Source organism: Corvus moneduloides, chromosome 14 (genome assembly GCF_009650955.1).
Source record: "Corvus moneduloides isolate bCorMon1 chromosome 14, bCorMon1.pri, whole genome shotgun sequence".
NCBI lineage: Eukaryota > Metazoa > Chordata > Aves > Passeriformes > Corvidae > Corvus > Corvus moneduloides.
The window spans coordinates 17,338,547-17,479,770 of NC_045489.1; the positions used below are offsets into that span (position 1 = coordinate 17,338,547).

The 141,224-nt window shown below is 50.8% G+C and overlaps 1 protein-coding gene and 1 long non-coding RNA gene across 3 annotated transcripts; one reads left to right on the plus strand and one right to left on the minus strand.

The window, feature by feature from the left end:
• Positions 1-33,724: 33,724 nt before the first annotated feature.
• LOC116451010 lies at positions 33,725-35,796 on the minus strand. The gene is made up of 2 exons (XR_004243042.1): positions 35,600-35,796; positions 33,725-34,260 (listed from the first exon to the last, which is right to left on the minus strand). It is a non-coding gene; the product is annotated as an uncharacterized LOC116451010 (long non-coding RNA).
• On the plus strand, positions 35,726-106,534 carry LOC116451009 (gamma-aminobutyric acid receptor subunit beta-4). Of its 2 annotated transcripts, none has more exons than XM_032124100.1 (9): positions 35,726-36,023; positions 39,856-39,944; positions 61,296-61,363; positions 83,290-83,510; positions 96,086-96,168; positions 100,172-100,309; positions 101,745-101,897; positions 104,525-104,781; positions 105,816-106,534. In XM_032124100.1, the coding sequence occupies exons 1-9, from the start codon at positions 35,944-35,946 to the stop codon at positions 106,191-106,193; spliced, it is 1,467 nt and encodes a 488-aa protein (XP_031979991.1). In that variant the 5' UTR covers positions 35,726-35,943; the 3' UTR covers positions 106,194-106,534. The 2 variants fall into 2 exon arrangements, with proteins under 2 accessions (XP_031979991.1, XP_031979992.1); XM_032124101.1 differs by having other exon boundaries at positions 104,525-104,769; positions 105,816-106,242.
• The last annotated feature ends 34,690 nt before the right edge of the window (positions 106,535-141,224 follow it).

The window sequence follows — 141,224 nt, forward strand, 5'->3', positions numbered from 1 at the left end:
CAGCCAGTGCCGAAAACCAACTGACCCAGAAGGGAAGTGAGTGCTCCCACCATCTGGATAGTGCATGAGGATGGTATCAAAGACATAAGGGCTCTCCAGCAGTAGCACAGGAGGGGTTTGGACAACGGGGGATGCTGTCAGGATGGAAGGAAGAGGCTTTAGCCAGGGAAGCAGGCATTAGGTAGCTTAACAAGTCCTATTTTAGGCAACCTTTTCTCTGGGGGGTATGGGTAGTGTTATCAATATCTGGTTGTAATTGCCTTGATCTCTGCTCTATTCAGAAGTAAAGGTAACCCTCCATTAAGAGTATCAGTCTCTGTAGATGCATTCATCAATTTAAGAGGCATAAAAACATCTTGTGAAACCTGTAAGCAATTATCTTTTAATGCATCACTCCATCATAAGGCTTTTTATTTCTTTTTTAAACTGTATAACCTCCCTGTCTCTGCCTTTACCTGCTGGAACACCTCCCTGAACTCTGGCACAGTCCAGCAGCTCATGGCTTTGAGGCAAAACCCTTCTTATGGTGATCAAGGTTAAAATATGGCTGTCACCATATTACCGAAGAGTAATCTCTCAAAATGGAAGTACAGCAGCCTGGGAATATCTTGCTAATAGTTAGCAAAGCCTTTCCCTCCCATCAACCTGCTCAACAAGCCAGAATAAAAGTCTGCTTGGTTTTAGGTCCACGCTGCAATGCCCTTGAACTGAATGGAATTGCAGATCTCAGCCCTACAACAGCCAAGCAGGAGGGTCCATTCTGCAGGGGCAGGTTGGAGCAAGAGCTTAGGGATGTGCAGCACAGCCCCAGGACACACAGCTCTTGGGGGCAAGTCCAGCCTATCCCCATTCTTGCCACCCTACACCCAAAGTCAGCATCCCAGGAAGCTGGCTGCAGGTGTGTTGCAGTGAAGGACTGAGCCAGGGCACAGCTGAGCTTCTCCAGCGCTGAAAGGCAGGAGGGCAGCATGCTGAGAGGGACATGTCCCAGTAACACCTCCCACAGGGGCACTGGGAGGCACAGAGCAGCTCCAAGGATGAAAGATCATCAGCACAGGGAGGACAGCGCAGTTACAAAGGTCCTGCTGGTGTGCAGGCACTCGCCTTGGCATGGAGCAGCTGGCATGTGGAGAAAACAGGACCCAGTGCTGGGCACAGCGGACTCCTTTGTGCCAGTCCTGTGTGAGGTGGTCCCTGCAAGCTGACATCCACTTTGGAGTCCTCTCCTGCTGCCAGGGAAAGCAGCCAGCCTGCAGACAGGTGGCTGGAGCAGTCAGGAGGCCAGAACAAAGATCCTCTGCCTTTCCCTGGAAGCTGCTGGTCACTGACTGCCAAGGAGCACCATGATGATGTCCTGCATCCCAAAGAGTGGGGAGAGGAGGGCTCTTTTCTCCCATTCCCTTCCAGTCTTAAAGCACCCAGGGACAGCTCAACAGCCTTACCGACCAAGCTCCTGTCCCACTCTGCTGGTGTCACCTTCTCTCTCTCCATCCCCACGTGGCAGCTGCCCCTTCTCCCCGCCCGCCCTCTCTTTGCAACCGGAGCAGCGTCAGAGCCGGCTGCTGCCGGTGCTTTATTAGCCCATCTCCATGGCAACTCGCCTCCAGCTCCACACGGAGAGACCCCCAGCTCCTCTCTGCCATAAATCAGCCACCCGTCTTCATCCTTGGTTGGACGCGGGGTCACGGCTCGCCCTGGATGCCACTGTCCCAGCCTCCCAGCTGGGGCTGCTGTTTGCCATCTGTGGCACCACGTTTTCACCCCTCAAGCAAAGTCTAATATCCATCCAAAGAGACAGCATCCAAAAGCTGGTGGTTTGGAGCCACCCATACAAACCAGCACTGAGCTGGAGCTCTGCTGCCTTTGGGGAGGGAGCAGAGTCCAGGGACAACCCCCAGCAACGGCACTGGGCTGAGGGAGAAAGGCACTATCTCCTTCCCCTTGGCAAGGCAGCTACTTCCCCTCCATGTCCATGGTGAAGCCCACAAAGCCTGCCCTGAGGGGACAAAAGCCACCTAAAATGCTGTGCTCTCCCTGGTGTCCAGAAACAGCACAAGAACTCTTTTACCCCAGCACAGTTCAAAGCAGGTGACTACAATCTGCTGGTCCCCACAGGAGCAGACTTTCCCCACACATTTTTTCCTCATGGGAAGGGGCTACAGGACATGCTCCTTTCACCCTCTCAAACACACAGCAAAACCTGTTCTTGCTGCTGAAACTCCCCCTCTAAACCTCAGAAAACAGAGAGAGCTTTTGCTCTGCATCCCACGTGTTACGCAGTTTGTCACTTCGCCCATAAATTCCAAGCACCTGATAATGCTGGGACTAAATCCTGCCAAGACAAATGCAAAGGTGGCTCCTGCCACCAGACGTTTGGGCAACTGAAGAAGAAGCCTGGCAAAGCAAGTGAGAAAAATGACCATTTTCAGAAGCTGTTGGGTTACTGCAGGGCTGTGCTAGTGGGAAGGTGATGGGCTAAGGCACAACCACCCAGTGGCACACCTGAGGTCCCTCACAAGCCACAACCAAACATGCACTAGTGGAAAAGATATTTTTTCCTCACCTTTCCACATTCCCTGGTCTATGTATCTCTACTGATACATAGTCCCAAGGGATGCTTGTGTTGTTTCTACACAAGACCACAATCTTTGTTGCCTTATTTGAGGGTTCCAGTGTATCTGAGGGTTTACCAATAGCTCAGACATGCCCAAGGAAACCCAGCAGTGACCATTAGGATGGTTGTTTATCTTCATTTCACACAGATGCTCCACGTGCATACCCGGACAACAGCTCATAGAGCTAAAAATCCCTTCCTGCAAGGCACTGCAGAGCTCAAGGGCTGTGTTGAGGCAGATCCTGGTAGAGCAGAGAGCTGGAGTCTTGTTTCTATGACAAAACATGTCATCCAAATCTCCAGAAGCCAGGTCCAACTACATGGAGAAGTACCAGAGCTCTTAGGGCAGGGGGAGCTGTGTCAAAATTCAAAAGCTGTGTGCTGGCAGTAGAACAAATTCATAAAAGCTAATGGGCCTGAAAGAGACTGTATTTGTCCTGCAGTCCCTTGGCAAGAGCAAAAATAAACCTGGAGAGAAAGACCTGTTCAACATACTCCCTCTTTTCTGTTCTGCAGTTACAACAGCAGCATCAGTTCAAAAATCCCCCTGTGGAGCCATAAGGTTTTCGATGCCTCAGCATTTCTATTTCTAACATTGCACATGCTTGTCAACTCCAAGTATTCTTAAACAATTTAGATACCTAACACCTAAATCCAGTGCTCACGAAGGCTGGCTTTGAGAGTCCCTGTTTGAGCCTGGTTTTTTCTGATCCAGGGTCCTTCCAAGTTTTTCTCTGCACCCACAAAGCTGTGAACTCAATTTTTATTCAGAAGGAATAGAGTGGCACGGAGCCAAAACCTAGAACTTGAAACAGGGCCAGATATGAGGAAGTTCACACTAAAAATTGCTGGAGTTGACAACGCTAGCTGAAGCGTTTGGAAAGTGCCCTCTGTTCATGTTTCATGCAGTGTGTGATACCGGCTCTTCCCTCCCTTCCCAATATCCTCCTCAGCTTTCTTTGTCAACTCAGAGGAGACCGTGGTCTCGTAATATCTTGATAAACTGAGCTGGTTTTACGGCTCTTGCTGAGCTTTGGGTGCAAAGACCATTAGGAGGATAAATCCCCAGGGAAGAGTGGACTCTGGTGCACTCAGGACCCACCACATCTACCACAAGTGTACTTCCCTCAAAACAGCCATCTCGGGATCCTCTCCATCCAGCAGGAGCATCACTCATGCAGTGTGGTTGTAGAAGATTCCCACAGACCTCAGCTGAACCTGCTCCTTTAACAAGGGCTCTAAATGTCACCGCACTGCCTGTGCCATGGTCCCTGGAAGGATTCAGATGTTGTTATGTTTGGTGATGTTTACAGGGAGCACAGGAAGCTGAGGCAATGCCTAACAGTGAGGGGGGGGGGGGGGGCTTACCAGCTCTAATTAGCTGAAAAAACCAGCAGAGACTCAGGTAACAAGAGCTCTTCATGATATTAAGGTGGCCACAAGGGGCAGGCCACTGCAAGCCCTGGCTGCTGGAGCCACCCTCATGGAAGCTGAGGCTGGGTTAATGAAAGGAGGAACTGCTCAGAAATGGTTTGTGTGTTAGCCTTGTCCTGGCAGAAAGGCACAAAAAAAGGAGCAGTTCAGAGCCCCAGGGCTCTGCTGCCACTCCCACAGCTCCTGGTGCTGCACCATCTGCACAGCTGGTGCCAGGGCTGGGGGACTGGTGCCTCCCTGCCAGGGCCCTGGCTTAGCCCTTAGTCCTGGCCTTCCCTGCCTTCCCCGAGACCGATGGTGACCCCCACTCTCTGGAACACACTCACTCACACGCATTAGAAGCCCCAGCACCAGTTTGCTGCCAGAACTGGGCCAGCACTGTGGCAGGCACGAGGCTGTGGGTCCCAGGGCAGGCAGCTGGAGCTCCTCCCTGGCACGGCGCTTTGGAGAATCCAGCTGGAGTTGTGACTACCAATGTACAGCTGATAGCAGTGCTCTCCCAGGGCCTGCCTGCTTCAGGAGGGGGTGTTTGGCATAAACAGGTCAGAGACAAACAGCCAGGAGAGTTGTGCATTTGATGGCAGGAAGGCTCACGGCGGAGCAGAACAGCTCTGCACGGGAGGAAGCGCCACAGGGCGCGGAGACAGGCAGATGTTCTGCTGCTCTCAGTGCCTGGCAATGGGACATGGAGCCTCTGGAAATGCAGCCTGCCTCAGCCAAGTAGGAAAACATAGACCCAGGGACACTCAAAATGAGAAAAGAGATGCTGGAACTTCCCCCAAATCAGCAATGCTCACAACAGGCCAAGCTGTGTGATCCAGAACAGCCCTACGCAGCAGGAAGCCCTCAAGCTGGTTGGGCTGTGGTTTCCACTCCATATCCCAAAGCCACCAGCATTTAGTACTGGGAAATTTAAACCAGCAACTTTTCCTATGTCTTCTCCCTCCCACACCAGCTGAAAACAGTTACAACAGGACAAGGTTGGTCATAACCTACCAAAGATTCAGCTTGGTTATTTCCTTCATGGGAGGTGCTGGGCTATTCTGGGGACTCCACAGCAGCAGCCAGAGTGAGTTGGGGTCCTGGCTCTGAGTGAGCCCCAGTGCTGACAGAACTCACCTGCAGGGCTGGACTCGGGCCCAGCAATGTAGAGAGCACCAGGCTGCAGCATCTGAGCACCAAACTTCGCAGGATTTACCCGAGAGAGCTTTACTTTGTTCCAGCTGATAGGAAGGGAGAGGATAATGATGATCAGGATCTGTTCTGCTTTCCCCCTAGTCCAGCCAGCCCCACCACTAGGGAGGAGAGCTCCTCCTGTCTGGGAGCCAATGCACACACCACCCTCTTGATTTGTAATTAGTGGAATAAGAATGCTCAGTCAGCTGGGAAATCTGCCTGAGTAAATGACATCCTCAAGTGCTTTCTAATCCGAGGAAGGCAGCCTCTCACTTCACTGAGCTAATGGGCTGCAGTGGGGGGCACCAAAATTTCTCCTGTGGACCCACACGCACCCAGGAACACTTTTCTAGCTAATTCTCCACAGGATCCATGCCAGCAGCCCCAGCTGGTCACCTGGGAGTAGCTGCTAGGTCCTGCCAAGAGTTTGTGTAAGTAATTAATCTGCCTCAGCCTCACAGCGCTTGCTCCCTCCTCAAGGAATGAACTGTTTAAGGAATGGCCCAGGCAGAAAGGACTCTTGGGTCAGGGAATATGGGAGCTACAGAAAGCCCAGGGGCAGGTTCAAGGGTGGCTGCAGTGCTGTTTCCATGGGATGGGGCTTGAGAAGTGAAAGAACAGAGGTTATGAGTCAAGGCAGAAGCTGCACAGCACCTGGCAAGTCACACACTGGAATATTAACTAAAATAACCCTCTGCCTCATCTCTTTTAAATTCAGATGCACAGGGGAATCCATCAAGGTAATTTATGGTGTGTAGCTCCTGACATGACAATCAAAGGAAGCCCAGAGTAACAAGTGTGTTAAGGGGGACCTCATTGATCACTATCTCCACAAACACGGGCTTAATTCCTTCAATCCCGTTAATCAGGCCACTTTGTTACTTTTCTCGTACAAAAGACCAGTGGGAAGCGTTAGGCATTAGCTGTGCAGCCCGCAGAAAGCTCTCCTGGCCTGGAGGGGAGTGGTGGAGGCAGAGTTTGGTGGTGTGGAACACATCCCCGAGGTCCTCGAAGGGCCCCCAACACAGCTTGTCAATAGGACGGGTTTTTTTTTTCCTTCCCTCTTCCATAGGTGGAAATTTCCCCGCATGCAAACCACCAAGATTTTGATGAAAACCTGACAATTAGCAGATGCAGAGATGATACTTAGGAAGGCAGAGAGAAAAGAAAGAGCTCTGCTGAATTCCAGGAGCCCACAGTCCCGCTCCACAGAGGGAGTGGGCTCACGTGTACTGCCAGGAGCAGCAGAGGGAGCCTTGCTCTGTGGATTTGCAGATCTGGATCCATCTAACCTGTCAGGAGCTGCAGCAGGAAAAGAACCACTCCAGCAGCTTCTCTTTCCACCTTCTGTTTAACAACACAAGCTGAGTTTCCCTAGGCCTGATATATTTTTGTTCTTTATTTGCCAAGAAAGCCCCTCTGACCTTTCTGCATGGTGCTGTTGCATTGCTGTGAGCTGCAACATCCTGGCAAGCTGGAAAGAGTTGAGATAGCAGGAGGTAATGCACAGATCAGGACTAGATCTGGTCCTATTAAATATAATAATTACCGATCTGGAAGAGGGAATAAGCAGCACATTAATTAAGTTTGAAGAGGATCTGAAACAGAGGAGCTGCCAACAACAAAATTGAAAAAAATTATATAAAGAGGAGGGGGAAAAAAAAGAATGAAGTGGGAAGAAAGCAGAACCTATGAGAAGAAAAGACACTGAAGAGAAGCTGTGGGGGAAGGAGGAGGTTTGGCTCTACTTCACCTCAATAATCCCAGAAGTCCTTTGCTTATTTCTACCTGTTCCACAAAGCCAAAGCAGCCCCCAGGTAGAAAAGGCTTTGGCAGACCATTAGAGGAAGACAAGCCCTCCCACGTGTTCTACTTCAACACTATTAGGAAGGAATGGTGGAAGCTTTGTCCCTAGATGAGAAACCTTTTCCAAAGGGCCATTTTGTCAACCTGCAAAGATTCATCCAAATTCAAGCTTTTTCCTGCAGGGCATGGCAGCAAGGTCCAGCAAGGCAGCCCAACATGACATACCTGCAGAATTTCATCCCTTCCTATTTTTTTTTGCCGGTTGTAGGGGTTTAGTAAAGCAGTCTTGAGATGCCGAAGAAGCCAGGGAGGGGCATGCTGCAGGAAAGCTCTTGCTGAGCAGCAGGATAAGTGGATGAAGCTACAACTTCTCCAGGACTCAGAAAGTCCAAGTGATCACCTTCAGACAGGCACAGACTCGAGCTCCTCAATCAAACTGCACAACAAAAGGGCAAACTCCCACTCCCTGCCCTGACAGTGGCAGCATTTCCAGCTTCCCTGTGGCTGCCTTAAAGCAGCTCCACATTATGCACTCCAATGCAGAACACTTTGTCGAGGATTATATCTACATCCAAAGGTGATGCTTCAGCTGGCCTGCCCTGGAATTGCCAGTAGAATGACATCACCACTAATTAATCAGCCTCTGTACAGACATTTCTCAAATCCCCTGGATTCAAAGCACAGCAATTAGTCACCTATTCCAGCAGGAATTGCCGCCTTCCTTTCCACTTGCACTGCTCTCCCATCTCTCGCTGACATCCCTGCTCTGTGGCTGTGTTGCTGAGCCAACCCGAGCATCGATCCACGAGGAAAACGATCACATGGCATTGCCTGAAGTCCATATCATTACCCCTGACAGTGTTGGCCAACATCACTACGAACAGGAGCAGAAATGCCAGGGATAAAGGAACATATATTTCCCATACTGCTGCAGGGAGCTGGACTCCCCTCAGCCCTGAACCAACCTGAGTGCCCTTCAGAAAGGACATAAACACCCACGGAGCACCCACAGTGGGAATACATCTGGTTTGGATGGAAGTACACTCAGTGTCCAGGTGTGGCAGGTCCTGAGGGCAGAGTTCACTCTTCTCTGGGGATTTATTCTCCCCAAAGCTCAGCAACACCTTTGTGCTGCTGTTTGGCTGCAGCTGTAAACTGAGCTCAGCTTCCCCAGCTGTGGTGGGACCAGGGTCTCCTTTGGGCTGACAAAGAAAGCTGAGGAAGGTATTTGGAGGGGTGGGAAGACCTGGAATAATTAAAAAGGACAAGAGGGAGTTCAGTGTCTGACAGCTCTACATGTGAGTGTGGGGATTTTGGGATTGGTGGGGGAGGTGGGAACAGCTGAGACAAGGCCACGGTGGTCAAATGCTGGGCTGAAAACACAGGACTTTGGGTCATAAAGAGCAGCCAGAGCACGTGGGGAGGGGACCAGAGCCCATAAACACTGCGATGGCCACAAGTGTCTGCTGCCAGCAGCCTGTGAAGCCTCTCCAGAAGCAATATCCACGAGGTCAGAGAGTCAAGCACTCCAATCAGGAGTGCCAGGATTCAGAGCAGCCCCAGTGCCCTCATACACAGATAGAAGAGCAGCAAATTAAGGTGGTGTTTAATTACAGAATCCCATTACCTCACCACAGCACCTGCAGCTCTTCCAGATGTGTCGGTCCCAGACGGAGTTAGCACAATGAAGGAGCAGCAGTTCCTGTTTACAGGGAGCTGCTATTTGTAGCTGATAATGAGGGACAAACAGCAGACAGGGAGGTAGACAGAGGATGCTCCTCTTGCGAGGGCACATTGTGGGAGCAGGTGCTGCCTCTGGCTCTTACAGAAGGATTTGATCCCAAGTTTCCATGGGGAGCCACGTGCTTTGGCTCCCAGAGGTGTGAGAGACCTCCTGGGCCTGACTTACAGGGGTGCCAGGCACCCCTTACTCTTACTCAGGGGCAGCTGCCCTGCAGAGAACCCTCTGGGGTTAAGTATTCCAAAATCATGACCCCACAGATCTCCAGCTTGACAGCCAAAAGCATCCACTGCTCTCCTGCTTGAAGCTCTGCATGTCAATTCTCACAAATTTAAAGAGAGGCTAAAAATAACCTGTCTTCCAGTAGTGGTGGTGTGAAATTAAATTCATTACCATGTGTGAAGCACTCTAACACAATAGTGATGAGTACTACTGAGCAAAGGAGCAGATTGTTCAATAGGCAAAAGAAAATAAAAAAAAAAACCACCCTAAAAGCCATGTTGAGTGCAAGTGCTCAGTGAGGCAGAGGTGCTGGGGAGATGATCAGTGGGGGGGGTCACGTAATTGGGCTGTATTGATGCATATGCCCAGCAAGGGGTGGGGTAAGGTAGGAAAGGCAGATTCCATTTTCATCTCCCTGAACTTCAGGCTTCACTGCTTAAACGTTTCGGTAACATCAGCATGCATAGCACAGAAAAGCTTGGTAAGAAGCAGAAGGTTAAAAATTAAGGTAGGGGAAAAAAACCCAAAACCCAACCAAACAAAAAAAAAAAAGCACAAACAACAATAAAAGCAGCACAGAAAAAAACCAAAATCAAAAAACCCCGAACAAAAACTTTTAGGCCAAAAAGACTAATGAAAAATCAAGGCAGAGAACAGAAGGTTTGCAAAAAAAGCTCAGCTGCCAACAGGGAAGCACAACTTCTTGAACAGGCTGATCTAAGAGCCAGTACTTCATTAACCCTAAACCCTTTGGCTGTAAAAGAAAAGTTTTCCAGAGGGCAGAGGTCAGGGGAGAGGAACAGCGGGCACATAGAAAGGTGGAAAGGCACACGTATGAAAGCAGAGCTGACACCCTAAAAGCTCTGTGAAAGCAGGCTCCAGACATCCTAACAAACATTAAAAGCACACCTAGGAAGCTCTGGCAACCCCTCCCAGGACTGCCACACCAATGAGGTCTCACCACAGGCTCTGGGGAGGAATTTTCAGCCATCTGATGCCTTTGCCTGGCTTGGATCTCACAGCTGCGGCTTGAGCCTCACGGAGCAGCAGCCAGCTGTCCTTGGCCTCCAGCCCACAGCAAACACATCTGGAACAGCTGGGGATGGCCAACTGCTGCTGGCCAGGAGAGGATTCATCATGTGGATTTAACCTTCTGCCTTCCATGTGATGTTTTTGATGGGGAGTGTGGAAGAGCCACTCTTGTGGTCAGCTGGGCAGGCATCTGGGTGGGCTCTGCTCTGGACACTTTGTGCCTGGCAGCTCATGAACCACTGCAAAGGCTCCCTGGGCCGCTTGCAGCTCTTGGCTTCCTCAGGGAATGTGGTCCTGCGCACCTGAAGCTCCTGCAGGCAGACTGCTTTCCATCCCAGTCATCCTCAGGTAGATTGGTTTGGATCTTTAAGCCCCATCTTCAGAGCACCTTGCCCCTGACACCTTTGTTTTCCAGCATTTTGCCTCCTGTGAGAGTTCCCAAGGGATAAACTTTACAACAGCCTTGTTCTTTTCCACGTTTATAGCACAACCTACAGCTGTGTCCAGGGAAATTTCTTTGCCCCAGTGTCCCCTGCTGTCCTTTAGCAGGGTTTGCACTCAGAGGGGCTGTGACACGTTTAGAAATAGGATTGTCCAAAGCCTCTTCCCTGCCTGGCACAAGGGGAGGTACAACTGAGCCATTTCCCCCACTCTACATCCCCACCCCAAATCTTGGGTGATGTTTAGGGGACAGTTTTCATTTTGTCTTGGTTCTCTCTCCAAAGTGCTTCCAGGGGACCTGGCACTGAGGCACGTGTGAGATCTGCTGCTTTTGGGGCACACAAAGTCCAGCAGGTGAGGGGGCTCCACTTCCCTTGGAAGGAACTAGAGGAGAATTAGGAAGAAAAGAATGAAATAATGTGATGGAGATTCATTGCCGAGAACAAAAGAGACCTTGCTGCACATCAGCTGCCCCACTAGGAAGAACCAGAGTTACCAGGATGTGATCCTTTTTAATTTTAAACTATTTTTTTCCACTGGATTTGTTACCTTTCCTCTAAAAAAAAAACCAACCAAACAAACAAACAAAAAAAAAAACCAACCCAGAATTTTTTATTTCAAAAATGTAAAATGAAACTTTTGACAAAACTGCCTTTTTCTTTTTTCCTGTAGGGTCTTACATTTCCACTTCAAGCTCTCTACAAGCCAGACCAGCAGTAAGAAAGATGAATTTTTCAGAGGAAACAGAACAATCTCTACCAGCTCTTTTCTCCTTTTTATCCTTCTATTTCCACCTGAGTGACAAAGAAGTCAAAATATTTGAGCAAGTAGTTACTGCCATAGTCCCTTTCTTCACTCCCATTTCACCAGCCTGAAAAGCAATGAGGGGATTTCATCACTTTGAGGGAGGTGGAAGGCCTGGTAAGTCTTCCCATTAGAAGGTTAAAAAAATAAACCAGAACAAAAAAAAGCATTGTCAGGTGAAAACGGATGAGAAACCACCCATTTGAACCAGGTTCAACTCTTGTGCTGAGACATTCCTCTTAAAAAAAAAAAAGGAAATAAAAAAGAGGGTTTAGTACTTGCTGCTGAAGACACTTTTTTGAACCTGAGCTGATAATAGCAACCAGTTTGCAAAGCAAAGAAACTGCGAAGCTGCTTTTCTTTCACATACAAACCTCAGAGCCTCGGGAGTCAGGCAGTGCTGAGCACTAATTGATGCACAGCAAGGAACACTCCCAGCCCTGGAATTGAGTGAGGAGGGGTCTAAGGAACACCCTAAACCCACGAGAGGTGTTTTGCAGTGGGACTGCACACCTGGGAAGGTGCTCTGGTGCTGGGAGATGACAGCCTGCCCCAGTCCTTGCTGCTGGAACATTTTCTGGTGAGACCCCACCTGCAGAGCTGTCCCCAGCACTGAGGCCCAGCACAGGAAGGATGTGGAGCTGCTGCACCAAGTCCAGAGGAGGCACCAGGATGAGCAGAGGGATGGAACAGCTCTGTTGGGAGAATTGGGATTGTTCAGCCTGGGGAAGAAAAGCTTCACAGTGACCTAATTGTGGCCTGTCAGGGTCTGAAGGAGCCAACAAAATTGATGGAGACTCTTTACAAGACATGGAGCAACAGGACAAGGGGGAATGGATTCAAACTGACGGAGAGCAGGTTTAGATGGGATATTAGGAGAAAGATCTTTATTGTGAGGGTGGTGAGGCACCAGAACAGGTTGCCTAGAGAAGCTGTGGCTGCTCCATCTCTGCAAATGTTCAAGGTTGGACAGAGCTTGGAGCACCCTGGGATAGTGGAAGGTGTCCCTGCCCATGGCAGGGGGTTAAAATGAGATGGTCTTTAAAGTCCCTGCCAAACCAGGCCATTCTGTGGCACTGTGATGAGAACAGCAACGCATTTCCCTGCATTGCCAGGAGAAGGGAAACCACATCTGGGAAGGTGTTGGGCTGTGCAGGTCAGGACCACTTTGCCCTGGCACTGATGAGCAGCAGAACACCCTGTGTCAGGAGACCAGAGGCATCCCTCAGAGGGAGCTTGCAGAGGGATTGCCTCAACTATTCACACACAGAGAGCCTTGGCAAGGCTCGCTCTGGAAGCTGCAGCAATACAGATGCTGTGCAGGCTCCCTCCGGGCCTTTTAGGCAGTGCCCGACTCAAATGGAAATCAATGTGAGCCTGGAGTCAACTGCTCCAGAGGGGAAAATCTCTGTGCAGTGCCCAGCCCCGAGCCCGGGGGTGCTGTCCCAGAGGGGTCCAGTGGAGGAGCCACATCCAGACTGGGCTGGTCCCAACAGGCATTGCCACCCCATAGCTCTGAGCAGCCCCACCACCCCACAGGAAACGAGCGTCTCACAGAATACCCTGAGCTGGAAGGGACACACAAGGATCCAACTCTAACTCCTGCCCCTGCACAAGACACCCCAAAACTCACACCATGTGCTCGAGAGTGTTTTCCAAATACTTCTTGACCTCTGTCAGGCTGGTGCTGTGACCACTGCCCTGGGGAGCCCGTTCCAATGCCCGACCACCCTCTGGGTGAAGAACCTGTCCCTTATGTACAACCTAAACCTCCCCTGACACAACTTCAGCCATTCCCTCGGGTCCTGTCACGGGTCACCACAGAGCAGAGATGGGTGCTGTCCCCTGTGAGGAAACTGCAGGCTCCTGACGCCTGTCCTTCTCTAGGCTGGGCAGACCAAGTGGCTTCAGCAGCTCCAGACCCTTCACCATCCCTGTGGCCTCCTTTGGACGCTAACAGCTTTATATCCCTCTAACACTGTGGCACCCCAAAGCTGCCCCAGCACTCGAGGTGAGAGCACAGCGGGACAATCGCGTCCCTGTCGCGGCTGGCGCTGCTCTGCCCGGTGCCCCCCAGGACGGGGCTGGCCGGGGCTGTCTGTGCCGGGGCTGGACAGGGCTGTCCGGGGCTGTCTGTGCCGGGGCTGGACAGGGCTGGCCGGGGCTGTCTGTGCCGGGGCTGGACAGGGCTGGCCGGGGCTGTCTGTGCCGGGGCTGGCCGGGGCTGTCCGGGGCTCGCTGTCCCCGTGTCCCCCGCGTGTTCCGCGGGGTCTGGCGCCCCCTGCCCGCCGCGGGGGGGAGCGACAGCGGCCCCGGCCCCGCCGCGGATTCCACAGAATCCATCAACGGGGTGGGAAAAAACCTCCCGGATCACCGAGTCCAACCTCCAACGGACCTTGTCCACATTGTCAACCAGACCACGGCACCGAGTGCCACGTGCAGGCTTTGCTTAAACACCTCCAAAGGATGGTGACTCCAGCAGCTCCCTGGGCAGCTCATTCTGATGTCTAATCGCCCTTTCTGTGAAGAAATTACTCCTGATATGCAACCTAAACCTCCCCTGATGGAGCTTGAGATGATGTCCTCTGATCCTGTCCCTCGTTCCCTGGGAGCAGAGCCTGACCCCCACCTGGCTGCGCCCTCCTGTCAGGGAGCTGTAGAGGGTGATAAGGACACCCCTGAGCCTCCTTTTCTCCAGGCTCAGCCCCACACCTCCCTCAGCTTCTCCTCATGGGACTTGTGCTCCAGACCCTTCCCCAGCTTCATTGCCTCAGTAGCTCAATGTCCTTCCTGAACTGAGGGGCCCAGAACTGAGCACAGCACTCGAGGTGTGGCCTCAGCAGCGCCCAGCACAGGGGGGCAATCACTGCCCTGGCCGTGCTGGCCACACTATTTGTGATACAAGCCAAGTGCCACTGGTCTTGGGTTACCTGGGCACAGCTGGCTCATGTCCAGCCCCTGCCAACCAACACCCCCAGGCACTTTTCTGCTGGGCCGCTTCCCAACCGCTCTGCCCCAAGCCCATAGCACTGCACGAGGCTTTTGTTTTTGGGACAGACCCCTCAGAGCCCCAGCACAGTGACAACAGGATGCTGGGCAGCAGCAGTGACCTGAGTGTGCAAAACCACAGCTGGTTTATTTACACATGTTTTTACCTGATGGAACAGCAGGCAGGGAGCTCCCTGGCTCCTGAGGAAGGAGATTGATCTCAGAGCCACTCTCCAGACTCCAGTAGAGCCAAAGTTCTCCAGTCAGATGGAAACAGAGCAGCTTCCCTCACCCCTCTCCTCTTGCACAGGACTTCTGGCAGCCCAGGGTTCCCAGAGTACCTTTGCAAGGCTCCCGTGCTCACATGAAAAGCTGTATAACCATAGCAGTGTCACCTGCAGACACGTGCCACAGCTGTTCAGGTCACCCAGCTCATTCCTGGTGAGTGGCCATGCCCACAGGAGACCTCTGCCTTCCCTTCCCAGATGAACTTCCATTTAAACTGAAGCTTATTCAAGCATTTGCATCCCAGTGATGCACGGAAGTGTCCCTCTGCAGGCAAAGTGACTGTAAGATGGCATTTTCGTGTATCTGGGATTTTTTCTTTTCAAGCTGAGCTATGGACAGTTCCTTCTTCAAGTTCTTGCTTTTCAGTCGATTTAGAGCTACAGTCTCTGCTGTTCCAGCCCCGCAGCCTCCCCAGCAAGGTAAGGAGCAAAGGCAGGGGGCTAAACCCTACCTGCAGATCTGCACAGGTTCTCTGCCCACATGGCTGTCCCAGCTGGGCATCTGAGAAGACTTTGGCTTTGTTTTGGAGGGATGGGGAAGTTCCATTTCCCCACACCCGTGCTAACACCCCGCAGAAAGCCGGCAGCACCTCTAACCCGGGCACTGCTGGAGAAAAGGCTCCATCACAAAGAGCTTTATCCCTGCAGCTCCCAACCAGACCCAGGCAGCAACTCTGCACCAAGCTTAGGCTACCACAGGCACACCACGGGCTCACTGCAAGAGGCTCCTTGCTCTCCTCAGGCTCACCCTGCCCCACAGGCAGCAGGGCTTATGGAACTGGGGTCAGTCCCCTGCCCGCAGGGCCACCCCCACACCCTCTCGGGTCCTATCCCTCTGTTTGCACCTATTTTAAGCCACAGAGGCACAAGCCCTGCACCAGCCATACCCTGCTGTAAGCTCTGGAGGGGCCCCATAAAACCGTGGGATTTGCTTTTCTTCCCCGCTAGAACTCCTTGGCCACTCACAGCTTTTGGGTTGAAAAGCCTTGGTTTCATCTCCAAAAGGAAGATCGTTTTTTAAGGACTGTTCAGCCAAAGCATGACATAACAGGGTATCTATTTCTTGAACAGATTTGTTTCCCTGCATTTGTTTGAAGTCTGACCTGATTATTCCTGCAATTGTATTTTTAATGCTCATCAGGTACCCTTAGAGAAAATGGAGAGTCACTTTTTTTAGATCATGCATATGCAATCAGACAAACAAAATATAGCTCACCTGCCCCGTTCTTCCCCTCTACAGCAAAAAGCACATCCTTAACCATTGCTCCAGAGAAAGCAGCAGCTATTCAGATGGGACAGAGCACCAGTTTCTGACCTGCCTTGGGCACTTCTGGTGCCATCTGTCTTCGTTGTAGGGACAAATGCTGCCCTCATACTGGAATAACCGAGAGTCAGTCGCTCCCCTGTCACCCCTGCAGTCGCCCTGCTCATTTCATGCATACAGTGCCTTCCTCCAGTATTGCTCTCACATATTTGTGCAGGTTTAATCTAGGTTTTTAAGGCAGCAAGTTCAGCTCCATGGGCACTTGGAGTCCTGTTTATACAGTTTGATAGTCACTGCCCGGCCCAGGCGGAGGCAGGGAGCATCACTCGTGGCTGGCACTTTGCAGTGGTGACCTTGCCACGAACGTGCTGCTGAGAGGAGAGGGGCATTCACTCAGCAGATGATGCAGCAGCAGGTCAGCACTTTGTGTGCTGGGCCAGCCCCTCCCTCGGGCAATTGCTGACAAAAGCTCAGCTCAGTGTGAACCTGGGACATCGGCTCCCACCTGTGAGCACTCGACAAGTCCCTCTGGGCCGAGGCTGGGCGTGTGTCACAGTTCCAGGGCACACAAGAGCCCCTGACATCAGGAAATGCCCCCTTCCTGCTCAGCCCCAGCCCTCTGTGAGGTTTCATCTCCCAGCTTGGCTCTGGAGCAGCTGCTCCACCACAGATCAACATCCTCACCCCGCTCCTGCCGCAGCACTCCCTTCCCTGCTGTGAAACCTCCCAGCCAGGCAGGGCTGGGGTCAGCCTCAGCAAGCCTGGGCTGCAGGGCAGCTGCACACGCCCATCTCAGCAGCAAGGGCCACAGAAACCCCCTGCAGACCCCAGTCAGAGGCAGAAGGTTCGAGCTGCCATAAGCAGAAACCATGGACACGGGCAGTGTCTGCACCTCATCAATCATCAGGAGGGGGCAGAGAACCAGTCAGCACTTCATCAGTTAATTACAACTGTTAATCATATTTTCATTAACCTGAAATGAAGCTGCCAGCATTGCCCCTCTTTTCACCCCATGCCCCAAGACCCATTTCTCAGGGAGCAATTCCCTTCCAGGCGGGACACTCTCTGTCCTTCACATCACACATCTGGCCAGCAATTTCCAGACCTTGTTATCTTGCCTCTCTTCCACATCTCCAGCCCTTCCTCGGCCTCGATAGGCATCCACACTGCCTTTGCCGTGTAGGAAATGGGTTTAGACCCCTCGCACTCTCCCAAACCTGCTCGGGATGGGTTCCCAAGGTCCTGCAAGGTTCTGTGCTCTTGACTGCCAGACTTGCTGCCACACTGAGCATGTTGCTATAATAACATGCTCCATTTCCCCCTATTTTTTAAGATGACCTGGTCTATAAGCCTGCTCCTGTAAAGCATTTTTATCTCTCCATGTATACCTGTAAACAGAGCTGTTGATGCCAGATCTTCCATGGGACAGACAGGAGGGGCAGGAAAACCTCAGCTCTCCACAGGGCAGAAGGTCACAGTGCTCAGTGCCCCAGGGGCAGCTCTGCTCCTGCTCCCCCCATCAGCTTCCACTCCTGGCTCTCCGTGAGGAGAACGGGTGTTGATTGGTGTTAATTGAAGACTTCGGATGCTACAACTTCCCCCAGGGTACAGAGAAACAACGAGCAGCGTGACATTTGAGGTCCCCTTTGCCTCTGCTGCTGCAGGCAGGGCTGAGGGGACAGCTCACCTCTGGGGTGAGACGGGCATTCAGCATTCCCAGGCGTTATCTGCTCTCCTTCCCTGCTCCAGGCCTAGAGACCCCCTTTTCCAGGCTGAGGCATCACGCCCCTCCTGTCTTTGTGTTCTTGGGAGAGCGGGCCCTGAGCAGAGCCATCCCCAAGGCTGCCAGGCACAGGGCACCAGATCCATGGAACAGCATTTACCAGAGGGTGAGGAGAGGAAGGACAGGAGAGCAAGCACCAATCTCGGTCCTTCCTGCTCATCTTGCTCTGGTTCAGCCTTGGCCCATCAGGGTCACTCCCGTTCTGAACTAGGTGGCTCAAGAGAGAGTGGTGACCACCCTGGTCCAAGCCAAGCCCTACAGGGGGAAGGAGAGCACTTCCTCAGCTTCCAGAGCTGTCCCAGACTCCTCGGCTGGGGAGGTTGCACCTCTTCCTCCATTTGCTTCAGCCCTTCATCCACTCCTAACATTCCAGAGCGAATTCAGCTCCCTGCCGGCAGCACTCCCTGCAGGTCTGGGAGGATGTCACAAAGCCAGCCAGGGAAAGGAGGAGAGCCAGGACCAGAGGCTTCAGGCTCTGCAGTTGCTTCTGCCTCCCTCTCCTCTCTCCCCCGCCCTCCAGGAGCCTCAGATGTGCTAAGCAGCCTGTAAAGGTGTTAATGGGGAATGGATCACCCCTGCCACAATTGTGATGCACCATGGCACCCAGGACAGAAATGAGATATAAAGTATGTACTTACTCTCCCAGGGTGAAAACTGCTGGGTTAAATATAACCCAGGCTCGCTGGCTCCAGGAAGCGTGGCTGATCTCTTCATTTGATGGCAGAGTGCTTGCTTTGCCAAACAGCCCTCAATCCCCACGGAGCCAACAATTCCCTGTGCTAAATGCGGATTTACATTGCAAGGTACGATAGAGGTGCATAAACTGCCTTCTTTCTCTGTATTTCCTTGTAAAGTGTCACAACCCAGCCTCCCACCAGCCAAGCCCGGCTTTTGTTTTGTGTCCAATTAGGTTTTTGATGGGGCAAAAGCCACACTGCTTTCTGCAGATGCAGAATTGAGTGAAGGAGGTGCAAAGAGGGGCCAAGAAACCTTCGGCACTTCCCCGGCAGCCTCAGGACAGCACAAAGCAAACAAGACATGGAATTGTTACTGGTTAGGACCTGTGGCAGCCTCGAGAATTAGCATCTGCCTTCCAGTTAGACTTTTAGCCAGATTTCCTCTCCCTTTTGTGACCTGTTGGGCCCCAGACAGAGTCTTGGAGTGATGATAAGCTGCATTTGTAATACAGCATCTCCCTGACAGCACGGGCTGCTTGGCATTCATCCCAGCCTTCCACGGGGATCATTTGTAATCCCCTGGAGTGGAGGGACAGCTCTGGGCATCCTCACCAGCTCCCAGTGAGAGCTTAAATGCCAAATGAACACTCCCAGGAGCTACAGACCTGCTCGCCCAGCTAAGCAACTCCCACACCTTGTGCCCATGGTAGGACACTGCAGGTGCTCACACCATTAAAAATGAAGCTGCAAATGCAAAGCCCTCTAAATTCAGCATAAAGCTGGGTTAGTCTGACCATGGGGGATGAGAGGGGAAGAAGGTGAGAAACAAGTCTTGCTTGGAGGATGGAGAAACACTTCTCTGCCAGAAGTGACCTTCAGAGTTTGAAGTTAGCTAGGGGAAAAAAGTCACAAACCACACGTTTTTAATGGCAGGGGTAATTAAATATTGCATTGGCTGCTACTGCATTCCATGTCTGTTTGCATGGGATCTTCTGTTTAGAAGAGATCTATAAATCAAAATACAGCCCTTCTAATAAGCTGGCCAAACACCTCCTCTGCCTTCATCCAGCTGGAGTTACTGGCCTCATCAGCTGAAGTGTCAACCAGCTGAAACTTCAGGATACACTAGACAGAGAAAAAAAGACTTATTCAGATTATCCCTTCTGGCCTCAAACTCCAAGAGTTCAAACCTTCTTTGAACCCTTATCAAAAGTGAAGCCATTTCTTGTACCAGCCAAGCTAACTGCCAGCAACACTGGAGCACGCCACTCACCTTAAAAAAAAGTCAGCATTAATATTTACTAACTGAATGCAGGCTGCATAACAGCTCTTATCTGTGCTGTTTAATTGTGCCAGCTTTAAGAGCAGCCCAATAAAGGCATGTCAGCAAGGCTTCTTTTTTTAAAGAGGGTGCCAAGGGATCTTGTTGTAAGTGAAGATCTTGGAGAAAAGCAAGGAGATTCATTGCATTAAGTGCACAGTCTAAAAGTGGGTTAGACAGAACTGCTCTCCCTGGGGGCCTGGCTCTGCCAGTCACCTGGGGAGAAGGATCTTTTAGACAAAAGCCAAACAGTCCTCAGTGCTATCCAATGAATTTAAGATCGTGGCCCTTTGCCAGCCCAATTTTCCTCCTCAGCAGGGAGTGCGGGGTGGGTGGGTGGCATCCTCAGCCCCCTCTGTTTTTATCGCAGCTGGGTGAGGACATTCCACAATAAAAAGCTACTGTCAAGGAGGCTTTGCCATCTGACCCTTCAGATGCCACTCCTGGGGTCACATTTGCACCACCACTGTCACTGCTGGAAGCAAAGTCGCTTCCCAGGTTCCTCGTTTGACTCCTTACAGCCCACACTCTCACTGCCAGACAATATTTTCTTGCTCACTCCACTCTGGGTTTCCCATAGCAGAGTCTCAGACATCTAGTTCCTTTAAGTGTTTTAGTTGTGGCACAGCAACATAACAGCTCAACACAGGGAGGGACCCCAACAAAGCAACCCCTGGGCTTGTCTGCCCTGGCAGTCTGTGCACCCATTCCTACACACCCTTCACGTCCCATACACCTTCCTCTTGGTCCAATGGGGATATTTGGTCTGGGGTCTTCTCTGGGTTCTCCAGAGTCTCTGGGTGACTGCCACTCTCCTCAACCCCCTAGCACTACAGCTTCAGCATCACCTGCCCTCCAGCTCACCCAGGTCACAGTCTGGAGAAACCCTGAAGAGCAGCTTCTGGTACATCCCAGCCTGTTTGGACAGCAAGGCCACACAGGGAATTTCCCAGCTTTCTCATATCCATGGTGTTTTTATTTTCATTTTTTCACCCAGCACTGAGGCACGGAGCAGAGCTGGCTGCAACATCGTGCCCGTGCTGGCAGCAGCATCCCAGAGCCTGCAGACTCGCTGCTGGGAGAACTGGGAAGCAACAGAGGCTGATTAGCCTTGTTTCTCCAGGCTGAAAGAAGAGCTTTGAAGATGCAGGCAACAAAGGGGAAAGTTTCGACTCACCTGAAGCGTTTTGCTAAAAATAGCTGCTCTAGCCCCGTCACAAGCTCGCATTAGGCTGCTGTAGTATTTCAAAAGGGAGGTTATACATACAGCCTCCTCCTCGTGCCTCACTGAGTCTCTGAGCAGCAGCTGCAGCACATGCACACACGCACACTACAGCATGCACAGCACCCTGGCAACCAGGCTGCTCTCAGGGCTCAGCAAGTATTAGGTCCAGCTCAAAAGGCAAAACCCAGCATGTTTGGGGCAGTAATTGCTCAAATCCCCTCAGCACTTTGCAAAGGAATCACAAAACTCAGCAGCTCACTGCAGAAGGAAGAAGGCTAAAATAAGAGGCAGGAGCAAGAAAAAATACCTAATTACATCAAAAATGAAAAAAACCCCAGGCTCTGCAGTGCCTTAGACCCATCTCTGAGGGCTGCTGACACTGAGTCCCTCATCATGGTCCAGATAACTCTGCCCCACAGTTCTGCTGCCAGGATTGACCCAGCCCAGCCTGTGAGACCTCCCACAGAGGCACAGCACCTATCAATCAGTAAATACACTGACTGTGTGTGCAGGTGATTACTTGCAGGTTATTTTACTGCAGTCTGTGGGGTGGATGCAGAGGCTCCCTCCAGTACCACAGGTGGCTGCTGGAGAGGAGATGGATGCTGGCAGCAGTGCCAAAGTTGCTGCTCCCAGGCCCAGATTTTGTTCCTTCTCAGGCTGGGAGTGCCCTGGGTGAGCACAGCACTTCACCAAGATATTCAGGGCTTAGAATAATTCCTCAGCAAACACCCCACCTGGAGAGCAAAGCCTTCCTCTCTCATGCTCTGGGAAACAAGATGTTTTTGCAGGAGGGTTTTAAAGTCTGCTACAGATCACCAGTGGGAGATGATGTTTGGGCTAATGCTCAACTACATCTCTTAGGGCAAAGGCCAGTGAGAAATACTGCAGGAGAGAGGAGAGGGAGGGAGAGGAATTCCCTGAGCAGAAATTATTTTGAGCACAGCTGCAGAGCAGCCTGGAGCGAGGCAGTAGAAATTCAGGAGAGAGAGGTGGTTGTGCTGGGGGAGACAGAAGAACAGAGGAGAGGGAAGCTCAGAAGATTGCTCTGGGGGGGGGGACGGAGGGGAGATGCTGCTCAGGGGGGCTGTGTGGAGGATCCCTGTCAGGAGCTGGCTGGGCTCAGCAGAGCTGCTCCCTGCAGAGGGATTCCCTGTGCCGCCCGCGATTGGCGCTGGCGCAGTGACGAGCTGCTGGAGCGGATTCCACTTCCCTGCACACGAACCAGAGCTATGGGAAAACAGCAGCCCCATCCCCCTCCAGAGATGGGGGATTCCTCCCTCTGCCATCAGCAGCAGCAGGGCTGAGCTCTCACACAAAACCATACAACCTCTCTCCAAGGAAATCCAGGGGGATTTGTGCCTCTCTGCAAGGGTCAGGGGGAAGGTGGCTGTACCAGCAGAGCACTGAGGAAAGGACTCAAAACTCAGTCCCTGGTGAGAGCCAACACGTCAGCTGCTGTCACTGAGACATCCCCTGAGCCATGGGAAGGTCCTGTCTGTCCCCACAGATGGAGACACCCGGCCACCAGCCAGGCTTGCAGAGCAGTTGTGCTCCTGTGTGTGCAGGATGCCCAAGTGAGGCAGCCCAGGAGATGCAGGGACCTGGGTTCTTCCCACTGACCAAGTTCCTTCTGCCTTTTCACCCTCATGAGAAAAGAGCACAACTGTCTCCTCTTTCAGATCACGCTCAACCACATCTGAGTGCAAAACATCAGACCCTAAACCCCTGTCTGGAGCTCACAGTGTGTTCTGGTGACAAAACTCTGATCTCTGGCACCAACCTCCATGGTGACCTCAGGACATTTCTTGTCCCTCTTGCCAAGGGAAAGGTCACCTTCACTCCTACCTTGAGGAGGGATTAGGAGCAGGAACTGGCTCATGTTCTGCCCAGCTGGGAAGCATTACAATAGAAATTGCACTGTAGGGGACTCAACTGGTACCTTCTTTCCAGAAATACCTCTGCTGGCTGCCTTCCCTCTTGGATATGAGCTGCAGGAGGATCCACAGAGGAGCAGCCCTCCTCCATGCTGGGGAAGATATAGGTGGACATCCCACCCCCCAGGTGGGGCTGGTTGGGGCAGGTGGGGCCTGGTGATGCTCTCAGGGCTGTCACACAGCTGTAACAAAGGAAAAACTCTTCAGGGGCGGGTGCCCTGAGTGTTTCCAGGTGTCACAGGTGACACAGAGTCACTTCTCACTTTAGGCTGGTTCCTGTGGCTTGGGGAGGAGCAGCACACAGAGCCCTGGTGTGGAGCATGAGGCTCACAGAACCACTGCAGAGCTGGATGCTGCTGGAGGGGAGCCTCGGTGAGCCCCTTCACGAGACCTGAAATGCAGCCTGGAGCAATCTGCAGCCCTGGCCAGGGAGAAACTGGAACCACAGTGAAACCTCCCCTTGACATCATGCCCAGACCAAAAGCAGCAGGATGTTTGTCCTGGCAGTAGCCAGACCCGTGGGACACCGTGTGGTTGTCACACTGTCCCAAATTACGTGCAGGAGGGTAACCTGTGCCTGCCTGCTGCAGTGGGGGACAAACTCCTTTGGGTTGGGACGTCACCCCTGGAGTGAGAGCAGGGACTTCTGCAGTTGTCATTTGTGCAGGGAGTCCTGGTGTCTTCTCCAGCATCCCAGAGATCCCCTGTGGAAGCAGTGAAGGTTTTGGTCATGCAGACAAATCTGCTTTTTTAACCCCTCTGCCTCTTCACTCCCCTATGCTCCCTAAGGAACATTCTGCATGAATTCTAATGGTGAACAAGAATTACCTAATGCTTGAAAAGCCCTGGATCTTAAACCATTTTAAAAATAAAAGAGGTAAGTCAGAGTTGCCCTCTCTATCCTGCAGTGGGGAGGGTAAAGTAGTCCAGAGTGTTGATGAGAAATATGGGATATCAGGGCACAAACAGAGCCTGAACCTCCTGCTGGAACCCCAGATCCCTGTCCACCGCCTGCCTTTGCCTCCACAGGGAGAGATACCGGCAGAAAATGGGGAAAAAAGTCGGGAAAAAAAGTGGTTCAACCCTCCCTGCCCCTCTCCCTGGCAGCCAGGGTACAGACCCTGCCGTTTTTCTCCCGCCACAGTAACGCCGTTATTCAACTTGGCAGCACAAGGTGGAGTGAGTGAGTGAGGGAGGAGGGAGGAAAGGAGACGACGAGAGTGTGTGAGGTTGGTGTTTTTTAAATCTATCAAACATTTCTCCGCGTTGCCGACTGCAAACTCCCGCCCAGCGGTCCCTGCTCCGGCATCCCGCGTTGCCATGCCAACAGCAGCCTGCCAGCCCCTGTGTTGTGAGGGGCCACTCCGCTTTCCTGGGGGCCACGGGCTTCTGGCAGAGGGGTATGACAGAGGGATGGCTGATTCTGACTCCTAACAAGTGCATTCTTTGGTGATTTTCCCCCAGAACTTCCGGTGCTGGGAGGTGATTTACCTCTCTTCCTTGCTTTTAAGATGCCATCATCGGTGCTTGACTTAATCAGGACATCTTGGCATGAAAAACAGCCTCCTCCTGACCCCTGCACTTCCACTGCGAATTAAATTTAATAAGGCAAAGAGCCTTTGCAGCGCCCTTAAAGCCTCAAGAGTTGTGGGTGTAAATGTGAGTGGCACCACCAGCACACAACAGACGCCCTCAGGGTGTTGGCTGACTCCGTGGACAGGGGAGCAGCAGATCTGCTGCCTGGTCCTGAGGTCACACCTTGTGCCTGGGGCAAAAAGGTGGCAGTGTGGCAGCGTGGGGACGTGGCACAGGGTTTGTGCTGGGAGAGAAAACAGGAGCACATCAACCAGCACCTACCCGAGCCTGGGAAAACAGGAATCGCCTTGGATCAGGGCTGTCCCGTGCTGCTGGATGGCTCACGGTGTGAGGGGAGGTTGGACTGGATCCCCAGAGCTCTCTTGCCACCAGTGTTTCTCGGATTAACGCCTTGGCATCACCGATTTGTTGGTTCGGTTTTCTCTGCAAGCTGGGCAGCTGCTGCTGGAAGAAATTGTGTTGGCAGTCTGGGCAACAGCTTCACAGCCAGGGGCTGGGATGGGGGACTGGGAAGCAGGCTTGGAAGCTCTTCCTTCTGCTGGGTGGTTGCTGGCTAAGGCACCTCAGGTGCAGGTTCCCTGGGGACACAGGCATCCAGCTCTGTCTTTGCCCCTGGCCTTGCTTCTGGAGCCTGTCCCTTATGGTTTTGTCTCCCAAGTGCTTTGTCCTCTCCAAGCGTGGAAGAAAAGCCTCCCCTGCTCCAGGGAGCAGAGACTGGAGCAAGGGAACAGCAGAAATACAGGTCAGCTCACTCCAGTGAGGATGGTGGTGTGCTGCGTCCTCCTTTAAAGACGACCCAAGAAGCTGCGAAGGCCTAAATTGAGCTTGAGCTGTGGGGTTTTTAGGCTCGGCAGCTGGCTTCCCTTGGGACCCCAGGGAAGGCAGCGGGGGGGATTTGCTTTTATTCAGTTAGAGAAACGAGCAAAAATGCACCACTGATATCTGCAAGCCCACTGTGAGTAGCTGCTGGCTGTGGAAGACCATGACCAGCCAAACGTGTAACTCAGCCCGTGGTGTGATTCTGTGGGGCCACACCGTGCCTGCCTTTTAGCCCAGCCCCTGCTCATCTCCTACAGCATTTTGGGTTGCGGATGAGGGCCAGAAACACCAAAGCAAGCAAAGAAAAAGGTGGCGTTCCCAGGAACTGGGAGTTTAGGGTTTGCTGGGTCCCAGCACAGCCCAGCCCAGAGGTGCAAGCCCCTCCCTGCACATCCCACAGGAAAGCTGAGCGCTGTGGCCATTCCTGCTTTCCGTTCATGAGGGAAGCTGCCTTCCCGTCCTGGAGGAGGTTTGCACCCAGCAGCTTTGCAGGAGTGCTTTACACTTCTCCCTCCAGTTGCTTTGTTCTCTCGCCTCCCTGCTGGTTCCTTGGAAAAGTTAATTTCCCCTATGGACTTTCTCTAGATGGAAACATTCCCCTCAATGGATTTGGTGAGCACAGAAAACATCAGTTTTGAGCCTGAACAGAAATAATTAGAAGCACCTTTTGGTGAGGAAAAAAGAGGCATGCCCTGAGAAATCTTGCACCCCTATATCCACACCTGGGGTCACTCTGTGTGAGATGTGGCCTGGATTTAGGGCAACAGCTTCCCAAAATCTCCTGTTCCAGCTTCAACTCACTCCCCACCACTTTCTGCAGCAGCTGGCACCGGCAAAAAGCAAATGTAGCATGTTAGTGAAGTGTTATGTCTCTTTATTCCCTCACTTTAGGCTGGTGCTAGCTGCAGCAGGAGGTGTTGGGTGGTGGAAAATCAGATGTTTCAGCTATTGCTTCAATTACAGATAGCTCTGCCTGGGAAAAGGCAGTGGACTGAGTGGGACAGCAGCCTGCTACGGGCATGGCTGGGAGAGGATTCACTGGGAACACGTTGCAACCTTCCTCTGTCCAGATTTTGTGAGTGTTACTCTTTAAAAGAAAACTTGATTTTCCTTGGGAAGCTGAGGCAAGGACAGCCGTGGTCAGCAGTGCAGCTGACACAGAGCCAGTGTGACCAGAGCACGTCCTGGGCTCCAGCTGCTTCACCCTGCAAGGAGCACCATCTCCCAGGAAGGAGAGCTCACCTGCTGCTCCCAGGTGCTGTGCTGAGCCTGAATTTTTAAAGAGAGAGCAAGAGAATTAATTTTCTCAGAAAACACGGTACAAAGTGGAGATGTTCTGCAGAGAGAGAATTATTTTTTCCCTCCGTACTCATGACAGAAAATTGTAATAGGCTTTGTTCTGATGAGTGTTGCAGTACTTATCAGGGTAAATTTAGTATTGCCTCCCATTATAAATGACAAGGAAGGTACAGCTAAAACAAAACTTTATCCTGACATTTCAGGAGCAGCTGTGCTTAGATAAAGTATTTTTTGCTCGTCTTTTCAAATTGGGATGAATTAACTGCTGTATTTGGAGTTTCCTGCCAGGTCAAAGTCCTGTTACAGCAGTGTTTATAGTCAGACTGGGTGAAAAAACACCAAAATGGAAAGTACCGAGGTAAAAGTTCTAATTATGAAGACTCTCGAGCTCAGCACGGGGAAATCACAGTCCATCACAACCCCACTGCTCCCTCACCGTGTGAGTGTGAACAGAATACCCTGGGTTTTGTGTCCCAGAGGAAACAGGGAAGAATTCCTCCTCCTGAGGACACTGTGGGATGGTGTGGGTAGGCTCAAACAGCAAAAGGGGAAGCCAGAGGGTGGCCAAAGGGATGGAGATGTCATTTTCTGCGATGTGCTCTGTGCAGGGGCAGTTTTGGTGCAGGGGAGTGGTGTGGAGGGTTGAGCTCAGCCTCCACCCTGATTTAGTGATGAAAATGAGCTGAAATGTGAGCAGAGAGGTCTGGGGAAACCTTGTGTGTGGGGCAAAACAGCACTTCAATAAATTTCTTGGGGATGTCTGGCAGGGGGTCCCCTCTGCTCTGGATGCAAATGCAAGGACAGATGTACAGGGAGATCTGTGGCTCTGAGAGGGATTTTGAGACCAAAAGTATTTAGTATGGATGGAAACCACCTGCTTTGCATGTCATTTGCCCTGTTCTTTCCTCCCTTCCTTCCTTCCTTCCTTCCTTCCTTCCTTCCGAATTCCTTCCGAATTCCTTCCGAATTCCTTCCTTCCGAATTCCTTCCTTCCTTCTCTTTCTCTCTCTCTTTTAATTTTCTTTCTTGTTTTAAAAATTCTTATTATTATTTCCAGGGAAAGGAAATTAAGCTTAGATTCACAATCTCTGTGCTGACCCTGCCTGACCCCTTAGCCCAAGTGCCCCCTCAAAACAGTTTAACTGGGAGTGGGACCCTCCCAGGGATTTCTCTGGGAGCTGGTGCCATTCCCAGTGCAGCCTTGTGTGGATGATCACTGCTCAGAACAGTTCCCTCAGCCCAAATCAGTGCACTCCTCTTCCAGACTTGTCTGAGGTTGTGAGGGCAGCAGGACTGTGGGAATGAATCCTTCAGAGGTGAAGAGTCACTACAGGTGCTCAGAGGAGAACTGCATTTTCCTGCAGTTCTTATGTCAAAGCTGGGACACACCTGAGGAGAGACAGCAGCTGTCCCTGGGAGGTGACAGCCAGGAGTCTTTGCAGCTCCTTGAGTGGCCAGGTGTCCTCTCTGGGCTCTCCTTTCCCTTTCCCCTCCCTGACTTCTCTCTTTCTTCCTCCCCTCAGTTAGACTTTTATCTCCCTCTTGGTTCTCCGTATGTTTTTGTGATCGTGTCTTCACTCCAAGTCCCTCTCCCCCTTCCCTCAGCTCCCTGCACATGCACAGGCAGCCACCGTGCCTGGAGCTGCTGCTCCCCAGCCTGGAGAAGACCTGCCCTGTGCTCCATCACTCTCGGCCTGTTGCCAGGCAACGCAGCATCACATGGATTGCACTCCCAAGCTCCCAAACAAACTGCAGATACAGGGGATTTTTCTCCTACTCTTCCAGAGAGGGACCTCACCTGCCTCGCTGGCAGGTCTGAGGGGTCTCCAGCAGTCACTGGAGGAGCTGCAGCTCCTCTCTTCACCTCCCCATCTGCCAGTTTGGCACTTGGGAAGTCACACACTGAGTTTTGTTGGAAAGCAGTGGCTCCCTCCGGGCACAGCCCCACTTGGAGTGGTGGGAAACCCTGGTATGATCCTTGTCTCCCACAGGGAATTGTTGAACAGCTGTCCCACCCTCAGGCTGCACAGGGCTGTGTAATTACACAGGAGTTCTGTTTTCCCAGCTCCAAATGCTGAACTGGCTCCAGAAGTTGAGGCATGACCTGAGATTGCTTGTTGTCAGCGGGCTGATGGACTGTCAGATCCATCTCAGGAGCAGGACACGTCTCACTGTCTCCCAACCCATAATGCACAAACTGCATTTCATGACAGCCATATAACACTCCTGAGAGCAAATTTTGGCACAATTATCACCCTTTTCAGGTCATAAAAGTCACTCAGCGCTCAGCCACCTGTTTAGAGCTGTCAGCCAAAGCCTCCTGCAACCACTGCAGTGGTTAAGCACCATGGAAAAGCCCATGTGAATTATCCCACATGAAATGCTGAGCTAAGGAGGGGCACACAAGGTGTTCCCAGTGGGAATGTGTTGCAAATGCCCTGTCCTGGGCAGGAGGAGTGCTAGAGGAAGGAAGCACACCTCTCCCAGAGCTGGACATGCCTTCAGAAAGCACATTTTGCATGTGTCCTCCTGCATCTCCACACTGAAAGCTGGACTCAGCAGTGCCTCCACCACAGAAAGAAGCCTGCAAGTTGGCTTAGGTGTCCAGTCAAAACCGAGAGAGACCAAATTTGGGAAGACAGAAACCTCCCAGCTGGGAATGGGGCACTACCAGTGGGGACCTATTGATCCAGAACATGGTTAAGGGGGTCCTGATCTGCTCCAGGGAAGCAACTGAGCAGAGCAGCTCCCTGGCACCGTGTGACACTGGAAGGGTATAGATTGACAGGTTAGGGGTTCCTCTTGCACCCTTTATTGGAAACGTTCATGCTCCATTAGCTCTCTGAAATGCCTGTGCACCAATGCACATGGCATGGGGGATAAACAAGAAGATTTAGAGATCTCTGTGTGGTCACAGAGCCATAATCTCATCACAGTTACAGGTCAGGGGGAACAGGAGAGGTACCTGAGGCCTGGAGAAAAGCCCAGTCACTCCAGTCCTCAAAAAGGGCACGGAAGAGGACCCAGGGAACTACAGGCCAGTCAGGCTCAGCTCCATCCCTGGAAAGGTTATGGAACAGCTCATCCTGAATGTCATCTCCACGCATGTGGAGGAAGAGAAGGTTACCAGGAGTAGTCAACATGGGTTCAGCAAGGGGAAATCATGCTTGACCAATCTGATAGCCTTCGGGGTTGGAATGGCTGGGTGGATGAGGGGAGAGCAGTGGTTCCTGTCTGCCCTGACTTCAGCAGAGTTTCTGACACTCTCCCACAAGATCCTCGTAGTGAGGGTGGGGAGATCGAGGGGTTGAGATTGGGCAGTGGGTTGAGAACTGGCTGAGTGGCAGAGCTCAGAGGGTTCTGATGGTGGCACAGAGTCCAGCTGGAGGCCTGTAACTGGTGCTGTTTCCCAGGGGTCACTACTGGCCCCAGTCCCGTCCAATTTAATCCATCCGTGACCTGGAGGAAGGGGCATTGCCTGTGCAGGACACACCATGAGCTTTGTCACGGGATAAACACACAGGAGGACTCCAGGAGATCTGGGCCTGACCCCCAGAGGCTGACAGAAGAATGGAGTGCAGGTGTCGCCAGGGACCCTCTCTTGTCACCTTTGCAGTGTCCCCTGGCGCAGGTGGTGGATGCTGCAGGGCTTTTGGAGGAGGCAGGTGGCACCTGCTCTGGGAACACATTGTCCCTGCAGCCAGCAGGGACCAGCAGCTGGGCTTCTCAGCTCCTCCTGCCTCCTGGGTGCTGGTGCTGAGCCCTGGCCCTCCTCGGGACGGGAGAGTTGTGGGGACAGAGGGAGAAAGAGGAGCTGAAACCATCCTCACCTCCATGTGGTGGTCAGGAGTGGAATTTTTTACCTAGATCCTTGTAATCCATTCCGCTGCTGCTTCCAGATGTTTTTGTTGTAGCTCCATGACTCAGACCAGGAGCTCTGACTCAGAATGGGACTCTCTGCTGGCACAGGTGGGAAGGAGCATCCCTAGGAGTGAGAGGTGCTGCACCCTCTGAGATGGGAAGGCCTAATGGGGCACATGGGCCCAGCCCTCAGTGCCAGAACAGATCCCATCACTGACAGTGATGAGCAGGGAGGCATCTTTTGGCACTTCTTAACTGTCTGCAGGGGCCAAAGGGCCTTTTCCTTGCCTTGTGCCCTTCACACTGCCGGTCATAACATGATCAGAAGTGCCAGTCCCAAGGGGCATCACTGCTCCTCCTGAGCACCACCATGGAAGCACAAAGAGAAAATCAGCCAGGGGACCTACAGACAGACACGGATTCACGGGGCTGGGGCTCTGCATCCCTCAGCACCCAGGGGATGGATTCACACCTCAGCCCTGAGGCTGCCTTCCCCATGGCCCGCCTCGGGTGTGGCTGCAGCAGGCTGTCCTCCTGCCCCAGGCTCAGCATGGTGTCACTGTCACCCTGCAGGCTGTCTGTGCATGGCAGGAGGAGGCTGTGGCGTTGGGAGTGATGTTCTCTCATTGTAGGCACAAGAGCTAATCCTCAGCAACCACAGCTATCAACAACCACAGCCAGCACAGCACTTCTGCACTCTCAGAACCAAAGCACCTTTGCTCGGCCAGAGCACTCCTCGAGTGAAGGAAAACCCAACCTAAACATTGTCTGCAGCCTCCTAAGCTTAAAGACAGGCTGGAATGGGAGGTGGTGCATGAACTCGCCTCCATGGACAATCCTTTCTCCTTTCCCACCACCCTTTCCCTGATCCACTTAAAGAGATTTGAGCGCACAGGACACACAGGACTGCAGGCAAATCCTGCTCATCATTTCCTCCATTCACAGTTCATAAGAATGGTCAACATTTCCTCTTCCTCTGGACCAGTCTGCACTACCTTGCAAAGTGGTGAAGGATCTTTAACTCGACAAAGACCCTGTGAGTGCACTCTGAGGCATTTCCTCGGGAATATGTAACATCCAGCACATGGTGTGTCCAAGCAGAGAGGCATTTGTGAATCAGAGGATGCAGAGTCTCCAAAACAGGAGTCACAGCTGCCCAAGCCATTGCTGGTAGCTGTCAGCCCCACCAGTCCATGAGGGCTGTGACCTGTGGTCTTTCCTTGTCAGCACCTGGGGGAGTTTAGATGGCACTGTGGTTGATGATGGAGCACTTGTCCTGTAGGACAACTTGAGGGAAACCTTTCCTGCAGGAACCTGGGACTGGAATTGCAAAGGCTCTTTGACCTGGTGAGCTCAGTCCTGGATGCAGCTGCAGCAGGAGACAGAGGCTGTGTGCTAGGCTAGGTGACAAAACTCCCCTGGCCTCTGCTTGTCTCTATTTCCACCTCATGAGGTGCACTTCATTTACTTTCAGGCTGTTTTCTACCTTCTACACCAAAATGCCAGCTCTAAGACAGTATTTTCTCCTTTTCTGCAGGACTTTCATTACATCTCTGGTTTAACAAAAGTTCTTTTGCTTTCTCCACTCTTGTCCTTTTCCTGCTTTAGAAGAACAACCATCTTGTGCTGGGAATTGTTGGCTGGACAGAAGAGCCAGCTCTCCAGCTGGCTGGGAGAGGGGATGAGGGAGATTTTTCACCTTGATGGCAAGCCCTTGAGAAAAGCAGCACTTGGGGCTTGGAGTCAGCAGTGGCCACAGGATAAGAAGGGACACCAGGGTGTGGAGGTTGTGCAGCAGAGCAACAAGTAAGAGAAGAGTGAAAAGGAGTGATTTCATAGTGGAGGACAGCAAATGGCCATGAACACGATGCTCCGTGGCCTCTGCAGGGTGGTTACAGCCACAGCATGGCATCTCCAGCAGCCTCTCACAGACATTTGCAGGCTCAGAATGTGAACTTCTGAAAAACCCATCACTGGGCCCTCACTGGAGAGCAGAGAGCCCCTAGCAGGGAAGGGAGACACAGCATTTGGGGTGCTGAGATGGGCTTGAGGATGCCCATCTTCCAGGGGGCAAGGAACAATCCCCTCAGTGAGCATGGTCATGCACCACTGTGATCAGCCTTCCTGAGACCCAGCAGAGAGGGGTGACTAACTCCAGAGCGGTCCTTTATTCCAGAACGTGGCTCCAGGTGGGTTATTGAGGAGCACACAACAGCTCCTTTGGATGCATTCCCTGCCAAGCAGTCAGCTTTTCCAAAGTTTCCCGTTGTGGCTGAGTGGTCAGATAATTCGTGTGACGCGGTTTCTGCTCCCGACTGGGTGAACTTGCAAGCACAAATGTCACCATTTGTGAGCATAATTTTTCCTCTTCATGTATGCCTCTGACATTTGCTTTCCACTTACCTTTCCTGCCAGTAACATCATGCAATCATAGCTGGTGGGAGAGAGCAGAGCAAAGGGGCCAGAATGGAAAGGGACCGGGCAGGGCTAAACGGGGCCTCTGGTGCCAGGAGGCAAATGCTTCTCATCTCCCCAAGAGCTCCTCCCTGGTGCCCAGCAGATTCAATCAGAAAAAGTGCTTCAGAAAGTCACTGCTGTTGGGAGCTCTGTGGGCCGGCAGCAGCACAGGAGGTAAATGCTGGACCTGTACAACAGCCAGCACCTGATGGCACCAGGCAGCTCACCCTGGGCTCAGGGATCCTGGTGCTGCATGGGCACACAGGGACATCTTGCAGGTCCAGATCTGCTGGGCTGGTTCCTGTTCTTCAACAGGATTTTGGAGAAACTCTATTGCTTTGGCTCACCTCCCATGGACCTCTCAGCCACAGGAATCAGGGAGCCACAAACTCCTGGGGGGGGGCTGGCAAAGCATGAATTGCTTGTGACATCGGGCGTGTGGAAGCCCAGGAGCAACCTGAGGGCACAGTGGTCGGGCAGCACTGGGAGCCCAGGCAGACAGGCTCGTTCTGGGCTGTGATGCAGTGAAATATCACCAGCCACAGCTGGGTGTCCTGGTGGAGTCCCCACACCCTGGATTCCCTGTGGGAGGCCACAGTGAGTGGCCTGCAGTGAAAGTCCACACGGGCAGACACATTCACCGGCATGTGACAAGTGCCACTTACCTGCTTTGGGCTTTGACAAGGCAGTGGAGATCACTGCTCTGAGCTTAATTTGCTTAAGTCTGGACAAGCAGGGGTGGTCTGGACGCTAAACCAAGCAGAGAACCTTTTCCACCAGCCTCAGCAGCAGGTGGGAAGATCTTATCCCCTCCCATTGTAGCACAGCCTCATTGTAGATGTTAAACCTTCCCTGAGCCTTCCTTTTTCCCCACAAGCCCCACAGGTTCACTGCCCCCAGGACCTCCCTGCAGCGACACCAGGACAGGACAGCACACCACTCAGCTTTTCCTTGGTTTAATGTCTCTGCAGTGCAACAGCCCAGCCTGGCCTGCAAGGGGGAAGCTCTTCAGAAAGGTCACTCGCCACCGCGCTTTTTGGGAGAAGGAGATTGGGAGCACACGATCTGTGGCGTGCCTCTGATGAGGAAACCATGTAGAGCCAAGCCAAGCATGAGGGAAAGGAGCATTAGGAACTCCAGAGAGAAGGATTCTTCCAGGCTGGGCTGGGCAGATCTCTCTGCAGGGAAGGGCAGGACAGAGGAGCTGCTCGGTGGCTGCTGGACATTGCCTTGTGCCCCTTCAGAGGCATTCTGGACCTGGTCCTGCCCAGCTGCAGTGACACATTCTGCTCCCTTGTCCCAGAGGGCTTTGGAGACACAGGTGCAAACCAGGACTTATCTGCTCAGAGGGGCTGCTCTAGGCTGCCAGGCAGCTGCAGAGGAGATCGCATCCAGGGTGGTGAGAGCTTGGATGTTTCCTCCTGGAGCCATGGCTTCTGCTCTGCATTTAAAATGCTGCTGGATCTCTTCTTTTTCCTAGGAAAAAAAAAAAATCCTTCATGGTAGTACATTACTGCATGCCTGATGTCGAATTCCTTAATTATATTACTTTTTTAAGGCCAAGATCAGAGGCTGGTGCACAGGAGACTGTGAGGATTTCAATGGCTGTTGCCATTCCAGCAGGCAAAGCCCCAGCACCAGCAGCATTTCTGGAAGTTCAGGCTCCCTTTTCTCACAAACTCCATTGTATGCATAACGCAGCATCCTTCAGGGAGAGCTAAGCATCCCTCCTGAACTGGGCTTCCCCAGCCCGGGGTAGTCTCCAGCCCCACCAGAGCCTCCAGATCTTCCCCAGTGCCCCAGGAGGAGGCCACCAGGCCACTCTGCTCTGTGGCATGGAGACATTCTGAGTAAATCCCCTTATTTTTTATCTCAGTGGCTGCAGGAGGAAGCTCAGCCTGTGCTGATGACAGTGTTTCAGGCAACCACAGCACCCATCAGCGCTCGCAGCTGAGCCACCCTTGCCCAGGCACAGCCCCCGGCTTGCCAAAATGCCATCACCTTTCCCATCATCTCCCCCCCCCCCACCTCCCTGGGGGAAAAACCCCAAAAATCCACCACAGCAAAAACGCTCATCCATCCCCTCTGCAAGCCAGCAGGGGTTAATGTTGTCAGCCATGACGTCAGGATCCCAATTTGTCCGGAGAGTCCCCCTCCCCAGCCACAAACTCCCTCTCTCCTCCCCTCCTCTTGTGACTTTGCAATGAGCAGCAAAACTCCACAGGAGCTGCGGCAACAGCGCTAGGGAGGCATCCAGCCCTCCCTGCGAGAGCAGCGCTTTCGGCAGACAGGGATTTATTTATTTGCTACACATGCATATATGTATTTTTTTGTATTATTATTTACCGGGCTGCATTTGGTTTTCCCTATTTTTTTTTTTTTTCAGCCTTTTCACAAAAAGCCCCAAACCTCCCAAGTGACGAGCCTGAGATTTCCCTAAAATAAAATACCTGCACAGTGGGGCTGCGTGGCTTCCCTTTCCCCCCTCGGAAAATAAAGAGGAAGGGGGAGCAAGTAGGTAAAATCCAGAATAAAATCATATTGCTCGAAAACTCACACGTCCTCCCTCTCTCTCTCTCTCTCTCTCTCACACACACACACACACACACACACGCTCTTTCTCCTCCTCCTCCTCGCTGAAGGTGGGTAGCAGGAGCCATGCAACATCTGCAGAACCGGATGGCAAAAGAGCAGGAGGAAAAATAATCCAAGTGGAGTGCTCAGGGGACACTGAGTTGTTTTTTTTCTTTTTCTTTTCTCTTTTTTTTTTTTTTTGTAATTTTTTCCTTCTTCTTCTTCTTCTTCTGCCGCGTACCTGTGAGATTCGATTTCACATTTTGCTGAACCCATTTTGGGGGCATTTTATTTTTCTTTCTCTTGGGATTTTCTCCATTGCCAGAGGATGTCTCTTGTTGAGAGGATGCTGAAAGGAAGAAGAAACGAATTCTTTGACTGGCACTGAAGGAGTGGGGGGGTATTTTTCCCCCTCATTTTTTAGTTTTTTGTCATTATTCTTTTTCCCTAGGAAATCATTAACTGGGGGGGGGGTTGGTTTCTTTTTTCCCTCCCCCCCTTTTTTTGGAGGGGGATTTCAGAAGATCCATCTTTCCTTCCCCTCCCCTCCAAAGATTTTTTTTTTCATCCTTCGTCTTTGTGGAAATGTGGACATTTCAGGCAGACAGATTGAGTGGAATTGTCTCTGCTTTAGCAGCTCTTTGTCTCGCCTGCTGTGCGCAAAGGTAAGGATTGCGATCCCAGGCTGCAGGGACAGGGGGGCTGGCACAGCGCTTGCTTGTCTTGTTTGGGGTTTTCTCCATCCATCTGGATGTGGGAAAGGGGAGGGGGTTCTTTCCCCAAATCGCTTCCCCTGCCGTCTGCTATTGTTATTCCCCAGCTCCTGTCCTTCAGGGGGGAGGAGGGATGCTCATACATGAGATACGGAGCAGACTCTGCGGACGGAGCCCACCTCGCAGCGCGCGTGTGTGTGTGTGTCCCCCTCCCCAACCCGGGGGAAAATGGCCAAACGAAGGGTTTTGCTGGGGAACATGGTGCCCGCAGGAGCCGCCGGAGCCCCGGAGCTGCGCTACGCACCCGGCACAGGCTGCCTTGGCCGTGCCCGAGCCTGCACACGCAGCCACGCTCTCATCCGAGCGAGCTGCGCTGTGCCACAGCCCCGGCTCTGCGGAGCTCCGGGGGCGATGCCCACGGCCGTGCCTCCGCGCAGATTTATGGCACGCAACACCCTCCTCCGTGGGTGCCATCCATCCGGATCCGTCCCTGCGTGTGCGCAGCCATCCGTGCCCGCCCGGGCGCGCCCGCCCGCGGGTCACTCCGCACCGACAGCGCGCAGCTTCACCTGCCCTGCGGGGCACCGGGGCACTGCTGGCACCCATCCCCTGCCTGCTCAGGCTGCAGCTATTCCTGGGCCATGCCCGGAGCGCTCGCAGCGCTCCGGAGGTGCGGGCGCCCATCCAGCCTGGCCAAGGTGTGCGGAGCACACCTGTTTGCTCGCTCCTCCGCTGCTCTCCCGCACGGGAGCAGCGCTGCCTGCCGTGCTCGCCCTCCCTCCGTCCCTCCGCACACCTGCGGGCAGGTGCGCCTGTCCGTGCGCGCTGGCGGGGGGGAGCTGCGGCGTCTCCCTGCTCAGCCATGCACGGGGAGCAGCGCGCTCCCGACGCACACATGCAGGTCCTTGCAGGGCTGTGGATGCCCAGATTTGTGTTCCCATAGTTATAAACACGCACACGCGCAGGCGCGCGCCCACCTTGCCCACACCATTCATGCGTGGTCCCGCTGTGTGGGGACACACACGCAGGCAGCTCGGGAGGCACTGCCCAAGCAAATGTGTGACATTTAAAGCCCACGGCAACCCCCTTTGCTCAGACGTGTGCCCTTGCATGTGTGTTTGTGTGTCCAGGACTGATTTTCACCCGTAGTCTGCGTGTGGATCCGTGCACAGCTCGGAGACAAAACACTCTCCATGTGCACGAGCCTCCAGCTACTCCTACACACCCCAGCCAGCAGCACGGGGTGCTGGTATGGAGATGTTTGGCTGCAAGTGTACGTGGATATGCAAAGCACATGCCCACTGACACAGAATCAGGGACACAGCACTCCGGAATTCAGTTCACAGGCTGGCTGTACGTGCTCCCTGAGCGGATGCAGACCCACATTTGCCAGGAATAGCACTGACATGCAGCTGCTCGCCCACAGCTGGGCAAATGCACGGCTCGCCTCCTCAGTGGGAGGGATGCGGCTTTTTGGATCAAAGGGAGCACTGGGAAGCAAAAGACCTTGTCCTTAATCATGATGTCGGTTTATTCCCTCACTAGGCCAACTTGTAGCTGATGAGGAGGAAAGAGTCCCCATAGCCCTCTTCCCACTCTGCCCCTTTCTGCAGGGCCCCTGACACATTGTTTGCTGTCTCTACTTCAATTTCCCTGCCTATATTAAGGGGGTAACGCAGATTCCTGAGTTTATGCCCTGTAGGAAGCCAAACAGAGGTGTCTAAATCCCTTGAGAAATGCACAGTGTCCATATTACGACTACGGAAATCTGTGTACCTAGGAATGGCTGTCTAGAGGTGAACAAATGCTGGTGCACACTCTCAGTCCTCAGTGACAGGACTGTGTTTTGCATGCTGCAAAACCTCACACACCTGCAAGGAAATCCTCAGGTGCAAGCGGACCTTGCAAGCCTGGACACGGTGTTGTGAAAATGCCCACCTGCACACACCTCTCTGGCCTTTTCCCAGTGATCAAAGCCGTGCAAGGAGGAGCTGTACCACTCTCAGCAGCATGCTCAGGACTGGAGCTCAGCCCCCTTCCCCTGCCAGCACAAGGGCTCGTTGGTTGTCCATGCACCAGAGCTGGGCCTGAGTGCTGTCTCACATCTGCACATCCTTGTCCTGTTGAGAAATCCCTGCACATCCAGAGCCCTGAGACATGCCCAGGCTCCCAGGGGGTCCTACACACCTCCACCCACACCCCTAGGGAGAGTCTGGGCACCGGGGAACCCAGCCTCAGGCACCCACAAACACTCACTTCTGTGTTCCTCATAAATCGTGTCCACAGCCCAGTGCCTCATCACAACCCAGCAGAGCAAGGTCTGCACCCACCATCACCTCCAGTCACCTCCAGTCACCTCCAGCCCCTGGCTGGGATGTGGTCACACACATCTGTGCACGTTCTGTAGCTGCACCCAGTGCTCTCCCGTGTCTGTGTGTCTGTGTGCACCGGCAGGGAGTCCCTACACCCTCCGTGCAGCCAGGAGAGCACGCCTGTCTGTCTGTCTGTCTCTGTGTGTAGACACACGGACATGCTCAGCGCCAGCCCCGCTGTCCGGCCAGGCAGAGGCAGTGCCGTGGTGCAGCTTTCCAGGTTGACTTGGATGGATGTGGGAGGCGGTGTTGACAGGGAGACATGCTGTTGTGGTGGGTGACTGCAAAGAGCAGCAGTTGTCAGCGGCAGGGTCTGCATTCTCATGCAAAGCAGGGGACGAGGGTGGCACAGAGGCTGGCTATTCAGGCAGAAAACCTGATCTACCCCGCGGCACTGAATAGGTCCAATGTTTTTAGCATGCCCTGCTTTCTGGTTTCCCACCTTCAGTTTTGGTTTGGCTCTTGGGCTGATTTTAGAAGGAACTCCCTTCTCGCTGTGATGGCTGGATTGGTGTCAGGGAGGACATCTGCCCCCCTCTGTGTGCAGGTTAAAGGGTTGGGAGGGAAAGGATTGCTGCTCTGGCACACAGAGGGGAAGATGGACTCCCCTTCCCTGTCTCTGCCTCTTGATCTGCGTTGCTAAGAAGTCACGGTGATGCTGAGTGACAGAAACCGAATTTTTACACGGCAAAGATCAGCTGTATATTGAGGCCACAGGAGAAAAAGGAGCATTGTTTCCTCGTTTGCTTCAATAATCTGAAGAAACCCCTGGGTGCAGTGAGAAGCAGAGGCACTGGGGTGTGTGACAGTGCAGGGTGCCTGCTGGGGGCCACTTGTGTAGTGGGGACCTTGGGACATGCCAGGTCTGTGCTGGGTGATGTAAGACCCAGAGCAAGAGCCCAGTGTGGCTGAGGAAGGGGAGTAAGACCTGCGAGAGAGAGGCTGCAGCTGCCCCACACACAGCCCAGGGGGACAGAAAGGACAATTTCTGCCTGTGCGTGTCTGTGCACCCCTCTGTGGGCAGGGCACAGTGAAGCCCCCCAGGTGTGTGGGTCAGTGGCCAGAGAGAGTGTGCTCATTGAGGGGGGCAGCAGGCGGACCCCTGGGGTGCCTACACCAGAGGGAGTAGCAAGGGATGGGGCTTGGGGTACCCTGGAGTCGGGGTGAGCTGCAGAAGAGGAGCCAGAACACTGCCGACACTTCTGAGTCACCTCCCAGGATGGCTTAGGGGCCCTGGTAGGGGCCTGTGTGGGGCTTGTGGGAAGCTGGGGGGCTGAGAGCTGTGCCAAGGACAGAAAACACGAGTGAGAGAGAAAGCAGAGAGGCTCTGCCCATGGCTGAGGTGCTCTGAAGGATGCTGAGGTGCCTGGTGCCACACGGGATGACGAGGACTCTCTTCTTTTGTCTTTCAGCCCCTCCACTGGAAATATTTCTGTGGTGAAAGAGATTGTGGACAAACTGCTGAAGGGCTATGACGTCCGCCTCAGGCCTGACTTTGGAGGTACGGAGAGGGCCGGCCGCGGGCAGCGGGGCAGGGGCTGCTCTGTGTGTCTGTGCTGGCACCTCGGCCACTCACAGCACGCACAGACCCCAGGGAGTGCTCCCACCAGACCTCTTCAACCCCAGCCCTCATGTCCTTGTTGCCTTCTCCCTCCCAGTTCTTTCACCCCTCCTGCTTTTCCTTCTCCCCTCACTGGCTCCTCTCCTTCCAGCATCACCCATCTCTGCAGACAGCTTGGGTGTCCGTGGTGTGACGTTTCTGGGGATATTTTGCCACGGCAGAGACACTCAGCTCTTCCTTGACTCCAAGCTTTCCTCCATCACAGCCAACAAGTCATCCTTCCTCCATTTCTGCTCCCAATGCCACATATTTTGGCTCTTTTCCCTGCAGAGGGTCCAGGTGATTGCTGGTGGGGCTGTTGGTTGGCCTGCAAGGCTGCCCCCTCAGCAACAGTGTGGGATAAAATAGTCCCTGGGGAGCTGGTGGCCTGACTGCCATTCAGTAGGAGCTGCAAGGATCTGCAATTCCTCTCTTGGCTCCTGTGAGCAAACAGGAGAACCACAAAGGCCTGGTGGAGATGAAACGTGGAAAACCTTTGGGTACTGCCATGTTCCCAGGTCTGGTTGAGGTCCATTTCTTCAGTGGAGAGGCACAGCTGACTGCACAGGGAGGGGGATTGAGGACTTCTGATCTCAACCTGCCAAGCTTGGCTGTTTTAGGTAGTTTTTGGGCAATGCTATTTCCTCCTCGTGAGGAGATGTGTGGGGTTGAGGGATGTTCAGCCCACAGGAGGACAGCTGCACACCGAGGTGTCCCTCTCCATAGGACTGATGGGAAACAGGCTCGTGCCTCTAGGAGAAGAGAGGCCAAATATTTGGTGGTTCAAAGGAGGACTTCTCACCCAACAGGGCTGATCCATAGCTCCTAGAAGCTGGGAGTGGAGGAACAGCCTCACTGATTTCATCAGGTTTTGGATGCACCCCAGTGTACTGCAGTTTCCCATGAATAAATCCACCTATCCTTGAAACTTCTGATTTCCCTGTACCTCCCCCAGACCTGCCCCATGCACTGACCACCCCGTACCCTTCAGCAGAGACTCCCTTCCATCCCCACAAACACCGTCCCTACTGTCCTCATCTCCTTGTTCTACCCTGTGGTGGAACAGGGGTTTTCAGGTGGCAGCACCAAGCGCTGCCTGGGGGCACCAGGGAGGGCTCTGGGCTGGGGGAGATGATGCCCATCTCTCCGTGGTGCTCAGGAGCACCTGGAAGGTCACCCCACTGCAGTGGGGAGACACTTTGGGTGCAGCATTCTGCAGGCAAACAGGGGTTCCCCCTCTTCCCTCTCTCCTTTGAACATGGGATATGGCTGGCTTTGATTTAAAGGCTCTGAAATGTCCCTACTACCTGGCCAGCCCTGATCACAGAAATTGGTGCAGTCACATTTTATGAGGGGGAGAACTGTGGAGATGACATAAAACTGGAAGAGAACCACGGTGTAAAGCCACGGCGCTGATTATGATACAGTGAAGCAGGAGGCGAGCTGGCTCCGCAGAGCCACGGAGCAGAGGGGAGCGCTGGGCTGGGGGTCCAGCAGGTTCTGTTCCCTGATTCCAGGTCCCCAGGGCACCCAGGACAGGGCCCAGCCCTTCCTTCGGTGCGGGGCTCGGCGCAGGCGGCTCTGCTGACCCTGCCAGGTCTGTGCGGTGCTCGGGCTGGGCTCGGCAGGCGCCGCGTCCTCCCGGGCTGCAGAACGGATGGGGCTGGGCAACCGTGGCGTTTTATTTGATTTTACTCTGAATTCCCAAAGCACAAGCTGCATTTCTCCTCACTCAAGCAAAGAGACAGAATTATGACCATAAATCCCTTCCCTGTAATGGCCTCGCTGTTGCCCTTCACCCTTTCTTGTCTTTCCCTTTGCTCACGAGAGCAAGGTCCTGGTGGGGAGCACCTTTGGTGCTTGTGGTGCAGGGATGCCCAAACTATCAGCATTCCTGGCTCCCTCCCCCGGAGGACAAGCTTATCCAGGCAAAATTCCTGCAGCATTTCCAGCTGGGCTGACACAAGGGTTTGGAAGCTGGAGATCATTGGTGTTATTAGCCCAGGGGAAAGGGGTGGAAGTTTCCTTGTACCACTGTTGTACCCAGAGCTCACCAGCTCTCTGGAATTTTGGATCAAACCCATTTCTAGGAGAAATCCAGTGGGATCATGCCAGGAGGTGTCTGTGTGGCTCTCAGTTCATCCATAGTCCTGCTGTGGAGAGGGTGAAGTTCTCCCCAGTAAACTGTGTGCAGCTGGCACAGCGCTAGGACCCACAGGAACAGCCTGAGCTGTGTCAGGGGAGGCTTGGCTTGGATATTAGGAAAAGGTTCTTCCCCCAGAGGGTGACTGGGACCTGGAACAGCCTCCCCAGGAAATGGGCATGGTCCCAAGGCTGCCAGAGCTCCAGGAGCACTTGGACAACGCTCTCAAGGACAGGGTGGGATTGTTGGGTGTCCTGGGCAGGGACAGGAGTTGGATGATCCTTGTGGGTCCCTTCCAGCTCAGGATGCTCTGTGATTCTATGGAAGAGGCACGGTTTGGGCAAAGCCCTGGAACCCGTGTGTGTGCAGCCCTGCTGTCTCCCAGGGATGTGTGGGACTGGGCTGAGCTCCAGTTCCAGTATCCAGTTCTCCAGCCTTGTGCTCCACCTGGACTGTCCTGCCACCCCTCCTCTGCCTTCCAGCTGGGCAAAATGTGTGTAAGCCCTCTCTGCTGGGGGAGACAATCTCACCACCCACCTGTGCTCCCGTCCTGGGAACACCAGTTAGCACGAGCTGGGAATAGCCAAGGCAGCACCTCGGAAGGGTGGCAGGTCCTGCTGGGAGCCGTGTGCCCTGGAGGAATGTCACAGAGCTGTCTCAGGGCTGGCCAGCAGTGACCAGAGGGTCTGGCTGGACAGGCAGCTGTCTGCCCGAGTGGAGGGGACTGGAACAAAGCAGCTGCCACTCAGCTGCCCGTGTGCCAGGGTGAGCTGTGCCTCTAATGCAGAGCCTTCAGCTCTCTGTGGCTCAAGGATGAGGTGCTGGGGGCAGGAAGGTCACAGCAGCCAGTGCTGGGCTCCCCAGAGGTGTGGGCACAGCAGGGTCCCTCCCAGACAGATTCCCACATGAGAAATGCAACCCACAAAAGCAATAAATCAGTCTGGCTTCTCTTCCTCCCTTCCCTGCTCTTTCCTGCTTGCTTTCCCCGTGTTTTCCTCCTGCAGCAGTGTTGTTTGCTTCTTGCCATCCTGCCCCACATCAGTGGCAGCCACCCAGCTCTGTGCCCACCCTGCCAGCCTTGAGCACAGCGTCCCACCTGCCCGTCCTGGGGCGCCTCCTCCATTCACCCGTGGCTGCTGCCTGTAGAGCAGGAGGAACTGGGTGCCTTTGGATGGGAAGGCACGTGGAAAAGCCTGTTCCCATGCACCCTTTGGCATGGTGAGGCAGTTCTTGCCCCTCACACTCTTCCTAAGAGAGCCCCAAGGCCCATCCCAGCACCCCCACCCAGCCCAGGATGCTTCCACAGCTCCAAACACAACTCACGGCTCCCCAGTCCTCTTTCTTTTTTTTTTTTTTTTTTTTTTGAGAAAGAGAAAGAGAACTCCGCCTAATGCCAAAAGGAGGACAGACCTGCTGGGGATTGCAGTTCACTTTTTAATTTTGAGATGCCTCGTTAGCTCTGGGCTGAGCTGAGTGGCTGAGAAGCATCAGCCACTCGCTCTCCTCCCTCTCCCTCACCCCCTTGGAAACCCATTAGGCCGATGAGCAGGTCGGCTCTCGGGGGTGGTGCCGTGGCAATGAGTGCCATGTGCTCACCTGGGGAGCTGGGCTCAGTGGGGGGACACCAAAGGGGAAAGCTGGAGCTGCGTGGAGATGATGGAGAAATCTCGGAGCAACTCCAGCAGAAAGCTACCCTGGTTAGGTGGGAGCAGCCTGAGGGACAGGCCTCTCTCAGGTTTCTACATTCCCCAAGCCCTGAGTGTCACACCACGCTGGAGAGATGTGGGACGGTGCCAGGGTGGGACATGCAGGGACCACAGGGCTGATACAGGAGAGGGCCTGGGACTGAAGGGACAGGACAGAGTCATGGCAAAGCAAGTCCACAGGGTCTGGCCAGGGTTGTGGCAGGGATCTGGAACATCCTCCAGGAGGGATTTGCAGGGAGGAGCACGATGCAGCCAGGCCTCCAAGAGGGAGATCTTTGTCCTGGTACTGCAAGAGCAGCAACAATGCAGAGAGAGGCCTTTTGGTCTTTGGGACAGGACAACGTTCTGACATGAAATCACAGGTGGGAGCCATCCAGATGGCCCTGAGGGATGGACAGTCTGGGGGGTGATTTGTGTAGCACGCTAATTACACCACGAGGCAAGCAGGATGCTCATGATTTAGGGCTGGGTGAGCAGGGGATGCTGCAGATAATGTCTGGGAATCATTGCAGAGCCACGGGTAGGGGAGGCGGGGAGCTTTCAGAGCAGCGCCCTGGCTCTTGTAAGTGCTCTTAGGCACTCACTTTCAGAAGCATTAGTTCCATAGGAGAAAAAAAGGAAGGAAAAAAAAAAGCAAAAGAAAGCAAACTAAGATCATATTGCCCCAGGGTAGAGAAGGCAGTGAAGGAATGGCAGGAAGATCCCACTTGAGCTCGTGACTCAGCTGCTCGCTGTTGGTGCAACATTTCCAGCCCGAAACTTTGCAAGAGTTTCAAGCAGATGTTTCTTTATGGCTTTCCAGCATCATTTGCAGATCTTGGTAGCCAGAAGCAAGGTGAGGGCATTCTCTGCTCCGTGCTGCCAGCCCTCCTGGAGTGCAGGGTTCCTGGTGTTTCTCCTGGGGGGGTGCAAGTGTCTGGAAATGCCTGGTGAAAACAGAATGACCGTGAAGCCCTTGGGATTGCACAGTAAATCCTGGGTTTTCATGCCTGTGGGGCCAGCAGCTTTCCCTGCCCCATTTTTAATTCAAACTTCCCTAAAGAAAATTAGCACTTGAGGGGTCTTGGGTTGAAATGAGCCTGTGTCCTGCTCCTCATCGGCTCTGGTCATGGACCTGGCTTCCCAGCTCTCATCGCCCTCATTTGGGACATCCAAAACCCTCCTTAGCTGCAACATCTTGGTTTTCCTCCTTCCTGTCCCCTGCCCCTCCTGCTCTCAGCTCCTCCCTGCTCCATCACACCTCCACCCTCCTCAGGACCCAGCCCTGCTCCCATGTCCTGTTTATTCCCCAGTATTCCTCCCTCAAAGGTCACTTCAAATTCAATGGAGCTGGGGGTGAAATCCCCAGCCTTTCCCTGTGTAACAGCATCACTTGAAACGCAGAACTGTAAAAATAAATGATTGCTGATGCATAAAGTGTTGCAGTGAAGCATCGTCAGTGGTTCAGGGCTCCAAAACTGGCGGGGCTGCGCCGGCTGGCACGGATGCAGCAGGGGATGGGGGGGCTTGTGTTATTTCCCTGGCCCACCAGCCCTGTGTGCCTGGGAAACAGCTGCTCTTAGTGGTCCTGTGCTGGAAGGAAAGGGAATTTGGTGTCTTCCACGGTCAAGGCTGGTGGTATTGGTAAAGTCTTCCCGAAAACATCCCTGTTTCCCACTGGGTGTCGGGTGGTGGTTTTTTCCAGGCAGCTAGCTTGCTTTGGACTTTGGAAGGGGAGGGGGGGAAATCTCAGGAAAAATGATTCAGAAATTTCTGAGAACAAGCCAAGGCGTGTACATGCTGGGGTTTTTTTTTCCTGTCCTAAAATGTTGGGGGATGAAACCGGCGGCGCCTACAGCAGGGCTGGCCCCTGTGCATGTGGAGCAGGTGGGTCGCTGGGCCACCAGACCTGGCACAAGGGCTGCTCTGGGTTGTGAAGCAGCACCCCAGAGCAGTGATGCTGCTGCAGGAGGACCAGGGTGTGGGGCTGGAAGAGGGCAGTGGGGGCTGGTCCTGGGCTGCCTGTCTGGGGTGCCACAGGAGCTGCTCACCTGCCTTTCTAGGCTCTAGCTGTCAGCTTTCCAGCCCTCTTCCCCTCCTCTTCTGTGGCAAAAAAAAAATGTTTAAATCTCAGAGCAGCCAGATTCAATTTTCCTTTTGCTTCTGAGATGCCTTGAGCCAGCTCTTTTGGGGCAGGGAATTGAGATTTAGCAGGAAAGGCTCTTGTCCTACCAGGGACAGCTCCTTCCCTACCCAAAGTTGGGCACGGGGTGAACCTGAAATGCTGCACTTTCACAGAGCCTGACTCCACCAGGAAATGTCGCCCTTCTGCCCCCATAACGTGGCTGGGCAGAAGAGCAGCTCTGGGTTTGAAAGCAGAGGGGTAATCATGGATCAGGCTCGGGAAAGGATTTAATTGGAGAAGGAGAGACAGAAGCTGTCTGGAAAGTCTGTAAACCCCAGTGTCACTCAAGGCCAAAGGGAAGGTGGATACCTGCTAGGGCTGCCAGCAGTCCCCCTTTCCTTCCTGAGTAAAGAATATTGAGAAAAGGCCATTCTTGGTCAGTAAAACTGGCTGCAGCTGTGCAGCCCTCATTCCTCCCCAGTTTATGTGACTTCTGGCTCCAGACCATGGGTCACGTCCTCTCTAGGGCTAATCCAGAAGGAAGATGACAACCTCCTGCTGTTGTGTCTTACTTCATTAACTGAAGTGGCAGGAAATGAAAGGATCCCGTCCTTCTTGGGACATATGTGGATGTTAACACATTGCCACATGACGGAATTTCTATTTTTTTCACTTTGCTCTTTTTATACCAAATACATTCTGTGAAAAGGACTCGGAGGCTGTAAAGTCAGACACACAAGGCTTCAGAAAAGCCAGGACTGGAGTTTCTCCAGGGATCTGTATTTGTGAGGGTGCATCAGGAGGCAAGGTCCAACAGTTGCTTCCTCCTGAGCAGCCCTACAGAGCACATCAGAGATGCCATTTACACATGGAGCTGGTGTTTCTCATTCCCTTCATTCCAGAGGGGGACAGGCTGGGAGCATGGCAGTGGGGACAGCTGAGGTGGCCACAGCAGGTGATTAGGGTGGGTTGAGGTGATTGTCTGATGCAAACCTGTGACTGAGCAGCCAAAATCCATCTTGGACTTGTGCTTTGCTGGCTGCTCTGTGCTCAGACCTGCTGTCCACACAGCATCAGCTGCTTTTATAACTGCTGTGAAGCACACCAGTACAGCAGGAGCATGTTCACACCTCCCCCCCGAGAAGACAAAGGTATCTCCTGCTGAGGGCTGCCCAGTGAAAATGTGATTTTCCAGGATGCTCGGCAGCACTGGAGCCAGGCTCTGCCTGGTCAAAGCACCGCTCCTGTTGATTTCAGCCACAGCTGTGAGCGCTCAGCCCCAGCTCCCCAAGAGAGACGCACAGAGTTCACCGAAATCTGTGAGCTTTGGGTGACTCGGGGAGGATGGAGCACACAGGAACCCTGTGACACATCCAGTCCTGAAGAACAGGGCTCAGCCACAAAAACATCTTCCCTTTCCTGTGGGCTTCCCCCTGGCTCACTGCAGGGCAGGCAGGGACCCCACTGCCAGCGCTGCCCTGCTGCAAATCCAGCCTCTATCAATCAAGGGAAGGGAATGAGCAGGGATGCTGTGGACAGTTTAATTAAGAACTGGCTCCACAACGTCCATTCAGCAGTGGGCATCCTTCCACCTAACCTTCATCCATTTTGTTTTCTTCACGATTTGGTTCTTGAGGGCACTAAAGTTTTAGGATATTAGACAAGTCCCTTCCTCCCGTGTGACAGAGCTTGTGAACCTCTTGCTGCACGTTGGACACACTTGTGCGTTCGTGTGTGGCCACACTTATTATCCTCCTTCCGAGACAGGAATCTCTGGCACAGAGCAGTGGAGGCAGTTTTGGGAGAAGACAGCAACAGAGATGAGCTCCCCTGAGTCTCAGCCCAGAGTCAAATTGGCCTTGGGTTACTGGGCAAGCTGCATGCCTGCCACAGAGCTCTGCCTGGTTTTCAGCATTTGGTGTTCAGTGGGGAACACGAAGTTTTGCTGTCATCCATTCCAATGTCCTTCCAGTGCAACTGGAGGTGTTGATTCTCATGCTTATGTCCACGCCTGTGTGGGATAAATGCATCTGGTTGCTCTTCTGCTTCCTTTTCCCCCTTGGCTGGTGCAGTGTCTCCCTGCAGCTCTGCTCAGGCCCTGACACAGCTGCTTTCCAGCCCTGCTGGAGCAGTCCATGGCAAAGATCTCTCTTAAAACCAAGATGTCATCATCGTTTTAACTAAGCTTTTATTCCAGGAATTTTGCCTCTACCCTTAGTCATAATTTTTTACAGCAAGATGCAATGCATTCGAGTAACTGATTAGACAGAATAATTCCAATACTTCTTAATTAATTAACTGCCTAAAAGCAGATTGTTATTTACAGCCAGTCTGGAGGATGTTTGCCGCATCACCTGGACCCATCTTCCTCGTTGACAAACATCAACGTAACACTCACCATTTCTGAGATTACTCCTGCCAGGAAACTTGCCTTCGAGGGGCTGCCACTGAAAGCAAGATGTGAAAGGAGTGTAAAATCCATCAGTAGAAGTCCTTTTGGTTACTCAAAATATATTTCCACTGCCCTGGAGCTGTTCATCAGAGCAGCTTTACATACCTGCATCGTTCATTTCCTAAGACTCCCAGTATCCCAGTTAGGCAGAGAAATATTTTTAATCCATGTAACAGGAAATATAAAAGCCAAGGAACGTGCTGTAGTTTTACTGCTGTGTGAAAGAGACTCTGTGTGTGCACGTCACTTTTCTCACCTATGTCTGGTTCAAAGAAAAAAAAGTTGGAGGCTGCTACAGTGTCAGGCTGGCTGGATGTAAGAGGGTTTTTTTTGGTGGTACTGACAGTGCTTGGTTTGTAAAATCCATTCTTGCAGAGAGCTCTTGCTGGAGGTTTTTACGTCTTGATATTTCATGTGAAATATCATGCACTTGTTAAAGCATGACCAGAAAGGTGGACAAGACAAACGAGGTGCTTAATGAAGGCACAAGGTCCTTCAGAGGAATTCACATCACGTGGGTGAGAAAGGGCAGTGGTGGATGGTGGAGCCCTGGAGGATGAACACAACGGTCAGCTGAACAGGTTTTCTGGAGATCCAGGGATTGATCCTGTTCCGACAAAAGGGAAGGAAGCAGAGCTCTTGTCCCTTCCCTCTGGGATGTTTGCTCTGAGCAGAGTGGGAATGTCAGGCTGGGCTGGGAAGCACCGATCCTGCTGTTCCTATAGGCTGTTTTTCTGGCTGTGGCATTTATCCTTGCTTCTGTGTCACAGCTAAAAACTCTTTTTCTCCTCTTATCTTTCCCCCCTCCCCTTCCTGTTTCTCCTGTTCTTTGCAGTCCTGCAGGAATGCTGCTGTTAAATAATTGTGCTCTCAGAGATGTCCATGCTTGTGACAGGGGTGAGCCCAACCTACCGTGTCCAGAATTCCCCTCCCTAGACCTCGGGACCTCTTAGTTCAGCTCTGGGATAGCTCCGAGTGTAGTTCTAGTAGGAAGAGAGACTCTGTAAAATTACATCTTGTTGTTCCATATTTATTCTCCCTCAGTGGTTTCCATGTCAAACTTGCTCAGTTTACCAGTCAAAACAAGATATTTCTACCTGCCAGCTCTGCCAGCTCAGCCTGGGCTCTGCAAATCAAGCTGTGCTCTCTGTGCCCTGGACATCATCACTCGCCAAAAAGGAATCTCAAATCAGGGCTGAGCGGGATGGGATGTTGATTATGCACAAATATAATTTGTTCTCGGGTGGTATTAGGGGCTCTGTGCGACAGAGAGCAGCAAGGCTCCTGTGCTGTGCAAATATTGACTAACAAATCTTCCCCACCACCTGGGGGAGGATGGGCCACCACTGGGGCCATTGTACACCTCGGGGACACCAAGAGGGGGCATTTTTTTGGGAGTGATGGCAAAAACCCACAGCATGGCACTGGGAAGCTCTGCTTCCTGCTATTCTCTTTACTTGTGAGAACAGACCTAAGCACCTTCAGAGCTCTGGTCCATTGCTTGGTCACCAAGGTGTGCCCTTTCCTGCAATGTGGTGTCCTGTGGAATCCCCACAGGGAACAGGCAGGTGAGCCCACTTGTTGGCGTGGAGAAATGCCGTAGTATAGACATAGGAAAGGCTCTTAATTAATGGGCGTTAATCTTGGCCACAAATAGCTCCCCTTCTGATGGGTGAAGCAGAAGGACTTTCCTCAACACCCTCTCCCAGAACACCTGAAATTTTGTGACTTTGATCATTGGCAGAATGTTTAAAGAACCCCTTTATGTATGTGGCAGAAAATATATTTACTGTGTGTGATCATGTCATAGAGCAGGAAAACCAGGAAGGGTGCCCGGCTATTGCACTGCTTTCAGCTTTACTCTTGTGCTCCTCTAGTGAATCCCCCACGGGTTGTCAGCAGGAAGGGACACCAGAGCCTTCCCTGTCCCCACGTGAGGCTCCACTCTGAGCCTGCAGAGCCATTTCAGCCACTAAAAGCCACGGTGGGCTTTTATCTGTGGCACAGCCCAAGAGCAGTGGAAGATGTAGGGTGACTGCCTTGGTTCCTGTGACACTTGGTCACCCCGTGCTCGCCTTCGGGACAGTCAGCTGAGCTGGGAGAGCACCAAAGTGTCCCTTCCTCTTCCACAGCTCTGTGCTGCAGAGCCAGGATGGGTTTTTCTGGCCAGCAGATCTTTCCAAGCACATCCCCTCAGCTACCTGGAGTACTTCTTACTCTTCTCTTGCTCACAGTGAGACAATTCACACCTCTTGAGACCACAGCAGGTGACATCTCCAGGCTGGGGGAGCCTTGTGCCATGGGAAAAGCCACGCCCAAGGGCTGCACTGGGCAGTTCAATGGGTGATGCATAAAAAGGGGCTGCCCATGGCAGTGGCAAAGCTCTGGGTGAAACATCAGAAGCTGTCAGGCCGGGAGAGGAGGCCACCCAGGTCACAGATGTCACCTGGAGAAGGAAAATCCCACTCTCCTGGCCCCTGGGGAAGGATCTCAGCTTGGCAGGAAATTTTTGGAAGTGAGGGAGAGGGAAGGCTATGAGCTGAATTTTTCCTCTTATCCTCCTTTCACAGCAAAAATAGAACATTTATCACAAGTTCCCCTACATGTTTTTCTTCCCTATTGCACACTAGCTCCTTGCTAGTATTTGACGCTCCAGAAAAAAAGGAATTGATGAGTACTCAAGTTAATAATGTGTGCTTATTGTGTTGATGAATTGCTGGAGATGAATATATATGTAAAAGCTCTGCAAGATTCGCTCATCCATGCATCCTGAGTGAAAGCAATTATTTTGGTGAGCAAATGGGACTCTAGTTTTATGTTTTAATAAAGAGGTTCTGGGGTAAAAGGCAACTTTTGTCCCAGATATTATTGCAGATCAACTCTTGCTGAAATAATGGAAACACCAGCACAGGGGGCAATCTTTCCAAAGCGGGTATCTTAGAATTATTTTTCCTACTAAACTCTTGCAATTCTTGGTCACCACTGAATTTCATAAGACCTTCCCTGTCTTCAGACAGTGGAGAAAGGGCAGGACCACCTGAACAAAGCCCATCCAAGAGCCTCAGAAACGAAGAGATGGAAAGTTATCATCCCATGGATAACATTTGGAAAGAGGGAGGCTTGTTTTTGTGTGTGTGCTTTGTTTCTCGTGATTCCTAACCAGAGAAGAATTTACTGTGAATGTAATGATATTTTCAGGCCTGATTCACTCCATTTTTTCAATACTTGCCCTGCAAATTGTCCTGACTGCCCCTGAGTGTAAACCTTGGGCATTGTGCAAGTTTAGCCTGTCCCAACCTGGCCATCGTGTTCCTTTTGTTTTTTCCCCACATGCTGGGCATGTCCAGCTGGATTCAATCCAGGAGTTCCATGCTGTGGTATCCTTTAAAGACAACAGTCTGTAAACAGTGATGAGGAAGTGTGACTAACCCATAAAAAAAATTTGAAAACAGGGAAGAAAAAAAGAGAAAACACCTTGTTGTTGTCACTTTGATAAAAATGACAAGTCCAGGTATTTCGTTGTTGTTACAAACACTTCCAAGACAGAGAAATGGATTTGATGTGAACAGAGCAGCTTGTGTTAACCCATTTGAATTAATTTGGCTCAGCTCATTTGCAGCTAAGGGGATTAGATGGCTCAGGATTTGGTAAGGTGTGAGAGTGTTTTCCCAGACAGGTCACTCCCCATAGTCCAGGCCAGGTCTGCAGTTGCTTTGCGGGAGAATATTTCTGGTGCACATCAGAGAGAGGCTCCTCCATGGAGAAAACATTTATTGCCAGAAAAGCCCCAGCACTGAAAAGCTGGGTCAGCACCTTCATGCCCTGAGTGGGCAGGTGAGAAGTGAGACATTCCAGTGGGCAGCTCGGGAGGAACTTCCCCAGCTGCCAGCAGGGAAAACTGCTGAATGACCTCACCTGTGGGCCATTGTGGCCATCCCACCTCAGGGGGTGGAGTGAGGGATTGCATTATAAAGAGTGTTTTTGAGGCTGTGATGAGTCCTGGGGGTTGGTCTGCTCTGAGCTGGGGAAGCTGCCTGTGGTGAGTGCGTTCTAGTACATGGTTAAATACCCTGCTTCCTTTTGCACCCAGGGGTTCCTCCACCTGTGGAGGGAGGTGGTGGCTGCATCCTGTGGGATGTGATGGGATGGGTGTCCCACATATAGCAGCACCACCCCTGCCCGTGGGGGTGGTTTGGCTGTGAAGAGGAGGGTGGTGCTGTGGTTTCCCAGGTATTCTGCTGCACTCCTACCTCCTGGCTCTGCAAGGAGCGTCATGGTGCTGGGGGAGGGATTCCAGCGCTTTGGATTCAGCCTTAATCCTGCTTAGAAACCGGTGTGCCTCTGTTGGCCTTGTAGCACCAGAACTGGTACAGAAATTGAATGTTTTGCATTGTAAAGAGTGTTTTTGAGGCTGTGATGAGTCCTGGGGGTTGGTCTGCTCTGAGCTGAGGGTGGGAAAGCTGCCTGTGGTGAGTGTGTTCTGGTACATGGTTAAATACCCTGCTTCCTTTTGCACCCAGGGGTTCCAAGTATTTTGTGTCTGTGTGCAATCCTTTCTGAAGATCTGCCCCCTTCCAAAGCAGGGTGGCAGGCAGTGAGCTGGGAAAGGAGGAGCAGCAGGGTGCCAAAGGCTTCCGAGCCTGCCCCAGCTGGAGGAGCAGAGGCTCTGGCAGAGCCCTGGCTGGCTCTAGCCAGGGGCAAACACCAGCTCTGAGGGGCTGAGTGAAAGCAAAAGGACTGGACTGTTCCTGAGTCCACCACAGCTTCCCAGGCAGGCAGAGCTGTGCCCCAGGGCTGCACTGGCAGAGCCCCTGGGGAGATGTAGTTGCCTGCCAGGATCCTGACAGAGGTAGGAGGGAAGTCTTCTCAGGTGGAGAGGTGTGGGGGTGGCTGATCAGCGTGGGCACAATGCTTCACGCTGCTGCTGGGGAGAAGAAGCCTGGCTTGTGTTGCTTTGCTGTCAGTCTACGACAGGCACTTGTTTGGCAAGCCCTGCTGTCCTCCTGCTACTACTCTTGGTGGAGGAGAGCTGGAGGGACCTGGGATGCTCAGTGCCTCTGCTTTCCTGGGGTTTGCTCAGTGTAAACACGGGGAAATGTGGTATTTCACAATGCCAGCCCTGCAGAGGGGGATGGAATAGGGGAAAACACCAAGTGTGTGCCCTGCAGAGCCTCGGAGCTGCTCTGTGTGGGTGTCCCTGGGAGGGCAGGGCAGGTGACCCTTCCTCCAGGAGGCTGGAGCACTGCCTTCATCTCCCAAGGATCTGGTCTGGAGCCACCTTCTGCGATGTCCCTGCTCCAACAAAGAATCCCAGGGCAGTGACATCCCTGCAAAGCAAGCTGGCTGTTGTCTCAGCTGGGCACTGCCAGCTCTAAGGGATGGATGGGAGCTGGCACTCCCATCTCTCGGTGAAGTTGGTCTTAAAGGGTTGATTGCTTGGACCCACTGGTCAGTGCCAAGCTGATGATGGTCAGTTCTGGTGAGGTGATGGAGTTGTGTGGCTGTAAATGAGAGCTTGGGAACTTGTTTTCCTCTTGCTTTGCTTTAACCTTACCAAGCGTGCATCACCTGGGCAAGAGATCCACAAGCAGAAGCCCTTGCAAGACTGTCTTCATCACTGAGGATGAAATAGCTTTAAAATCCATCTCCTGAATGTTGACCTAGGCCTCTTCCAAGAACAGATGAGGTTCTGAGTAGCCAGTAACTTTTTTTTTTTAATGCTGAAAGCCCTGTGTGTGTGTACAGGTGCTCTGCTGGACTGGGTCCACTGGCAGTCCAGATGCTGTCAGGCTTGGTGTCTACTCTCTCGTTCCATTTTTAAGCCTGTACATTTGAGACCTTGTTTTTATTCAGCTTGGCTAGCTGTCTACTGACATCTTTTAAAATCAACCTTGATTTAGCTTCCTCTGTAATCCTTCAATCCCTCTGGGACAACCTTTACACTGTTTTTGCAGCCAACTGATTGTTCTCTCTCACTTCCAAATTTCCATGGGATATTTGCAAGATCCCACTCTAATACCTACTAATCCATTAAAAATACCCATGAGATAGATTAGGTAATCCACTGTGCCTCACAGGTTGTGTTCCTTAATTCTCTGCCTCCCCTGGAACAGTCACAGAACGGGTGCTACATCTGCCCTGGGAAAGCACTGTTCCTCCAGAAGGATCCCTCAGCACTGGCTCAGGAGCAGGCACAGTTTGCTCGAGAAAATGTTCTGTGACTGTTCAGGTCCATGGGGAGAGCTTCATGTGACAACAGGCTGGGACTGTGGCTGCTGTTATCCAGGTTAACCTGTGTGTTTGCACAGAGCATCCCAGGGAGCAGTGCTGGCAGGAACAGAGGTCAGCTCTGCCTGCTCTGCAAGTGCTGTGGCTCCTGGCTCCTTGCTGAACAGGAGCCTCACTGTTTGCTTGCACCATGTTCACGTTTGGATATTCCAAAAGTCTGCTCAAGAGCTGTGCTCTGCTTGTACCCTCCCTTAGATGTTCCATCCTGCCTGTGTCCTGTCTGTGATATCACCGTCCTGGTGAGAGCTTGCTCCCACTTGGCATTTTCCTTGGGAAGTCCCAAGTATTGCCCTTTCTTAAATGAAGATTGCAAGTTCAGTCGTCTGACTGGATGAGGTGACAATGCCAGGATGCCAGGAGAGGAGAATGGCACAGGCTGGAAATCCTCATTATCCTCCTTGCACAAGGTGGTGCTGTGCCTGGTGTGGTGTAGATGGGTGGAAACCATACCAGGGTTAGGCAAAATCTCTTTCTGTGCATGGACTCAGTGGTGTAGAAAGAGCCAGGCACTGCCTAAAGGAGTGTGGGAAAATGTTGGAAACCTGTCATACCCAAGAAACCGTTTTCTGCCAGACCTACTTGGAGAGCAGCTGCAATCTCCATGGGAACTAGTGGTGGTAGATATCCTTCCTGCCCCTGCAGAACCATGAATCCTTGGGGAAGGAGCAGGCATTGGCATCCCCAGACACCCTGGAGGCCAGGGGCCCATCTTTTAGCTCCACAACCCCACTGAGAGATTCCTCAGCAGTGGCAAGTCCCTCATAAACCCTGTCCCCCCCCCCAGACAAATGCCAGATTTGCTGACTTGCCTTGAGACCATCTCTCCTTTTGGTGATGCGTAACAGTGCCCAGAAGTGTAAAGCCATGGTGTGCTTTGCCCTTTTAAATCCAAGGGATTCCATGGGGTGACCTGCTGGGAGCAGAGGGAGAGCTTCAGTATCAGCCTCTGAACTTGTTTGATGTTTCTGGCTGTTGTGCTGAGCCTGGCAAAAGAAATGCACAACATTGGCTGTGGGTGGGGGAGGCATTGTGGAAATAGGAGTGAAAAAAAAAACCAAAACCATGTGGGAAAAGGATTGGAAAGTGTTAAATGGATGTTTAAACCTAGATTTTATGGGAAAAGTTTAAGTAGGTTCTTAAGGGACCCTGCTGAACTTGGTGCTTCGAGATGTCACTGCAAATCAGAGATGCTGGATGAAAGCTGTTCCCAGAACATTTTTGCTTTCATGATACATGGTCAACTTTTCTTGTTCCTCAAGCAATGTTAACACTAAACTGAGTTTGTGCTTGATGCTGTACATAAGTTAAAATAAAAGGAAAGGAACAGGGAAATCAGTGTTGGGAAACTTTTTTGTGATTTGGCTTGTGTAGCCTGCTGGGATGGCATCTTTTAGACATCCTCTCACTGCTGTAGCAGAGCCTGGATCCTGAGATCTGTAAGCACAGCTATTATGCACACAGCAATTTGTGAGCTCCTCTTGCAATCTTCCTGTGTGCTGAAAAGCCAGGAGCATTTCCATTCTGCCTGCACTGGAGTGTAGTAAATTTGAATGTCCTGACAGCAGACTGGCCTCTGAGTTATCTTTTGGGTGGTTTCAAAAAAACCATGGCACAGGACTAATTAGTCCATCAGCCGAAAATGATTCAAGGCTATCTGTTTTGGGAGGGCCAGAGGGAGATTTATGCAGAGGATGAATGTTTTCATCCAGACAGCAGCTTCTCAAGCCCAGCACTGGATGTGCCTCCTTCTGCACCTCCAATTACCTGGGAGCTCTTGGCTCCTCACTAACCACGTCTGTCAGGCCTTGTGTAACCAACTCGTGGCCGCACGTAGCCGTGATGTGGGCCCTGGCTCTGAGCTGTAAACACAAAGCCAGGCTGCCCCGAGGTTCAGTGCTGGCAACAAAGCAGAGGCAGCGGCCTGGGTGAGCCATCTTCCACAGAAGGAGCGGGTAGATGCTGAACACTTTGGCCTTGTTCAGGAGCCTGGAGTGGAGGCTGAAGGGAAAAGTCCTGGCAGTGGAACGACAGGCTGTGTGCTGGTTGTGCCTGTGGCGACACTGAGAGTGTCCCAGTGCTGATCCTGTTGGGTGGGGAGTCATTGAAAATGCAAGAGGGGTCTCATGGTCCTTTATCAGCAAACCTGGCCCTTTCCATGCCTGCCTTTATCACCCTGTGTGTGCAGAAACACTTCTACCAGACAGGGCAGGGCAACCTTGCCTGGGACTGGCTGTTTTGGGGCTGGACTTCAGCTTCGGGAGGGCTGGGATTGAGGAGTAGGGTTTTGCATAGATGGATTCTCATGCCTATGGGTATTTACCATTGCAGGGTAAGGCACAGACCTGTTCTATATGTAGGTTTAGTAACTGAAGCCTCTAATTTTCTCTGGTTGGCTTTGTTTACTCAGCAGAAGACCTAAAAGCAGCTTTCCTGCTGCTGCAGGGATCTCGGAGACTGGTGATGCCACAGGCAGGGTGCAAGCTGAGGAACGCTGAGGCTCATGCACAAAGCTGTCTTGAATAATTTCTCCTCTTGTCCAGAAGAGTCAGGGCTGTGCTCCCTCCTCCTGCACATGTGATGCACTCGAATGGCAGGAGCTCAGCTGCCCCTTTGCCATCTCTAACCTCCTACACAGAGTGAGCAGCTCCCAGGATGGCTGCAGTGGGTTTGGACATGTTTCAGGAGGATTCTGTATAGGGGAGGTTGCTTTTTCTTTCGTCCGTATGAGTGTGTCATTGCTTCAGTGGCTGGTTTGTGGATACCAGGCTTGAAAATAGAGATGTAGACAAATTGGAGAAGGGCCAGAGGAGAGCAGCACTAATTGTCAGAGCTCTAGAAAACATAACCTCTGAGGAGAGGTTGGAGAAATCAGGTGCATTTAATCTAGACAAGGCAGTATTGGTGGGGGAGGGAGGGGGATGTAATGGATTCTCAGAATATAAAAGCTGTTGTTAAGGAAGGATGATTGATTTATTCTTTCACTGTTGTGGAGGGGGGGAATGACGAGACTAAACTACATTTAAACTGCAGAGAAGATTTGGTTTGGGTATCTAGGAAAAGCCTTCCCTCTGTTCAGGGAAGCTGTGAAATTTCTGACACCCTGTTAATGCCTTTGTTCCTGTAGTTCAGACTAAAGGGTAACTTTAAGGCTGATCCCTGTCCCTCAGCAGCTGCAAACCTTGGCTCTGCCAGCAGTGCCAAGTCCACGTGGTCAGGAATGCAGGAACCAGGAACCTTGAAGCCCTGGCTGTAGTTCGTGAAAATGATGTGGCTTCAGTGGATCATAAATGGAGCTCTGTTCACCTGCCCACTGGTTTGGACTCTTTTTGGCTGTGTCTGTGTTGCAGTTGGAGATCTGAAGGCACAGGAACCCAAGCTTGCTCTAGTGGTAACTTTCTTGGGTAGAGTGAAGAGGGGAAAACTTGGCCCTTAGCTCAGGGCAGTTGCCTGAGTAACCATCCCCCTGCTTCACTGAATTCTGTGCTATTGCCTTCAGTGAGCTCTGCAGGCTCAGAACCAGGCTGAGTTCTGGGAGAGATGTCCCAGTCCAGGCTGCCATCACCTCTGGCTGGAGTACAGGCACACACAGGCTCAGAAACCCAACCTTTCCTCTACACTTGCGCCATCTGAGTTATTTCTGTAGCAACGTGACTCCAGGTGCTGGGGTTTTATGCATTATGAAATAAAATGGGAAAGTAATAACTGGTTTCTGGGAAAATATTGCAGATTAGCACAACTTGTTCTCTAGCTTGACTGTGTTTATATTTGACAAGTATCACTTGCAGAAAAACTCTTTTTTATAACTCTTTTGTCTGCTTCCCTTCCAACTTCCTGAATGCATCATTCACAGGCGTCAAACTACTTTCAGAACAAAATGTTGGTGAACTCTCCAGTGGTGGTGAGAAACAGGGATGTGTGAGGGTGCCATTCACTGGTAAAAGTGGCAGAATTTCTCACACTCCCTCACTTGTGATCTTGCCTACAAATCTTTTCCAAGAAGAAGCTTTTTCTTTAAGGGGAGAAAGTCTAGTTCTTTGTACCCATTGGCAAGGCACAGCTAAAAGCACAGGCCTTTAATACTAGCTTTGCTTCTTTTGCCCTGTCTCGGATCCACAAACTCAGAGTTCTGTCTCTTCTGGACAAACTTACAGATGACATTATCCCATATTTGAAATACCCTACTTTTGCATCCCTCTTGCCTGGAGCTATTAACATTGGCAGAATTGATGTCCTTTGTTTATTTTTCTGTACTACTTAAAGTCTGCATGTTGGGCACCAGCTGGCCTGGTTTTCCATTGGGCTGCACCGAGAGTCAGGACATATTTTTGTGTTGTCTGCGTGCACGCTCCTGAACCCCTGTCCTGGGCAGACTGGGAGCCAGCCCTCACAGCAGGGCTGGAGAAGGTGAAATGGCTTCAAGATAAGAGCAGGTTAAAGGCAGGACTTGCCTGCCTTCATCTTTCATTTTCTGTAGGACAATCACACACGTAGGGTTGCACACCCCAGGGCTTGCAGGTGGGCGGTGGAGCCTCCCAAATTCTGTGAGAGATGGGGCGTGGAGGAGTGGCAGTGCCAAGAGGAGCCCTGCTGACTCTGCAGGGAGCTGGGGGCAGCATGGCTGATCCCTCCACCCCAGAGCTGCTCCTGGAGCCGGGAGTGGGGAGGTCTGGAGCTCATCCATGGCTCTGACACTGAGTCACTACATGACCTGGGGCGCTGGGATACCGTGGTGATGAACACAGCACAAATGTCTGGACGGATAGAATGGATTGGATGGGCTCTGGGTTTGACAAATATTCGTGTATCCCCACTGTCAGTGCTCCCCTGCTCTAAACCACCCAGCCTGCTGCTTTCGGTGGGGGACAGAACTGTGCTGGGGAAGGAGGGGATGCACAGCCACAGTGACACCAGCACCGGTGGGGACAGGCTGGAAGCCAAGCAGGCAGTGGGGCACTCTTGGAAGCAGCAGCACTGCATGGCAGGAAGGCTCTGGAGTGGGAATCTGGCTTCTCCCAGGCTCTGCTGCAGCCCTGTGCATGGCCCTGGCTCTCCTCCTGTAACTAATTAGCCTGCAAGATCCTCAGGGCAGCGCCGGCTTCCTCCTCCTGCTACAGCTTCTATCACAAGGCCCTGATTTCAGGGGAAAAAAAGACAGACTATCAAAGTGAGACTTCCTTAAAAGCTTTGCTGTGCCTCTGTCAGCCTCTGGCACAAAGGGGGCTGCAGGAGAATCGTCTCTCCCTGGTGTGACTGTTGGTTATTTTCCCACCTGGCTCCCTTGTGAAGGATGAAGGTACAAGCATAGCAAAGACGTGTCTGGGAGTGTGTCTGTGGGGGGATCTTCAGAGGCTCCATGAGGTCTCCTGAGCACCCCTGCCTCGGGCACCCTGTCAGAGAGCCCGGGGTGCTGGAGCCTGCACTGCCTCTTTAAGGAGATTTGCATAGCAGGGCCTAATTACAGTTGTTGATTCTGATGTTTTCAGTGTTGTTCATATTCCATTAAAGGATAATGCCGCTTAATTTGCAGCGGAGGGTCTCGGTGAACAGCACACCCAATCACAAGGCGCCCCTAATGACACTACTTCCCTACTTCTAGTAACACATAATTAAAAAATCACTTCATTTCCAGTTGTGTGGTTCTCCCCTCTCCCCCAATCTTCTAATTACTTTCTAAGCCATTTCATGATTATCTGTAAATATTTCAGCACTTAGATCTGTTAATGAGTACAGGGAAGAGTTAATACCTTGAGTGGCACAACTGCTTGCCTTTCCCTTTCTAGTGATGCATTGCAAGGGGTTGATTTTCCACCTTGCCTGTGTGAGGAAAGGGGCTTTTCTTGGGGTGGGTTTGGGTTTGTGCTCTGCCTTTGGGGCTGTGGGCCTGAACAGGGGAGGGGTAACATGCAAAAAGCCCATCTCCAGCTACAGGAGGGTTTTTGCTGGGTTTGCCAGTGGATGTGTATCTTGCTGTAAATTGTTCTAGGTAGCCTAAGCTCCACTGAAAGGACGGTCCCGTTCTCTAATCTGAGCTCTGCTCTGAAAAGCCACTGTACAAATGCTGCTTTTTCCCTTCATAGATCTGTTTCCTGTACTTGTCTGGTGTCTTGGGTATTAAAACTCACTTGGCATTTTCAGACTGAGTGCTCAGAGCTGACAGAGTGCTGGAGGAGTGAGCTGGAGCATCTTTCCTGCCCGTGGCTTGCATGGGCTTGGGTGCTGTGTACTTTGTGTGGTCAATCAGGACCACCTCATGCAAGCCCACTGGGAGCCTGCTGATGCTCTCTGAAGGCATTATTTGGAATAATCAGAGATAATTGTGTTACTAGGGGGTAATTAACTTCCAGGAATTAAAAAAAAAAATGAAGCTTAGGCTGCACTACTCCTTGGGGTGAGTCTGGGAGTCAGAGAAATCTCATCACGTGAGCACACTCAACTCCGTGATAGTCAGGGAATGTGGGGCTGCTTAAAATCAAATCCATGCACTTCTAGGCAATTCTTGTATTGCAGACAAGAGAGGAGGCCTTGAATATGGTCCTAACCCAGCCTGTTTGTGTTTCAGGTAACCCTGTCACAGTGGGAATGAGCATCCACATCTCCAGCATTGACCAGATCTCTGAAGTCAACATGGTAAGTTTGGAAAGAAAGAGGGAAAAGAAAAAGAAAGAAAGAGGAAAAAAAGCCTGATAAACTGTCATTCCATTTTCTGGTTGAGATTTACTTCCAAGGCAATGGCTCCTTGGAGGCATCTGGATCTCTACTGGCACCTCTGGAACCTGTGGCATCTCATCCAGAGTAGATTCTCACCCCTTCTGTGCTGGTTGCACAGCCACCTCCCCAAGTCAGTAAAGCTTATGCCTTAAAGGAGTAGATGTGAATTGTATTTTCTGGTTGATACAAAGGTGGCTTTATGGTCAGCCTATCCCTGCCAAGTTAAAAGCAGTGTGTTTTCCTTCGCTGGGGGTAATTCACCATCTCCTTGGAGATCTGTGCTGGAAAGAGAGGCATCTAATGGAGACCTGGTTTTGGGTGGCATTGATAGACTGGAGCTTTTCATACCACTATGAACAACAACAAAAAAATTATCTGCTTGGGTAGCAATGGTTTGGGGTGAAATCTGTGAAATTTGTTGATTACTTTGCTCATGGTTTGGGTTCACATCCAGGACTGTCCCTCAGAAGCCCTCAGCACCCAGCAGAGGACATGGATTGTGTTGTCACTGCCTAAACTTGCCTTCCTCCCTCCTGTCCAGAGGCTTTTCCTCCGGACTCTTCTCCTTTCCCAGAGGCTGAGTGGAGTGGGAGGCTGGTGGGAACCTCCTGGCAGTTCCTGTCCCGTTCCTCATTTCCTGACCCATGCAGGAGAATCCTGGGCCAGTTTAGAGCTCTTGCAGTTCAAGTCAATTAAAACCTTGGTCTCCCTCTGCTCCTGTCCCATTTCTCTGTCTCTGGCCTCTCCTGCCCTGTTTCCCTGGCCCACCAGCTCTTCTGCTGCTGCGTGCAGGCCGGGTGACCCAACCTGACCAGTGGATTTCGTTTCCAAACTGCCTGAAAAGCCTGAATCCATGTTGGAATGGCCCAGGGGGAAGAGCCAGCCATGAACCTTCAGGTTCCTCTACGAAAGTTTCTTTTGCTGTCTCTCTGCTACCATCCCACCATCACCCGAACTCTCTGCGTGACCTCAGCCCAGTGACACTGGGCAGTGGATGTGGCCCTAGATTCGGGTGCAGAGCTGTCTCCATGGCACTGGGTAGCTGTGCTTGAGGTTAGGCTCAGCTTAGCAGGGCCAGATGGCTTAACCTAGTTCCATCTGTCTTGCCTGTCAGGCCATAACTCAACTTTGAGTCATCTCCTCCCCCGGTCTCAGCTTGGACCTGGATGTTCTGGGGTGCTGGACCAGATGTCACCCTCCTGCTAGAGCCAGCATGGACAGTTTGGGGTCTGGGCTTGTGGCTTAGGACCTCAGCTTGCACAAACAGAGCTGGGAGGAGGTAAAGGGGTTGGTTCCCAGCTTACCTGTCACAACTGCCCCTGTGAGCCTGAGCAGACCTGTCCCCAGCACAGGAAGGACAGGGGGATGCATTGGAGCGAGTCCAGAGGAGGCACCAAGATGATCAGAGGGATGGAGCAGCTCTGCTGGGAGGAAAGGCGGAGAGAATTGGGGTTGTTCAGCCTGGAAAAGAGCCAGCTTAGGGCTGGCCTTCCAGTACCTGAAGGTGGAGAGAGACTTTTTACAAGGGCCTGGAGTGACAGGACAAGGGGGAATGGATTCAGACTAAGAGAGTAGGTTCAGATTGGATCTTAGGAAAAAATTCTTCCCTGTGAGGGTGGTGAGGCCCTGGCACAGGGTGCCCAGAGAAGCTGTGGCTGCCCCTGGATCCCTGGCATCATCCAAGGTCAGGCTGGATGGAACTCTGAGCAACCTGGGATAGTGGTGGAAGGCATCCCTGCTCATGGAACAGGATGACCTTTAAGGTCCTTTGCCACCCAGACCATTGTGTGGAGGCAGCTGAGCCCTGCAGAGGCTGATGCAGCATGAACCTCCTGCTGGAGATGTGTCCATGGGCTGAAGGGGCTGATCAAGTGCTTTGTCCAGCAGGTGTGAGCAGCTGTGGCCAGGCATGCTGTGCCCCAGCCCAGTAGCCATTCTCCCAGCTGCACTTCCCAACCCTTGCCATGTAAATGTGGTGCTCTCCCCTCTCCAGTGAGCCCCTGCTTCTCTCTGCCACAGAACTGTGGGAGAAACAGCAACAATAATCCCTCTGCACAGAGATTTTCTGGCACAGACCTTCATCCCCGTGCTGCTCTGGATCCTGCAGAATTTGAGCAGCACTGTGATGGACACTGAGTGTTTTGATGGAGGTGGCAGGGCTGTGGTCAGGCTGGGCACCACTGTCCTGTGGATGTGAAGGAATGTCACTTCTGGGCTTTTGATTATCCCTCCTGGCTCTCTGTTTGACAGGAGTAATCTCCAGACTATCTTTCCTACATATATTGGGGCAGGGGGAGAGGGTCTGGAAAGGTTTGGGGATGGGAGATGAGGTGGCTGTAGGTGAGAATTCATCCAGGATCGAGATCTCTGAGCACCCATGGTGAGGCAGCTTCAAAAAGACGTTAAAAATCAGAATCATCTTCAAGAACAAACATTCAGGAAGCAGAAGAGTTCTCATGTGATGTAAGTTTCCAGGCTGAAGGGATTTTATGTGCATCATTCTTCTGTGTGACAGATGCCCTGGGGAAAGGGCTGTGTTTTACCCCTGCTCTGGACATGGATACTGGCAAGAAAAACAAGGCTTTTTTTTTGGCATCATGAGTGCTTGGGAAAGGAACTGTGCAATGAATAAATTAAAGGCACACAAGTGAAGCTGCGTTGTCATGGCGACCAAATAGCTTCTATTGTTCCACAAGGAGTGTTATTACTTACTGCCCCTTGTAGGATAATTAATTAATCCTCAGACATCCTTTTGGGAACAATGGCCCTGGTGCTGGGATGGGGCAGGCTGAGGAGAGCCCCCGGCTCTCCCAGGCCTTTCCCTGGGACTCCTGGCGCCTGCTGGCTTCGTGGTGGTGGGGAACAAGTGCTGTCAGTGACCAGACATTGCATGCTTCCAAAAGTTGTTTTCCACAGGAGCCCAGCTGGTTGTGGTACTGTGGAGCGATCCTGCTCCATCCATGAGTGCTCCTTGCCCTCACTCCCATGGGAACCGTGTTCCCAAAATGAAGATGTGGTGACATTTCAGTCCTGGAGGACGCAGGGCTCTCCAAAAAGGCAGCACAGTAATGTCTTTGTGCTGGGTGTTCCCAGACACTCCGACACACAGAATGCTTTGCAGCTGCCTGTAGAGGCCATGGGTGTTCTGATACCCAAGGCTGATGCACCTCCACCTCCCTGAGGGCCATGCCCAGCTCCTGTGCCACGGCAGAGTCATGCCAGGCTGCAGGGTGTTCACAGGTAACCATCTCCCAGTGATGAGAGACCAAAACTGCAGCCCTCATTTTAAAAAGTGTCACCTCCTGGTTCGTGGCAGCTGCTGCCTGTGTGTGGTCAGCCATATTTTCAAGCTCACTTTCTGGAGTGATGCTTTATTGCTGTGTGCTCCCCTTAGCATGGCTGAGCAATGCTGAGCTGCAGCCTCTGTTCTTGTCAGCGATTAGAGGGATTATTTGCTGAGCCAAGATCAATGACATCAATTGAAATGTCTGGGGAAGGATGCCAGGGGCCAGGCCAAATAGGTGTTGGGGAGGGCACATCTGAGTGGCAGACCCTCTGGGAAGTGCTGATCCAGGAAGATGAAAGGCCTTGCTGGAGTCTTTTCATCTCCTGTACAAATCTGGGGATTTGGAGGGTGGCTGAGAGGAGGAATGTTTCCATACTGCTGTTGAGTAGCTCAGATGACCCATAAAGGACAGAAGGACAGTATCTCCTGGATAACCCACCCAGCCTTTGAGGTGACCTGGGATATGCCTTTTGGCTGCAGGTGGTTGAGTTGCAGTGAGCAGGGAACAACCTGCAGGTGTTTGTGGACTCTTGTTGGTGTGCAGGGGCACTGGGGCAGGGACATGGTCAGATCTCTTGGTGTGCTAGCAGGTTACTGAGGAGTCCAGCAGCATTTCTGAGCTGGGGAACAAAGAGCTCTGGCAGTGTGGAGCTCATGTCACGCTCAGCTGGGGCAGCCTGTGGGTGTCTGTGCTTGTGCTACGTGGCCTGAACGCTGCCCTGAGTCACTCACCTTAAGGGCCTGGTTCAGGCAAGTTGCCCTGGTGGTGCGATTATGATGGTGTCCAGTACCCACAGCTTCAGAAAGAGCTGCAAGTCTTCCCCCGCTCCTGGATGTCCCTTCAGCAGCCAGCTGAGGACTGGCCTGTTTGGGGTGTGCTGTATATTCCTGCATGGTGGGACTAGAGAAGGACTAATCCTCCCAACGTTGCCTTTTCCATCTCTAGGTGATCTCTGGGGACATATTTTTCTAGCACCAGGCAGTTCAGACTCCCTTGAAGTATTAATGAACTATTTCAATAAGGAAAACTACCAGAAGTTTTGTATGCATCTGAAATAAGAGGAGGTTACCCTTCATAACGCTTCAATTTTCCTGCCCCGTGATCTGTGCAGTCCTAAACCTGCTCCCTCCTGTGTCTGCACACCGTAGACAGCTCGGAGCATCCAGCCATTATAGTCATGATTTCTTTGTGGCTCCTATAATTTATTCATCCCAAGATGCTCTCCTACATCTGCAATAACATCATTTCAGTTTGTTATAGCACCAGCTTTAAAGTTTTATAAACCCGGTGACAAGTTGAAAAGTTACGAGAGGGTTGTTGCAGAGGGCTAGTGTAAGAAACAAGGCTTGCAGATAGAAATGTTTGCAGGAATGGGGCTGTGACGGGAAGGATGCCTGTGGGATTGCCAATTCCTTTTGCTGGGGGACAGCCTGCAGTGGGGATGGGTTAGGGGTTGGGGCAGAATGCTTGGCAGAGCTTTGCTTGATGCTTTGCTTCAGAGAATCCCAGAATGGCCTGGGTTGGAAGGGATTTAAAGCTCATCTCATTCCATAGGCAGGGACATCTTCCACTATCCTAGGTTGCTCCAAGCCCCATCCAACCTGGTCTTGGACACTTCCAGGGGCAGCCACAGCTTCTCTGGGCAACCTCTTCCAGTGCATCATTGCTCCCCAGCCCTGTGCCACTGCTGCCAGGCTGTGCCTTGTTGGAGTGACTGCTCTGGCGCTGGCACGCTGCATTGGATCTCTCAGAGGTTATGGCAGGAAGCATCGTGGCTGTTATTTCCCAACTTCTTGAAGCTTGCTTGAAAAACAAGCTGTCTGGTTTGGCAGATTTCCCTGTTCCAGAGAGATGTAAAGCATGTCTCAAGGCAACCATGAGCTGCAAGGGTTTTTAATTGGCTTTTAACCCAAGATGAAGTGGACCAGGTTTTGTGTAAGGGTGTTCTTGACCAGGACAGTTCATCCTACAACCACTTATGCCATCGTCAGTGGGGCATCACTCATTGCATCAAATTTTCCATCTCTTGGGCATCCTTGGAATAGACTTCGTGGTGGAATCTGTCCTGAGCAGGCTTTGCAGTTCTGTTTTCACTGGAATATATGTATACCTGCAGCACTGGACAAACCCAACTTTGCAGCAATATGCCCTTGAAAAGGATTTTCCATTGGTGGCGATGTCTTGAGCTTTAAAAAAGACTTTTAAGAAGAAAATTCTACTACTATGCTGTGCTTTTTAGCACCATCTACTCCCTTCAAATGTATCAATGTTTCCCTTATTCTAAATTGAAAATGTTCTGTTTTGTTGCTGTCTCTTTTCAATGCAGAAATGACACACAGACACTTCTCAGTCAGCCTCTATGTCCTTGGGTATCCAAATGCTTTTAAAAAGCAAAGGTTAAAGCACTTAAATCCCACAGTTGGAGTTTTCTGGAGTTATGTGCTGTGAGATACAAGCATGACATGACACACCAGTGCTGCAAACGTTTCTCTGTAGCCTTGGGTATCCCCAGCCCTGTGACACTGTGGTATCTAAGCTCTCTGTGTGTGTGTGTGTACACATTACATCTTGCTATTCAAGGCTGCTGAATATGTAGGACTGCCAAAATATGGGAAAAACTAGGAGGCAGCTTTGGTGCTGAGCTGCAGATGGTGCCCTGTCATGGTGCTGCAGGGGATATAGTCCTGATGGATTGCTGGAGGCTCCTGGGATGGAAGTGGTGTAGGTAACAGAAGGTGCTGTGAAGCCTTGGTGGTGGAGAAGGATTCAAGGGGGGTTCATGTTGGATACCAGGAAAAATTTCTTGACTGAATGAGTGGTTGAGGATTTGAACAGGCTGCCTGGGGAAGTGATAAAGTCAACATCCCTGGAAGTGCTCAAAAACTGAGCAGATGTGGCATTTTGTGGTACGGTTTGGTGGTATTTGGTCAAAGGTTGGGCTGGATGACCTTGGAGGTCTTTTCCAACCCTTAGGATTCTGCAAGACTTGATCTGCTCATGGTAAGGATGGTAGATCTCTGACCTGGGGTGAGATATCCCTACAGGCACGGGCAGGTGGGGGTTATGTGCTTTTTTTATACACAAGGGGCTTCTGTGTGCTGTGATTGAAACCAGGGTATTGCAACAGGCAGCTGGGATGAAAGGTTTCTTCAGGGCTGGCAAGTGCCTGTGCCTTCCTCTGCTGGTGGTGCCTCAGCACAGCTGGGGTCACGCAGCTCTTGTGGCCTCAGCTCCTGCTGCGTGGGGCTGCAGTGCACGGGATGCCTGGGAATCCAACAGTGCTGGTTCTGTACACGTGAACCAGCATTTTCCTGAAGGAGACAGTGACCAGGGAGCCAAAGGTCCATGTGCACATTGCCATTACTCCCACAGTCACCCTGGGGACCTGCTCGCTTTGCTTCTCCAGTAGGAAGCAGGGCACACACGACCACTTGGCTGGCTGAGGGAAAGCAGCAGCACACTGATGCTTTTTCCTGCTGCTAGAGGGATGTTTGGAGGAATAAAAGATGGCTGTGGCAGGGTGGAGAGCAACCTCCAAACCACTCTGGACTTGGCAGCTTTGAGATGCTCTTGTTTGCATGCAGGAGGGAGAACTGCCTGTTCTGTGGCTTGTCTGGAGAGAGGGCAAGAGTGGAAATCCACTGAGCTCTAGAGACACCTCTGCAAAGCTGATGTCAGGGACCCACCTCACCTGCCATCATTAGATTTGTGGTGAGGATTTTTTTTCATCCTTGCAGCAGCGATATCCTGGGAGTGCTGAGGCTCAGGATGACTTTCACCAGCACTGATACTGCCTAGAAAGTCAAGGATCAGAGGTGGATACCTGCTCACACCACACGATGCCTTTCTTTAGCAGAATTCCCACCGCTTGTGCTGAAAGACCCCTTGGACTGAGGTAGTGTGTGAGGACAAGGAAAGCATCTGGCATCAGGGGTGCTCTGCAGGGTGGTGGTGGGGGGATTGGGTGCTCAAGTTTAAAGAAAGAGTGGTCCCCTATCTTCCTGAAAGACAGGGATAGTTCTCCCACAAGGGGTTGCATAAAATAGTCAAGAACAAAGTGAACTCGTGAAGGGGCCTGAAGTGCTCCCCATTCATTGCTTCTGAAATCAGTTGCACAGAGATTGTCCTGGCTTAAAAGCTAGAAAATAGGTCAGTGTGACTCATATGTCAATATTTACTGCATTTATGGCAACTTGTAGAAGGGAAAAATCTTGCCTGCCTTCCATAATACTTCACAAGTTATCCCATTCCCGTGACAGAGCTCTCCCCGTGCCCTTGGTCCTGGTACTGCTTCGACTGCAGTGACAGCCCAGTAAATTCACTACTACTTAGAGTCCAGTTGCTAAGTAACAAGCCAAAGATCACCATGCAGTCTCTTCCAAATGCCGTGGCCAGCTGGAAGCTGGATCTGCACAAAGCCCCAGGAATTCCTTTGGAGACAGAGGTCTCAAGGACTCAGTGCCTGTGGAGCAGCCTGGTGGAGCAGCAGTCCTGCCACCAGACAGCCTGAGGCTCTCCTCATGTGAGGGCACAGCTCCATTGCTTCCTCAAAAAGGGTCCCCTGTTCTTGTGCTGGTGGGCTCTGATTTCTTCAACGTTATCGATGGCCCTGAATTGCGGGAGGTCCGTGTGTCTTTGTTCCTCATTGCTACATTGAATTAACAATTTTGTTGGCCAAATGGCATGATTCTGCCCAAAGTAGGAGGTGAACTGTGGGAACCTTGCTGGAGCAAGCTCTCCGTTGAGGAAGGACTGAACTGCTGGACAAGGGAATGATTCTCTCTTGCCCCTGAATCTTCCTCTTCTACTCTGCTTGTTTCTTCCTGGGGATCTTTCAGCCTTCACCTGATATCTTAATGGGAGAGTGTGCAGAAGGCTCTTTGTCTGCATAATGGGAAATTCTGGCTTATGGGAATGCTGTGGGGTGAGCTGGCCGATTCCCAGCCCAGACCTCGGGGTTTGCCGCACAAATAAAACCTGGTGGCACCGCTTGTTGTGAGCGATGCCCCACTGTGCATCTTTCCACGGTGCTGCTCCCCTGAGGAGCAGCTCCACGAGTCCTCCAGTACAAGTTCAAGCCTCAGGAGGGCTGAGTCAATCCTGCCCCAGCGCTCAGAACCAGAGCTGGCATGTTTTGCTCACTAGGCAGTTTCCCAAACGGGGCCGTTTGGGTGCACTCCCAGAAAAGGCCAAGTTCACTGTGCACTTGGGAGGTGACTCCACCCCACGCCGGGAGAGGAGTCGTGTTGGGGAGGAGGAGAGGCTGTGGCTGGATGGTTTGCAGCGTGCTTTCAGCTGAACAGGGCTATGCATTGCAGTGCTCCATCTGTTCCTGTAGCAGCCGAGTTATCTTTAGCTCTGAACATGTCAGTGTTGTATGGTGCTGGTATGAACCACTTCAGCTTGCACCCCAGCATTCCTGTAGTAGTTAGAATCCCTACTGCAGAAAACTGCCTGGGATAACTACTTTTTTTTCCCCCCTCCCTGCTTAAATTTTTATTCATGTTTTTACATGGGCAAAACTCCTGCAGCATGCATATATATATATATATATATATATATATATATATTCTATATGTATTGAGAAGCTGGCTGTGTTTGAGAGCAATGTTCCAAACTGCCACCTGTTTCAACAGCAATGTTGCAGCATTGGAGAGGATTACTGCAGAATGCTAAAGTAGCTTTCCCCCCAAGTGAAAGCTTCATCTGATTTAATTGAAAACCAAATTAGACCTTGAGAATCTGACCCTCTGACATCCTGTCATATATACATTTAAAGCACCCAGCAACAGAGAATGTATTTGTGCAAGAGTGCCAGTACCTCAATATAGACCCTAAATCCAAATACAAGTGCTTGCGTGTCGTGCTGCTATTTGAATATGTAAATAAATGGAGCTATAAATAGCTCTACATGTTATGTACATGTTAAGTGAAGGTGGCAGATCCGACAGCTGAATGGCTCTGCTGTTTCTGAATGCTGGGAGAAGCTCTCTGCACGCTCCCCACATCTCTCATGTTTGCTCCTACCCCTCTCAGCCTCTCTGCTATCACATTTTTCGGGCCTCTGGAGAAGATTGTGTGTGGGGACAGGAGCTGTTAATATTCTGAGTCTGTGCTGAGTTGCTAGGCTACAGAGAAAAAGGAACATTCAAGGAAAAGGGATGGTAGAAGGAAGAGGATCTGCTGAGCTGTTTGGAGATCCAGAAAGGTCCTCTAGTCAGAGGAAGAGATCATTTTGGGGAAGGAGGGTGTGCAGGCATGTGGGATGAGCTGTGGGTAGTCCCTGCTGCCCTGGCACAAACAGAATCTCAAGCCAGCCCCAGACAGGAAAAAAAATGGCAGAGGAGGGAGTAAAAGGCAAGATCCACTGGCCCCTTCCACGTCACTGCTTGCCAGGTGTGCACAGCTGGTCTCCTGCTGCCTGTGCCAGGCTGTGCTGGGTCACCAGGCTGATCGTGCCATCTCATACATCCTTGCCTGCGTTTCCCAAGGTGTGCTGAGCTCCCATCTGAGGCTCTGGTGAAGAGGGAAGCAAACCCAAAACATGCTCACTACTTACAGGTTGGATCTCACCTCCTTTTCCCTCTACAGACACCCCAGTGTCTCCTGTAACTTCAGCGTGGCTGCAGGGGAAGGCAGCCTGTGGCTTGTATGGCCCTGACCGCCCCCTTTGATGCTTTCCTGGGTCACTGACACACGAAGCATTGACCCTTTTATCCACCAAGGGTTTGGAGCTAGGATTGCAGGGGACTTGAGGTTTTACAATACAGAAGCTCCTGTCTGAGCCTCGTTATCCTGAGTCCCAGCTGCTACCCCCAAAAAAGAGTGTCAGGTATTTAGCTGTACCAGCTGTGAGCCATCAGACCTTTCAGGCTCTGTGTTCCACTCTTCTGGAGGGTTGGGTTTGCCCTGCACTTCTCTCTGTATCAGATCCCTCAGAAAAAAAATCGAACAGTGCTTTTGGGTATTTTTATTATCTGGATACTTTATTTACTGAGCTCACGTGGGCTCCCTGCCAGCTCTGCAAATAGAGCTCCTTGGCTCCAGGACTGTTGGTCCTGGTGCTGCAGCAAGCACTCAGCGTGGACAGGGACTGCAGCTTGTTCTCCCCATCCAGTTGGCTGTGAAGGCAAAGTCTGCTCTGCTTGTGGACCTCCACAGCCTGCTGAAACCTCTTCTTTTGTTTTTCCTTCATGCATCCTGTGATAAGCTTGACGTGTTCAGCAGAATCAGGAGTGTTTGGCACAGCTGCAGTGTGAATGCTGTTTTCAGTGTTGCCAGTACCCACTCATCAGGTCTGTGATCCTGCAGCCAGGATTTGGATGGATGCAGTGGGAGAGGGGCAGCGGGGTCCATGTGGTGGGCACTGCTGCTGGCCTCAGCCTGGGCTGCTTCCCTTGGCTTGAGCCTGGAATAACCATGGGCAGACCAACCCACGGCTGGAGGAGGAGGTATCTGTCATCAATCCATTATGATTGCTGCTTTCAGTAACCTTGGCAGTAGAAATCCTTTCCTAGAACAGATCCATTGATACCCCTGCCCTTCCTTGCTGTCCCAGCGTGACTGGGCAGTGCTCTGTCCACTCTTCAGCTGATAAAGCTGATTGCTGGCCCTTTTCTCCAACAACTCCCCCTCTCACTGAGCTTGCCACCTGAGGGGCCACAGATAGAGAATATTCATGTGCAGAAAGTCACCCCAGATACAGAGCTGGGTCTCTGGGTGCAGGAGTCTTGGGGTTTGCAAGTGAAATTGTTTGAATCCACTTTGCTTGGGCCCATTGAAAGGCAGGCCTTGTTTTTCCAACCCCAGGGCTGCCATCTTCTGTGCTGAGGAGCCTGGCCTAGCTGAACCCCCCTGCCAGAAATATGTTCTCCTCTTCACCATCCACGCTGCTGACTCCCAGTCATCCTTACTGTGCGATCAAACTTTGCTTTCTACAGGAAACAAACACTATTCTAAGTTTTTGGTCAAGCCAATCTGTTCCAGCCTACCTGAGGTGATAGTTTCACTCAGGAGGTGCTAGTTGTCTTAAATGATTTAATGATTTGTTTGCCTCTGGCTAACTCCTGGGAGATGACATCTTTCTGGCAATTTTCAGAACCTGGAGCAGGAAACCTTCCTTCCCTAAGTTAAAACAATGTCTTGAAAGCCCTCGTGGTTTCACTGCTCAGAGCTGGATATAAAGCATTTTATTTTGCCATGTAAAGTAATAATATTGTTTTATTTATAACATTAATCCCTACCTCTGCAGCCCCAATCTGCACTGGTGGTCTTGACTGCACAGGGAGTTATAAGATCTAATTTTTTTCCTCAGGGAGGAAAAAATAATTTCTGTGTTTACACACTTAGCACTTGCCCAGAGATGTGGGGGAAAGGTTTAGGAAGCATCACTCATCTTCCAGCATCAACTTTCCCTTGACATAATCCAGTTTTCTTCCTCCGTCCTTCTGAGAGCTTTAGAAACTGATATCTTCACTAGTCACCGCCCGAACGTCTCACTCAGATTTAATTTACTCTAATAGGCTGGTTGTTGCATGTTTAATTAAATAGGAAGTGATTATTAAAAGCGTTTTTGAGCTTTCATGGCTGTGTATTAGATGTGCCAATATGTGTGTACAGGAGGACACTGGCAGCGCAGGCTGTGAGGCAGGAAAGGCAGTGCCAGGAGGGTGAGGAGAGGAGAGAGGTGGGATGCAGCACCAGCACTGTGGAAGGCTGTGGTACAGAGGGCTGGATGAGTGCAGGCCAACACTGGAAGATGAAGATGGCTCTGAAAAGCACCAGTTCTTCTGTGGTGGTTCAGCATAATCCGTTCTAAATCACCAAGCACTTCAAACCAAAAAGTGTCTTGTAATAAAAGCAGGTCCTTGGACTCCCTTTCCCAGCTCTGCAATGCCTGATCATAATTCTTCTCTGAGATAGGGCATTAGTGCTTGTGTGGCCCACACTGTGGGAATGGGTGGCCTTGTGCACGTCTAGGGAGAGGTTAAGAGAGTTAACAAAAGGGGCTAAGTTAAGATTTTGTGCGTAAGTAAATATGGTAAGGGGGAGAAGGGATTTGGGAAGGCTCGGGGCAGCCATTTGGAGACATCTGACGCTCCAGCAAAACACAAATGTGAGTTCCCTATCAGCTCCCAGCCCAACCAAGACTAGAAGACAGTGTTAACAGCTTCCCTTTCTGCCCCAAAAATGGTCAAATTCATTCACTGCCTTTCCTGAACTTCATGTATGGCCTTGCTCCTCTGCCCTTAGGTGGGTGTCTGGCCAAAGCTTGCCCTGCTGTGCTGGTTTGCCATGGGAAGCTAGAGGAAACAAAAATGTGTTTGACCTTTTCTCGTTAAGTGGCTACTCTCTGGAAGGACAGTATCTCAGGTTATGGTGGGTTTTGAGAGCAAGCTGGCTGGTGGTGCAGAAACAGGACAACTGGGGGTAGAAAGGGCTCTGGGTTTTGCCTGGCTGCTGGCACCTGGGGGCCAGAGTGAGGAGAGCAGCCCAGCAGAAATGGTGTGCATCAGCTCACAGATTTCATGGCTCAAGGATAGAAAGTGCCTGGCGTTGTTTCCGGAGCGCTTGCCTGAGGAAGATGTTGTGCCGCAGGTGGTGATTTTGGGATTGCTGCCTGTAACTCTGAGCGAGTTTGCTGTTCTGCCTGTGCTCACAGAGCAGGTGACACTCGTCCCCGTGCCCATCAGTTCTGGCTCTTTCCTCTTGACCTCTTCCTTCCAGCAGGACTGGGGCTGTTCAGCAGGTGACACGTGCTGCTGCCTCCTGCTCAGACAAGGCACTGAGCTACAGGCTCAGGACTCTGAAGGCCTTGTCACAGCAGATCCCTTTGGCTCAGGACCCAGCTATGTCCTCTAGCTGACACCTGCAGGGCCAGCACCATTCCAGGTGCTGCAGGGATAGGGCCAGGCAGGAGAGAAATAGGGCAACAAAGCCACACTTTCCCCGCACACCCTGAGTTGTTGAGGATATTGCCGACACCTGTCCCAGTTTCTGGTCATGCATTCAGCGATTAAACACATGCAAATTACTACAAAAGTAGATCAGATTAGTGAGGGGAAGGTATCCATGCAAAGTACTTCTCGGGTCCTGAAGAAAATGAGTTCAAGAGCACACAGACGTGCAGCACAGAAGGGCACAGAATATATCCTAGAAGCCAACCCTTCCTTGCACTTCTGGCAGAGAGGGTGCAGGTGGGAAGTGCTCTTCCTGGTTCCCAGTCAGTGCTGACATCTGGCTATTCAAAAAAGAGGGAAAGAGGAAAAAGATTGTCTCTTTCCTACCTGCTGAGCTGAAGTCTAGGGAGAAGGGCAGTATCTGAAGTATTTGTCACTTTATGTATAACAGCTGTCATGCAGAACTTCAGACTTGTAAGCTGGGCTTACACTGGGCACTGGCACTTGCACCAAAAGAGAAATTAAAAGCAGCATTTTGGCAGGATGCTCTCCCCATGGAAAGTACAGCAAGTACGAAAGCTGCTGCCTCCTGCCTCCAGCAAAGGTGAGAGTCTGAACAGACTCTGTGCTGTCTCAGGGCTGCAAAGGCTGCTGGCAGGTATTTACTTGTGGCAGTTAAATGGTGCACGTTGAGGTCTGGCATGTCTTGATTTATCTGTTTGGAGATGGACAATCCCCTGTGAGGGCAAAGTAGTTTTCTTTGACAAGCTTGCTGAGGAAGGACTGTGGCCATTGTGCTCTGTCCTTCTTGTATATTCCTGTACATTTTACACTGTTCCAATTCCTTGCAACTGACTGCAGGCAGATCCTGTCTTCTCCCCTTCAAAACAATTCCTCTTATTTCTCCTATGCCCTCCTTCAAATGAAACATATTTGAGGACTACTTTGTCCTTTAATTTCTTTCCCAAGAATGACGGGAACAGGAGCCGGTGTTTAATCATCAAAGAAGTTGAAGCCAGCAAACTGTTCATTAGTCTCTGGCAGTGGCAGCTTGGTTTTTACTAAGTCAGATGTTCCATTTTTCTCCCTCTTTCTGGAGCATCTTGGCTTTCCTAATGTTCTTTTGTGATCTTGGACAAGGAGACCATATGTCATTTGCTTATATAGGGAAGGACGTTTATTTGGTTGCTTCTCCAAAAGGAGGTTCTTTATCAAAGTCAGGGGGGAAAAAAGTCAAGCGGTACAGCCAGAGCTAGAGGTGAGTTGCAAAACCTCCTTTATCCCTCATGCCCAGAGCCCTGCAGCAGCAGCAGCAGAAGAGCAGTGCATTCTCTCCCCTGCAGAAAAGTTATTGCTCTCAGTACCTTACAAGTGCTTGGTGGAACAGCCTCCAGTAGCAGCCTGGAATAGCCACCCTCACTTTCAAAGCCCCACTGAAAGGTATCCAACCCATTTGTCACCCACAGAAATGGACCGGGCACAGGCAGCGTCCGTCTTGCCAGAAGTGCTGAATTCTGAGCAAATATTTGACCTTTTCACACACATTATTCTTTCAGTTTCTGATCCTGGTGCCTGAGTCTAGTGGAGCCCCTAATGAGCCTGCACGCTTGTGCCTCTGGACTGGTTCAGTGCTGGGGGTTCTCTAGGTCCCAGCACGAAGGAAAATGATCTGACCCAGCCTGCCCATGGCCCACATCTCTTAGGAGCTGTGCCAGGGGTTTAGGGAGCAGCTGTCTGGGAGTTCTGTTCAAATATGGAAGCAGTTGGAAGATGGAGCCTTGCAACAGCAGGCTCAGCATCCTTGAGCTGTTCTTTCCTGTGAGTTCCTTTCTGTAACAACTTGAATTTATTTTCCATATTAATTCCTAGACCTTCCAAAATACTTTTACGCTCCCGACTTCGTGCTTTTGTAACATTTAATTGCACCAGATCTGTGGAAAGTTATTTCCATTACCTTGCCTTCAGCCTATTCTTGTGCAACAACCCATTGCTGAACGTCAGACACTGCCATCCTCCAGCTCTGCTCTGCGCTTAACCCGTGCAACAGCTCTCCCTGCCTTGCTGCCTCCTGCCTCTATCAGAGCCTCTCAACTACTTCTGAGAGTGTTCACAGCTGTTTGTGCTCTGATGAGTAACCCTGAAGTGTCTAAAAGGAGGTGGGACCCCGTGAGCCTGAGAGCACAAGGTTGTGGTTGTTTACTGGCTTAATACAAGCACTACAGGGAGATGGAGAAGAGCAAACCTGGTTTGTACCTGTTTTAAGGTGACGTGCAGATAGTGAAGAACTCAGCTGTGGAACTCATGGCCACAAGATTGCAGGTTCCTAAGGTTGAATATTCTGAGAAGTAAGATAAGCTCTCCCAAGAGAAACTGAGTATCTTCAATTAAGAAAGTACCAGCTCTGAGTGAGATCCTTAAATCTCGAAAAGCTGCAGGATTAAGTATCACAACAAAAACCTTTTTTTACTTATACTTTTCCCTGCTATTCTCTTTCCTGTTACTGAAGACAGGATCACAGAATCACAGAATGAACTGGGTTGGAAAAGACCTTTGAGATCATCAAGTCCAACCTATGACCTAACCCAACACCTCCTCATCAACTAAACCATGGCACTGAGTGCCACATCCAGTCTTTTCTTAAACACATCCAGGGATGGTGACTCCATCACCACCCTGGGCAGACAATTCCAGTGCCCAGTGACTCTTCCAGTGAAGAATTTTTTTCCTGGTATCTAAAGGATACGACTGTATAAAGCCTTTTGGTCTGACACAGTACGCTTCTGTCTCCAAAACCAGCACAAACACATTTGTAGAACTCCGCTTGGGACCCAGGCCATGTTTGTGTTCTGCATGCTGAGTGAGACTGCAGGAGAAGAGGGGCTCCTTAATTTTGTATCCCTCCTCTCACTGCAGTGACAGAAAGGGACACACAGTGCCCTGTGGTGCCTTAACTACTCCTGCTCCACCCCTTGCTGGTCTTTGATCCCTTGCCAAGGGAGTTCAGGTTCCCACCCTGAGCTGACTCCCTGAAGTGCTGTGTCCCTTGGTGGTCTGGGCACATCCCTGCACACCATTCAAGGGCCATGGCTGGCCCACAGCCAACTGTTCTGTGCCCTCACTGAGTTGTGGTGGGTTCAGATAACATCTGCTACCTCCAAGCTTCAGCTTCCTGCTGCCCTCCAGTCTGTTGCTGCTTCAGCAGCAACCAGCCTGTGCTCCCTGCAGCAGGAGTGGCTCCTCTGCTGTATTAGTCCCCTCCCCTGGCTTCACAACTCCTCTCACTGCCTTGGCCCCCCAAACTTTGCCTTCCTCTGCACAAGTGTGTTTGTTCCTATGCTCACATCTGGCATCCTAACCTGGGCCACTTCTCCAAGGGGCAGCATTGCTCTCGTGTGACAGTGGGTTCATTTCTGCTCCCAGGATGCACTGAGCCAGCACAAGTGGGGAGGGGTCCAGGGCAAGTCCAGGTTTGCTTCTTAAGGAGCATTGAGCTCCCAAAAGGGGCTCTGTGAGGTGGAGGAGGAGAAGCAGCTTATAGGATAGATGTTAATAAAGGTGTTTGGAATATGAGCCAGTGGAAATTCATTCTTGAATTCATACCAATAGTGCCAGCTTATTTCCCTTCTTGCTGTGCCTCAGCTGCTGTTCCCTTAGACTTCTCTGCCCTGTCCTCTGAGAGTCTGGGGAATCCCTGTGCATGCTTGGCTGAGTTTGTTGCCTCTGGGGTTTTGCAGGAAATACCTTCCTCCATTCATGCCCCTGCCGTGTCAACATTCCAGCCGTTCACAGTGTACACCATCTTTGGTTTTGGGGTCTCAGCTGAGCCTCAGGAAAGGCTGTAATTATCAGTAAGCTCTCATCTGGAGATGGATTTTAGCACCCCTGTCCTCAGCAGCTGACAGGACACCCCATCATTCCAACACGTGGGGCAATGCAGGCAGCCTTCTCTTCCTTTTGCAGCATTTTTGTGTCCCTTTGTGGATGAACTCTGCACCGTGAGTGTCTGCCAGCTCTCGCCTCTGCCTTGTGTGCAGGAAGGAGGAGAGAGGAAGAGAGCAAAGCCTTTGGACAGCCTTGGGCAAACCTTTGGCGCTTTGGGGGGGCTGGCGCTGGCAGCTCGCACGGAGCTGCTCAGCGGAGCACACCGAGCCAGGCATGTGCAGGGGTCCCTCAGGGACGGCCAGCCTCAGCAGCTCTCCAGCTTTCCAACAGGCTCAGGTGCCATCCGAGCTCCGGGAGGGGCTGGAGGGGAGCTGTGGTGCCCAGAGCCATCCCACACACAGCTGGGACAGGAGGGCAGCTCAGGGATGCTGCTGCGGGGGCTTCAAGGGCCGGGAGCATTGCTGGAGCTCTGCAGGTTGTGAGCCACTGGGGACCAGATTTCGGGGACAAACCGAGGGGTCTGGCCACTGCTGGGCTGGCAGAGATGGAGAAGAGGCTTGTTTTGAAACATGCAAGCCCTTTTAGCACAGGGGGCCTCGGCAGGGCTGAAACAGCTTTCCTCTGGTCAGAGCTGTTGACTGTGGCATTTCACTCTCCCACAGTGGGATGCTGGTCAGGGCAGGGACAGCAGGGACATGGCCAGTTGAGCTCTGGTAGCAAAGCCCAGCTGGACAGAGTTTGCAGGTGTCTTTGTTTTTCTTTGGGATGGAAAAAGGGAGAACAAGTGGGAACACGCCATTTCTGGTCATATCCACCCCTCAAAAGCCCCCTTTGCTTTGTCTCAGCCTTTGTTTTTTTAAAAACCGAATTCCAGGTTCATGCTGAACAGTTTCCAAAGTGTGGTGCAACCTGCACGGAGTTTCTGATGAGGAGTGGTATCTCTCTTCCTCCAGCCTCGTCCCTCCTCCCCCAGGAGCCACCAGATGCAGCAGGAGGCTGCCCAGGGTGGTTTGGTACACCTGTGCTCCCTCCAGTGTGGGCCCTGCCTTCTATCCCAGTGCAGCAGGTGAATTTGGCAGGGCGAGCTGGGAGCTCCCCACAACGCTCCTCCATCCTTGCCCCAGCTCTGATGGCCATGGCCAGACTCTGGCCCTGCCTGAGCATTTTATGGTGCTCCACAAAGACCCAGTGGGACCCATCATTTGGAAGTGCTTTTGTGGCTGCTGGAGCTGCACTGGTGCAGGATGGAGAGGGTCTAGGCTGCCGGTTTAGAGGCAAGTGGAAAATCAGATTTGCCTGCACCTCTCGTTTGCTCCTCCAGCAGCACCCATGGAGAACTCTGCTTACTGGGTGTGTGTGCAGAGGGAAAACCCCTCACTTATGCCTTGCACAGGCAGCAGGGAAATCCAGCTGCGTTGTCTCACCAAAGCACCTCATTGGCGAGGTGGAAGGGAGAGCTGGAGGGGTGTGTGGGCTCCAGGTGTGTTTGAATTCAAAGTTCTTCACTGAACCTGGTAAATTGGCCAACTTCCTGTCAGCTGGTGATTCTAGGAAAGCCAGCTTGTGTAATATCTGTGGCATCAGCAGGCTTGTGAGTGTCATGGATTAGTGGGAGGTTTGGGAAAGCCTCATATTAGCCCAATGACAGATAAAACCCCACAACAAAGGCATCGTCATCCAAGGCTTGGAGGAGAATCAGGCTCATTACTTCTGATTCCTGAACCTATGAACCACTGCATGCCTTGGCTCCATCTGGTCGTCCTGCTGCTGCAGAACGCTGTCACCCTTGGCCATTATTGCATGTGCCTTTGAAAGAAAGGCCGTGATTAAGATCTCAGCAGCTCTGGAGCCTGGCCAGGATGTGGTATGAGGGTGGCACATGGATACTTCATAACTGCCTGACCAGGACAGGGGGTATGAAGGGGAAAGCAAGCTCACAGCTTGTTCTTCTGGGTTCTGGCCCCTCTCACTTGCTGTATCAGTGCTGCCTCCAGCCCATGCTCTGTGCCTGCCCTGTCCCTCTTCCCATAGCTTGGTTCTGCGCCCATCCTACGTCAGTGGCACTTGTCCTCCCAGGGAGACTGACCTCTGTGGGGTGGACACCTGCCCTGCTCTTCCTTCTGCCCAAAAATCCTCCCTGCTGTTCAACAATGTGATGAGAGCAGCAGAACAAGAAGTGGAGCACAGGAATCAGCAGAGAGAGAGGCTGAGGGAAACCTGAGGCACTGCATGAACCGTGATTATCAAGTGCTCAACACCTCCGTGATGCTGCCCAAAGAAATCTGTTGTGCCAAGAAACCCGGGAAGGTTGGAGAACAGAGCTCAGCCTTGGGCTGGGCCGGTTTTCTTCCCCTCTGCACCTGAAGAACATCATCGAGCTGATGGCTAGGGCGTGGGCTTTTCTTTCTGCACCCCTCCAAGTTTGTTCCTATCAATCCTGGGAATACAGAGGATGTGTTTAGAAGGTGCATTGTTCACTTTGTAAGCAACTTGCCCTTTTTTGTCTTCTGGAGATCAGTGACACCTCTTGCCTGCTGCTGCCTGAAGGCTGGCAGGAGCCTGCAGTGACAGCAGGGTGGCCTGGTTAGGGGTGAGGTGTTGCAGGGCTCTGTCAAGGATCAGGAAAACGCAGGTCAGTGAAGCAGCTTGCCGAGATGCGTGGGTGGAGCTCTCAAAGGGGGGAATAGAAATGATGCCTCTGTAGCCAAGTGTCCCACAGGAAGGGGATGAGTCTGTTTCTAACAGGAGTAAGAGGCTCTAGGAATTTGGGTGCCCTGCTCCGCTGTGCTCTCACTGCAGTGCAGCCGCAGGCATCCTGGGAGGGATTCTGGGGACAGCACCTTCCTTTGCAGGGTCCTGCCCAAAATGAGAATGTTTGTGCCTCTGAGAGATGGACTGTGAGGCTTCTGAGGCAGTCCTTTCAAAAGCAAAATGCATCAGTTCCTTGGCCAGAAGGCTGTCACTGTGGTTTTGTTCTTTTCAAGGCAGCACAGACAGTGACAGATACAGCTCTGTATCTGCTGTACACCACGGAGTTACTCCGTGACCTTTCGGACGTGCATGTGGGTCTGGATTTCTGAATCGTAGTTAGATACCCAAAAGCTAGCATTATTGGTGATGTGGGGTTATTTGAGCTTGTTTTCAGAGGTGTAATCAAACCTGGCTTTGAATGAAGTCTGTGGGAGAAGACAGGCAGGCAGATGCCTCAGTGCTCAGCCCAGATGTCGGTGCATGAGCAAGCTCCTCTCCAGCCCCTCGCACAGAGCTGGGATTTGCAGAGCAGAAACTCTCATCCTGCAAATCCCTGGGGTCAGGAGGATTCCTGTGGCACTGTAGGTACTGCTTGGGAAGTGACAATGTGTCTGTGATGCCACCTGTTCTAGATCATTTGCAAAAATGCTTTTTATTTAAGGACTTGGGGAAAAATCTCTGACTTCTGTTAGGTCACTGTCAACAGGACTTGTGCCCATTTCCTAATCAACATCCTATTATTTTAATGCTATCTAGTTTACCCCAAAAATCTCGTCTCCCAGCCTATTTAAGACCTGTTGTGAGAATGTTTCCTGAGAATGTTTCCTGTCATTGGTGTGTACAAGACTCCTTCCTGTACTGCTTGTTTACCTGAGAAGAAGAAACTGTTCCTCTATTATGTGGCACCATACCGTGCCCCTGAACAGGCTGATCCGAGGCCTCTGGATGTCCGCTGGATGTGCCCAGCAATGAGTGTGGTTTCTGCAGAGCTGCAGCCACCAAGCAGCTCACGCTCCCTTCCATAAAACTCTTGTGTTAGCAACAGTTTTAAGTGTCAGCTTTTCACCATTGGACAGGAGGGGAGCAGGAGATGTATGGTGCTGTGCTAGCTGGGGATGGTTTGGGAATCACAGAATTACTTAGGCTGGAAAAGACCTCCAGGACTGAGTTCCACCTGTGACTGACCTCTGCTCTGTCAGCCAGACCACGGCATGAGTGCCATGTCCAGTCGTCCCTTGGACACCTCCAGGGATGGAGACTCCACCGCCTTCCTAGGCACTCCATTCCTGTGTTTAACAACCCTTTCCATGAAGAAATTCCTCCTGATGTCCAAATTTATGGGGAATTTTTCAGTAAACTGCCGCTTTTCCAGTGGATCATGCTCCACTGATGACAGATTTCCTCCCCATATGTCCCTTCCTGAGAACCACGATGAAATCCCAACTTAGCTCCTATAACGAGGCAAGTGCTGAGATCTTGTCACAGCTGGCCTGGCTCAACCTTGAAACCTTGGCCTCGAGGTGAGGTTCTCCCTGTACCCTTTGGAATGGCCTCAGCTTCTGCTGAAAACAGAATTGGCTTTTACCAACTGCGTGGTAACGAGCAGTGCCTGGACATGGGTGGATGGTGTTTGTGTCACATTTGTGTGATCAGTGGGAGAACAACCCTGGAAGTCTTTGCTGTGTAGCCACTGTTGGTTGACACCCTTTAGCCTGAACTGCTGCCGGTTGTGACAAGCTCTCAGCAGGCTGGGACAGCAGGAGTGGGATGCAGTTTTGCTTGACTGGAGTCAAGCATTTTGGCATTTTGTCCCCTGTAAATCTCAGGCTCGCTCCCATTTTCACAGAACAAATCATGGCACACATCCCTCAAAAAAACAAAAACGAAAAAAACAACCAAAAAAACAAAAACAAAAAAAACCCAACACCCAAGTGTTGGAGGTGTGGACACAAACATTTGGGTGCCAAGGAATTCGGAGAGGTGTCGGCAGTGGCCCCACACTGACGCGTGCCCGTTTCTCTCCCAGGATTACACCATCACCATGTACTTCCAGCAGAGCTGGCGGGACAAACGCCTGGCCTACAACGACCTTCCCCTCAACCTGACCCTGGACAACCGGGTGGCTGACCAGCTGTGGCTGCCTGACACCTACTTCCTGAACGACAAGAAGTCCTTTCTGCACGGGGTGACGGTGAAGAACCGCATGATTCGGCTCCATCCTGACGGGACCGTCCTGTATGGCCTGAGGTGAGCCCAAGGGTTTGCTTTTATGAGTTGCTGTTGAAAATGACACCTCATTTAAACTTCTCCCATTTCCAAAAATGTTCTGGCGAGGCGAGGATACTCAAGATACTCAAGTGTTACAGGGCTTTGTGTCTCTGTTCTTTCTCCAAGCTGGAAATGGCTGTTTCTTTCAGGCCTCCAACATTTCCTGTGCTGCTATAGATGGATGTTGGAGAGGGGAATAGTCTGCTCTGGGCGTTTCAGGTCACTGTCATTCATGTTGCATAACACTTCCATTTGAAACACTCATTTTCAGTTGCTTATAATTTTCTGCAAGTTTGGGCTATGGAGATGAGCCTTTGTTGCTTTGGTATCTAAGGCTGAATTTCTGGAGCCTTTGAGTCAATCCACTCCAGTCATTTTTTCGCGTTCAAGATAGGTTTTTGCACAGTTATAAAAATGTCTGTTTACTAGAACAATTCTGAAGATTGAGGCTTGAAAATTGATATCTGGTAGGAGAATGGTCATCAGTGAGGACACTTTTTGTGGTGTCTGGAACAAATTGACACAGGCAAGTCCAAGGCCTTTGAAATTGCTGTACTTGTGTGAAGTGGAGGGAGAAAAGGTTGATCTTACTGTGCTATCTGGGTATGTGAAGGGGCCAGGGTAGGTAATAAAGTTGAGTGGAGAGGCAGAGGGCTAAAAGGCAAATTTGCAGCTGCAGGATGCTGTAGCTGAAATCAAGGCAACAATTTTTCCAACCCCGTATTTGTTCGCTTTATTCCTAGTATTTGGTTTTGTTTGTTTTTTTTTTTTTTTTTGTTGGGGTTTTTTGTTGTTGTTGTTGTTGAGTTTGTTTGGTGAGGGGTTTTTATTTTTCTTGTGGGTTTGTTTCCCTTTTCAATTACCAAAATTCAGAGCTGGCTCTTTTGACCTGCCTCCACAAATATTTGTGATAGCATCTCTGGGCTTATATCCCAGTGCAGCAAAGAGGGAGGAAAGACCTTTACCTTTCTGATTTGCAGTATCAACTGTCATTCTGTGTCATGTTTTGTGGCAAAGTGTGACTTGTAGGATTACTTTACACCTCTCTGAGCAGCAGAGCTGTTTGAGGGAGGGTAGGGCTGGGTGTAGGCATGGTAAAGCAACAGATTGCCCAGAACATCATCCTGCCAAGGCAGCAAGGTGGTTGTGCCCTATGCTCTCCCTACAGCAGAGTCCTGGGGTCCCTGGGGTCATGTCTGTGCTGGTTTTTCCTTTCAGTTAATGAACACCTTCTGCTCCAGGTTCAAAGACTGCAAAAGGTGCAACAAACCCAGCTTTGTGACCCTGTTCCTGTTGTGCCTCTCCCTTCCCAGGACAGGTACATCCACCCCTCTCCCTTGGGCCAGTGATGTTGTTTGGCTGAAACTGTCCGAGAGCCCTGAGCTGGCTTTACTGACCCACCAGAAAGACTGCAGCAGTCCCCAGTTGACTCCCCCAGATTTTCTCATTGTATTAAAACAGGAGTGAAGGCCAGGCAAGAAGATGCTTTGGCTTGGGGCAAGTAGGAGTATAAATTCAGGAAGGAGGGGGCAGAGTGCTGGTGAGCTCAGGCTGCTCTTTGCTGCTGAGCCAGCCCACCTGAGCGTAGAGCTGCCTCCCCCAGGCTGGTGGGCAATCTCTGCACACACCTGCACAGCAGAAGCAGAAGTGCTGGTGTATTTTTATCAGCTGCCATTTAGTCAGCGCAAAGAACGAGCAGCGTGGACCCAGCAGCACTGGTGCCAGGCAGTGGAAGTCCTTGGAGGATTTGCACTCGAGCTGGCTGGACACTGTGCCAGCTCCTCGTGCACTGTCCCTTCCCTTCCCCTCCCATGGGGAAGGGAGCTCAGCTCCCTGGAATGACCTGTGCAAACGGGAGAGAGAAGGAAAATTGCAGCCAGGCCAGTGAAAGAAGACGACAGCTGTCTGCCTGCCATTTCCAGGGCCTCAGAAAGAGCTGCCTGTGTTGGTTTAATTTTTGGCTGGTTTTCCTGGAAGCTGCTCCCTTGACCCCAGAGAAAATGACAGCTGCAAAAGTGAAGCTCTGAGCCACGGCAGCCCCTGCTCCCCAGCTGTACCTCAGGTCAGGATGGCTGGCTGAAAGCACTGGGGGTACAAGCCAGGTGCCCTGAATGCTTGAAGTCTCTCTAGCTTTGCTCACAGTGGTATGAAAAAGGATTTCTTTAGGGCTGCTTTCTATAGTGACTCCTGCACCTGCAATTTTGCTGAAAACAGGAGCACTAGGTCCAGTTTTGCAGGTGCAAATAACAGTGATACTACTCAAAAACACACAGCCGGTGTAAGCAAGCAAGAAAAAGCCCCTGAATATTCACCTGTGTTCCCCTCCCCTCTGTAAACGTGCAGCCAGGCTTGCCCTGCCAACAGGAGGGGATGTACAAGTCCACCCTGGGTTTTGAAGCCTGTTCTTGTCTTGTGTCGTATTTTGTGGAAGAATTTATGAAATGGAGTTGCCCTGATGGCAGAAGGCCAAAGGAGGCAATACCTGCTTCTTCTCCTTTGTTTGCCTGTTTTCCCCCGAGCGAGATCCCACATCCCCGCTCCTCTCCTGCCACCTTCTCGCCAGTTGCTTCCCCCTCCTCTGAGCTGATCCTGTAGCAAAGTGACTCAATCATGCTATTTGTGGCACAACAGTCATTTTTTCTCCAGCAGGCTCTGATGTCAGAGAGCAGGGAAGGATGACATCCTGGCAGGCCTCTGTCTTTAGCAAGTGCTCCAGCAACCAGCAGGACCAGGCTCAATCCCCAGACCAGACCCCAGGGTCCAAGTTAAGGCACACCCAAGTCACGAGTAGTTTCTGACCTCAGTGAGAACAAGACCAGGCTCCAGATAACTTGTTTGCACGAGTAAATGAAGCCCTGCAATCCATTGTGAAAGCTGGGTGTCAGAAAAGCACATTCTTCTTGTTTTTGGTGGAATTAGCAAATTAACGGATGAAGGGAGCGCGGTGCAGCTCCATCTCAGGGAAGCGTTCGATACAAAAGCTTACTCCAAAATTAATTCCCATCGGGCTCAGATTAAAAGCTGGTTGCCAGGTCTCCAACAAAAGGAATGAGTAAACAGCAGCAGCGATGCTGGGATGCAGGACTGGTGCTCCCTACCCCCTTCCCCAACCAGTTACCAGATGGCACAAATCCCAGAAGGCCAAATAGAGCCCCGAGCCAGCCCAGAGGGCACTCTCAGCTCGGCAAACACCCAGTGGCATGGGAGGATGCAGGAGGTGTAACCTGGCACGGTGGTTCCTGGACTCACCTGGCCCCTGAACACCTTGCTGGAGTGAAAAGTGCCTGTGAAGCACAGGAGGGGTGTTCACCCACGGCATGAAACAGGGGAGTGCTGAAACGATGTGGAAATTCTGCGCCAGAAAGGGAGGCTTGAAGGTGCTACCCACAAAGACAAAGCTGCTGGGTGGTGGAAGGAGGTCGATAACACAGTGAGGAAAAGCTGGATAGCACTGGCTGAATTTAATATATTTTTCCACGTAATGGCTTTTTTTTTTTTGGTCAGAAATTGCATTGGTTTCGTCAAATTTTAAACAAAAAAAATTAGGGAGAAATTTTTTCATTTCAGAAAAACCCTTTCAGAGAATGTTGATGTTTCACTTAGGTCGATATTTCCCTCACTCTTTCAAGCTGCTTTACAACCACTATTGATGTTTGAGTAACAGAATTACCAAGGCTTTCTCTGGACCTCCAGACGCTGTCTGGAGCCCTGCCCCAACATTCAATAAGCTTTACATTATCACACATTCAAGCCATACATTGGTCTGAGATTTTTATTTCCTTTCGCAGCTCATGCAGCATCCATTTGGTAGTGAAACAAGTCGACACTTGTCAAGTGCTGATGTCACCAGCATTTTGCTGTCTGTTTTCAGAGACCTAAAAATAGCTACCACTGTAACAATGCTGAAATTCTCGTACGGTAATTGGGGAATCGTATTTGAAACCAGCTTTAAAACATCCTTCAGGGAAATCTTGAGGCTGTTTGGTTTCATTCTAATTAGAGACAGAACTGGATTTTGGCAGCACAGGTGATTTGGAGAGGCCAGGCTGCATCCCTGGACTCGTGGGGGATCTGGGATGTTGGGAAGCAGGCAAGGAGCAGCGTGGACAAGCGAGCGGGATGCGATGCCTGGCTGGCGAGGAGCCCAGGCAGTGTAAACTGAGCAACTGGAGAACTGCAGAGGAATTTGGTGGCGGAGGCTAAATCCTGTGCGGAGGGAAGGAGGGATCTCCTCCTGAGAAGGTGGGAGTGGTGGTGGGAAACGTGTGCATGTGTGAGGTGGGGGTTTTTATTCCTGGCCGTGGTGATGTAAGGAGGTGTGTTTGAGGGATGAGTCAGTTCAGGAGCACGAAGAGGTGCCAAGGCATGGTGGAGCTCCCAGCCCAGGGAATGCTCTCCTGGGGAGGCAGAACCCTCTCATTGGTGTACAAAATCCCTTAAAGCAAGAGGGAGAGGATTGCTGTGCTTCAAACGTCTCGAAATTTGCGCGTTTGAGCTGAGAGGTGCTGGGTGTGTCTGCTTCGGCACCACTTCGTTTCTGCTTTCTGTGGTGAGTTCTCACTGGTCAGCTGCTCCTGGGGGACACCAGCCCTCTCATTTCTGACCCAGCTGTGGACCAGACCTCGCTGCTGGACAAGGCAGCAGTCAGAACATCCCTTCTGGCTCAGCTGGCACAGGGGAGCAGTGCAGGTGATGTCAAACACCCCATCTGATGGCCCATGCAGCCTTGGTGACAGTCAGAGCCCCTCATGCCACCCCAGAGCCTGCCCTGCCTGCTCCCCATGGCTGGGGCTCCTCCTGGGGGCTTCTCCATAGCCCCCATCCCCAACCTGCCCCTTGATCAGGATCCAGCCCTGTCAGTGTTACATTCCCCAGGTCCCAGGCTGGGATTATTTAGCTCTTCAGCCAACAGAAAGGTTTCTTCTGCTCGTGTCTCACTTGGACCCTGCTGTCTGCAGCCATATCCGTGTTTTCTCCATGGGTGTTCGTTGATTTTCTGCAGAAAATATGGCCTGATGGGTTAAGACAGGAGTTTTTAACACTGAGGAGCTTTTTTCTGTACAGAGACCACTGAGCAATTTTCTTCTCCCATCTCACAGGCCAGAAGGGAAGAAATCCACTATTTTTGCTTCCCTTTCCCTCCCTGAGAGAGGTTTCTCTGGAAATGTGAGAGATGATTCAGGCTTTACCCTGTCTCTGGGAGCTCTGCCTGCTCCCTCCGCAGGTTAGGCAAAGGCAACAGAAATCTCTCCTGTGGCAGCTTGGGTGCAGAAATCTGGACTCCTCTCCATCCATCCACCCCCTTGGAGCTGGTCCTGAAGCCTTGTCCTGCTCCCACCCCCAGGCTCTGCCTTCGGCCAGCTCCTTAGCACGAAGATGTGGAGGTTGGAGAAGAATTTGTTAGGTGGGTGAGGGGAAATCGGGGTTAATGAAGAGCTCAGCTCCCCATTTGAGGTTAAGGATAGACCCTCTCCTGCATTTTTGCCTCCTAGGGTTGGGACGATGGATTTAAGAGGAAACACTTGAAGAAAGTTTAATACTATGAAATTTCTCAGTAATCTTAAAAGCCATGGAAGAAACTGGAGCTCACTCAAACAGGACAAAGCGGCAAAGCCAGAGCTGCTTTTCCATCCTTAATGTTCCAAGAACAAAGGCAAGCACCATCCTGGCTGGAATTGCTGCCTGTGCTACACCTCCTAGGAGTCTGACCTGTTTATCAGCAGAAACAGAGGTCAAGGAGCAACCACTGTCTCTGACAGATCCCTGAGGCAGCTGGTGTGCCCTGAACCCCCAGCTCACCCTGGCAGCACCTCTTCATCTTCCTGCTTGTCCTCTCCCAGCCACCGCTCTTGAGCCTGTCCCTGGGCTTTGCCTGTTCTTTGCCACCTCTTGCAGGTTTGTAATGCTGGTTTTTTAATGCAACTCGTGCCAGCCTGATGCTCTTGAAGGGAGACACCTCTGTTAAGTGCAGGTCACTGATATCTGAACCCACTGTACCAAAAGAACCTTTTTAAAGGTGTTCCACCGCTCCCTTGTCCCCCAGTTCACCTGGCCAAATGCACGAGGCATTTGGGATAGAATAAAGGGGCAGAAAAACCAAACCTTGCAGTCAAGGCAGCCCAGCTTTGTACTCTCCCAGGGTGGAAAAATGGCTGGTTAAGATGAGTGGTACCCCGTGTGCTGGTTTGGAAGAGCTTCCTTTTCCTCTCCCATCTGAGTGCAGCGCACACTGTTATTTATCAAAGGATGCCTACGAAAGCACAGATGCTTTTGGAAACAGAGTGACCTTAGAAGGATTGTGCCAAGGCTTGTGGAGTCAGTTTTAGGCAAAGAGACACAAGGGGGAAATATTCCATATCCTTGCCTTGCTCTCGGTTCAGTTGTGACCTCCAGGAGTTTGCAAAGATCAGACTGTGTTAAAAGAATGGCAAAATTCACCACGGGTTTATAAATCCCTCCAGGCCCTTGGAAGTTTGTGCTTACTGCCAGGCAGAAGGTGACATTTGCCAGCATGTTTTTATGACTGACTTTGAGAATGTACAGAATAAGAACTCAGTTTTGGTTTTATTCCCATGTTTAGCAAAACAGCAATTTTGCCTCTCTTTCTACTCTTAGTCACCAGAATTCCCGTAGGAGTCTGACTTGCCCCGTGGGGCGAGCCTGAATAAGTCCTGCAGAACCTGAGCTTCCATCCCTTCTTATTGCTGCAAACTGTCGTGAGCTTTGGGAGTCTGCATCCCGAGGGGACGGGAGCATCTTGAGCTTCTCGGGAGATCTGGAACCCAAAAATTTGCAACCGGCAACTTAAATGTTTGTCTTTGGCTGTGAGAGTGTTTGTGTTAGTCCCTGCATAATGGCACTTCATCCATAGCTGGGGAACACGGTGAGGTGCTCGCTGGCTGTGTCTCCCCTGGGATTAGAAAGGCTTTGGTGGGGGGATTTGTGCTGTTGCCCTCCTGTTCTCAGCCATGCTGAGTTTTAGTCAGCGTCCTTTCCAAGCCAAAGGTGGCAGGGAATATTCCTGGACACTTTGCATCAGTGTCCTCTGCAGTCAGTTTGTTTCCTGGCTTTGCTCTGTGTCCATAAAAAGTCCCTTGGGCATTCCCCAGCTAGAGCCCAGCAGAGGCTGGTGCCCATTCCCAACAGGCTTTTTGCATGCAGCCAGACCCGTTTCTGTGGCGTGAGAATCAAAGTGTAGACCAAGGCTGTTCCATGCCAGTTGACACTGGCCTCAGAAACCAGTGCCAGGCGTTTTTAATTTGCTGGGACAGACACAGTCGTGATGCTGAAGTTTATTTTGTGAGGGTGAGCTTTAAGGGGAAAGGCCCCCCACTCACTTTAGGAATGTCTCAAAGGTAACAGTCTTCTCCTCTCTCCCACTCGATCCTCCTTAGGAAGCCTGGACTTGCCCCTTTTGCAACCAGGCCGCATTTTGGGGAAGTAATCTTTTACCCCTCACTCTTGTGGCTGGTGAGCTCAGCTCTCCCAACACACTGGAGATGATGTAGAGGATGAATGGGTGGCCAAGGGCTTTCAGAGCCTGCAGGAGAGGGAGATCTGGCTGGGGCAGGAGCTGAATGGGCAGATATCCTGATGGTGGCCAGCACCAGGGTAAGGACGAGGAAGAAAGGAGACACTGGATCAGGGTTTCATGGCAGGTTGGAGCTCTATGCTGCTCTATGCCTGTGCACTTATATAATCACTCTAAATAAGACAGAAGAAGCCATTAATAAGTAAACAGTGATGAGGAGGATCAGAGGGGGAATGAAATGGCTGGTGGTGTTGTTGTCAGAGAACTGAAATATTTGTGGAGAACTGATGGTTCGCAGCAACCTGAGCGTTCCCTCTTGAGCTGCAGCTGTGGTGGGGCCGTGCTCTGCTGCTGCCAGGCTCGGTGCAGAGCAGGCAGCGGTGCAGGGGCAGCAGTCGAGGCTGCACCACCCTGCCCATGCCAGCATCTGCTTTGGCCATACAAGCTTCAAGTGGGCAAAGCTTTCCTCATTGTAACAGAGAGCCAGCACCAACCCTTGTGGGACTTAGAGCTCCATGGATGTTTTTCTAGAGGTGGTCTCTACCTCTCCTGGGGATGAGGGCACTCTCCAGGGTGAGGTATCCATGTTGCTTTGGTTTCTGCTTGATCCACTCGATGCTGGCAGAGAAGGGGATCTCCATCAGCCAACAGCCTGCCCGAGCTGCTCAACATCTCATCCACGTCCTTTTTTATCTTTTTTCCTTTTTGCTCTGTGAGATGCATGGTGCTTTCTCCATAGCACAGGCTCCCCCCAGATGAACTGTGTTTGCCTGCCAGCTGTGCAGTGGAGTAGCAGGGCAGCGAGGCCCTGGCTACTTTGATCACACAACTGCCTACAGACTTCAGGAGAAACAATTAGGGGCAAGGGCATGAATGCCTTTTTTTTTTTGTGGGGAAGGAGCTGTTAAGGTTGTGAACGTGAGGGGCTGAGCCAGAGGCCTGTGAGGTGGGCAGGGATTGAGGGAGGAAAGGGAAGCTGGAGGGTGGTGGTGGTGGTGGCCGGGCTCGGTGTGGAAGGCGCCGGACGCTTCATTGAGCGCACGGCGCGGGAGAGCCGCTCCCCTCCACGGGCAGTGTCTCTGTGAATCGCCGTCAAAGCAGATGAAATTTCACACCACACAAATTTCTGAATTTAAAAGGGGAGGGAGGTGGGTAGAGAAGCGGGAGAGGAGGAGGGGGAGGGAGAAGATGCAGGCTGGCCGGGCGCCAGCGCCTCATGCTAACGCCACGGGGAAGGTGGCATCCTTCCCTGGCGTTCCCTCTGGTCCCCGCGCTCCCTGCTCCCTTTCACTGTGCTTGCATCTTCTGGAGGCAGTGTGCTCTGTCTAGAGCTGTTTACAGGACGGTGGTTTGTTCCCTGTCTCCTCATCTCCCTGCTCACAGAGTGAGTATCCGCTCCTCTGCTTTCCCTCTTTTAACCTCTCCTTCTCCTCCGTCTCTCCCTCCCCAGGCTGCTTTACCTGATCCCCCTCCTCTCTTCCTTTACCCTGCTGGTCTGTCCTGTACTCTCTGCTCTCCTTTCTGTCATCTCCACTCCTGCCTTCCCTAGTTGTGCTCATGCCATCATCTCTCCTCATTTTTCCACCTCTTACTTTCCTTCCACCTTGATTTTCTCTTAAGCCTCTTGAGACAGGAGCTCCTGAGTGTCCATCCCCACCTCCATCTCCCCATCCAGTCCTCCCCATGCAGTCTGCCATGTGCCAAGCAAACCCATCTCTTCACACAAAGCCCAGAACGTATCAAGGTAATACATTTATACCCATAAGAATGATGCAAAGGTTGGTCCTGTGGCCTTCTGGACAACCATAGGTGGCATGTGCTGTGACCCCAAAAGGTCACTGGGGTGACTGAATTTTGTTTATGTTCCCCTTTGACTGCGAGAGGTGCATGAAGCCTCTCCTCCCTCCATGAGTCCCACCTGCACATAGCACACAGCCACCAAAGCAGCTGGAGAAATCTCTCCTTGGCCCTTCCAGGAGCAGGTGAATGTTGAGTCTTCAAGCAGGGTGTATCAAAGGGAAATTGGTGTCCAGGATATTTCTTAAGATCTGAAATCTAAACAATTACACACCCCCATCCTCTCTGGGATACATCACTTACTTTATCCCAAGCTGGGTTGGTTTATCAGGGTTTAGGAAGCCCAGAGGCAGGACCTGAGCTGGACCTGGTGCCCCAGACCAGCTGCCTCTTGAATCTTGTTCCACGTCAGGCCCCCACATCTGGGTGCTCCTGTGGTGCTGGTGTCCCTGGGCTGGCCAGGCACTGCAGATGAAACACTCTGGACGAGCAGGTGGCTACAGCTGTGGATGGCTGTGCCACCTCTGCTCAAAAACCACAACAAAACCTGACATGATTCCAATTTTACCTGCCCAAACATCAGTACGTGGGCAGATCACCCGGAATTTGGGATCTGCATCTAACTGCGCTATCTCTGGAGGATGCTGAGCTACACAGTGTGGATATATACCTGCCCTTTAATTGGAGGGAAAGGGAAATTATCTGGCTTTTTGAGGACAAATGTCCTCTCAGTCTTGTTTTTCTACTTTCTCTCCTACCTGTCCCTTCCTTTTGAATCAACAGGGCTAAATTCTGCCCTGATGTAAATCTCTGCTGATACAAATCGGTGTGATCTTGCAAAAATCATCGGAGTGGCTGTGGATTTACGCCAGCTGCCAGTGTGAGCAGGGTTTGGTGCATGGAGTGTGGTAGCCATATCTCACTGTGTCACGCTCTGCATTTCCAACCAGCACTGCAGGTGATAAGCAAATCCTGGCGAGAGGGTCCCTCTCGGAGCAGAGCAGGCGGGAGCCTGGATGTCCTTTGCGCAGTCGACTCAGCCAGCCAGGCTGCGATTTTGGGATGGACCCTGTGCAAAGGTTTTAGCCCGCGGGGCTCCACAAATGGGGTGGAAAATTTTCATTTAATACGTTTTTTTGCATCTCACACTTTAGGGAAAACAGGAAAGCGCATTTGTAGCCGCGATTTCCCAGGGGTGCAGTATAATCCGGAGAGTGGATGCTGTGTGCGGCGCAGGGGGATGAGTCATCCCCGTGCACAACTCCTTGGTCCCAGCGCCCAGCCACGATGGACTCTGCACCTCCCACCTTGGCCTTTCCTGCCGAGGTTGCAGCTCCCCTTTTTATTCGCCCCCACCACCACCACTACAATGCCCAGTTACCCCAGTGCAGGAGGATTAGGGTGGGGCAGGCGTTGTGTCTCCAGCTTGCCCTGCCAAGCTGGGAGGCTGTAAAAGCAATCCGTGCAATGGCAAAGCCGTGGTGGTAATTTTTTAAGCGGTTCCTGTCCTGTTGTCCTTCTCTCCCCTCTGGGCTTTCTCCTCCACCCCAAGTGTATTACAGATAAAAGGGTTAAGAGCTCGCCTGGGCCCCCTGCTCGGAGAGAGGGCAGTTGCAGTGTTGTATCTAGACCCAGTGAGGATATATATAAATTCCCTTCGTCTCTTCGGATCTATTTATAGCACGGCAGGCAGTGGCAAAGGCTCTCCTCAAGGCTTCATCTCCTACAAACAGACTTCACAGACAGCAGAGAGGATAAATTTAGCACACGAGATTTCTTAAAGAGCCAGCAGCTCTGCGGGGCTGCCAGCCTGCCCTGCCACAGCCCCTGCCCTGATACCCCCACTGGGGCAGCCCTCTTCCATGGGTGCTTCTCCCCCCATCTTCTTCCCCCCTCTTCCCCATTTCCAATTTTATGTCCAGCTTCACCCATAATCTCCCCTTTTCTGGTCTCTTTTTCTACCATTGATGGTTTTTTACTTTTTTTTTTCCTTCTCTTTCACTGCTTCGCCATCTCATCCTCCCTGCTTTCTTGTTTTCCTTTTTTTTCCTCGCCTTTCTCTCTCCCAGGCCACAGGGCTCAGAAGAAAAAGCTTTCTAGTTAACAGTTCACTGGTTATGCCTACATATTAAAAAAAAAAAAAAAAAAAAAAAGTGTAGCTTGATTAATGCCTTCCAGATGGTTAATTGAAAAAATAGGGGGAGAATGCAGCAATCTCCCCCCCGCCCCTCCAGCACTCTGCACACATCCATCGCACGGGAAGAAGACTGCATTAAAGGGTGAGGGGAGCAATATATTTGAGAAATAGGGGCAGCGCTGTTGCCATGCTGAGGAGTTAACTCAATCCCTGCCTCATGCCCTCATCTATCCCACCCCAAAATCCCCCACCCCAGAGATGTAAAATGTTCCTTACAACGTGTAACACACGCAGACCCCGCTGGCAGCCTCAGCTGAACCTCAGCACGGGCACCGCGCTGCTCCGAGTCCTCCCCGTGCTCCAACACCCCCAAAGCAGCACCCACTCTCATCCTCTCCCCATGTTCACTTTTTGGGGGATGTACACGCTCCCACACACACGCCCCACGCGTCTTCGATGACCACGCAATCATTTGCGCACGAGTGACTCCGTTACCGGGGCCGGGGAGCGGGAGGGCTCTGCCAGAGGGGTCTGGGCTTTTGGGTTTGGCCAAAGTGGGCAAGATGGAGGGGCATGAGGATGGGGGGGCTGTAATTAGGGGGTTCGGAGCAACTCGTGAGGGGAGGGGGGTGATAACGTGGTCAGCAATAGGTCACTGCTGGGTGACTGGATCAATCCATCCTCAGCCTCACGGACACGTGCGGGCTGTCTCCCTGTTCCACGCTGCAGCCTCTCCTCTTCCCCCCCAAGCCGGAGCTGTGCCCGGGTTCTTTGTCTCTCTGAAGGGAGACAGAGGAGGAACGCAGCTCGCTCCCCACCCCGTTAATAGAGATGCTGCCTTGCTGACGTGAGTCACGGAGGGTTTGTGCCGTGCCAGTGGGGGTGAGCCGCATCAGCCCCTCGCCCTGCACACCTCCCACCCCGGATCTCCCTGGTTTCCAGGGAAACAGCGGCCCCAAATGCTGCCTGACTTTCACTTCTGCCTTTCATTTCTCCTTTTTTTTTTTTTTTTTTTTGGGTAAGAGAAAAGCAGACACAACTGATTTTTTTAAACTACTGTTTTTTCTTTTGTCTCTCTTCCCCTTTCAGGATCACCACCACGGCCGCCTGCATGATGGACCTGCGGAGGTACCCCCTGGACCAGCAGAACTGCACGCTGGAGATTGAGAGCTGTGCGTATGCCTCGGGCACATCGCCTGCCACGCGGTGCCACCTGATGCCACCCGCCCCGGCCACAGCTTCCCGCTCGTGGGATGCCTCCCAGGGCTGCTACAGCACCAGGCTCCATCACCCTGAGGGCACCTCACGGGGGAAATTCCCAGGAAAACAGAGCTCTAGCAGCAGGCTGGGCATTAAGATCAGTCTCAGGAGGGTGGTGGAAGGCTCCCTTAGCCTTAAGGAAGCCCTGGGAAGCTGTCCTCACTCGTGGCTGACTCCACTCTGTGTGGGAGGTGGCACCCAAGCCCTCCCACCGTCCTTCCCCGCCTGGATGTTCCCTGGATTCCTATGGAAATCCTCTTCCAGCTGTGCTGGCAGAGGAGGTCCGGCTCTCCCTCATAAAAATGCACTGCAGTGTCCCTCTGGGGCTGGGCCAGAGCAGCAGAGCTCCCAGCAGAGCTGATGCAGCCTCGCTGGTGATTATCAGGGAATTGCTCTTTCCATCAGGGAGCACCCATGGCTGGGGAGCTGCTGTCCCCATCCCGCCTGGGTCCCGGGATGTGCGGGGTAACGGGATGGGAATGAGGTCCTGCTGGAGGCACGAATGGCAGATTGTCATTCTTCTGCCACTCCTCAGCAGTTTGAGAATAATTTACAGTAGAACCAAGGAAACAGAAGGCAGGGAATTACCCACAGTTCCTCGTGTTGTGATTTTGCTCTTAATGGGTCATGTCAAGCCAATTTGTTCATCAGAGCTACATTTCCTCACAATATTCCAAAGACCCAGGCAGAGATGAAGAGATCCAATTGTTTCCTTCCTCAGAGCTTTTGTCTTTCACGCACTTGCATGGTTGAAATCTGCAGGGCTCCATTTTCTTTGCTTCCACACGACTCTGGAATATCAGTCCTTATAGGGCTGGATTATAGAACCAAAGTATTTTAAAGCACAAAATCAAGCCAAACCTCAGAGAGAAAAAGCCCTTTTCTGATGCAGGAGTGCTGGGTTTGGGAAACAGCAGAAGGCATATGGGGTCCCCTGCCCCACAGCAGCTCGGGGCTCTTACCTGTGTGAGATAAGCACTGCCTGTTGATTCCATCCCTCCACCCCAAAAATAACCCTCACCACGTATACCCCTGCCTGTCTGTGTGCCAGGATCCAACAAAAACCTGATGAGGCAGGCTACAAACAGGCTGCTAATCTGACATTTTAAGACGTCACATCAATACTTTTCGATATTTCAGATGGAAATGAGTTGCCTTTGTGAAAGTTTGTTTACTTTTTAGAAGTAAAATGGAAATTTGGTTTTCTCTTTAAAGCTAGAAATCAAAGCAAAGCATTTATTTTTAGACCAAGCAACCTTTCCCTTTAGAAACACTTTTAAAAAATGGCTTCATGAAAAGCATGCTCGATTTCATATTGCATAATGCCATGATAAAAAAATAAAAATACAAAAATTGGTACCCAACACCAGCAGGTCATAGAATAAATGGCATAGAACTAGTTAACTGTGAGATCTCCTAAAATTAGTCACCGTAATTTGACATTTTCATTGCTGATCAGGAAGTAAATTTGAAGTCACTGCTGTTAAATTTGTGGATGATGAAGATAGCAGCGTGCGGAGCTTTGCTCGCTACGCATTTGAATCCTTCCCAATCTGAATCCATCCGGAAGGGGTTTGGAAACAGCCAAATGCAGAGCTCTGTGCCTGTGTGTGGGATTGCAGGGCCATCCCGAGGGGCCTGGACCCACACGGGGAGGTGAGGAAGGGGTGGCAGCCCCGGGCACGGCAGCTGGAGGTTCTGTGGCTCTGACAGAATGGGCTGGAGCGAGCCCTGTTATATAAACCAGGGGAGCCGTGAGTCAGAGCTCGGAATTGATTGGCCTCTGAACATGTCACTGAGATGGGGAAAGGGGCTCTGTCTATGTTTGGGTTCCAAAATTTAGGGAGGATGCTGAGGAATTGGAAGAGGCTGAGGAAAGATGCTAAAAAGCAGTTCAAGGGCTGGGGCAGATGTGCGGTGAGAAACCTCAATAGCTCAGTCTGGTTTGTTTACTGCAAAGGAGGTGGAGAGGTGAATTGTTTACAGGCTGGGTGCACCTCTGCAGAGGGGGAGCACTGGGGGGAAGGGGCTCAGGAACCTCCTGGAGACATTGGGAACAGCCACGGGAGCCTGGGAGTCTGAGCCAGATGAATTCAAATGTGAAATCGTTCACAATGTTTCTGAGCCGTGAGGGCGTTGGAGCTGCTGGAACCAGCTACCAGCAGGAGTGGGGGGGACTTGGATGTTTCTTACATCCAAGAACGTGGGGTTCCAGCCCCGGGGCTGAGTGATGCAAACACCAGGTCCTGTGCACGAAGCTGGGGCGTGAGGAGGATGACCCAAGGGTCCTGAAGCCCTCTGGGCTCGAAGGTGTGAGGGCTTTACCACTCTGGGAGCAGGAATATGCCAGCTGGGGGAGGAGGTGGAGCCCTGGCTTAGCTGATTTCCATCAGAAGCAGATGTGGCATGGCATTTGGAAGACTGGGTTTATATGTTAGCACCCATAAACAAGCACAGTAATGACTGAGAGTGCAGGATGTGGGCTCAGAGACTGCACAGTCATCAAATAATTCAGTTTGGGAAGAGACCTCGGGGTGTCTCTAGTCCAGCCTGCAGCTCAAAGCAGGGTCAGCTGTGAGATCAGACCAGACTGCTGAGCCCTTTGTCCACTCAGCAGCTTCAGGATGACGCTGGCCTCAAAGGTTCATCTCTGCTCTGGGGTAACCCTTAGCCACCAAAGCAGGAGGAGAAGAATTTCTCCTCCGTGGTGCATTCAACAGCTCTTCATTGCCCTGATCCCACTGATGCCCTGGTGCTGGGTTTGGTGGCACTCTCCTGAGTGGCTGTGAGCCTTGCATGGAAAGCCAGCTGCCTGTGCTGCGAGGGTGGGTGCCTAAGCCAGGCTGCTGTGCTGCAGTGCAGGTGCTGAGCACGAGCTGTCTGTGGGCACAGGTGAGGCTCACGTTCTCAAGGCAGCCTTGCCCTGAGCTGTACCAAAGCCTGGCCATATCTTACTGCTCCCGTGAAGCTTTACTTAGACTCTGAGGCCACCCTTGTGCAGCAACAGCCAAAGGGCTTCAAAACACGCAAGCACTGTTAATTTTCAAGGTGTGATGAATCCTTGCCACAAGGGAAGGGCAGGGCAGGGCTGTGAACGTCACAGTGGAGGGTGAGGGGTTTCGTGGTTTCATCCCCTGGGCCTCATTCCCCACGAGTCCAGAGCACTTGGGGGTCTCATTTGCAGCCCGTGCAGCCCTGTCTGTCTGGGGTTAAAGCAAGAAGCTTCACCCTTGGCTGAGTTAACAAGCCCATTACCCTGAAATGTGAGGGATGAATAGTTGTTATGAGTCTGCTTCCTTTTCCCCTCTTCTCTCATTACTGCTCTTCTCAGCCAGTGCTTGGTAAAAGCAGCCCCCAGCCTCAGAGACTCTGTTCACTTCTTGGATCTGAATTTTGACTGAGAGTACTTAGAAAAGGGAGGTGCTCTGGTTGTCAAAGTTCTTTTCAACTGCTGCTGGAGATCTTTTGCTCTCTGGGAATTTTTAATACTCAGATGCCCTGTTTACCCAGTCCCACCAGTCTGCACTGTGTGGTCTCCCCCTCCTGGTAAAAGGAGGCAGTTTTTGAAAAGCAAAATGCTGTGTTTGGTGCATTTGACAGAGGCTTCTGGTGCACAAGTCCCTGTCATGTCAGCCATGGAGATTATGTAGTGCAAGTCAAGGCTAGATGGGCCACACCTCGCCTTTTTCTCCTGAATTCTAGCCAGAAGTGGGAGTTCCGGCCAATTTTTCCTCTTCTCCTGGGGACTGTACTGCCAAGCTCAGCTGAAGAAGGAAAGTACCTCAGCAGAGAGAGGCTTGGCTCGGTGTGGGCTTTCCTTTGGGTCCTTTTCCAGATCACCTTAGTGCAAATGGAGGTGTCACCTGGTCCAGCTTGTCAGCTCAGCTCTCCCTGTGTGCTCCTTCCTCCCTGCAGATGGTTACACGGTGGATGACATTGTCTTCTTCTGGCAAGGGAACGACTCGGCTGTCACGGGGATGGAGGTGCTGGAGCTGCCCCAGTTCACCATCATCGAGCAGAGGCTGGTCAGCAGGGAGGTGGTCTTCACCACTGGTGAGTCTGGTGAAGGGCTGCGTGCAATGGGCAAAGCTGCTGCTGATCCATTGGCTGTCCCTCTGATTCACATACTGGGGCACTAACTTGGGATCTAGGCTTCAGCTTGGGGTTCCTCTAAGAAAAAGGTGAAAGGTGTCTTCTGCACCCACCAGCTTTGCTTTTTTTATTTTTTTTTTTTTTGTCTGCTTCTCTTCAGAGACTTTCAGGATCATTTTCTTTGCTGCAATTATTTCTGTTTCTTAGTCAAAATAATGACTGAGCTCAGAACCTCTTTAGAAGGTTCTCAGCCTTCATCTAATTTTTATGTGGTTCACATCTGGGTCTCAAAGCTAATGTAGGTGCAATAGTAAGGAGAAAATATATCCACTGAGAAGCAAGTGGGCTATGAAATGATGCCAACCCACCTGCACATGGCAATAAAAAGATTTGGAGAGAATACCTGGGACCACTCAGATGCTGCCAGCTGGAAAGTTGGAGGGGGTTGGATTTTGGTTGCTGTCTTCGCTTTGATCTGAGGTGGAGGTCACTGCCAAAACAGCACAGCACACACCTGTCAAAAATAGACTGGTGAAATACTGTGTTCAAGCCATACAAGTGGCCCACAGTGGTGAGGGAACAATCCCTCCTTTATCCCAGTCTACATCCTTGATGGCTAAAAACTGTTCTTTTCTTGTTACTTACCTGCCAGCCAGGATTACACCCATGTTTCAGGCTCCTGTGCTGCCTCAGGGACAGAGGTGGGAAGGAGGAATGACTTGGACTTTGTCCCACAGCAATGAAAGAGGCACTGCTTTGTCCCTGTCAAAATTAGCCTGCTCCAGTGGAAGGACTGTAAAAGTACTTATTGTCCTCCCTATCCTCATTAGGTTTGCTAAAAGATTAGGAGGAAGTTGCAATAACTTGAAAATAATAAAAAAGAGACCTTCAGATTAACTAACAGTACTCTATTTGCATATGAATTTGCCCAGTCTGACCATAACCCATTTTTAGAACAGCATGGGAAAAATATGATTCAGATCTTCATTGCTGTTTGGAGGCAGAGCTGGCACAGGAAACATTGGAAAATCATCTCATGGCACTCAGATATAGGGTTAAAGTCTCCTGTGTAAGCCTCCATCATATTGGCTGGCACCGTAATAGCAATTCCAGCACTGAACAGCCATTCTCCCACGATGGCTGATATAATAATGTGACTTATGTAGAGTTTCCATTCTTCTTAATACTCTGGGACAACTGAGCAGATTCTGAAGAGACCCCTTTCAAAATCCGATGAGTCTGCAAAACCAGCTGCAGAAAACAGGGGAGCTCTCATTATTCCTGCCTCTCGAGAACATTTTCCAAGTAAAATTTCAGTTCCTGACCTAAGCTCTTATCACAAATGCAGCCTTGCCCTCCTCTCAAACCCCATCCTCTTTTAATGTCTCACTGGCAGGTTCGTATCTGCGCCTATCCCTGAGTTTCCGGATTAAGAGGAACATTGGTTACTTCATCCTGCAGACCTACATGCCATCCATCCTCATCACCATCCTGTCCTGGGTCTCCTTCTGGATCAATTACGATGCTTCTGCTGCACGAGTGGCACTGGGTATGGAACTTCTTCATTGTATTTTGGAGGTGTTTTCTTGAGGGAGATCAGCTGTAACGAGGAAAATCCCTTTTCTTTATGAGGTAGTAATTAAGCAAGTCTGTCAAAATTGTCATCCCAAATGGACATTACTTTGTTTCTGAGAACAAACTTTAAATTCTCAGTCAGAACAGTTACATTTTTTTGGTTGGTTGGTTGGTTATTAGTACTTCCCAGACTGGAGTCTGTTTTATTTGAATCAGTAAAAGTCCTACCAAAAATTTTCTGGGTGTGAGTTTAAACTCTCTAAACAAAAATGTAAATATTCTCAGGTACATGAGACCCTGACATGCCATGAGTTCCTCCATTCTGGTTTGCACTGGTTTTCTTAAGAAGAGATATCTGGGCACCTCTTGGTCAACAGGTGTGCCAGGAGGGGTCAGCTGGGTGATAAATTCTGAGGTTGAGTGGCCAAAGAGTTGTATGGGAATGGTTAAAAGCTGAAAGAAATAAAGGAAGGGGCATTGCACATTTTCCTGATAGTTCAGGTCCCATACAGACACTCTCTGCAGCTTCATGGCCAAGGCAAATGTGGGACAGTAGTTAAAGCCCAAGTTCTTCTTTGGCTCATGCTCCCTTAAATAGGAATGTTTTCCTATAAGAGGGGGAAAAAATGAGGTCTTTTAAGCAACAGAAGGGAAGTGGGGGTGGATGGCAGATGAGGGTTTTGAAGGAGGAACACGAGAAAGGGGGGATGGCTGGCGTATGAGAATGGGGCTGTGCAACATGAGGGAAATTTCAGAGGCAATAGGAGAGGTAAGGAGAGAGCAGGGTTGGATCTGTGAGTGAGACAAGGCTCAGAGAAGCAGTGCAGCTGGGTCTGACAGCAAAGGTTGAGGGCTCCAGGTAGCTCTAGGAGAAAGAACTTGAGAAGACTCAGAGGAGGGGTGGGTTGAACAAAGATATAAAAGAGGTAATTTGGCTGTGCTTGCTTGAGGAGGCTGGAGCAGAGAGACAGGGAGGGAAGGAGAAGAACTTGGTAAATTAAAAGGTTAAGTTGCATTGACAGGAGCCATAATCAGAGAGAGGAGAATAAGAAACATTGTGAAAGCCCAAGCAAAAGGGTGGAGGTGAGATGCACAGCTGTTGAATTTCTGCTGACATCTGGACTCAAAGGAGAAAAGAGAAGAAAAACACTCTAGATCAGAACTGCAACAGCTCTCCCTAAACTATTCCTGACAGTTCTCTAACTTATCCTTAAAAAGCTCCAAAAAAATAAACTCCACAGCCTCCTCTGGTCACTTTATATCCAGATTTACCTGCTCAAACAGTCAAAAAGGTCCTCTTTGCCTCTGCCCAAAGACTCTATTGCAATTTGTCCAGTTCTTAATGGAGACATGGAGAACATTCTATTCTCCCTTTCTTTGCCTCAGATTTCTGTATATTTAGACTACTGCCTAAATATAGACCATATTGTGTGTACCTAAACATATCTCCCTTCTGTTTACCCAACTGAAGGCTAATAGTTCTTTCAGTCTTTTATCAGGAATGACACTAAAGACACAGCGAGGGTGAAGGGGAAGCAGGACAAGCAAAGGTTCAGGGTGCACAGAGAGCTTTGAGAGCCATCGCTGTAGAGGTGGGGCTGAAACCACAGGAGAAAATTAAGGTCATGGAGATTATTAGAGCTGCCACCAGAGAGATGAGGAGGAAAAAGAAGATCAGCAAGGCAGTAAGAACAGCTAGAGAAGCAAAGGAAGGGTAGGTTGAAGAGGAAGAGTTACCACCCCCAAAAGAAGTATGAAGGTTCATTGCCATCTTTTTGGAGCTGGCAGAAGACTGTCAAAGAGGCAGGTCTGAGGCCACTCTGACAGTCCAGAGAAGGGAAGAGTCTGAGAAGAAGCTGAAGAAGAGATCTGAAGCTGTGAGAGTAATCATAGTGAATCAGGCTTCTGGAACTGAGTAGATGGGGACAAAAGTGTTCACAAAATGCTTATTTAAGATGCAAGAAATGTGAGGAGGCCTAAAAAGGAGAGTGTGAGAACCATGGGAGGAATGTGTACAAGTGATAATTGATGTAATGAATGGTAAAGCTGGTGAGAGGAAGGTGGGAACTGATGGGGTCAAGGACAGAAGCCTACGAGGCAGGCAAAAAAAAGAGAGTGCCATGAAGAGGAAATCTCTTCGCTCTTTCTCCACTTCATGGCATTGGGAAGACATGGCAGGTTATACACTCATGCCAAGATGCTGAGGCATTCAGTAGCACACAGTGAAGCCTGATGAGTTCATGAAGGAGAAAAAAGGGAGGTGAAGAGGGTAAAAAAGACAGAGCAAAACTGAATATTTCCTACCACAATGAGAGAAAGAGGGAAGATCAGGGGGACTTAAAGAAACAAAGTCCAGAGGATGCTGATCCCCATCATGCTGATGATACTTAGACATTTTCTCCCACTGTTTGCTGCTGGTTCATTTTCTGCACCAATATGTACTGGGCATGCAGGCTTAGAATAATGACAATTTCCTTCCCAGTTGCACTGCTCCCATCCCTCCTGAGGCTGTCCAGCTGGAAGGAGGGATGTGGGAGCCGAGAATGGCATCTCAGAAAACCATCCCACATTGGTAACAGAGCACCTGCCCTCTCCTGACAGGGGTCACCACGGTGCTTACCATGACAACCATCAACACCCACCTGCGGGAGACTCTCCCCAAGATCCCCTACGTCAAGGCTATTGATGTTTATCTCATGGGCTGCTTCGTCTTCGTGTTCCTGGCACTCCTGGAATATGCTTTTGTCAACTACATATTCTTCGGGCGAGGGCCCCGGCAGCAGAAGAAGCAGAGTGAGCGCATCAGCAAGGCCAACAACGAGCGCCACCGCTACGAGGAGAAGAGGGTGAGAGAGCAGGTTTGTCCTCTCCTTTCGTTGTGGCAGGAGGATTCAGGCTCTCCACTGGGTGAGCTGAGGAGCAGCCTTTGTGCTCATCACGAGAGATGAACCCCAGTTTCCCTTGTGTGGTGATTACTGGGAATTTTTCCTCCTTGTTCATTTTGTCATCATCCTCTAACCAGTCTCATCAGAAATCTCTTGTGTGGGGTAGGTGTACCCAAAAGTCCCTCAGTGGCCTTTGGTCCTCCTGTGTTGGCAGAATCACACTTCCCCCACTCAAATTTTGCTGCAAGCACAGGTGGCTGCTCCTTCTACCCCAGCAGCAGTGGGCAACCCTCAAATGCAGCATGTTCAGAGCTCACAAATGACCCCATCACAGGTATTGTCACCAAACTCTGGGGAAGAAAAGAAACTCTCCAACACCATCTTTTAAGTATTAACGAGTCAGGCATTACTTTATTCTGGCCAGGATGTGCAGTGGAAATCATTTCAACCACATGTGATTCTTTACTGGAATATGGAATATTCACATATTTATATATTAAAAAAACCAAATTTTCATTCATTGGTTCTGCATTACACAATTCTTAATATTTGATCTCCTATTTGTTATTGATCCCTTCGCCTTCAATGCTATTTTTGGTCCTTGTTCTTTGGCTCTCTTATCAATCTTTTCCCAGACTGGGTATCTCCAACCCTGCTGGGGGGGTTAATATCTGTCAACATCTGTTTATCTCCTCTGTATCTTCTGGCCACTCCCAATCTGTAGATGTTCAGCTCTCAGAGTTTAGGAATCTTCTTTTTGTTGATTGAGGCCTCACCCGGTGAAACTCAAACCCTCGGTGGACAGAATCTTTTAAAGGGAAACCTCCATTCCCCTCCTCCTTGGCAAAGGTGAACCAACCCATGACTAAAGTCACTTTAAACATTCCAGAAGTTATATAATTCCCAACAGCACTGTTACCCAGAAGTCCCTTCAGAACCACCCCCGATGGTGTGTGCATCCTGCCCAGAACACCCCACTACCTCTGTGTCTGTGTTCCCCGTTCCAGGTTGACCCTTACGGTAACATCCTCCTCAGCACTCTGGAGATGAACAACGAGCTGCTGGCCACGGACATGATGAGCAGCGTGGGCGACTCTCGAAACTCCGTCATGTCCTTCGAAGGCTCAGGAATCCAATTCCGCAAGCCGCTGGCCTCTCGGGATGGCTTTGGCCACCACCCCACCCTGGACCGCCACGTCCCGCTGACCCACCACGCTGCCGCCCGCAACCGCGCCAACTGCCGCCTGCGCCGGCGGTCGTCCAAGCTGAAGCTCAAAATCCCAGACCTGACAGACGTCAGCACCATTGACAAGTGGTCACGGATCATTTTTCCAATCACTTTTGGATTCTTCAACCTTGTTTACTGGTTGTACTATGTAAATTGATGCCTGCGGCCTCTGAGAGAGATAATAGGGACAGACACTCAGACAATGACAACACAGGAGTGTTGTGGTCTTTTGGGTTTGGGTTTTACTCTTTACTATCATTGTCATTTATTCCTATGGTTCATTAGATTTATTCTAAGCTTACTCTTCTCTTTTCAGCACATGTAGAACCACGGAGTGTGGGGTGGGGTAAAGGGAGAGAAAGGTACGGGAGGGGGTTTGTTTTCAGGGAGGGATGTGTTCGTCCTGATTTTGGTTTCCTGCTGAAGGACTTAAACCATTGTAAAAAAACAAAAAACCAAAAAAACCGACAAAAAACAACAAAAACCAAAAAAAAAAAAGAAAGAAAAAACAGAAAAAAAGACGGAAAAAAAAGAAAAAACACACAAAAAAACCCCAAAACTGAGAAAAGTTAAAAAAAAAAAAAAAAAAAGAGGGGGGAGATTTAAAGAAATTGAGTCAACAACTGGTGGGGGCGATAGGTTACTTTGGCTGTGCTCACTAATGCTCTATCCTCACTTCCATTTCACTACTGAATTTCATCTTTCACTTTTCAGTCTTATTATATATTTTTTAATCTTTCTTCTGTCACTGCTCTTAACCCCTTCATGTTTATTCTTTCATGGATTCATGAGATGATGGGGTTTCATTCTCACACTATGAGATTTTTCTTTTCTTTTTCTCTCTCTCCCTCTCTCTTGCTTACAAGCCTAAAAGAATCTTTTAAACCAACAAATAAAAAGAATATTTATTTTGGAAGAGCTGGGAAGGGGGGGGAGGACGAGGCAATTATTTGGGAGGGAAGGGGCAACGTGGGGTTATGGGAGGGGGGGAGGAGGGAACTTATCAAAACCAAGGCACATTTGCAAGATGCCTTTTTCCACCTTCAGGAGTTTGCAAGCTGTTTTTCCTGTGTGAATGTGCGTGTGTGGAGCATCTGTGTGTGTGTGTGGGCACGTGTGTCCATGGATGTGTGTGTGCAAGCATGTTTTCTGGGGAGGGGGGCCGGGGAGGGGGGTTTTGTAATATCTTTTGTAGAAAGAGAACACAGATGACATTTAACTGGCAGTGTGTTTGGGGTGGGGGGGGAATAGCAGGGGTTTGTTTGCTCATTGCAGCTTCACCAGGTTGGAGGTCGGGGTCCCAGCTCCAGAGGCAGAGCTGGGGAGGCAGAGTGTGCAAATTGGCACTTGCTGAGGGAAGAGAGGGATTTGGGGATCAGCAATAGGACAGTGCTGCTGTTCACTATTGGCATCTGATCTGGAGGAGACTAAGTTGATTCAGTCCTTAAAGGAGGGGTTGTTCCTAGTTATTCCCACCCTGCATCTTCCTTACGGAGTCTGGAGATAAAAGCAGTTGCAGGACTCTAGAAACTTAATCCTTCCCCCCTCTCCTTGTTCCTTGTGCCAGACAATGGATCCACACTCCAGCCCTCTGAGTGACCACAGCCTACATCAAGGTGCAGGAAAGGCTGGATGTCATTTAACTTTGTTTCAGGATGAAAAAAATAGGGAAATGATAATGATCCCCTTTCCTAATGGTGGGCTGGCAGCCTCTGATCCGTACTGCTTCTACCAGGCCTTGCTTTATGTCTATTAAGACAAACAGAGGGTAGAGGAAAGCACCGTGTGCCCTTCCTTGCAGATGATGAAGCTGAGGATGAGGTAGAGTTCCATGGAGCATCATCCCTCTGGAAGATGATGGTCTCCAAAGGCTGGGCAGGGTGAAGGCTGCAATGAAAATGCTGAGCTTGGTGCTTGTGGAAGCCCCTGAGTCTCCAGCAGCTTCCATCCACAGGCATTCCTTAGGAAGGTACAGAAGGGGAACTTGGCCTTGGACAGCAAGGTCAGCCTTTTCCAAAGGAGCCAGTGATGTTCAGGAAAATCACTGAATTATTGGCCTCTTTGGCAATCACAGATGATTGATAATCTCCCTGATAATATTAATAAAAGCCATGAAAACGTTAAATTCACAAGTGCAAAACTTTAACCCCAGGGTCATTCTGCCATTCCTGGAGTAATGATGAGAACCTTGTCCTTACCTGATGGAGTTTTTTTCCTGTCAGACCCACAGACACCCACATTGCCCTTTATCCAACCATCCTTTTATTTCCCTGCTAGCATTCTCCTCCCTTTTCCTTGATTCCCATTGCTTGGGAGAGCAGAGTGATCCTCTGAGACCAGGGAAGCTCCTGTTTTTCAGATGGCAGATGAACCTGATGCACATCTTTCATTCACTAATTTATGTCTGTACAGTACTATGAAAATGTGAATCACTACAGGCCTGACCTAGTAACACTGAAGTCAGGGAAAGTTTTGCCTGGACTTGGCTGAAGCAAGATCAGGCCTCATCAGAGTAATTATTGTTATTTTTATATCAGTCATGTGTCTTATGCAGAATCTGAAGCATAAGAGTAGAGCATCCCCGTTCCCTGTCACCCCGTGTCTGTCTCCCTCTCTCATGTTCATGCATGCACACTTTTGGTCCAGGCCTCCCTGGATTCACCAAGGTTTTAGCACAATTGTTAAATCAGACTTAGACTCTGCCCTGCCCTGCAGAGCAGTCTCCTGCTGGTTTCCCCATCCAGAAGCAATGCTGCTGCAGATGGGTTTTCCCCAGACTGCTGCAGTTCATGGCCTGTATGGGTCTGTATAGGAATAAGAGTCTGGAGAGTGGCTGGAGGATCAGGTAGTTCTGTCTACCTGACATGAAGGAAGTTAAAGCTTGGCCAGTGGAGAAAGCTACACTTTCTAGTGTGATTCTATTCAGAAATATCTTTTAAATGCTTTAATGGAAGTCATAAAGTTGTGTTTTATGACAGCAGCAGTATAATGTTGGTGGGTATCAGCATGCCACGGCTGCAGCTCCCACACGGAGACTGCCTATCAGCAGGTCCAGTTTTCAAGGGGAGCCTAACGAGATGATTGATGATTAAATCAAATGTCTAAACACCCTTTCTATATGTGATTGCAATGTAAAGGGTGAACAGAACGATAAAAGTGGGGAGAAAAAGAGGCAGTTATAAGAAGCCTATTAAGATTGGAGGGAAAACAAATGGCTGGGTGGTAAGAAATTCTGAAGCTGAGGGAGATGACTCAGGAACTCCAGTAATCTGATAGTTGTAGTAAAAAGCCTGACAAATGTGTGGCATGAGCTAGGCACCTGAGAGCTCTCTGAGCTGGCCCCAAAGGCTGGCAGGGGCAGCAGCACACAGATGATGCAAACCCCACCGATGCTCTTTGCTTCTCGGGTGCTGAGCCCCACACAGGGTGGGGTCCTGAGTGACCAGTGCCCTTCAGGTACAGCCTCCAGAAACCAGAGATCAGGCATGGGGAGGCTGTGTCTAATATTTGATGCTTCAATCCAAGATTGAGCCCAGTGACAATCCAAAAGCTTTCCAGGGAAACAAACACTGCTTAGCAGATTTCTTCGCCTGCTGGGACTGGGAGCCAGACTCCTTTGCTGTGGCCTCGGTTCTCTGTTGGCTGGGTTCTCTTTTTTATCAGAAGTCATCCTAGTTTCTCTCTTTGAATGTTTCTAACTTGGTATTACCAGGTCAGTGGTACTTCACGGAGTCAGTACATCCAGACTCCTGGACTTTTGGGTCCGACACAATAATCTTTGCCAAAGAGTGTGGGGTCAGGACTTGTCACAGTTCAGGAGCTGCCTTACACTTGCTGATGATGGGGCAGAGTGCTGGAGAACAACAGAGTGTCCTGGGAGTGGGATGAGCAACAGGAAATGTGAGGGAAGGATGCTGAAGGCCTTTAGAAATGCTCTCCTCCCAAAGAGAGGTGACACCTCCATGTCCCCCCTCCTCAGCTGTCTGCATCCACCCCCTAAGGAAGGCAACAAACCCCTGTCTTGTTTTGAGGTCCACCAATCCAGGAAGGAGATAGTGAAGGGAAACCAAGGCGTTTTAGTGATACTCAAGGCTCAGAGGTTTCAAGCCATCGCAAGCATGAGTGTTACCAGAAAGGTGGAGGGGATTTCCATGCTGCATCTCGTGTGCCCACTGCTGCCCTCCTCTTCTTCACAAAGGGGAAAGGGGGAGGAAAGGGTTTGTGAGTGCTCTTCCAAAGTGGAGCTGCTCCTGGCTTTTGCTGCAGTGGTGCAGAAGGCAATGCTCAGGGCTGGGTTTGTTGGCAGCTTGGGGCAGGATTGCCGCTTGCTGGGTTGTGCTTTTTAGCATTTGAACAGGAGGGATGTTCCAGGCTGCCTGAGGGAGCCGGGCTGGGGGAGGATGTTTTGCACCTTTTCCATGTGTAACTGCCTAAGGAAGGCATGTGGAAGAGGAGAAGGAAGAGCAGAAATAGAAATGAAATCTCTCTCAGGACATACGTGGCCAACACAACTCTATTGCTTCATTTTCTGATACTGTATAGTGCTGTCACTCAGGGACCTTTAGTGACTGGGACCTTGGGACTGTAATTCTTCCACCTGTCCCCTTCCTATCCCCCCTTTGCCTTGAGTATTGAGAAATGAAAAGACAATGAGAGAAAGTGCAGAAGAGGGAAACGAGAGCCCTGCTAGCAAACCCTTGCTGTTCCATGGGTGAAAGAAAAGCTTTGGTTACTAGGGTCAAAGGAAAATGTAAACCTTTATATTCATGTCTTCGAGCATAAACCAGCCATTAGTGTATATAGGATAAGTTCACAGTGCATGAAACAAACAGGACTGTAGGTTTTAACTGGCATCCAACTCTCTTGCATGCACATCTGACGCCACGCCAGCAGCTTATGTCTTGCAAATAAGTAGGGAACCTGCCAAGGCTTGGCACTTCCTCTGACCAATGGACAGCACATCCACTTCCCAGAAACAGAGCCAGGAAGAGAACTGATCTGGCCAGTCTGTTTGACCAGATCTGCTCCAGAGGCTCTGGCAGGAGGAGATAAGGGGTGGGGAAGGGAGCTGGTTTTGTTTTCTTTATTGTGGGGAGGGGGAAGGGGTTTAAATCTCTGAGTTGTTTTCAGACAGAAGAGAAGCCTCTGGAGCTGCAGACCAAAGGACAGTGGCTTTAGGGAAGGTGGTTACTGGAATCCTGATGGAGAGGATGGGTTGAGGAAAAGGTGGTTGGTGGGAGAGAGCTGTAACTTCAGAAGCAGAGCAAACAGGAGAGAGCTTTTGAAAATGTATGTGCAATACAACAGGTTTGCAGGGACTGGAGCACTGGGGACATCCCTGAGTCAGACAGGCTGGGTACAGCTGCAGGCAGCACTCCAGGAAGCCCAGCCATGGCAGCAGTCCCTGGTGGGCAGAGCCTGTGCGCTCTGGGGGACAGGAAGGTCAGGAACAGGGAAAAGAGGGAGACTCAGGATGTGTGGCCATCAGCAGAGCTCAGTCCCTGGGGACAGGGACAATCAGTTGCATGCAGACAAAGTTGCAGGAGCTGGACTGAGATGTGCAGGGGAGTGACAGCTGTGCCAGGCTGGGGCACGGCTGAGCCCTACCCTGGTGTCAAACCAGAGACAACGAGGCAAGAAACGTCCTGCTGGTTACCAAATGCTTTCTTGGAGAGGAGACTGGGCTTACCAAGCAGGGTGGGACGTCTCTACAGTAGATGTGAAAGTTGGGTTGGGGGCATGGGTTGGGTGAGAGATGTGAAACCAATGTGTTGGAAGCAGGACCTAACGCAGATGCTGGGAGGGAGGGAGGGTGGGAGGGTGAAAGGGTGGGAGGGAGGGGAGCAGAGGCTGGGCAAGAGAAGATGTATATAGTGTTGGGTTTTATTTTTCATTTCCTCTTTTTTTCTTTTTTTAAAGAAAAGAAAAAAAAGTTGTTTGATTTCTAATGTCTTGATGTAAACCAAATAAAAATGGTTCTGTACATTCAGAAGTAAAGAACAGCTGAAAGGTGACAAGTATAATAAAGAAGCACTGACCTTCAGGCTATTATAACCATTTCCCCAGACTTTTCCCACAGGGCTGGAGGGCAGACCTGTGCCTGTGCCTGCACAGAGGTGCTGGGATGGTGACCTTGGGGCTGGCTCCCTGATCCACCTCCGAGCACAGGACAGAAGAGGTGGGCAGTAGAGGTGGAAGTGATGGTATGTAAGTAACTTTTCAGTGTTTGATCCCACCACCCCTGAGGCCAGTGGGAGCCGGCTGTGTGTTAAATAAATCCCAATCTCTTGTGCACAGGGTCTCTTCCCAGAGCCAGCCTGCATCATGCCTTACTGTAGCTTGAGATGTAGTGAGGAGGGGAGGACGGTATCAGCTATCTCTTGGATAAATGAGGTAATGCAGATGGAGTAAAGGCAGTGGGAGCCTGAACTGTCCTTGAGAAGCTCTTGATAATGCTGTGGCTTCCTCCCTGTGTCTTAGTCTGGGGTGACAAGTGCTAGGGTGTGCCCAGGTGCTCAGAAGATGTACAAAGCAAGGGCTCCATGTGAAAAGATTTATCTTAAAGCCTTTTGCAATCCGGTATAACCTCACCTGTGGGTTCATGACTGTCTGTGAAGGATGAATATGGAAGAGAATGCAAACAGGGACCTTGTGTTCAGCTTATCTGTTGGAGTGGCCATTGTCCTTGCAGAGACAAATCCTTCAGCAGAAGTACAGAAGGTCAGAAGTACAAATGAGTGGGCTCAAGTGTAGGGCAGTGTTTGAACGTGAACTGAGGCTCACCTGGTTACCATGTTAGCAGAAATGAGTGACGGGGGATGCCAAGGAGGATGGTGCTGGTGGGTCTGAGGCATACGGGTAACCCTCTCTGCTACAATCCTGGGTGAAAAGCAGGATGAGAAATTGCCTGTCTTGTGTTTAGTGCTTTGGAAAAGCAGAGGACAGTCTTGCCTCCATGGGGCAGAAGTGTGGCTTCTCTCAGCTGGGCCAATAAATGTCCTGTTGTTTGTGTTACTCCAGCAAGACTAAAAGGGAAAAAACAAAGCAAACCCACATTTTATGTGGAAGGCAGACCTAAGGGGAGTCGCAATCCTCTTAGGAAAGGGCATTCTTCAGCAGAAAGGCTGGAGTGCATCAGTGTGGGGCAGCCCCAGAGCCTGCCCTCAGCCCTTTCTGCCGATGACCAGGCCACCAGGACTGGTGGGGAGCCAAGGGCAGGTGCTTTGCTGGGACAAAGCAGTGGGGAGTTGTGTGAGCACGAGCTCCTGCGCTGCACTGTGCTCTGCCACAAACTGCAGTCCCTTGCTCCCAGAATCTGGGAGGGTCACCACAGACCTCTGGAGACCATGGAGCCAGAGCATCCCAAAGCTGCCCTCCTCAGCTCCATGCCATGGGCTGCCTGCTCCCACCTAAGACAGCCAGAACTTGCCAGTGCCAGGGCCAGAAAGCACCCACTGAATAATACTGAGTATGTGTATGACAAAGTGAGGAGAGGAGACGTGATAGACCCATTTATGATCCAGAGATGCACATTTTGTCATTTTCACAGGCTGAGCTTGGCATTTATGCTGGCAGATTTTCCCCCAGAAAGGATGAAACAGTATAGCAGTGAGTAACGTCATTTTTTTGAAGGGGATGGTAATTTCTCTTCCAGTATGTGTTTCAAACAGTAGATCCGTGTTGGTTCGCCTTCTGTGCAGCCTAATGCCTCCCAGCTCTCAGTGCTCTGATGTGGGGAAGCACCAGAGTTAATTGTTTTACTTAATTAGATGCTGGGTCCATGATTTTTTGGGAACTTTGCTGGCTGTCTGACGGACAGTGTCCAGCCAAGAAGGCCAAAGATCTTTTCCTTGGCTTTCCCAGCCCTTTGGACATACCTTGACCACCATGTGCTTTGCTGGATGTGCCATCATGTGGCTCACGGTGCCCAGCAGCACAGACAGCCCTGGTGCCTGGCAGGGAGGGTTTGGGGAGCCACGGGCTGGGAGAAGCCAGGCCAGCAAGGAAGGAAACTGTGATTACCATTGTTGTGATGCTGATGCCCCTTGGGGACTCAGACAAGGGCAGTGGCCGGGTTTGCAGCATCAGGAACAGCTTGTCTCAGGTTAGCAGAGGCTTTTCTCCCTGTGGCTGATCTCTTGCCTGCAGAGAAGGGAGCTGGCACTGCCTCTGCACTGACAGATGCTCTGCTCCACGCTGGGATGAACTTGTTTGTCTTGACTCTGGCCTTGAGGGAGTCCTCTCTGTTCACCTGCAGGGGATGGTGCATTTGGCTGGGCTTTTCTCTCTCACCACCATCCCCTGGCTGTGGCCAGGGCTATGGAGCCTGTGCTGGAGCAGCACCAAGCCCTGCCAAGGCAATGGCCACTCCCAGAGGGTCTCAGTGGTGAGTGCAAACAGGGAACTCCTGTCACACAATATCATGACATGTCAGGTGGGAGCCCAAAGAAGAGCTGCACCTCATTGAGAGAGCTGGTGCTGGCATAACTGGTGATGCTTTAACCTCTTTTCTCCACAGACAGTGTCCCACAGAACCTGAAAGTCTGGGGACCACTGTGCTACCTGCCTCAGGGACATCTGGGGACCCAGGGGGGCTGTTTTGAGCAGGAATAGGTCTTCTGCTAGTGCAGCTTTCAGGCTTTTGTTAGAGATCTTGTGCCCCTTGACTTTTGAGGCAGAGAGAAGGAAGACATGTCCCAGAGCCTCTCACAAGCAGACTGGGCACAATTCCTTGAGTTTCAGCCCCTGCCAAGGCTAGGAAGGTCAGCAAGGGAATTGGCAACCTTTCCCTCTCCCGTTTCAATTGCACTGAAGCAAGAAAGGGGTGGGCAAAGCAGAGACTAAACCCACACAGGCCCTGCCCAGCAAAGCCCCATGTCTTGCTCAGGTCTGAGCACAGGAGCAGACCTGACAACTGCACATCTTAAAATTCTGCCTGGATCTGACAGCTTCACTGGGCTGGGGCCAATGTGCTTGGCAGGCCAAAAGGGAAAATTCTGAGTGAGCAAACCCCTAGAAAGATTCAGCAGTTGTCACAGAGAAGGGTTTCTAATATCTGGGAGGATGAGTAGCCAGGTGCTAGAGGAAGAAATGGAAACACTGAGGATAAAGGAAAGCCTCAGGAGTTACCCAGAAATATCCCAACCTCTGTCAAATCCACACGACCTTGGTGGCAGGACTGTGCCACAGGTTTGTGGGGTGGGTTGTTTTGATTTTTATTTTTTTCCCTATTGCCTGGCATGTCATAATATTGTGTGTTTGTGTGAAATCACATCCCCTTCCAAAAGAGAACCCGGCTCCTGAAGGGCGAACGCCCTTCCACGGTGTGCTCACTACAGGGATGTTGCACCAAAAAGACACGAAAGCAAAGCTGGGGCATCCTTCCCAGGAAAATCTATTCCATCTGTGGCTCATCCTCTCAAGCTGCACCCATCCATCTCCCTCCCAAAGACAAAGAAGCCGCAGCGTCTTCTCTAACGGGGGACAATTGATGTGGCCTGAAATCCAAACAGCTGAACAACAGTGACAAGAGGACAGGAAGATCAATGTCAGTGTCAATGTGTGCTATCAAAGGGACTGCTGTGAACCATCTTAACATACTCTGAGTGGCTGCGTTGCATCCTGTACAGCGTTATAAAAAAAAAAAAAAAAGAAAAAACAAACAAACAAACAAAAAAAAAACCAACAAAAAAACCAACCCAGAACAAACCACTCATTTTTATGATCTTTAATTTGCATTTTCTGCATGAAATAAGACCTTGATCCTTGTCTTTTTTCACAAAAGCAGATTCTGCTTTAAGTAATGTAAAAAGAAAAAAAAAAAGGAAAGAAAAATAATGTTTCTAGCAAAGTGATTTAGATGTAGAAATTTTTGTAAGAAAACAACAAAAAAAAAAAAAAGGGAAAAAACCAACAAAGAAATAAAATTAAATGACCTAAAGAGCCATCTTTGTCTACTCTAGAGGTGGGAAGGTGTGACTGGTGGGTGGCACTTTCTGCTGTGCCCGTGGGAGAGGTGCCAGAGCCCACGGCAGCCAGGAGGGCTCCGGGAAGGACGTGGTCACCAACTGCTGCCAGGTGCTTTCAAAAACTGTCTCCTTCACCTTCTTTTAGGGACAGTGGGTAGGAGGGCAGGGGGAACGGTGGGGAGGGGCAAGGAGAGTTGCCTTGATTTTCTTTCGGGGTTTTGTTTGGGGTGTTTCTGCTCCTGTAGTGACAGTTTTTGAAAGGTGACGATGAACAAAAGTGAAAAAAACAACAAACTTGAAAATAGTTTACAATTTTGTACAAACATTATAAATACTAACAGCAAATGTTTTTAAAAATGGTCCATACCAGTGCCAAAATAATGTAATGTGTACATTAATTTATTCTCTCTCTTTTTTCTTCTTCTTCTTTTTTCTTTTTTGAGAAAAGGTGTTAAAACACACACAAAAAAATTTCTTTTTTAACAAATGCTGTATGTGGACATAAATGTACTTGAACACTGTTGGTTATTAACTGGTTAGGAATCTTTCTTGGGCTTTTGGGTTTGCGCTTTTTTTTTCCTACCCAGAACAAAAGTTAACACTGATAAAATACAGCCTTTGAAGGTGAAACAACCAACTCCTTCTCTGCTGGTTTGAATGTTCTACGTGTTTCCATTTTCAAGGCACTGTCTTTAGGCCAAGTCTGTACCTTGCCATAGAGAGGACTCAAACTTGTCCTGAACTTTAAACACAGCTGTGTTAAATCCATCTGAAGTGTGTGTCCAAGGGACTTTGCTAAGACCTAAGCAAAGTTTTCTGCATATCCAAGCGTTCTGCTGGCTTGAACCAAGAGCTGGAATATGCTCAAGCTCCATGACACTGCCTAGAGCAGAGGGGAAAATCAGAATAAATTCCCAGTCTTGTTTTTCCACCACAAGGTGAGCGACTTACCCTAGAGCCGAGGAACAAAGATCAGAATTTTGTCACTTTTGAGGGCTCTTCTGTCCTATTTCCAAAAGCAAATGGAATACTCAAGCCCTTGTAGACTTTGCCGTGCTGAACAAAAGTGAATCAGACAGGGCCGTTTTCAGAAATGACTGATGCACTTTAGCAAGGTATGGAGGTATTTAATGATCAGACTTAGGCTCCCAAATCGATTTTCAAAAGTTTAAAAGGCCATCTGGAGGTCTTTGGATGTGCAAATGAGGCTGCTTGTCCAGCCAGGGGAGTGGGGGACACTGCTGAGTTGAGGTGTCACCCATCGAGGGACTGCGGGGACACGGGGGATGCTGCCAGGGCTGGGATTGTGGTCAGTGATGGTGGCAGTAAAAGGAGGGAGCTGGCCTTGAATCCCAGCTTTCCAGGGGTGCAAAGTGATGTTACCAGCCCACAGGCCATTCCCCACGCAAGCTGTGCTCTCCAGCTCGGTCTGCTCCGCACCTCTGTGGCTCTGCACTGTGAACAGAAAGGTGAGGATTAAAAATACAGGGAAAACGAGTTCAGGGATGCTGGTGGGACGCTGGGAGTGTACTTGCCACTGATGGGGCCATCCTTGCACCCCTGAAGCAGAAAGGTGCTGCCTCCCCCACCCTCAGGCAGGAAAGCAGGAATATTGACACGGCCTGACGTGCTCTAGCTGGGCATTCCGGTGTGTAGAGCTCTTCTCATCTGGGACCTACAGCCAGTGGCATCAGTGTGGCTGCTGGATGAAAAGCCAGGGATGGAAATCATGCTAGGAACTGCATTCAGCACCCAATAGGTGAAATCCAGTCCTTGCTCCCCTCTCCAGCACTGGCTGAAGTCACCACCCGCTCAGCAAACCAACTACATGGTATTTGGCAGGTAATGGGGAGGAAGGTTTCCTTTTTTTGTCTTTACATTTTATTTTCTTTCACTGAAGTCTATATATAACACAAAACCATTTGCTTCTTTTCTTCAAATATGCCAATTCAACTTTTCTCTCTCCTCACTAGCCATTAGGACAGTTCTTGTCTCTAAAAGCCCCGAAGCCCTGCTGAGCTCAGAGGGGAAGCCACAGCAGTGCAGAAGCCCTGGGAGCATCACTGCCCTCTCTTCTTGCCTTTTTCTTCCCTGAAAAACTTCAGCTTTAAGCAAATGTGGGATCAGCGGGAAGCACTGACTCCATGTTTGCTTAAAGGTGAATTTATTTGAAACCTGGCATGGGAGCCGGACATCTGGTCCTCAGTCTTGGATGTCCAAACTCTTGAGGGTCTCATCCTCCCCAAAATCACAGATGAAAGCTAAAGAATTTGCTCCCCAACAGAGACAGAAAAAGACAATTATTAATGATCATTAATGGTGCTAGGAAACTCATTGGATATCCAAACAGTGGTAGAACTCCACATTTTCACAAGTCCTTAAGTGGTTAAAGCAGCCAGGTTCCTCTGACTTCTCAATGGTTTGGGCATTTAAGTTGCACAATAATAATAATATCCAAAGTGACATGCAAAGGTTGTAAAAACATTAAAGCATATTCAGACTGGTTTATCCTGGAAATTCTCTTGAGGCTGGAAAGAAGAAATCCTCAAGATCACTTTGTATAATAGCATGGAAGAATGTCAGTACAAACCCTCCTAACTCCATCTGCAGGAAATGCCACTGCAGATCAACCTCCAAAAGTTTGGAAGGGAGAAACAAGGCAGAGTTTAGTGCATTGCTCTGCCAGCTATCACGCATTAAAGCCGATATAAGGCCTCTTCAATATGGGAGAGAGTAGAGATTCTAAAAAAAAAAAGGAAGTTATTTGGAAATTTCAAAGTGGTATCTTTAATGCATGTGAAATCTTCGATGTCAAAAAGATTTCATTTTTCCTTGGTATGTCTTCAGAGCATTTTGTCTTCAAGAATAAATTGCCTTTTTATCTGTATCAACAACATTTTCCTTGTCTAATTTCAGGCAGGCAAAAGCAGAAGGATGGAAATTCAGAAAGAAAAAAAATTGAGAGCAGAGTTGATACTAAAATGAAATAAAGTCTGTTATTTCAACGCAGCTGAAGAGCATTTCCTTTGAATCACCACAACTTGACTTTTTTTTTTTTTTACAGTTTTTTGACAAAATGCAGATTTTTGACAAAATGCAGATTTTTGAAGTGAAAAAAAAAAAAAAAAAAGAACAGCAAACACTATCCAGCCAGTTGTCTTGTGAAGTGTCATCTGACAGACTCTGTGCTGCAAAGTCCTTGCAAGCCACTGTCAGCCTGGAGAGCAGAAGCAGTCAACTCGACCCAGCTGCAGCACCAGTGCCTGGTTTGGGGAAGCCTCGGCATTCTGTGCTGGCAGCTTGGTTTGGATGCTGCAGCTTTCCCCCAGACAATAGATTTCTCCAAAGGAGGGTGGTGCTGAAGCAGCTGCCTCCATCGGGCTCTGCGTCAACAGTTTAAATATTAACAGTTCCATGTGTTCTCACCAGCCCCTGGGAAATGCAGGATCAGCCAGAGGATTTCGCCTCCAGTCCCATTCATGGATTTTTCACCCCAAAAAGAGCTGTGCAGTCACAAACAGCCTGGAGAGAGCCCACATTGCCTTCCAAAAGCCAGCTCTGATATCCATTTCTCACACCAAAAGGCTGTGTAGGTAGACAGGGCTTTTCCACAGCTCCAGGGTCTGCTTGGACAGGCAGCTCCAAACACACTCAGCATCCCAGGGTGTGTCTGATGAAGGGAGGAAGGCTCCTTCTCCATCAAACTGAAGAACTAATACCTCCAAAAAAGGGGCCGTTTGGCCCAAAAAACTCCAAACCCCTGCTTCATAAAAAGTTAAGGTGCTCAGGGTCAAACAACCCAGCAACAGATATTGTTGAGAAGCTTTGTGTCAGGGAAAATGGGCTTGCTTAAGTCTTGACACCACACTGAGCACAGTGAAGGAGTCTGGCCTTGCAACAATGAAGGCACAAATTATAATAGCAAGGTCTGTAGCTGGAAAAAGAGTCTCTAGAGAAGACTGGTTAAAAAATGTGATTTATGTCAGCAGCTTTGTATGATCATCTCAGCTCTGGGATCAAAACTTCACCTCTGTAGCCTATATGTGAACTATCACTCTCATTTGTGTGCTGTGTATTTACAGGGCAGCTCCTAGACCAGGATTTAGAAGACCTCCCTAAAGGTCATTATACCTTGTCAAGGAAAGGTCTGACTTCAGCCAGGATCCTATACTCTATGGAAAAAGGATCCACCCATCCCTTTCCCCTGTCCTTGCACTGTGGGACAATAGAAGAGGTCATCTCCAGCAGTCTCTGAGGTGAGAGGATTCAGGTAAACGTGGAAGAGCAAGTAGAAAGTGCAAGCCACTGAAATAAGAAGCAGTACCAGCAGACAAGGCAGACACGAGACTGCTCTTCATCCACCACATCCAAAACCTGTGCTGCACAAGCCCTGAGGGCAGAGCTTTGTGCAGAAAATCCAGCATTTCCGTGGTGTGATCCAGAGCTCGGATCCAGAGCACTGCTTGGAAAGCGCCCAGGTACCAATCCGCGATCCCACGGGGCAGATCCGTCCTCACCCACCCACAGCCTCACGCTGTGCATGCTCTCACTCTGTGGGTTTGCTGGGGAACGATGAGCACATTTTCAGCTGGATTCCTCTCCCCGTTGCCATGGGGAGACAGACGCACCATCCCCGGGGCGCTGCGAGCGGCACAGCGGGAGCGGCTGCTGGGCTTGGCCAAATTCTGGGTTTAAAGGTGTGTGCTGCAGGTTGAGCTTGTTTTTAGGGCAGGGCAGGAGGTCAGCACTGTGCTGAGCAGCACTGACCACGCTCCTGCTGGGGCAGGAACTGCTGTGGCATTTCAGCTCTGCAGCTGGACACCACTGTTGGCTGGCAAAGACATCCCTCACCTGCTGTGCACCTGCTGGCAAGGTGGTTCTTCTGCTTAACACTGGAGGATACACAAATATTATTATCATTTCATATTTTTATTCCTAGTTGCTGTTCCTTTTCCCAAGACAAATTCTCTTTTTTTTCTTTTCTTTTTTTTTTATTCTAAACTTTGAGCAAAATCCGTTCTGCCATTTTGAAGTCAGATGGGTGAAAATGAGCCAACTTTAAATCACAGTTGCCAACTGGTTTAATTTAATTTGGTGAATTAATCATGAGCCTAGTTCTAAGTCCTTCTTCAAAAAAAAACCCCACAACAACATGTTCTTAGATTCATGGGAATATATCCAGGGCTGTGTTTGCATTTAAAAACAAAAAGTAAGTTTCTGTCATGGAGACAAACTCTCATAAATGCGACTGCTGGAGCCTGCTACCAGAAGATAAATTAAAGGCATCTGTCATTAAATGATTATTACTGAGGTAATAAGTTTCAAGTCAAAAACAAGGTTTTGGAGAAGCAGAAAGGCAAATAACTCGTGGTTACTGAATATTTGTGTCTAACAGTTTTCTGTACCCAGTCCAAAACCTCCTGAGGTCCCTTTCTCTGCAACATAAATATAACTGTCCACCCCCAAATCCCCACAGGAGAATAGAACTGTCTCCTCTTGGACTCTCCCGCCACAGTGCTTCTGACCAGCTTTGCTGGACAAAGGAAAAAGTGGAATTAATGCAGTATAAGCCAGGGTGGCACAGAAGTACAGGGCTGCTCATTTTTACGTTTTTGGTGGGTAAAGTTTCCACCTGGCTTCATGTTATGAAACAGTGACGATGATTCACACTCCTGGAACGTGAATGCCTCAGGACAAGCATGAGCAGAGCAAGAGTGACCACCCAAAGATGGTATAAACAGGAAAAACAGAAATGTGGAGTTCAGGTCTGCAGATCCCCTGGTGCAGATCCAATTCCACTGGAGCATGGAGGAATCAGACCGTTTGTGGTGTTGGTGGGGAATGTACCAGGATTCCTGCTGGAAGGAAGAGTTTGCTCTGGTAATGGTTCAAAAAGAGGAGATAGGGTTGTCATCGCAATGAGACAACATTATTTACTGTCCAGATGGAGTAGTGGCAAGCACTGGAATCCTTGGAGGCAGGAGAAGGTATCTGCTGTGCAAATTAGGGAGAAACTCCCACAGCCCATTATGGCAATGTGAGTGCTGCGCTGACAGAAGCTGTTGTGCACCTTAGGTCACCCTAATTGTGTGAAAAGGGTGTCCACAGGAGGGTGTCAGGAAGGATAACAGATTTAAAGTTTAAACTTTCAGGAATCCTTCCCTGTGAGGGTGGTGAGGACCTGGCACAGGGTGCCCAGAGAAGCTGTGGCTGCCCCATCCCTGGAAGTGTTCAAGATCAGATTTAGATGGGACTTGAAGCAATCTGGGATGGTGGAATGTGTCCCTGCCCATGGCAGGGGGTGGAAAAAGATGGGCCCTTCCAATAGAATCCATCCTGGGACTCTATGATCAAACAGAAGGGGATGTTTCACCACCACCTCACCACCCTACATATTTGCACACAAATTGTCCTACTTGCCACTATGCAAAGTTCCCAGTTCCTGTTGAGGTGCTAAGTGAAAGTCATCTTCAAGACCTTCGAGGTGAGTGGACAGTGTCTTACAGAAGAGGATTCTTTCCCTGAAAATATCTTCAGACCAGCACTTCATGCTCATTCTTTATGTCAGGGGAGGGATTGACGTGTAGACAGGCAAAAGGAAGATGACATTCTCACCACTGAGGGAGTCTTTTGCAATTTCCCCTCAAACCTGTGCCTGGTATCTTTTCTTAAAGAAGGTCACTCACAAGAAAATCCCCTTCCATATGCAACTCCCTCCAGAGCTAACTAGATGTTCTTGTACGGCTTATAAATCATAGAGGCAGCTGTTCCCATCAGCATTTTCCTTCTCCCTTGAAGTACTAACAGCCCCAGCAGCTGCTGAGTCTGAAGGTAATTTCACAAATTAACCTGAGAGCAGCCCACAGTCCCAGGACAGCAACCCCACCTGCTCCATGCATCTTCCTGGGAGGGACAGAGCTTGCAGCCTCAGCACTTCTGTAAGCTTTCCGGGAGGATGGGGAAGTCTTAGGAGGGGGAAACCTCAGCTGGATAAGTGTTTCAGCCAGAAGGCAAACAGAGAAGGCAGCATGGATGCATTGTACAAAGGCAAAGTACAGAGCAGAAATAAAAATGAGAGGGGGGAAAAGGGCTCCGAAGAGCCTGGATGGAATGAAGGACGTGCACAGCTATCAGCTATACTGAGAAAATAAATAAACAGGAGTAAGCCTGGAGCTGGAAGAACTTGGCCAGGTCACAGGAGCCAGAGTCCTTGGTAGGAGTTGAACACCTTTGTTTTGTTTAATATTCTGTCAATTTTTTCAATGCCACGGTGTACTGACACCCCAAATTTGCCCACAGAGATTTGTCTTTGCTCTTTTGTGTCTCTGGGGTGTGAAAGCTTCTTGTGAACTCAGCCCCAGCTCTCCCCATTTCAGCTGAGCCATGAGTTCATTTCTGTGCTGCTCAGGTGAGCACTAAACGTGCTCCATGGTACCCAGAACTTCGGAGTTTGGGTTTGCACAGGGTAATATGGAAACTGGTGAGCTCTGCTGCCTTCTTGCTCAGGAGCTGCTGGAAAATGGGGCTTTGTTAAATCCCCTGCATGACTCCTGCAGGCACTGCAGCTGGGGGCCAGGGCCTGGAATGGCAGGCAAAGGCGTTTACTAATGGAGATGAATGAATGGTGAGCTCCAGTGATGGATTTGGGTTTCTGTCCCTAGAAATCCAATGCCTACATTGGGGTTTCTATTTCCCCTTTCAGGCTGATTAATTAAATGATTTATTGCTGTAAATACAGAGCAAGAGAGAAGGAAGATGACTGAAGCAAGCAGAGCGGGTTCCCTTCGATGGCCAGAGGATGCCTGATTTCCTCACCCCAGCTGTGCCCAGGGGAGTCCTGTCCTCCTGCCTGATCAGCAGCTGAGGGATCAATATTGCCAAGCATCTGGGTTGTTCCTCAGCTCTTTGTAGATAATTGCTCTTCTTGGGGACCTTGGCAGAGAGGCTTGAGGAGTTGTCCCTTGGATGTGGTGACCTTGTAGTGAGCGTGGTGAGAGTGCGCATGACTCCGTGAGCAGAGCTGGGCTGGCTCCAGCTGGTCTGGGGAGAGAGAGATCTGAGCAGGAAATGGGGCCTTTTCCTGAGCACCCGGGTCCTTCACTGCACTCAGCAGGGAGAAGGGGAGAGCTGTGCAGGTGCTCTCCTGTCCTCCTTGATCAGCAAGTTCTTTTTGGCCAGGACCTTTTCCCTACAGTGCACGGGGCTGTCTCATGATGTTCCCACAGGTGAGGAACATCCCTGAACACAGCCAAAAAGGCCCTGAAGGCAGCCAGTGGAATAGCAGAGGGGGTATGGAGCCTGCCTACCTCCTACCACTTCCCAATCCCTTCCTAGGCACAGGGTCAAACCCACTCCCCACCTGCTGCTGGAGAACATGTTCTGGGGATGCAGCCCCTGCCTCCTGTGACCAATCTGTCCCTCATGGAAACTGGAGAGCCATGGAAATGGGAGGGCTGGAGCAGCCTGCTGTGCCCTGCTCACCCCAGAGATGTGGGAGCTGCTGCTTCCAACCCCTTTGGGCAGAGGAGGGAGCTGGGTGTGACTAACTGCAGAGCCTGTGTTGGGATCAGGATTTTTCCTTCCGCCCCAGTTCCGTGAGACTACTCAGTTTCTTCGTTTCTTTTCTTCCTATGGGTCTAAAAAAAGAATTAAGCCTTCTGTACGAAATATCTGATTCAGTGTAAAGCCATACAGTCCTCATCTCCCACCCTTCTGTGAGAATTGCTTATTCACTTTGACTAAAAAAAAATAGTGTGTTTGCGTGAGCACAGCCCTACTTACAGGAGGAAATGAAAGTCCAGCACTGCCAACACTTTGGGGCTTTGATGTCCTTGAACACATTGTCCTAAGCAAAAAGAGTTCCAGCTATCCCACATCCAGAAGGGGGACGGATGTGTTTGAAGCGTGTTTGACTATGCCAGGCCTGTTCCTGAGGCTGCTGAGCACCTGCAGGATGGGAAGTGGCAGACTCCAGGTGACATTGGGCATCCCTTGTCCTCCTGAGGAGCAAGGACCAGGAATGTGCTTCTCCCTCAGCTGCAGCACCAGAGAGGGATGTGTGCTAGGGGAGAGCACAGCCCTCGCATCCACTTGTACTTCTGCTTCTGATAATTGTTCCTTTATAAGGAGCACTTTCATTAAAGGAACTAATTTACAAAGCAACAATAAGCAAAGAAAACCCTTGTGTGAGCTCTGCAACACCCACAGCACCTCATTGCTTCTAAGCTCTAAAGACCAACTTGACATTTCATTCCAACTCCTGTGCAGAAGCAACAGGGACAATGGGCACCACAGAGGTCATCAAACCCTCAGTCCTCTGGCTCCTTCAACAACCAGCTCCTCCTGTGCAGGGTCGTGATTACCCCAAAGCAACATCTTGTCAGGAAGCCGTGGGGTCCCAGGCATTCTGCCCCTCAGATTCCACTTCAGGAGGAGTTTCCTGTGTAATGTCACGTTAGCCTTACACCTCCTGCCTGCTTCTCTGCTGCTTCACTTAATTAACGTGTTCCAGGGCTCTGTACTGGCCTCACACAGTTTTCACAGCTCTTTTTCTTCCCAGTGCCTGTCCCAGCTTTCTCAGCCAGGACCTTCAAAAAGAACTGCTGGTCTCACAATTAGAGGTTCACACCTTGTTCCTGCTCTTACATGTGATGTCCCCTGACAGCTTGTTGGCCAGGAAAGCTGTGGACGCCACATCCCTGGAAGTGTTCAAGGCCAGGTTGGATGGGGCTCTGAGCAGTCTGGTCTAGTGAAAGAGTCGTTGTTTTTACAGGGGTTTAAAGGTTGCATTATATTGTGCAGGGGGTGGGAAAGGTGGACTGACCATCTCAGAAGATCTAACACTGTGCCCACACTGAATACTGGAAAGAGAAGCCTCTTCTGGGGACAGCTGCTTCTTGAGAATCTTCTCTCTTGGTGTATGTAGCTCCACATGTCTGGACCTGGAGCTCAGTCCCCAGAAAGTTTGTTTTTGTGACTTGGTTTGGGTCCGTTGTTCTCCAAGCTGAGGCTCTGCACCGTGTCCTGCTTTTCATAGAGGATTGAGGGCTCTCTTCTTGGGTCTGTGTACTTCCTTTCTCATTTAATTTGGTCCTAATTAATTTTCACAGTAAGAGGATGGGAGGCAGAATTGCAACAGAAGAAGTTCTATTAGAGAAAAGGAGAACATTTCCATAGTGAAGGCAGTTAGCCAGCAAATCACAGGCCCAGGTCAGCAGTGGGCTCTCTCTAATTGGAGATACTCATTATTTGACAAAACAGAACTGAAGACCCAAGTTAACGTCAAAGATGGTCAGAGCTTCAGTGTTGGGGATGCCCCTGGCACCACAGGACCCCCAAGGACGTGGTTCAGACCAGGGGAAAGAGCTCAGATCTGCAAAAGGCCTCTGGAATAGGATTCAGTGAAGCAAACTGATTTGGGTGGAGGAGAGTAAAAACAAAGCACTGCCTTTATCAGTGGGGCTGTGTCCAGAGGCCAAGAATTAAACCAGAAACACACAGAAGCGTTGGGATGCGGAGTTATTTAATCGGCTGGAATTAGCTGTGGGGTTTGTCACTTCAGCTTTTCGTGTTTGGACCGACTACAATTAAAATGCAAAGTTCTGACTGTTTAAGTGCTCTGTGCTAATTGGGGGATCAGTGGGCTGTCTTTTCCCTTTCTCTTCCAATTTCTTTTATGGCTTTGTTTCCAGCGCTGAAGGTGTGGCAATCCCAGGGATTTGAAATGAGGCAGAGAGGTGGGAAATGCCAAATAAAACCTGTGTGGGCAGTTCCTCCAAAGCTGAGGAGGGAGGGAGGGAGGCAGGGGTCTTTCCTGGACAGGGAACAAACCTTTGCAAAGGGATATGATAATCCTGCTTTCCTCTCCCCTGGTTGCTTTTGGCCCAACAGCTGTGGGGTTCAATTGAATGAGATGGTTGGTCAAGAGTTTGCTTGTTTTTGCAAGTTGTTTTTGTGTGGTGAAAGAATTGCCACTCGGAGCAACCCTTTTCTTCACCAGTGGCTGCTTTCCCAAGGAGAGGCCTGGTTTTTGGAGGGGGTGGCTGAAGGGCTATCACAGCAGCCTTCTCCACACCCCCATCCAAGCAACAGCATGGTTTGCAGTCCTGAGGCAGATGTGGGCAGCAATTATCACACCCACGTAGCTGCCCCCATCAGCAAGATGCTTCTTGTGCCTGGAAAAGGGAAAATCCCACTTGGATTACTTGAGTGAACAGTGAAAGGGAACAATCTAAGGCCTCCAACAAGCAAAACATCAGACTGGAGATTCCTTCATGCACAAATAGTGTCTGGGGAAGACTCTTGAGCATGGTGTCACCACAGCTGGTGGTGGGGCCAGGCTGCAATTGCAGCCAGAGGATTCCTGCTCCTGGTGCCAGCTCTACTTTGGGCCACGCTTCAGCACCCAGCAGGGAGCAGCTCTGTGGTGGGGTCAGCGTTCAGGGGCATTGAGGCAGCAGCACCACCAAAAGAAAAGCATCGACTGCCAGGATGAGCAAACGTTGCTGTTCCCACCCAAAATTTACACTGTCAGCTCTGCTTCACAGAGAGCTGTGGTCAGCAGTGATGGGCAGCTGGGCAGAATCACTTCCATCTGCTGAAATCATCTTTTAAGCAGCTGAATGTTCCTTATGCTTGCGCCTACCCCAGGCTGTTGACAAGGTGATGTGTTACCCCTTCCTTTTTGATGGAGAGCCGAGGCCCAGAGCGCAGCTGAAATCCACCCAGGTGATGCCAGCAGGGAGCAGAGCTGGCACAAAGCCGGGTAATTGTGTCAGAGGGGTTTGCAGAGCCCAGGGAGGAGCAGCCTATAGGAGAGAGGTTCACAAAGGATGTCTGGACTTCAGGCAGCTCTCTTGAAAGCTGTTTATTGCATAGGCCAAGTCCCAGCATTTCAGGGAGTGGCTATCCAGAGCCAGCCCCACAGCTGCCAGCTCCAGCTGTGGGCATAACTGAAGCCCCTTTCTGTTCAAGTTACAAAGCATTTTATACTTTTCTTTGCAGAGTATCTTAATACGTAACAACCAATAAGCTCCATACACAATACCTTTACATTTGCCTACAGCCTATCATAGCTACTACCATCACCATATTACAGTCATTATTATCCAATCACAAGAGTAAGTTACAATTTAAGCTTTCAGTGGAAAATTCTCAGACCTTTCTTCTTCTTCCTACATCGACATTTCTTGTTTGCCTGTGATATCTCTCTTTTTGGTAAAAACATGTTTTCTATTTACTTATGCTCTTCTTGAGACTTATTTACTTGGTGAAAAACTCGTCTTTGTTTGTAGTCACATACCTTTGTCCTATTCATAAAAATCTCCTTCCAACTCATCTCCAACCTTTGCCTGCTCCGTTATTCAGTGGTCAGTGTTTCAGCAAAACATCTTTTACTCTCTATCAAAACTTGCTTTCATTTCTATCCCATCCTCAGTTTCTACATTCAGAGATCTTTCTGCCAAGCCTACATACCTGTGAAACTTCCTTATCAAACTTTCATCCTCTCCAACACCAACCAAGTGAGAGCCAGGGGTGCAGCGAGTCACAGGAGGGCACATGGACCTGGAAAGCCCCTCCTGAGGGAAGTGTTGCAGCAATTCCCCCCAAACTCCGTGGCAGGAGCTGGAGGAGGGCAGGCATTCCACAGCTCCTCACCAGCAGCAGCTGCAGCACTTCAATTGAATAAAAACTCAGGCTCTGCATCCTGAATCCCCCTTCCCAGGACAGGCTACCAGGGTGCTGCAGGGCTGGGGTGGGTGACAGGGAAGTGTCCACCTCCATCTGGGGACCAGGGATGGCTCTGGAAGGGTTGAGAGGAGGTGAACCCCTCCTCAGAGACACAGAGGAGAGCGAGTGAAGAGTGAGCTGCCTCCACCCCGGTCAGGGCCTGCAGGAGGCCCCTAATGAACCTTCTCATGCCCAGCCAAGCACATCAGCAGAGCATCCCCATCCCCAGGGAAGGGGAGGAGGGGTCCCAGGGGCTCTGCCACAGAGCACCCCCTGATGCAGCTCCTGCTCTCGCTCCAGTGGGCTCCAGAGATGGGCAGCTATGTGTGAAATGCGTTCAACTTACGGCTTTTTTTTTCATGAATTCAGCAAGATTTACCACCAGAAAGAGGGGAGGGAGAAAGGAAAATATCTTCTGATCCTGGTGGGGGGTGCAGGGACGTGGCATTGAGGAGGGAGAGGAGAGAGGGGACAACTGAGGAAGCCTGTAGGTGTGGGAGCAGAGGTCCTGTGAATGCACTGCCGTTGTTGGGATGGTTTATCCTCATCCATGAGTCTCCCAGTTCCCCAAAGGCAGAGCTTCCCTCACACGTGCTCTCATCCCCCCAAATCCTGAGCCCAGAGGGAGCTGTGGCAGGGGATGGCTCTCTGTCTGAGGTTCCCCTGGCTGAGCACAAGGACCATGTCCAGAACCAGGTCCAGGTGTGTCTCTCCCCGTTCCCCCTCCTGGGCTGGGTTCTGTGTGTCAGCACGGCCCGTGTGAGCTGGGGGCAGTACTGGCTGTCCATGTACTTCATACCAATCCCACTCCTGGCTCTCCCTTTGCTGCTGCTGCTCAGCAGACCCTAATTCAGGCTTGGGGGCAGGCTGGGTGAGGCCAGAGCTTCCCAAAGAGCTGGCAATTTGGCTTGAAACAAGAGCCAAAGGTTGAGATCCAAGTCCTTGAAGCAGGTTGCCCTCATTGAGTAGCCCACAAGCCACCTCCTTGTGCTTCTGAAGGTGTGAGCTGAGCTGCAGGGCTGGCTGCTGGTCCCCAGGTCCTCCTGAGGACAGCTGCCCGGTCACACAGGCATGCAGCAATTGTGAGCAGCAATTTCCACTGGGGTGGGTGTCTCAGCTGGAGGTTCCCTGGCCTGTCTCCCTCTGGGGTGCAGATGTGTTCGGGGTGCTGCTGCCAAAAAAACCAGTGGGAAGAACTGGAGCAAGAAACCACGTTTGGTGGGGGAGGGATTACGATACACACAGCTCTCATTTTCCTGTAGTCTCCAGAGCAGGAGGGAGATATTTAATGGGAATGTGCTTGGACTGGCAGGGAAGGAATTTTTTTTTAACATCTCAATTCAAAGTGCTGTAAAACGAGGTGTTGCTGAAGCAGACTCTAAACTAAAGGACATGAGGGTTTCCAACTTGTCTTCCTGAAGGAAAGCTCAGAGGCAGAGAAAGCAAACCATCCTTGCCTAAGAGCCCTGGATTTTTCTTTTTCCCCACTTCAAGCACCCAAAAGGAATCACAGAGGGGAAAGATCAGCAGCATTATCAAGTCACCTGCTGGAAAACAGCTGTGGGTGGCAAAGGGACTTTCCAGAAACCACAGGGAGAACAGGGACCAAACCCAGTGCTAGGATCACCCTGGGCTCTGTGGGAACTTGGTGTGTACAATGTGGGAAGGCAGGAGGGCAGAGCTGGGATGAGGAGGAGACACCGGGGTCATTCTCATGGTCTAGAGCAATGTACAGCTGGGGGGCTCTCCTGGAAGTGCCCCAGCTCTGGAGCGCCAAGCACCTGAAGGTGCTTGTAAGGGAAAACCTCTTGTGCCAGCTCCTAAAGGCCAGTCTGATAAGATCCCAGCTTGCACAAAAGCAGAGAAAATTGCATTCAGAGATGACACTTTTTGCAAAGTGGGAAGGACCATTTATGGCTGTTTTCCTAAGTGAGGGGAGGAGAAGAGAGAGGGAGCCACTGGCCCCAAAAAGAAGGTGAAACTGGAACTCAGCAACTCAGAAACTGTCTTCTGACCACAGCAGGCCGGTGAGACTTTTCCTTGTGTGGGCTGGCCCTCACCCCAAAAATAATTGGGGCAGAAGGATGGGGTTGGCCTCTTTTATCTCACTGCTCTCCAGTGAAACCCTCAAACTGAGCCACCAGCACTGGGTTGAGTTGGAAAGAATTTGGGAGCATCCCCTGGAGCCAAACAGTGCCTCTGTTGCAAGGCCTTGGGCTCTGTTATTGGTGGCACTGAGATGTTTCTGCAGCCAGGAGGCACAGAAAGGGCTGCTCCAAGCAAAGGTTTGTGCTCTTGTTCTCCCAACAAAGGCATTTAAATGGAACCAGGATTGTGAGCAGAGCTGATAACAGCTGTGCTATTTTCATCCCTCCGTGTCTCCCCCGCCTCAGCATCAGCATCAAAGGCAGCCCAGCCAGGAAAGACCCTGGGAAGGGCTCTGGGAGCTGCCAGGGCCACAGGAGGATTGCAGTGCTGTCCTGTCACTGCTCACTGGCCCCGTGCCCCTGGATGGCCTCCCCAGCCGAGCACAAACCGTGGGCAGGAAGTTTCCTCCTGCAGGAACAAATCCCAAACCCACAGAAGCCCTGATTAAAAAAATAAATAAATAAGGCTCCATGCTCCGCTCCCGGATGCCGCTGCGGAAATCCAGAATAAGTTCAGTGGATGAATTCCAAATGGACCAGTGTCAGGGAGAGACGGATTTAGCCTGAATGGCAGCGCTGGGAAATGAGATGCTTTTTGCTCACTGCATTGAAGCATAAACATAATTTCCCTTGTGAAGTTTTTGAGTGATCCTCTGGAATGTAACAAAGGGGAGCTGTGGCTCCTCAGCATCGTTGCTTTCTTTAGCTGCCCTTTGCTTGTTGTCCCAGCAGCAGCACCACCTGTGTGCCTGAGGGGCAGAGGAGCACATCTTTGGGATTGTTGGAGCCCAGCGTGTCCCAGGTGGGCTCTCTGATATCAGGGATGCTTGTCATTGCACAGGGAACAGCAAGCTCAGACACCCACCCTGACCCACTCCCTTCTGCCCAAGTTTGAACCCCATCTCTGGGGCTACTGGAGCAAAATCTCTCCTTTGCCATGAATCAGGGCAAAGCTCTCCTTGATCTTTGTGTGAAGTACATGAAAATTGTAAGAAAGGCTGACATAATGTGGTAATTTTTCTTCTTCAGCTTTTTTTTTTTCCCCTTGCAACATACGTCATTCCGTTTCCAAGCTGATTTTTTTGAGCTCAACTATATTTCCTCTTGTCCCCCCCAAGATAAAGCAGAAGGTTGTGTAAAAGAATAAAGAAACAGCCCTAAATGAAAGCCTGCAAGCAACACAAAACAAAACCAAACCAAAAAAGCAAAAGAGTGTCTTTGTAACCAAATTGATGTCAGCATCTGTGGAACTGAAATATTTAGCCCAGGATTCAGCGCTTATCCTCCTGGTGTCAGCTCTAATCCGAGCCGCCACTTCAGAAAATGAGCAAGCAAACAAAAAATAGCCCAGCCTTTTCCCTGACGATGCCAGTTCCAAAGCTGTGGACGCGGTGCTCGGGATTCACCCGAGCCAGTTCCCGGGCTGCTCGGGGCAGCTCGCCGTGTCCCACCACGGCTCCTGCGGCTCAGCTGCAGCGTTTCCTCCCTCCCCTCCCTGCCCCCAGCCGTGCTCATCCTGATCCCAAATGCCAGTGCTGACAGCACCCCAGAGGGACACCAGCAGCTTTGGGGAGGGCACTGAGGTTTTTAAATTGTTTTGTTATTTTCTCTCACTGCTGCTCCAGCACTCTCTGCTGTGCTGGGCACTTGTGCCTCTCCAAACCCATGCCAAGCTCCAGGCCAGGTGTCCTTAACACAATAATCCACCTTGTAAGGACCCTTTAAACCGACCTTTAAACAATCCCAAAAGGGATTCTGTTTGGGGATTTGGGTTTGGTTTATTTTTGGAAGCAGGAACAACAAAAACTCAAATCATATTTTTAGCTTTGGACACCCCAGGAGCACCAACAAATCCAAAAATATTCCTGAAAAGCAAGACAGCAGTGGTCTGCTTTAACCATAAATACCACAAAAATAGTAGCCCCAGGAGAAGCTTTGTTGGTTTTTTTTTCCAATGCTAAAAGCAAATACTTTTTCAGCCAAAATAGCAGTTGATGTAACAGATTTGACCTTTCTTGCTGTCAGCTGTCAACCCAGCACCACCACCATGTTCACCATGTCCTCAAGTGCCACATCCACGTGGTTTTTGAACACTTCCAAGCGTGGTGACTCCACCACTGCTCTGGGCAGCCCATTCCAGTGCTTTACAACACCTTCAGTTAAAGAATTTTCCCTGATATCCAATCTAAACCTGCCCTGGCATAACTTGAGGTCATTTTCTCTTACCTTGTCATTTCTTACCTGGGAGAAGAGACTGACACCCCCCCTCACTGCCACCTCCTTTCAGGGTGTTCTAGAGAGCAATAATGTGCTTTTCCTCCAGCTGAGGGTCTTGCACTGATTATTTGCGTTTCAGGGACTGATGATTTTATCTTCCCCTTGCCTCCAGACTATGCTGGACTCCTCACCTGGAGTCTGGTCTGGAGAGTGTCTTCACCTTGGTCCAAACAGGTCAATTGTCCCCACTTCAGGAAAGTTTTGGACTCTCTGGAGGGCTGCCAGCTGTCCCCTTATCCCTCTGCACGATGTTGATGCTGAGAGCCAGTGCTGTGTTGCCTTTTAATGACCACAGCAATGTTCTCAGAGCAGAGCAGCCTGCATGTGTTTAAAGCAGCAAAATCAAGCTCCCCCTGGCCCCCATCCCCAGCCAAAAATGAAAAGTACAGCAAGGTTGGAGGGGAAATGGCCCAGCTGGGTGTTCTGCCTGCCTGCCTTCAGCAGAGCCATGAGCTGGCTGTCTCTCAAGGAGTTTCCTTCCCTGTCAGCCCAGTCCTGTCTCTCAGGGATGAGGAAGGAAAAGGTGCAGGGAGGACTGGCAGCAATCAGTCAGTCTTGATCAATCTTTTTTCCATAAATTCATGTCCATTCGTAGCTCAAAACACATGGCATTGAAATGATCAACAGTGAAACGAAACGTGAAAATTAGCAGGACAAGGTTTCAGCAGCTCAAAGGTTCTTATTTGGCCTGTTCCAGGACTTATATTTCCATTTGATATTTTCCTCCTCTTTTAGGCTGAAAAAAAAATGCATATGAAACATGGAAGCCACACCTGAACTGGAAAAAATATTTGCCTCTGCTTTTGAATGGTTCCTTTCCCAGGCTGCCAGCCACCCACCCAGCTCTTTGCAAAGTCTCTTTGGGCACGAGCAGTCTGCCAGCAGCTCATTTCTGCATTCCCAGCCCTGCAAAATGCTGCTGCTGTTCCCACAAAGGCCTGATCTCACAGTGGGGTGCCCCAAGAAGCTCCTTTCTGATAAGGCACTGTTGGCCAGAGGGCTGGAGGGCTCTGCAGAGGGATCTGGACAGGCTGGGTCCATGGGCTGAGGCCAGTTGTACGAGGGTCAACCAGGCCAAGTGCCGAGTCCTGCCCCTGGGTCACAACAACCCCCTGCAGCTCCAGGCTGGGGCAGAGGGGCTGGAAAGTGTCCAGTGGGAGAGGCCCTGGGGGTGCTGGTCAAGGTGGGCAAGGGGCCAGTGGCACCTGGCCTGTCCCAGCCATGGTGTGACCAGCAGCACCAGGACAGTGACCGTCCCCCTGACTGGGCACTGGTGAGGCCACTCCTCAAGTGCTGGGGTCAGTTTTGGGCAAGAAAGACACTGAGGGGCTGGAGCATCACTTTATCCACCCAGCAGAACACACCAGGGAAAGCTCCTGGAGCGCTTCCCCTGAGTGTGAAAGGAAAAAGATTCAGTCAGGACCTGTGTCCTGTGTCCTGCTGGCCAAGGAGTGTGAAGGAGGGACACAGAGCAGCCATTCCCTGTCCTGGGGCTAGCTATGAAGCCCTGAGGCTGCCAGTGCTGTCACCCAGGAGCAGCTTTAGATGCTGAAAGTTGGCAGAAAGGGTGCACCAGAAGAGGGTTTGTGCAGGTGTCTGTCTTGGCTGCAACTCTGTGTTACGTAAAACTGATGCAGTTTTCTGTGCAGACAAAGCCTTTCCTGGCTAGAAAGGGGATATGAGAGATGCAGGTTTGGGAGAGCACCAGGGACAGGAAGGGGAGGGTTGGGATCTCTGATTCAGCCCTCGTCACTCTGGGAATTTCAGCAGCTGCAAAAACCTCCTGAATCTTGTGGAGCAGTGACTTAAAGCTCCCCACAGCCACTATGGCAATTCCTAGCTGCAGCTGCAGCAAGTGAATGTGCTGTTCTGAGCCCTGGACATCTCTCTCTCCCATGGGATGTGTTACTCTTCATGCCAACCTCAGCTGCTCCTTCCCAGCCTCCTTGAGGAAAGCAAACCATTTCCTCACCCCCTGCTTTCCCTACAGAGCAGAAGGTGAAGCCCACCTTAGATTATCCTCTGTTCAAGCTGGACACCAGGAAGACACTCCTGGATAAGGCCAATCCCTGTATTTCTGCTTCCTGTAGTCAGCTGCTGACCAGGATTGTGGAAGATTTTGGCCAGATGAAACAGATGAGACCCTCCACAGGGTCACTGTGGAGAACAAAGCACCTCCACACGGCTGCACCAGTTACCTGAACTGGCAGCTTATTCAGGTGAACAGTGCCAGTGTGGGAGCCCTCCATTTGGGTTAAGAAGTGTTTATTTTGGAGTTATGGGAGTTAATGATGATGTTTTCCTCAGACTAATTCAGAAAAGGGAATTACAGCATCCTCGTGGTATTTGCCTGTGTCTAATGAAATGCACTTAAAAGCCTTGCACTTAAATCACTTGTTGATTTTTCGGGAGGTTTGGTTTAATTATACTGGTTTAGAAAACAAGGTCTTCAGCATGTTGGATGCTGCTGTAAAAAATTTACTCTTTGTCTAGTTATTTCAGCAGAATTATGCTGGTACAAACACTCCACTAAAAATAGAGGAAAAAAGAACAGGAAATGGCCAAGAGAAGTAACCTAGACCTGATGAAGCAATCGTCTGCTCAAACTCCTCCGGAATTTATGAATGTGTTTTTATTATTTTTATTACTTATATTGTTTATATGAATGCACTTGTGCTGCTGGTCAAGGGTGGGGAGGCCCTGGCACAGGGTGCCCAGAGAAGCTGTGGTTGCCCCATCCCTGGAAGTGTCCAAGGCCAGGTTGGATGGGACTCGGAGCAACCTGGGATAGTGGAAGGTGGCCCTGACCATGGCAGGGGGTGGAAAAAAGTCCTTTCCAACCCAAAACTTTCTGTCATTGTCTGGTTCTCTGCAGTCAGCCCAAAACAGCACGGGGTGTCCAAACTGCATTGGGAAACTGCAGTGTGATCCTCACCTGGTCTCCCCAGCTGGGGTGCAACCTCCAGAGAACACCATGAGCAAGTTCCAGGGGTCATTTTGATCCCTGTCAGCACTGGCCAAACCTTAGAACCTCAGACACCCATGAACTTATTAAGCAGTGGGCATGTGAAGACAGCAAGTTAATTCAGTTGTATTACAGCTGAGGTAGATTTAGATCTCTACAAAGTCTGGCACTGGCTCCTATTTTTCACCCAAAATGTTCTCTTCAATCTTAAAAATGGCTTTGATATGTGCTGAGTACCAGAGAGGCTGTGATCAATTTGTTAGAATGAGTTTATTAAAGACGAGAGTCCTCAGAAGAAGAAATTGGGAACATGGCACCTGTAATTATCTCTGTCAATTGAGATGGATTCTGAAAACCTGAGCTTCCCCTCTCCAGCTTTGCTGCAGCTCTGATCTTTCACACACACACTGCAGCTCTGAGCTCTGCTGGTTGATCTGCTTTTCTCCCCTGAGCACTGGGAGATTCCTTCCTCTCCCTCCCCACTGTGCCATAAATAATCAAAACAAATATGCCAAATTGATGAAAATTTTCCTCTTTCAAGTAGAACCAACCTGTGTGCAAGTTTGTGTCTAATCTCACAATCAGCTTCAGCCAAAAGTATGCAGGATTGGTTTTGACATCGAGTGAAATGTTTTGAAATGGCCTTTCCTAAACTTTCGACACTGAGGCCAATTTTGTTTAGCCTAACATTAAAAACCAGAGTAGAATATAAAGGACATTTTTCTCTTCCTGTTGAAGGAACCACTTAGGCCTGACTTCGTTTTGCCAAAGTGGTTGACCCAAATTCCCTCTGCTTTCTTTGGGTTCAGCCACTCACATGAAAAACAGCCTGTTCAGCCCACTGTAATTCACAATATCTGCTGGTTTCTTGCCCTCTGCCCTGGCTTTCCTCCTGCAAGGTCTCTTGCCTCCTTTCCCCACCCAGTCTGGTGCCAGCCCCCACTAAATCCCCCCTTGTTTGTGACACGGCCCCTTCTCTCAAGGCTGTTCCTCTGTGGAGGGCCATTTAATTGTTTGGCATAATTCCCTTATTATTCAGCACGGCAGATGTACGTACACATCATAGGAATGAATAATGGATGCTAATAATGCACAATTAATTCACCAGAAGTGTGCGTTACAACGTCAGCATCAGAAGTGGGATGGGCAGAGGGAATTCCCCATCCCCCTCTCGGGCTCCTGAGGAGGGGTTTGACAAGACCTGAGCACAGCATGAGTCAAGGTGCCCCCCACATGAGCCAGGGAGGGTCTGGGGGCAGGAGGAGACACTGTCCCTGTGCTCTCAGAGCACAGGGAAGGGCTGGAAACTGCAGAGCCACGAGCTGAGTTACTCCCACGTGGCACTGCATGAAACTGGGCAGGGGATCAGTTCCTCCCCTACCTCCTCCTCATCCTCCCCAACCCGGGACAGGACATCAGATCAACAGCAGCTGTTCTCCAAACTCCTACTGCTGCCAGGGAAGGTCCTGGGCAGAGCCTTATCCCTCCTGCTTAATCACATTTGTTCCCTGTGTCACCATCAGTCAGGCTGGCACTCACACATGACAGCTTTGATCTTCCCAGCCGTGCTGCAGGAAGCCTGGCAGGGCCAGGGCTGCCTGCTGGGGACCATTAAAGCCCACTTGTTAATGTACCTGATGTCTGAGGCTCTTTGCACCATGTCCAAGAGGCAGGATTAGCTTTGGCCATGAGCAGGAGTGGGTTCCCACAGCCCCCAGCACCTGTGCTGCCATCCAGGGAGCACCCACGCCTCCTCCACCTCTTCTCTTTTCCACTGAGCTTTAGCAAAGCCACAGATGGACTCTGGCTGGGACCAGCCAGAAGGATGTGGTGGGAAAGGAGTATCCAGAACAAAGCTGTTTCATCTTTCTGAGTGCCACTGCCCGTCCCCAGTTAACAATTCCTGCCCGTGGGAACAGGGGGAATGTCCCTCTGTGCTTCACAGGCTCTGCTGGTGTGGGGAGCATGGACCCCACGTGTGTCCAGCAGAGTCCTCCTGTGTTCCCTGACAAGCAGGCAGAGCAGTGTTCTGTTCTAGGTGGGCTGTGGGCATGGCTGAGACCCCAATTCCCTGCTCAGCCCTTGCATCCTTGTCACATCTGGTAGAATGAGAGATGTGATGAAACACAGATCATCTGAGTTATGGCACATAAAGGGGCTTGGGCAGGCTCTGACCTCAGTCACAGGCACGGGGAACCCAGAACCACCAACTTCTGAGAGCAATCATCAGAATCTACGCCCCACATCTTGGAAAACTCTGCTCCCACCCCATTTCCACCGCTGCAGCCAGCCTTACAAGGGTCAGGGACTAATAACAGCTTGAAATATCCTCACAACAGCACCAGCAGAGCAAGTGCTGAGCAACCAGAGAGAGCTGAGTTGTTCAGCAGCTCCTCTGCTCTTGACTTTCCCCTGACCCCGCTTTTCACACGTCCCCGTTTGCAGCTTGGCCGATGCCAAAGCTCACAAGCCACTGCAATGCTGCTGCTCTCCATTGCTGTTCCTTCTGCTCCTCCTTCGTGTTTGGCTCCACACTCCTTTCCACTTGTCATCACTGACAGGGGAGCAGCTGCTATCAGCCAAACCCTTCCTTAAGGAGAAAAAAGTTTAAATTGCTCCAAGAGGGACTCTTCTGAAGATGGGCTGAGAGAATGTGAGTTTCTGAAACCAAGTCTTCAAACCAGGGAGCCCTTGCATGCTGTGAAGGGAGAAAGCAGAAGAAATTCCCTACAAGAGGGACCTGACCCCGAGTTAAGCTGAGGATCTCACACTTTTCCCGTGCCAACCTGCAAACCCACCGTGAGGGAGCACTGCTGGCCCCAGAGATGCTGGCAGTGCCACCAGCACAGTTTGTCCCACACTTTCCCAAGCCAGGACTCACAGCACAGCCCCACCATGGCAAACTGCTCCCTTCCCAACCTTGGCATATGCTGCCTGCACAATTCCTGCCTCGAGGTGACGTGGAGCAGCAGCAGCACGCGAAAGGTCAGCTTTCCGTTCTGGGCAATTTAAGTTCTATCAAACTCAGGAAAAGCTCATGGTTCTGCATCACATAAAAACATGGTAAAATTGCAGAAATGTGTTTGACAATTCCATCAAGTTACATCAACAGAGAGCCTGGTGTTTCTGGATCTCTCCTTGCACGCTATGGAAAGCAGTGGGAGTTTGCCAGAGGCTTTCACCAGAGCTGAGCTGCACCTTGGAAATGCAGCTCTTCACAAGATCATCACTTGTTCACAGCCAAGCACAGAAGCTGTGGGGTCTCATCCCCTCCATCTTTTTGAAGGGCTGTGCAAGGGACAGGAAAAACTGTGGTTCATTGTATTCCCCTCCTGAAAAGTGACTTACTTCTTTAATTTCTGGATTTGCCTGCTGCAAACTGCCACCAGCCTTTGCTGTTTATCCAGTGACAGTCTGAGCACGGGGGCAGGTTTTTCTCCTCTCACCCTCCCTTTCCCATCTTGTCTACCCATGAAAACTGTCAGGAAAGGAAAGCCAAGGAAAGGAAAACCAAGCTGGGAACAGAGGGTGACCACTGTGACAGCAGTACCCTGACCAGCCAGGGTGCAACCTCACCACGTTGAAAAAGGTGAGCATGTGTCACCATCAGGAAAAGGAAGATGTTACCAGTTAAGTCAGGAATAGTTGAGAACAAAGCCAGAAATCACGTCAGAGCTGAAGTGTAGCTCTTGAACTGATGGTTGACACTGGGGAGGGTCCCAGATGAGGCTGATCCAGGCAACTGAAGATTATTAATGCACACAGAGGCATGAAAAAAGCCCTTTCATTTCCCTTTCTGGTGTAGTACGTGTCATTTTTCCTTTATCAGACTGTCTGATCATCACACACATTAGTTGTTCTCCCAAGAGAGATAAATGCTACAAAAAACCCACAGTACCAAGGGAAAAGCAAGGATGCTGACAGTGCTCCAGGTGGAAAAACCACACAGGTATTTGGGTGAAGCAAGTCCCACCCCCACCCACAAAACACACCAGGAACCATTCAGTGAGGGGAAGGCTTGGAGAAATCTGGGAAGGAGGAAAATGGAGGTGTCAGGGTCAGCCCTGAGCCAGAACGTGCCCCTTATGCCAAGGAAGAAGGGGGCTGAAGTCACCAGTGGTCACCTGGCTGCCACCATGCCATCGTTCCCCTCTGCAGGGGGGTTACAGCAGCCCCAGCCCTGCAGTTTCTGCAGCTCTTTTCTTGCTCTGCCAGGGGAATGAAATGGTGTGCAAAGGGTGACAGGCTGGCATCTGAGGAGGGACAGCTCTGCAAAAGTCTGCCTGGGGAGAGGGAGGATTCCTTCAGGCAGCTGGGCTGGTGCAGCACAGGCAGCCTGGCCTCATACAGGAGCCTCCGAGTTTATCTTTCATCTTCCAGGATAAAGTCAGGAGCTGTTCCAAGCAAATATTTAAGAAAAGGGCAGCCTAATTTATGGAGCTGAGTGAGAAGGTGTGAAGGCCTGACTGGGCATAAAATTAAGCCTCAGTGTTTGCTACTTCTCCTCCCTGCCAGGTGTCCAAATCTCTGCTTGGATAAAACTGGTTGTGCTGCCAGTCCTGAACTGTCCTGCCTGGAAATTCTCCACTGGAGTCTTCCCTGGAGTCACTGTAGTCTAGGGTAGGTGGGAATTACACTGCTCACTTAGAGAAACCTGTGGCCATCTGGCCAGGGATGATAGCAAAGCATTATTTTATGTGAAGTGTATGCAGGGGGAAGGTCAGCATCAGAACATCTTGACAAGAAAACACATTATTTTCCTTCAAGCAGGGCATTGCATCTGTTTCCCTTGCTTGAATCACTTGGGTATCACATTGGATTATATTGTACCCAAACTAATCCACTGCATCTACCAATCCATCTGCTTCTGCTAAGAATTCCCAGGATGTGAACATGTCTTCAAGTGTTTGTTTAAAGTGTTTGGCCTTGCTGAAGACTTCATATGAATGCTCTGGAAATGAAGAGTGTTGCTCTTGGTGCTGCAGTTTGTGGAGGGATGTGTGATTTTCTGAGCCACAGAATGGGCAGATGGGGTGGGGGAAATGGAGGGTGGACTAAGGATAGGATGGCAAACAGCTTTGACATCTCACAAATTAGGAACT

Excerpts from the sequence above, each read along its gene's own strand:
- LOC116451009 (XM_032124100.1), top strand. The coding sequence starts at position 35,944 with ATGTGGACATTTCAGGCAGACAGATTGAGTGGAATTGTCTCTGCTTTA. Across the intron at positions 96,169-100,171 it reads CACGCTGGAGATTGAGAGCT|ATGGTTACACGGTGGATGAC; the intron begins GTGCGTATGCCT and ends TCCTCCCTGCAG. Across the intron at positions 100,310-101,744 it reads GGAGGTGGTCTTCACCACTG|GTTCGTATCTGCGCCTATCC; the intron begins GTGAGTCTGGTG and ends TCTCACTGGCAG.